Consider the following 144,179-nt stretch of genomic DNA (forward strand, 5'->3'; position numbering starts at 1 on the left):
GGAGTACTGGGTTCTGCTGGAGGGGCAAGGAAGTGAGATGAGAGGCTAAGGACAAGAGGATTGGTTCAAAGGCTATATAAGGGGGAGAGAGGGATAAATTAAGAGTTTGGTATTAATACCACTATGTATAAAATAAACAATAAGGACCTACTGTACAGCATGGGGAACTCTATGTAATATCCTGTAATAACCTATAAAGGAAAAAAATCTGAAAAAGAAATATATTTTATATATTTGCTGTACACCTGAAACCAACACAATATTGTAAATTAACCATACTTCAATTTAAAAAGTAAAAAATAAAAAAAGACTGTATAAGGAGCTGTTTGGCACCAGGTCTTATCACCACCCTGGAAAGCCAAGTGGCTTTCCCTTTACCCCAATACTGCAGGAAACAGGAAGTAAAGGCAATTTTTAACTCCAGGAAAAAAACAATGTGGAAGAAAGGAACTATAACCACCTTGCACTGCTTAGTTCAGCCATAATAATGTAATTATTTAATGTCGGCTTTTAAGAAGAAAGCCTGTGCTATATTCATATTGAGAGGAGACAGGGTATAAGAGAGCTCTAGGCCCTTTTTGACCAGAGAGGAAATAAACACCATTATCTAAAGTTGACAAGTCAAGAATCCTATTATTTAGATGAAAGTGAATGCCAGAAAAAACAGCTAAATTAGAAGAAGATGCTTCTGGGTAGTAGCATCACAGCTAGGGGAGGAAAACACTGTTTTTGTTGCATTTTAATACTATCTTATTCTTAAAACAGTTTACATATTAACTTAGTAAAAATAAAAATTAAAAAGTTCTAAGATTTGCAGTGATAAAAAGCAAACCTTTATGCATTACCTAAAGATGAAGATCATTCTTTTATTCAAGATACATTGGCAAAAGCCATCATCCGTACTAGTCTGGATCATCAGTGTAAAAGTTCTCTCGAGATCCCCAGATAAAAGCTACTGAAGGCGCAAGATATATTTTGACAATGATTCTCCCTATGAATTATTTATCATATTTTTATATAGTGAAAAACTACCTTGGCAACTGGTGTATCATGGTTACACTGTGGTTGCAGTTAACAGTTAATAAGCAGGGACTGCTATATTTGATTCAATAAAATAATTCTGAACCAGAAGCTGAAGGCTGAAAAGCTGAAGTTGCTTTAGAGAGCCGCTTACCATAGTACAAGGAGAAAGGAGATCTGTGGCCCTCATACCTAATCCTTATAAAAGCTGGCATTTCTCCACGTGCATAGGAATCCTGCGGCAAGCACACCCCACCTGGCAACTTAACACCCAAGAAAAAGTGATTTCACTTGAAAGTCTTTAAAGTGATTCATGTGAGCTATTCCAATGGCAACACAGACAGATTACACACCAACAAAGGCAGTTTAAGAGGCCAAGAGTTCATTTATATATAAGATTGCTCCTTTTAAACTGTGAGTTGAAAGATGCATGACTGTTGCTTACCTGTTTGCCTTTTACTTAAGGATCTTCCGGGAAAGCACCATCACACTTTCCCATGACAGCTTATGCCTGGAAGGAGCTTCGCTCACACGCCTCCACAGCTAAAGGAGAGGCCTTGCTGGTGAAGGCTGGGCCAGAGATTCTGCAAGAAGCTCAGAACATGACTTACGGCTCTATGTGAAGAAGTGAGATAGCCGATTTTGACACATATGCAAATGACTTCCCCCGCCGTTCTTCACTGATGAAACACCTGGAGTCAGAAGCACTTTTCCAGTCCTAGGGACTCAGGCGATGGGTGGTGCTTGATACCTCTACCTTGGATGTGCTGAAAGAGTGGCAGACTGAAAAAACTTTGGGGTGAGCAGCTCTGATGACTCATCTGTGAGTTCCCTCAACATCACATACCAGAACTGGGACAACAAGGGGAATCTCTGAAAGGCCTGGCACGCAAGAAGCTCACAGCCCAGATTCATAATGGATGATCACATACCATCCCATTACAGAGGTCAGTTGCTGATGCCGGGAGCATGGAAGCCCACCAACCACAGGCTTCACGGAGGGGAACCTGTCTTCATCAGATCCCTCTGCCTTATGTCTCCAGATCCTGCCTTATTGTAATGTGAGCACCGAGAAAGTCAAAATTTGGTAGGACTGAGAAAATTAAAAATCTGCCTTGCATTGCCCAGGTTGGGATAACAGACACAGTTAAAAGCAGCTGCAAAATAACAGGAAAGTGTCTCTCCCCATGACACATTACAGCTGTACAGTATCAAAACAACACCCTTCTTTGCATGATTACTGCTTTCTCCCTCACTGAAAGCTTTTGTTCTCTAAAATCATAGATTACCAGAAACTTTGCTATTTGAAATTACATCGTGAAAATGAAACATTCCATTCCTGACTGAGAATCCAAGTCACTCTGACCCAGAGAGACAGCCTTGATTTACCATCCAGGTGCAAAGCTTCAGGAAAGGGGTTGTCAAGAGTTAATTTTAAAAAAAATATGTATATATATATATATATATATATGAAAAGAATCTGAAAATATATATACGTATGTATGTGTATATCTGAATTGTTTTGCTGTACACCTAAACTAATAATGTAAATCAACTACACTTCAATAAAAAATAAAAAATTTTTTAATTAAAAATTAAAAACCAACTACACTTCAATAAAAAAAATAACTCACCAACAGAAAAGGGGTTGTGGACACAGTGTTCCACATCTAAACTTTTAGTTTGCAAGGAAACAATACCGAGTTCAGTTCACTGTTTAAACCTGAAACTGATTACATGAGCCTTCTTTCACTTTCAGCCTGTCAAAATATTGCTTCATTTAAATTTTATCTCCACCCTTTCTTCAAATCCTATTAGTATTAACTCTATACTTTGGTCCTCTGGTGTGTAGCCTCCCTCATTGCCATGAGTTAGTAAACCTGACTCATCATAGTCTATAAGAGGCTTACTATTTTCAGAATCCTATCATAACAATCTAGATAGTATAATATTTGAGATATGACTAAAGAGCTGTGGTAGGGAAAAAGATTAGCAAATTTATACCTGAGGTTATTTTCTTAGTAAATCTAGTCATACTCAATAAAACTATAAAAACATTAAAAATGTGCAAACCACACATATAGAAACTATCATCTGAACCTAAAACTGCTCTAAAAAACTAAGCCTATTAAAAAATATATGTATAATTTTACCTGGGGAGGGGTTCCTAAGACAACTCCCAGTCTGATGATTCACTAGGACTCACAGGGCTTAACATATAGTCACACTCATGGCTATGATTTATTACAGTGAAAGGGTACAAAGCAAAATCAACAAAGGAAAAAGGCACATGGGCAAAGTCCAAAGAAAACCTGACACAAGCTTCCAAGACTCGTCTCCCAGTGGAGTCTCCAGGACACACTTAACTTCCCCAGCAACAAGTTATGACAACACGTATGAAATGTTCTCTACCAGGGAAGCTCATTGAAAACTCAGTTCTCAAGGGTTTTATTTGGGGACCATCACGTAGGCACCCTTGGTCTAGCAGTACCAAAATTCCAGACTCCAGAAAGAAAGAAAGTGTTTAGTGTAAACCACTTTGTTTATACAAACAGCACGGGCACAGTGAGCTAGTCTTATCAGTTAGAGTGGTTAGAACCCTCCCCAAATTCCTAGTTTCCAGATGCCAGCCAGGGGCCAACCTTGTAAGCAGGACTTTCACAGGATAGCAGTCTGACCTGCTCCGTTAATTCTTTCCCACATAATAATATAAACTAGTTGAATTTATTCCAGGAATGCAAGAGAAGTTAACATTTATGAAATTTATACATGCACTCATTACATTAAAAGAAAACTATGCCCTTCAATAAACAGAGAAAGTATTTGATAAAATGCAATACATATTCATAAAACCTTTAAGCAAAGCAAAAATTAACCTGATAAAATATATACACCAAATACTCACAGCAAACATTATTTGTTAAAACATTAGACGCATACTCATTAAGTCAGGAACAGACAGTAAAATATAACCAATGCTTCTACTCAGTATTTTACTGGAAATCTTAGCCAGTCTAATAAGATAAAAGAGAAATAAAAGGCATAAGGATTGGAGAGGAGAAAGGAAACGCTATTATCCACAGATAATAGGGTTGTGCTACCCAAAAAAGGCAAGACGAAAGTTTAGGGACATGAAAGTTTAGCAAGATGACTGAATATAAGACTGATATATAAAAATCTATTGGCTTTCAGTAGGCAAATTATATATTGTATACTGTGTGGATTATGTCTTGATACAGCTATTGTATTTTTAAAAATCAATTAGGGCTGGTGAACTTTGGGGAGTGGGGACTGTGTGACTGAGCATCCATAGCTCTCAGGTTTGTGCTGACACCAGGGATGGCTTCATTTCATCCAAAAGAAAATACCAGATTTTTAAAAATATATCAGCTGTATTGAGATACAATCCACATACCATACAACTCATCCATTTAAAGCCAACCAATTTTTTAAAATATCAGTCATCTTGCTAAACTCCCACAGTCCTGAAAATCTGTCTTAGCTTTTTTGGGTAGAGAACTCTATCATCTACGAATACTGACATTTCTTTTTTCCTTTCCAATCTTTATACTTTTTAATTTATTTTTCTTATCTTACTCCACTGGCAAGGAGCTCCAGAAAAAGCAACCTAGGCCAGACAATTACTCAAGTTTGGGCACTCTAACAGAGTATGGGTCTTTAACAGGGACCATGATAACGATATTGTTTAACTATACCCTAAAAATCCAAACATAATCTGGAGTTAAAAAATAAGTTCAAAATTGAAAAATCTGAAGAAGATGTTCCACTTCATATGAAAACTTCATCCTTAAACAAGCTCTACCAGGAAGATTTAGAAGCTACTTCAGCATTACCAGTGAAGGAACCATCAACAGTCTCCATTGGTGTGCAGGGATCTCAGGGTAAAGGAATTGGAAAATGTGGCATTACAAAAAGAAAAAATAAGCTTTCCCACTTCTCTGACTGTAGCACAACTAATGATTATTTAAATTTCAATAAAATCACTGAGGAAGATGATTTTCATAATGATTAAGCTTGAGTAAAACAGAGGAACATTCTTTTTAGAGGAGGCATTAGACCCAGTATTAATGATCTGACTTCAGTGAGAGTAAGGAAAATGATGAAGAATTCACTATGAGTAAAAATAAAGTTTGTTTGTTTGTTTTAAGTGAAGGAAAAGCTCCAATTAAAAAGAATCCACCAAGGGGGAGGGTATAGCTCAGTGGTAGAACATATGCTTAGTATGCACGAGGCCCTGGGTTTGATCCCCAGTATCTCCATTAAAGTAAATAAACTGAATTACCTCCCCCAGAAAACAAAAATCAAAACAAACAAAAACACACACACAAAAATAAAATAAAATAAAAAAGAATCCACCTAAATTAAAATATAATACTTTGAGGATACCAGTAGATGCTGCTGCTGTAGCAGTCAATAAAATAAGCAACTCACACCAAAAAGTATCTCATTTCAGAGCCCATAAGGAAACCATTACAAATATTCAATCGTGCAGCTAAAAGCAAGAGGAATAAACAGACTCCATCAGCAGCATCAAGAAGCAGTGGCACGAGCAGCAGCCCACCTGTGGACGTTTATAGTAAGTCTGGATAACTGTACAATGTTTTACAATTTCAAGCATATTCCTATTGAACACAATATTGACTGTGATAGAAACACAGTGAAATTGAGAGATCACCATTTCCGCTTAATGCATGGGGGAATGCTATGTGAATGCCTGTGTGTGTGTGTGTGTGTGTCTGTGTCTGAGTCTGTGTATCTGTTTAAATAATCACTTTATATTAAATCAATGATACAGGAAGTGCTTCTCATGTACCTACTAATAATGTCAGGTAATATCTCTTTTTAAGGAAGCTTAGATCTAAATTTATCATGAGTAAATAGTGCTATAAATATTTTATATAAATATGTGAATCTTAATCAGCTGCTAGTTATATATATAATTTATATCATATATAGTTAGCATTTATGTCTCAAATCTTATTAACCATTAAAAATTAATAATACCTAGCTTATGTGCTTTATAAAAACATAGATATTAACATAAAAATAAGCAATTCAGAATTATGATTAAAGTGGGCATTTGCCTTTTTCTTAAAAAGAAATTGCTCCTTCAACAGCTGAATGGCTAAACAAACTGCAACACATCCAGGAAATGGAATACTACTCAGCAATAAAAAAGGAAGGGTCTACTGACACATGCAACAAGTTAGATGGATCTCAAGGGCATTATGTTGAGTGAAAAAAGCTAGTTTTAAAAGACCATATATTGTATGAGTCCATTTAGACAGATTCTTTAAAATGATAAAGTTATAGATATGGAGAATAGACGATCAATTACCAGGGTTTAGAAATGGTAGCGTAATGCCAGGTAGATACATCTATAAAAGGGTAGCATGAGGGAAATCTTTGCAGTGATGGACTAGTTCTGTCCCTTGATTGCAGTGATGGTTACAGGAATCTACACTTTTGATAAAATGGCATAGAACTACACACACACATTGTACCAATGTCTATTTCCTGGTTTTGATATAGTACTATAGATATATAAAATAGAACTATTTGGGAAACTGGGTAAAGAGTACACAGGAATCTCTGTATTATTTTTACAACTTCCTGTGAATCTGTAATTATTTAAAAATTAAAGTTATGAAAAAAAGAAGTAAAAAAGCAGTTGCTTTTCTATACAACAAAGTTAGAAAGTAACTTTTTAAAGATACCACTTAAATGAGTAATAAAAACCTAGGAATAAATCTTTTTAAAAGATATGCAAAAGTGAGATGTAAAAAATTACAAAACTTCATTGAAAAATAGGGAGAGGGCATAGCTCAACTGCTACAGTGCATGCTTAGCATGCATGAGGTCCTGGGTTCAATCCTCAGTACCTCCACTTAAAAGAATAAATAAATAAATAAATAAAACTAATTACCCCCCCAAAAAACCCTTAAAAATAAAATAAATAAATAAGTGGGGGGGAGGATAAATTAGGAGTTTAGGATTAACGGATACACACTACTATATAAAAATACATAAACAACAAGGGCTGACTGTATAGCACAGGGAACTATATTCAATACCTTGTAATAACCGATAATGGAAAAGAATTTGAAAAAAATATATATATACACATATATATATGTCACTTGCTGTGTATTTGAAACACTGTAAATCAACTATACTTCAGTAAATAATAATAATAAATATAATAGTATGACTCACCATAAAATTATAGTAATTAACATAGTATGGTATTGGTACAAAACAAACAGATAAACCAATAAAACAGAATGGAGAGCCCAGAAGCAGATCCATGAATATTTGGAAATTTGATAAGACAGGGATAGCATTATAGGTCACTGGGGAAAGGATGGACTTTTCAATAAAGAGTGTTAAGTATTCATATAAAAAAAATTAGTGGTGGATTAAAGAATTAACTATGAATAGACAATCTGGAAAATTTCCAAAGAAAAATGTAGAAGAATATCTTTGACCTCAGGGTAGGGAAAGAGTTCTTAAACAAAACACAAAAAGTGTTAACCATAAAATAAAATGATAAATTTGACTATCTTAGAAGAACTTTTTTTTATTAAAAGAAACCATGAGGAAGGTGAAATGACAAACCGCAAAATGAGAGAACGTATTTGCAATACACATTACTAACAAAAGACTGCTACCCAGCATGCATTTTTTAAATTTATGTTTTAAAAAGTAAAATGGAAATAGACAGTAATCACAATGAAAAATCGTTTTATACTCTTTATATTGGTAAAAAATTAAATCTCTGTATTTAAAAATATATGTAAGGGGGGTGGTGGGGTATAGCTCAGTGGCAGAGTATGTGCTTAGCATGCATGAGGTCCTGGGTTCAATCCCCAGTACCTCCAATTAAAAAAAAAAAAAGTCAAATAAATTAACATAATTACCTCCCAAAAATGAAGATTCTTAAGGGAAGATTGGGAGAGTCTTCAATGGAGTATCTTAGATTTTCCTCGTGGGTGTGTAAACTGGTACACCGACTGTGGAAAGTGATTTGGCACTATCCTGAAAAACTAAACATTCATGTATGCTACTACCTACAATTACCACTCCTAGATTTACACCCTAAGAAATTCTTGCAAATATACATTGAGAAACATGTATAAGAACATTCATCAATGTTTATAATAGCAAAATAAATAAACAGTAAGAAAAAAAAACAGATATCCAACTGCAGAAAAAATAACTCTTCTTCTCAATGGGTAGGTTTCAGCTCAAATGTCACTACATTAGGCCTTTTCCAAGCTCAATTTAAATTTAAAACACACACAATATTCAGTCACTCTCTTCTAACAGCGATCCCTTTCCTTTGACATCAAGACACAGCTATCAATTACCATCTGAAGTTGGTGCATTTTTTTTAAAGGTCTGTCTTCTCCCCGTAAGACAGTAAACTCCATGAAAAGAACATTGTATCTCTTCCTACTTTGTAACTCTAGGCCTTGGTACACAGTAACAATGAAAATGAAAAGGAAAGAGAAAGAGAAATCAAAAAAGAGGGAGATGGGTGAGGTGGATGAAGAAGAGTTCACTGAGATCTCTGACAAAAGGGTAAAAGGCAGCCAAGCCACAGAGGCTACTTATGAAGAATGGAGCAACTCTGTATCTGGAAAGTATGCTCACAGTCTGAGGAAGGACTGGAGAAAGACCACATAAAGACTTGGTAAAACTGGAAGAAAGAAAAAAGATTTGAGGGGAGGATCTGGGGGATACTGAGGAATTCAAAATTGTTTTCACTTTCTAGCTTTAGCTCTCACCCCTACTATTGATACGCTTCCCTGGGGGTGGTATATTCCCATTGGAAGACAGTGGGAAATAAGATTCACCTTAACTGAAATGTGCTTTATCATCAACTTTGCTATCACATAAAATAAAGGATGATATTATGGGCTTAACTGTACCCTCTCAAAATTCATGTAGAAGTCCTAACCCTCATTCCCTCAGAATGTGATTGTACTTGGAGATAGGATCTGTAGAGAGGTAATTACAGTAAAATGAGGTCATAAAGGTAGGCCCTAATCCACTACGACTGCTATCCTTATTAAGAGATTAAGGCAACATGTATACACATAGAGAAAGATCACATGAAGACACAGCAAGAAGGCAGCCTTCTACAAGCCAAGGAAAGAGGACTAAAAAGACACCAAGCCTTCTAACCTTGATCTTGGACTCCTAGCCTCCAGAACCATCAGAAAATAAATTTCCACTGTTTTAGGCACCCAGTCTGTAGTATTTTGTTATGGCAGCCCTAGCAAACTAATATACCAATCTAAATAAAAAGTACTTTGCCTAGAGTTGCTTTAGTCTGAAGGAAATTTTCCTGTGCTTCCCTAAGTCCCATAAACCAACATCTATTAAGAGATAGTAAAAATATGTTGTGCTATTAAGAATTATTGAACCTACCTAAAAATAAAAATAGAAACACAGACTATATGAGACAGCAAAGGAATATCTCCCAGGCCAAGGCACAAGACAAAAATCCCAGAAAAAGAAATAAGTGATAAGGAGATAGGCAATTTATCTGAGAAAGAGTTTAATGATGGCCAAGATGTTCAGAGAACTCAAGAGAAGTACAGATGCACAGAGCGAAGTTTTTAGCAAAGAGTTGGAAAATATAAAGAATACCCAAACATGGGGGAAAGGTATAGCTCAAGTGGCAGAGCACATGCTTAGCACCCAAGAGGTCCTGGGTTCAATCCCCAATACCTCCTCCAAGTGGAAATCAATGAAGAAACCTGATTACCTTCCCCTCAGAAAACAATGCAAGTAAAGAATACTCAAACAGAGTTGAAGAATAAAATCACTGAAATGAATAACACACCAGAAGGAACCAAGAACAGACTAAATGAGGCAGAAGAACAGATCACTGAGTTAGAAGACAGATTAGTGGAAATCACTACTGCAGAACAGAAAAAAGAAAAAACAATGAAAGGAAACGAGGATAGTTTAATAGAACTCTGGGACATGAAGCACACTAATATTTGCATTATAGGAGTCCCAGAAAGAGAAGAGAGAGAGAGAGAAAGGACCTGAGAAAATTTTTGGAGAGATTGTCACCAAAAACTTCCCCAACTTGGGAAAGGAAACAGTCACCCAAGTCTAAGAAACGCAGAGAGTACCACACAGGATCAGCCCAAAGAGGAATATGCCAAGGCACATAGTCATCAAATTGACAACAATTAAGGATAAGGAGAAAATATTAAAATTAGCAAGAGAAAAGTAACAAATAACATACAAGGGAACTCCCATAAGGTTGTCAACTGATTTTTCAGCAGAAACTCTACAGGCCAGAAGGGAGTGGCATGATATATTTAAAGGAATGAAAGGGGAAACTTACAACCAAGAATACTCTATCCAGCAAGGCTCTCATTCAGATTTGATGGAGAAATCAAAAGCTTCACAGATAAAAGCTAAAAGATTTCAGCACCACCAAACCAGCTTTACAACAAATATTAAAGGACCTTTTCTAGTTATCAAACCGTAAGAAAAGAGAGCAAAAAGAAGAAAGAGGAGGAAAAAAAAACTACAAAAGATTGCTTTGGCTGTTCGGGATCTTTTGTGGTTCCTTATCAATTTTGGAATTGATTGTTCTAGTTCTGTGAGGTATTTTGTGAGTATTTTGACAGGGGTTGCAATCTCTGGATTGCTTTGTGTAGTGTGGCCATTTTGATAGTGTTGATTCTTCCAACCCAAGAGCACAAGAAATCTTTCCATCTCTTTGTGTCATTTCGGTTTTCAGAGTATAGGTAACCTCCTTGGTTAAGTTTATTTCTAGGTATTTTGTTGTTTTTGATGCAATGGAAATGTTTATGCCAGTTATAAAACTCTGGTTTTTGAAGTGAAAAAAAAATGAATGAAGGGCTGCAAATGGCAAAATATCCTTCTTTCTTATGGGTGGGTTGTATTCCATTACATATATATATGTATATTGCATTTTCTTTGTCTGTTTAACTATTGATGTGCATTTAGGATGCTTCCATATCTTGGCAATTATAAATAATGTTGCTGTTAATAGCAGGGTTACGTATCTTTTTGAATTGATTCTTATTTTGTGGTTGGCTTTATTCCTTTGATAACTGTGTAAGTTTAAAAAGCTAAAGCTCTAAACATTCTTAGAAACAATGAACAGTACATATATGTAAACTTTAAACATATATGTGAAAGAAAGAAAGAAAGAAAAGGAAGGAAGGAAAGAAGGAAGAAAGAGAAGGAAAGAAAGGAAGAAAGGAAAGAAAGGAAAGAAAGGAAAGGAAAGGAAAGGAAAGGAACGGAAAGGAAAGGAAGGAAGGAAGGAAGGAAGAAAGAAAAAGAAAGAAAGGAAGGAAGAAAGGAAGGCAGGAAGGCAGGAAGAAAAGAAAGGAAGAAAAGAAAAGAAAAGAAAAGAAAAGAAAAGAAAAGAAAAGAAAAGAAGAAAGAAAGAAAGAAAGAAAGAAAGAAAGAAAGAAAGAAAAGGAAGGAAGGAAGGAAGGAAGGAAGGAAGGAAGGAAGGAAGGAAGGAAAGAAAGAAAGAAAGAAAGAAAGAAAGAAAGAAAGAAAGAAAGAAAGAAAGAAAGAAAAGAAAAGAAAAGAAAAGAAAGAAAAAGGAAGAAAGGAAGAAAGGTAGAAAGAAAGAAAGAAGCTATTAAGCCATGAAAGGCATGGAAGAAACTTAAAAGACATATTATTAAATGAAAGAAGCCAGTCTGAAAAGGTTACAAACTGTATGATTTCAACCAAATGACATTCTGAAAAAGGCAATGCTACAGAAACAATAAAAAGATCGTGGTTTCCAAGTTTGGGGAGAGGGAGGGAGGGAGGAATAAATAGATGGAAACACAAGGGATTTTAGGGCAATGAAATTATTCTGTATGATACTATAGTGGTGGCCACATGGCATTATGCATTTGTCAAAACCCACAGAATGTACATCATCAAGAGGGAACCCTAATGAATGTAAACTATGAACTTTGGTTGATAATAATGTGTCCATGTTGGTTCCCCAATCCAAATATGCCACACTGATGAGGGATGCTGAGGTGGGTGGGGAGGGCTGTGTGCAAACTCTCTATATTTTCTGCTCAATTCTGCTGTGAACCTGAAACTGTTTTAAAAAATAAAATCTATTAATTAAAAAAATGATTGAAATTGCTTAATTATCTGTGTATGGGAAGTTGATAAACTACTGCCAAATTTCTGTTCCAATACTGATCTACAAGAAGACTACAAGAAGAACCAACGTATCCATTTGACATTGCAGAAAGAGTGCCCAGGACCCACAAGCTTTTCCAGAAAAGAAAATGCACAGGAAAATGTCTGAGATCTGGGCAGGAAAAGGGCAGGAACTGGTATTAAATAAGAAAATACAACTACAAAATTAAGAGATGTTTCATTAAATTCATGTATAAGTTTCATTAATTTTCAATTCCAAAACACATACAAATTTCCTTACATTTGAAAATAATCAGTACATTAGATTTTTGCATTTCTCAAGAACTATCATGTATGCAAAATGATTGCTTATCAAATCATAAATGAATCAAATAACTTTAAAAATAAGAGTAATTCATTCAAAAAGTTTTGTAAGAAAAATATTCACCATTGAATATGGGTACATCTTAGTATTTGATATGACACAGGGTAGTGTGTCCCTTTTCTCCCTCCATTCCCTAGCTGCCTGTCTCCTTCAGTTCCAAATTACTGATAATATAGTTCAGAGAGGGAGAGGCAGCGGTTCCTGCAAGGGAGGGCTGGGAAGGTTGTGAGGACAAAGCTTCCAGGGATTAGGAGGATGAGCTCAGAAAAGCAGCAAGTACAAACAGTCCATGTATGATACACATGGAAACAAACTATACAAACATAGATACATCCCAGACGCTTTGAAACATAATTGACAGATTTAACAAGTAACAGATTTAATGCTATATTTCCACACCTAGAGGCAGGAGGCCACACTTAGAGGTAGGGAGTCTCTAGGAGCTAAGAGCAGCAACTGACATCCAACAAGAAAACAGTAACCTCACTCCTATAATCATAAAGAGGTGAATTCTGCCCAACAACCTGTAGTAGCTTGGAAGTGGAGTAGCTAGTGGAATCTTCCCTAGTCAAATCTCCAGATGAGAATACAACCTGGCCAACAACTTGATTACAACCCTTTTGGACCCTGAGTAAAAGACACTGTTAAGCTGTGCCCAGATTCTTGACTCACAAAAATTATGGGATGAAAAGAGTGTGTTACTTTATGCCACTAAGTTTGTGGTCATTTGTTCTGCAGCAATAAAAACTAACACAGTGAGCCAAGCTGGGCCCACATATTTATTTAAGCCACATTTAAGTATTAAATAATTTATATTTCACTTTAAAAAGGAATTGGGGCAGATTAAAGCTACAAATGGTCCCTTAAAGGTTCGTATGTACCTGTTAACAGAGATTAGAGAAAAACAATTAAAATTACAAAATATGAGAAGGCTATGATGAAAAGCACTGATTGTTGAATAACCTGAATGTAATCAAATTCTAGATATTAGCATCCTAAGAAAACAAAAGAACAGAAAATATATTCAAAGCTATGCATTAATATGGAGGTGGAAAAACTGTCACAGCCCTCTCCAATTCAAGCCAAAACAGTGTTCACCACCAATCTCGTTAAGCAATATTTCAAGGATTTTTTTTTAAGTTAAAGGGACATAAAGAATAGTTGTATATAGATAGTTTTATATTTTGTAATACTTACAGTCTATTCTTCGATCACTTTAAATTTTCTTGTTGCAACATCTTCATGGTTACCCTGGGGATTACAACGGTCATCTTATATTTCTAACAAATTAGCTTGAACTCAGCTTTGGTAGTACACAAAACTATGCTTCTATATAGTTCTGCCCTTCCTCTTTATGCGTTATTGTTACAAACTGTATCTTTGTACACTGTGATTTCCTGTCTCATTTTTATTATTTAGTCACATTCTGAGTAGGGTCACAATAATGTGCCTTTTTAGTATCTGCTCCAGGTGATCTTCATGTATAAAACCACCGAGATCCTCCCACTGAAGTGGAAATGAGGATACAATGGGGATGGCTGAGGCATATGGGAAGAAAGTATAGAGTTTGCAATGACAATAAGACAGAGAGAGATCTTGCAAAGCTACAATATGGCAAACACAAGGTTAAAATAAACAGACTAGTAGTGTTATTCTGTAATGTATCATCTGACAATATGTTGAAACATTTAAAAGTATATATGTCGCTTCCAACCCGATAGATATCAGCATATAAAAATTACCAAATATACTTTCAAGATGTTAGAAGTTTCCGAAAAGCAAATTCTTTATCATTTTTCTGCCTCCACTCAGTTCCTACAAACACCACATCATCACTGGTTCCAGCTCACCTTACTTATGTGTAGCTTTTAGAAAGTGCAGAAGACAAGAAGGTGGGAAGGTCATGTTTCCCCTTCCAGAGGTATATCATTCTCTGAGAGAGCATGCAGAGGTCCCTCTCAAGCTCTGCTGAGTCCTGACCTCTGTGGGGAATCACTGCTCTAGTCCAATCTTTTCATTTCATAAATGAGAAAATGGGCTCAAAAGAACAGGCCTGCCAAAGATTAGCATAGTAGAGCCTGAATTAAAATGTATTTCCTGACTTCTCCCCACTCTATCACTTCTCAGTGAGAATAACAAGAGGATTCTGAGTTTCCTAATATTGTTTTTGGAAACAAATCCAATTATATTTCTTTAAAAAGCTGAAATGTACAGATGCCTACAATGCAGTTTCCTCCAAGCTGCCACCCATGATTTTTATATTATTAGTAGGAAAAACAAACATACCTTGGTTGCTAGCAACAGAAATTCTGGAATTAAGAATTAAGCACAAGAGGCAACAACAGAATTTTTAAGTCTAAGGCTAGGGGGTGAGGTTGTTCTTCCTCATCACAAATTTCTATTTACTATGTTAACTCATTAAGTTTAAGAATACTGGTAAGTACCATCCTTTTAGGGAAAGACCTGTTACTCAAAGGATCCAATACTAACTCCATGTAATTGCAATAGTTACTGAATACTGTCACTCCATCCTATGGAGTAGAAGGAAAATAAAGATACTTCTTAGCAAACACAATACAAGCATAAGTCAGAAAACAGTTTCTAGCTTAAGCACACCAAGAGCGTTATCAAAAAAAACCCCCAAAAAACTCTGAAACAAAGGTTACTTACAACTCCAGGACATTTTAATTCTAAAGAGCTTTAATAAATAAAAAGCCCCAGTTTCCAAATATCTATCAAAAAGGGAATGATCAATGAGTCCAATCAGAGCTGTGGAAAAAAATTTTTTAAAGGAGGGGAAATAAAGGTTAATAACCATTTTCTTTCAAAAAGATAAAACACTGCTTCCTCAAATAACCACTCAGAATGTCACTTGAGATGAACAGGCAGGAGGAATATAACTGTCCATGTGTGCACTATATACAGTATTGGGCAACTAAATGCCAGCTTAGCTATTTAGGAATGGCTTGCTAAAACGTTGAAAAAATGAAAGACTTCATCTTTGTCATAGACTGCCACTTCAGTGGAACATTCAGTGCACATGACTGGATGATAGATTTCTTCCATATCTGTCTCTGCCTGCTCCGCAGCATCTTGGTTAGACTTCATCTTCTTATGGCCTCGCCTTTTCTTCCTGTTCTCTGGGGTTTTGTATCTTAGAATCTCTTCTTTGTTGACAGAACAATTCATCACAAACATTGCTCTATATTGAGTTTTGTATGATTCATGCCTACGAAGAAAATGAAATGGAGAATTTGGATTTATGTTCTATTGTAATAGTTACACATTTAGATAAAACTTGAGAATAATTTACTGAAATACCAACCAAAGTAAAGACATGAGAAATGGGAAGTTTAGAAGCTTTTAAGAGTTATTTTAAGAATAAGAAGAGACTTATCAATAGATAATAAAAAAATAAATATATCCTCTTTTCTATTGCTCTCAAAGTAATTTTCATCTCAGAAAAAAAAATTTTTTTTTGATTTGCTCTTCAAACTTAGAAAGACAAAGAAGAGTTGTGGGAAATCTGAGAGTCAACGTTTAAGTAATCTTTAATTGTCTTTTCCTGTTGTGACCTGAGAGTCTGCTCTCCTCTCAATACAGGTGGTGCCATTCTAGTCACCATTTTAGTAAAAGCTATAGCTTTAAAAGCTTAAAGAGCATATGACTTTATGATGTCCACTCTTGACTTACTCCAGCAGTCTAAGGAACAGATATGCTTCCTTTGTTCTTCTCATATACATATTATTTTCCTACTTCTTTCTCAACTTATTAAGTTATTTTCCATTTTTCCCCCCTTAAACCTCATGGAAAGAAATATCTGGCTAAAAAGAGTGAACTCAAGTTATTCCTTTATTGGTTCTGAATGCTTCTCCACCACTACCACCATGCTGGTACTTCTCCAGATGACACTATGAAAGTTTCGTTTATAATCCACTGTATTGGGATCCTGTATTAATATGGAACATAATTTTACCAAGGCCAACTTCTACTATTAGATCATGAAGCAACATGGTAACATGGCTTAATTTAAAAGAAAAGCAACTTAAGTACAAAAACATTTTACTTTTTCTTTATTTCATATTCTAGGTGTCAATTTATATAAAAAAGCTTAAGAGTTCAGATGGAGAGTCCAAAAACCCATTGTTGTAGATGACCAGAAACCTCAAGCTAGCTAGTAAGAGTAAAGTACATCTGCCTACTCATTAGTTACTAGAACAAATCTACCACCCACAACATCATTTAGTTTCAGTTAACCTGATTCAGAACATGGACTAAACTAAGCATTTATAAGGCTACCAGAGAAAGGGAAAAAGAAAAGTAAAAAAAAAATTAAAAAAAAGGAAAGGAAAGGAAAAGGGAAAGCGTGTATCTGGATCGATAGAATGAACGGGAAAAAATGACACAATCATCTCAGTTAATGCAGAAAAAGCACTTGACAAAATTCAACACTCTTTCATGATAAAAACACTCAATAAAATAAGAATAGAAGGAAACCGCCTCAATGCAATAAAGGCCATATATAAAAACCCCATAGCTAATATCATACTCAATGATGAAAGACTGAAAACTTTTCCTCTAAGACAAGGAACAAGACAAAACGCCTGCTTTCACTATTTTTATTCAACAAAGTACTGAAAGTTCTAATCAGAACAATTAGGTAAGAAAAGAAATAAAAGGTATCCAAACTGGAAAGGAAGAAGGAAAATTTTCTCTGTTCACAGATGACATGAAATTATATGTAAAAAACTCTTAATGATTACATTAAAAAACTATTAGACTAATAAACAAATGCAACATAGTTGCAGGGTACAAAATCAACACATAAAAGCTATTGTGTTTCTATATACTAGCAATGAACAATCCAAAGAGGAAAGGAGAATAGAAATTACCCTAGATGCTGGGGTGGGTAGGAGTGGAGAATGAGGAATTACTGTCTAACGGGTACAGAGTTTCTGTCTGGAGTGACGAAAAAGCTCTGGGAATGGATAGTTGTGGTGGCTGTACAATATTGTGACTGTGGTTCATACAACCAAATTGTACACTTAAAATGGTTAAAATAGGGAACAAGATAAGAGTGCCCATTCTCATCACTCCTATTCAAGAGTACTGGAAATCCTACCCAGTCAGGTAAGAAAAAGAAATTAAAGGTCCACAAATATAAAAGGAAGAAGGAAAAATTGTCTGTTTGCAGATGACATGATCTTAAATATAAAAAACTCTAAAGACTCCACCCAGAAAATGTTAGAATAAATAAATTCAGTAAAGATTCAAGAGATAAAGGCAACAAACAAAAATCTGTTGCATTTTCACTAACAACAAACTGAGAAATTATGAAAATAATCTCATTCACAATAGCATCAAAAATAATAAAATACTTCAGAATAAATTTAACCAAAGAGGTGAAAGATGAACACTGAAAACTGTAAGACATGGATGAAAGAAACTGAAGAAAACACAAATAAATGTAAAGATATCCCATGTTCACAGACTGGAAGAATTACAATGTTCATGCTACCCAAATCCCTTTATAGATTCAATGCAATCCTTATCAAAATTCCAATGGCATTTTTCATAGAAAGAGACAAAAATTCTAAAATTTGTATAAAACCACAAAATAGCCAAAGCAATCTTGAGAAAGAAGAACAAAGCTGGAGGCATCACACTTCCTGATTTCTAAGTATACTACAAAGCTACAGTAATCAAAACAGTATGGGATATATTAAAAACAAACTCATAGATCAACTAAACAGAATCAAGAACCCAGAAAAAAACCCATGCATATACCATCAACTTGACAAGAAAGTCAAGAATATTCAATGGGGAAAAGAAAGTTTCTTCAATAAATGGTATTGAGAAAATTGGATATTCACAAGAAAAAAAATGAAATTGGAATTACATTCCAAATTGGAATCACAAAAATTAACCTGAAATAGATTAAGACTAGTATGTAAGATCTGAAATCATGAAACTCCTAGAAGAAAACATGGGGGAAAAGCTCCCTGACATTGGTCTTGGCAACGGTTTTTTGGAGATGACACCTAAAACACAGGCAATGAAAGCAAAACTAAACAAATGGGACTACATCAAACTAAAAAGCTTCCGCATAGCAAAGAAACAATCAACGAAATAAAAGGCAATCTATGGAATGGGAAAAATTATTTCAAGTCGTTATCAGATATAAGGAATTCATATAACACAATAGCAAAAAAAAAAAATCCCGATTAAAAAATGGACAAAGGACCCGAGCAGACATTTTTCCAAAAAAGACATAAAAATAGCCAACAGGTACACAAAAAGGTACTCAAGATCACAAATCATCAGTGAAATACATACCAAAAGTATGAAGTATCACCTCATACCTATTAGAAATAGCTATGATCAAAAAGACAACAAAAGTGAACCCTTGTATACTGTTTGTCAGAATATAAACTGGTACAGCCACTAGGGAAACAGTATGGAGGTGCCTCAAAACATTAAAAATAAAATTACCATATGATCCAGCAATCCCACTTCTGGGAATATATATAAAGGAAATGAAATCACTATCTCGAAGAGATATCTGGGCCCCCACCTCAGACAGGTGATCAAGGTCCACATTAACAGTCATAGATCATGTTGATAGTTTGTTCACCTGATATAATGTGATGAAAACAGCATTTTACTTCTATGGTCTTCCTCCAAAAAACCTATCGCAGCATTATTTACAATAGCCAAGGCATGGAAACAACCTAAGTGTCCACTGAAAGATGACTGAATAGAGAAAATGTATGTACATACAATAGAATCATAAAAAAAGAAGAAAATCCTACCATTTGTAACAACATGGATGAAACTTGAGGGCATTATGTTAAGTGAAAAAAGTCAGACAGAGAAAGACAAATAGTGTATGATCTCACTTATAAATGGAATCTTAAAAAAAAACCTGAACTCATAGAAACATAGATTGGTTGTTGGTAGATGGGTAAAGGTGATCAAAAAGTACAAAGTTTCAGTTATAAGATGTACAGCATGGTGACTATAGTTAACAATACTATATTGCATACTTGAAAATTGCTAAGAGTAGGTCTTAAAAGTTCTCAACAAACACAAACACACACACACACACGTAACTGTGAGGTGATGGATGGTTAACTAACCTTATTGTGGTAATCATTCTAAAATATATTTGGTGGGGAAGGTATAGCTCAGTGGTAGAGCATGTGTTTAGCATGCAAGAGGTCCTGGGTTCAATCCCCAGTACCTTCATTTTAAAAAAGATGAACCTAATTACCTCCCTCACCAAAAAAGCTTAAAAATAAGTAAATAAAAATTTAAAAATAATACAAAATATATTTGAATATCAAATCATCACGTTGTATACCTTAAACTTACATAATGTTTTATGTCAATTACATCTCAATAAAGCTGAGAAAATTTTTTTTTAACTTTAAATGGTCTAGTTGACAATAAATTGAATATTCAAATAAAGTATTCTTTTAGAAGAAAATTTTTACATGGTTAAAATAATAAATTTTATGTTACATGAATTTTATCACAATAGAAAAAAAATAAGTGTATTTGAGAGATTTTGTCATTCCACAACAATATGTGAGGTTTTACTGAACACTTGCCAGCACTGGCAAGTGCTTTATTAGAAAAACTACTTTGATAACAGACTACGTATAACCAAAATTATTTGTATAAAGATTAGTCATGTAGCACATGTCATACATACACATACATACGTACATAGTCATGTAGCACAAAGGAGAGAACTTAGTCATAATTCCTAAGTTCCTCAAACATCTATTTCTGATTTAAACAAGGACCACCAAGTGGTATTTTTCTTGTGCACATGTGTGCATGCACGTGTGTGGTTACCCTTTATCCATTACCTTTGGCAGTCAAGACACAGTGTGGTCATGCAGGCAGGGCAATTCAAGACAGCATCACTATTTGGAACAGGCTGTTGTTGCTGATGTGGCCTCTGTATTCCAAAACCATGGTAACTAAAACAGAAAAAAAGAAGTGGAGGAGGGAAACAAAGCCAGATCTTGATTTCTAATGCCACTCTCCAATAGAAGAAACCAGTACTCCTTAGAGAAATCATTGAGTCTAGAAATGGGGATTACAACATGAACCTGGAACATCTTGTAGTGCCAAAAAGTAAGGAAATGCTCAAAAAGAAAAAAGAAAAAACCCACAATGAGACAGATATGTTAAAAGGGCCCAGAAGCCAAATGAAAGAGCTCCCAGTGGCCTAAGATGAAACAATTAGAGCATCAAAATAAAGTAGGATTAAATTATAACCAAAGTATAAATAAATACCCATTAGTCCATGCTGACATGACTTAATAAATAAATGAGGGAGAATAGACAAGTCTCCAATACAAAAGAATTACAAATAATCTATGAAGATACTCTCCCTTCAAGAAGGTGGAGCATAACTCCCTACTCTTTAAGGCTAGACTAAACATAGTGACATCTTTCTAAAGAGTACAGTACAAAAAGGAGGGAAAGAGTAACTGCATAATAATGAAACACTACCTCATCAGAGTGATCACGGTAAACATTAACAGTCATACATCGTGCTGATAGTATGTGCCCTTGATATAAAGTGATGAAAATAGCACTTCATTTTCATCACTCTGTAGTATTCCTCCTAAAAAACTTATAATTTCAGTCTAATCATGAGAAAAACACTAGATAAATTCCAATAGATATATCTCCCACAATAAACTGTCATAGCCAAGAAAAGCCTAAGGAGACATGACAACTAAATGCAACATGGTACCCTGGATAGGTTCTTAGAACAGAAAATGGATATTAGGTAAAAACTAAGGAAATCTGAATAAAGTATGGACTTTAACTAACAATAATGTATCAATACTGGTTTATTAATTGCGATAAATGTACCATATTAATGCATGATGTTAATGATAGGAGAAACTCTGTGTGTGTGTTATAAGGCAGTGGGGAGAAATATGAAAATTCTCAATTTTTGGCTCAATTTTTTTGTAAATCTAAAACAATTCTAAAAAAATAAAGTCTATTAATTAAAAAAAAACCAATAAAGCTATATTTAAAAAACAAGCACATAATCTCTAAGTGCCTAAGGATTTTATTCTGGCTCATTCCCTGTTGTATTTCAAGAGTCTAGGACAGTGTCTGGCATACAGTAAGTGCTCAATAAATATTTGCTAATTGAAAGACTTAAGCATGAATCTACATATGAAGGCACTAAAATATAAAAGTAAATATTCTTAAAAGGGGCATATGGTAAACTCTTGAAAATTGAACAGCAAAATGCAAATCATATGGCATTATTCCTAAACTCTTCAAATGTTTGTGTGGAAAACAACTGAGAACATGTGGTATATATTTCATAATTGTTGTTAAATACCTCCAATGGTTAGCAAATTTCAAAACCCAAACCCCAAGAAAATAACCATCCGTTCAACAGACACTGAATGCCCATTTAACAATGTAGAAGACGCTTGGGATATAGCATTGAACAAAACGGGCATGATCACTGCCCTTGCGGTGCTTAAAATGTGGTGAATTCATTATTTGAAACTGATTTGGGGGTTCTTAAAAGGCAACTACTGCTTGATGCAGGAATGTGAATAAACTAGTAACGTTATTTCTTCTCAAGATTATATAACAATGAAACTACATTCCATCTTACTTCACTGACAAATTATGTTACCAGAATCAGGAGCTAGACTGTAAGCTCCTTAATTGTTTCAATATTACTCATAGCACTTAAAATCTTCATTTCACACTTGTAGGTGTGAAAAATATTCATCAAATAACTGCAAAGGGCAGTTCAAAGAAGTCCTGCATGGGTGAAACTGGGAGAGGAGAAAAGGACAAAGTAGGGGGATGGAAGCTAAGAAGTGGTGCTCAAAGACCCACACAACATCAAAATCCCTCTGGGTTTGACAAGTAGAGATTCCTGGACCCCACCCTAGCTGAATCAAAACCCCCTAGGGGAAGACTCAAGGGTTTGCATTTCACTCTCCCTAGCTGATTCTAAAGCACAGGCAGGTGAGGGAAACAGTAGGTAACAGGGCTAGGCTGCCTAGCTTTCATTCTTACGACAAATCAGCCTTTAACAACTCAAATTTGAAAACAAGTATGGAGTTTCCTCTTGGGATGATGAAAATGGTTTGAAATTAAATAGAGGTAGTGGCTGCACAACACTGTGATTACACTAAATGCCACTGAATTGTTCTGTTTAAAATGGTTAATTTTTTATCATGTGAATTTTACCTCATTTTAAAAAATCAAATTTGTAAATAGTTACAAAGAACAATTCAGGAAGAAAATATCCACTCTTCATCCACATAAACTCTTTTTTTAAAATTTGTTGTTGTGGTTGTTCTTAATTTGGGGGGAGGGTCAGGGGGAGGTAATTAGGTTTGTTTATTTATTTTTAGAGGCAGTTCTGGGGATTGAACCCGGGACCTCACGTATGCTAAGCATGCACTCTACCACTTGAGCTACACCCTCTCCCCCATCCACATAAACTCTTAATCTCCAAGTAATTTTAAATTGTGTTTATTTGAAAAAAGTCAGCTTTCTTTCTTGAAAGGAGAGACTGACTAGCTACAGCAGTTAGAATTCAGCAACAGTTGTTAAAAAACCAGTTATCTGATTGAAATTTGCTGGTCTTTCTCAAAATAAAACTATTCAGTTTCATCTCAAACTTTCTTTATGCAGGTCTGTAGAAACATATACACATACACTCAAAATGTGAATATAGTGAAAATCATCTCTTTTAATCATTTTTTCTAAAGAGTCCAAATATTAAATTTAAGTTCTTACCCTCTTCTCTGTGCATCAACCCAGGCCTGATCTCTGTTATCTTTTTCAGGATCATACAGTAATTCATCATTTGTTGGAATTCTGTGTTGTTTCTTCTTTTTTCTCTTGGTCACTTGCGCTAATTTTGAAAATGTTAAGGATATGGCTAAGTATCACGTCTAAAGTTCACACATCTTAAATATAGAATAAAGAATCCCATTTCCTCAACTACATACTCTTTCTATTTGTATTTCCCTAAAAAAATTTTTTTAACTATTCCTCCAAATGAAGTTCAGAACTCAGCTCAAATAATGAGAATTCAGTCTCAAAAAGGCCACTCAAAGCAAGCCAAGAATAGAAACTATTTCTGATGTCTTAAATTCTAAGTTCTCATACATAAAATGCTACTGAAATCAAAACAAAAATGAATGGAAACTTTCAGCAACTGTGAAGCTGGAGAGATCCTAGCTGGACGAGCACGTCAGGTCTAACTGTTCTCCCAGTCCTTTGACCCTCCCCAGAAGCTCCTCAATAAAATGGTTTGATCAAAAAATAAATAAAAACTGTGGTCATCCACATACATCAGGCCGACTTCATCAGGTCTATATTTATGTAACAAGTATATAAAAACATAAAATTGCTTCTTTACGATATAAATTTTTTATATGTGTACTCCAGCATAGTTACTGATATAAGTTAGTTTCAGCTCTTTCATTATGCTCAACTTTGCTCAAATTTTATACAAAATCAATTCCAAAGAACAGAAAGATTGATGAAAAAGCAACAATTTAGGGAAAATTCTGCAAGAGAGTAAAACTATAGAAACTATTTGCAGCTGTAAAAGCAAATGCTGCGGTGCTAAAGATCCTGAAGGAAGAGGGGGCAAAGAGCCCTTCCTCTGAGGAAAGAGGTGCTGTGTCGGTTCCTCCCCCCAGGGGTGCCTATGCAACACCAGTCTCAGGCCCACGTCCTCAGATGTGTGTGTTCCCATCTGTTCTTATGAATTAATTCTGCCTTTGTTTTCACATCAACTGCCTGCAATTTCTTAAAAGATAAAATTCAGAGAGAAATCCTAGTATCAAATAATTGCTGGGTAAAATTTCTTTCATAAAATATAACCGCTACACCTCATAAACTTGTTACCTACTTGCTTTGTCTTCATCCTCAGAATCAGAATCAAAATATATATCATCATAGAATTTTGTTGGAGCCGTTCCAATTTTCCCATTTCCTGAGGCAGACCCTATTCAAACCATAAAAGAAGTTTGAAGACTGAACCATACATAACTGACAAGAAAAAAACCTCCATATATTCTTCCATCACTTCAAAGTGATATCAACTCGCTCCCAATTTCATCTGGGTGGAAAAATACTTTCACGTCAATGACTTATTAGATTTCTGTGCCTTGTGCAATTATAGAAAACTTCATTTCCTTGAATAAGTGTTCCAAATCATGATAAAATTATTCTCTCTCCCTTCCCACCAAGGATTGAAAGCATATTTAATAATGATAAAAGCACATCTAATTAAATAAAATAGCCATATTTTCAAGTTGGCAACATACATATCTCTACCTGTCAGCCATGCAGTATACTGTGGAGAACAGGGAATAAACATCTTGTTTTAAGGGATTTAGAAGAAAGAGGATAAGAGCCCTACAGGAAGTCGGGAGGAATGAGTCAGGACACACTCTTCCTCTCCTCAGTTGTGCCTAGTGCCATAATATTACCTCTACTTAGGTCATTATATGCCTGCATCCCTAATTCTTCCTGCTAATTAACATCTGCTTTTGCTTTTATCATTATCACTTATGCTTTCAATTCTTAATAGTTAATATACAGCATAACAACATGGAAGCCAATGCTGAGTAATCCTACTTTCACAAAGTTTTCAAGTCAGGTATATTTTACAAAGAGATAAAGTATCAAAATGAAGTATGTTTTATTACTTACTAAAATAAGACAGGAATTTGTAGCAACACAACATTCAATCCGTTATATCTGTGCTACAAAACCTTAAAAATAATTTTATAAGCTAATGTGTCCCTTTCTCCTTTTATCCTGGTGTTAAAATTACAAAAGGAAATCATACAAGTAAACAGTACTAAACAGTCTCTTTCCAGCAACACAGGAAACTTCTTCACTGGCAAGCAAAGAAAACTATGCTCAGGTTGCCAAACACATTTACTCATTCACTCAGTAAATATTTACTGAGCACTGACTGAAAGTGCTGGAGACACAAAAGAGCACAAATAACGTCCCCTGTCATTATGGAGCTTAGAAAAATATAGGAAATCTAATTAAAAGTTTACCTGTTTCCAGAGATGATAACTTATCCTCCATTGTTTTTATGGTGGAATTTAATTCAGCTTCCATTTCTTTTTCAAATTCATCTTCACTAGATGATTCACTTTCTCCAGTAAGGCATTCTCTGATGAGTTTTCGTTTTTGGTCGGGAGTTCCATGTAAAAGCACATCCACTTCATCTTCAGAACTAGAACACATTTCAATCAGAAAGAACGTGAATATTAAAAAATATTAAAGAAAGAATATTGAAACACACATCATCTCACTGCCAAACAATTTTAAGCTCTACAAGGTTGCATTTGATTCATCTGTCATTACATACAGCTATTCTCACTTAATAGATCAACCATTTCTGCATATTTCCAAATATATTTTTAATGTCTACATAACATTTCCTCTTGTAGATGCTTTACAGTTATTTCTCTTTGCTATTAAACATTACAGTGAACATCTCCATATATATAACTTTGTTTCTGTTGAATTCCTTAGGTTAAAATGTCTAGAATTAGATACAAACATCCCCCTGACCTCTGGAATTATCACACTACTTTCCAAGAGTATTACACCAATTTATAATTCCATCAGCAATGAAAAGTTTACCTCACAGAACTGGGAGTTTTTTTAAACTCTGGATCCTAAAGTAAAACTTAATATAGGTAACAAATATACAGCTAATATATTCACACAAAATGTTAACAGATAGTAAATGAAACACCTTAGACATTTCTGATATAATCAATAGTACATAAATAATGTTCAATTATTCATGATCTTCAACTGATGAAGAATTACAGACTATTCCTGGGATTTTCTTCTCTATTTTTCTCTTCTAGAACAATGCTTGTGAGCCTTCTGCAGAAGGTAAATAAGAAAAATGCATTTCACACCAATCGATTTTGCTAATGATATAACCTTATCCAGATTATTCTCCCAAGAAAATTCCCCATCTGACATTCCTCATCCTGACCAGCATGCTCCCCTTCTCCATTACCACTATATCCACTCAAGTCCTATTAACTCTGCCTGTACCATCATATCCTAAGGATCTCAAGGCCTCCAAACTCTTCTGTTTCATTCCACCCTTGACCCTGCTGCCAGAATGTTACTCCTAAAGAACTCTCATCACATCACTACCCAACTCCAAAAGAAATCATCTATAACCAACTTCTGAGTACAGCATTCAAAAGAGCCTTCCACAATCTGGTTTCAACTTATTAAACACCTCTCTAACACAATCTTCCTTTTTAAAACAAGCATTGGCTTCAGAGCCTTGAGCAGGCAATACTGTCTAATAACACTGTTTGGTTTTCACAGTATTTATTTTTACAGTTACCTCACCAGTGACAACTGACACAGCAATATAAAGCTTCCTTAAAGAAATTTAACTACAAAAGTGTAAACTGACTTAAAGAAAAATGTTAAATAAATAACAAGATGAATATGGAGATGGTAACAGCAGGATAACTCAAGTTCAGCAAACACTGCTACATTCCAACCAAACTGAATTACTAATTGAGGCTGACATATACCTCCTTTCACAGACTGAACCCATTAACTGAAACTCTTCATAAGAGAATCTTGGAATCCATCCTTAGTCCCCATGACAGAAATCTTCAGAGCAGTCTGATTCCCATGCCTATAACCTCTCCCGGATAATATGAGAAAACATTGTTATTGAAGTAACGAATTTCACAGAAAGCTTAATCGGACAGACTGTTTCAAGGCTTATGAACAGGATATATTGACAGCTTTAAAAATGGCTAAATTTGCCTGCAAATCTCTTGTCAACATAACCGCAAGTTTCCCTCGGACAGGAAATCCCTCCCTTCTGGAAATTCCCATGGAACTTCATCTGTGACTATCTCAGGTCATTTTTTTCTACAGTGTTCTTCTGAGATACACGTTTATTTTCAAGACATATATCTTCCGGAAATAAAAAGTATCTTATTTCTCCTATTTACTGTTAAGCCTGTCGAAGACGAAAACCTTATGACTGACCTCTGTAGCCCAGAGCAAGCACATATAATAGGTGCTCCAAAAAAAGTTAAATATTCCCTTATTTCTGTTTATATCAGTTCAGTCTTCATGATGGTCACCTCACAGTAAGTCCTCACAACATACTTATAATACACTTATTATACTTCTTTTCATGGATGAGAAACCGAGGATAAGTGACTTGTCTCCAGTCACACTGCTAGTAAGCTGCAGAAGCAGGACTCGATCTCATAGCTTCTGAATCTTACATGTAATTCCAGAAATATGCCCCTTCCCCGCGCCAGGGTCGGCCTCGCCTCCCCCGTGGCTGCGCGACCTCACCAGAACCCGCTCGGCGTCCCACAGGCGAGAGCTGGGCCGAGGGTCCGCACGGGCCCGGCAAGCACAGCGAGCGGGGGAGGTTAAGGCCTGGTCTTGGCCCGAAGCCTCGGAGGCCGGAGCGGGTCAGGGGCCCACCTGCTCAAAGCCGGCTCCTCGTCGCTAGGCTCTTCAACTGCGTAAGGGTCATAGTCATCTTGAAAGCGGTTCATGGTAGCCTGAACCCTCGGACACCGTCTACAGGCCTCCGCACAGCATCTGTTTACTCCGCAGGTCCGTTCCCTAAAGCGCTCCGGGAACCACTTCCGCCCGCACTTCCGCCCGCACTTCCGCGCCCTCCCTGCGCGCCTGCGCGGATAGTCCCGGGGCGAGGGGAGGCGGGGAAAGGGGGGGTAGGGAAGGAGGCGGGGAAAGGGGCGTGTCCCAGTGTCCCGAGGCTTTCCTCCGCAGCTCCTGCTTCCTTGGAAACAGCTGCCTTATTACTGGAAGTAGCATTTGGCACCCTCATAAGCGGCAGTCTCTATGGTGGACACTCTACGTGCAGTGTCTCACGTTGTGACGTGAAAAAGCAGCAATCTAGATACTGAGGGAGTTGCAGCCTGAGATCTGGGCCAGTAGGTCTCTGAACACTAGCACCCAACATCCCTCGAACATCCTCGCCTGAAGCCTTTCTGCCTTCTTTTCACGTACGACTGACTCGCCTTCACACTACTCACTTTTCAATCTGACTTCGGCCCCGTCTGTCTACCAAAAAGTTGCTAGGCGGTCACCACTTAGGTCCTAATTACTTTTTCTTAGCCACTTCTTAGTCCTGACCTTTGCTCAGACCTTACCCAATTCCACTTGGATACGTGAGATGAAGCAGATGACAGCTTCTTGATTGTGAGACCGTTTCCTCTCGTTTCTGTACCGGCCTATTCTCAAGTTCTTCTTTCCTTAAAAACAACCTCCCCTTTTCATAATTCCATTCAGATATCTTATTTGATCCTTGCCCTCTCCTCAGATTTCCAATTGCTTGGATATCTCCACCTGCTTCACCACTGGCAATTCAGTCGATGTAGCCCAAATTCAGCTCGACATCTTCCACACCATCACTATACCTCAGCCAATAGCTACTTTTGGCTCAGTTTCTGCTCTCGCAGCTTCCTTCATCCTTACAACTGCTATAGGCTGAAAGTCTTGGAATTGATTGACTTCTTTCTCTGTCCCTCTGTAAGTCCTCAATTCCCAAGTTCTGTAGATCTCTTAGCAGTATCTCTCCCATCCACATCCCATCTCCCCACCCCTCACCTTGACTATTGATATAGACTCCTCCTAATTGACAGCCCTGTTTGCTTTTGTTCCCTCTCCAACCCATGCTACTCTCTACTAGCACAGCTTTTGTCTGGATAATTTCGTTCCTAAAAAGTCCTAACATTTCACCTTTACCTGATGATCTGTTGACCTCATCCTGCAGTATTCTTGCCCCACCAAATATGGCTCAACCTCTCATACCAAGCTAATTTCCTATAGATATCCAGCACGATTTGCTGATTTGAGAATATGAGTTATGCCTTCCACCTTTGCTTATGCTTTTAGGCTTTTGCTTATGCTAGTCGCAGGAGCACCCTCTCCTACTTTTAATTCCACCATCCAAATCCTACCTGTCCTTCAAGATCCATCTGTAAGCAACCAATGGGTCAGTAACTAGAGAGAATGTTCCTTTAGGATACCTTTTCAGCCAGGAGATGCTGTGGTGACAGTAACTCACACTGTACCATTGCTATGGTGCTTTTGAAGGTTCTCTCTATATATAGGATCTTCCTGTGCTTTGAAATCCTGTAGGATAATGTACCACTCACATGCTATGTAATTCCCTGGCTTTCAACTATTGTCCCACCCAACTCTTTTGTGAGATACAATACTCTCCCATGAGTCACGGTGATGTGAAGGAAACACCTGTTGGGGAACCCATTTTTCCTTTTCTGGGAATCGTGGCCCTCCTTCGAGATGTGCTCTTACATCCACATTCATTCTGCTCCACAAAAGTTCAGCTATCACTTTTTTATTCACTCCCATAAACTTAAAATTAAGAGACCTATTCTAAGGAGTTGGCTGTAGTGCTAAGACTTATAATAGAACAACTCAGGACCTGAGCCTGCCATTTTTGGTGGCTGTTTGGGGGTTATATGTGCTAATGATGAACAAGCAAAGAAAAGAAGTATGTAGCAAACAGAGAGAAGCAGGGAGGCTTTCCCCGACCCCCTTGTCAAAAACTGTAAGCCCTCAACCCACCTCCATCTCTCCATCCCATCTTCTCTGTCCCTTAATCCACTTTTCTCCCTTCCACTTCATGTTATTTGTTTGCTTATTTCTGTCTCCCTCTTCCATTTCTCTATTGCTGCACAAGAACATCACCCCAAAACTTAAGGGATTAAAAACAAAAACAATTATGTATTTTCATCCAAATCTGCAACTTTGGCAGGGATTACTCCACTCCCCAGTGCCTGGGGACTACCCGAGCATCTCTCTTTTCCATGCATCCTTCTCCACAAAGCCGTGGGCTTCTGTTGAAGGAGATGATCAATAGGCTGTGACCCACTGGTTGACCTTTGAGCTGGACCCAGGCAATTCCTCACCCCTCCCCATCCTTAGAACGGGCATTCTACCTACTGTTCCCACAGTGGGAGCTGTTCCAAGGATGCAACCTTTAGAGAGTAAAGTGTTATTGAAAGCACCTAGACGGTATACCTGACTGAACCCAGTTAATGCTTCTGTATAAACTTTTAAGACTTGGCAGGCAGGGACAGAGATTACTCCTCTTTCGGGCACCCAAGACAAGTCTAGAAAGTTCCCTTGTTTGTTAAACCTGCTAGCTACCAATTTGAAGTGGCCTGCCTCTTTCTTCACTGTCTCCTTTTGGGGAGGGCCAGAGAAGGGCAGGTGCAGAGAGGTCAATTTGCAAACCAACAGCTTTCTCACAACATGGCAGCCCTGGAGTTGTCAGCCTTCTTACCTGGTAGGTCATCTCCCACACAGGTTTCCCAGAGACCCAGATGGAAGGTGCAAGCCTTCTGCTGACCTAGTCTCAGAATTCCCTGAACATCACCTCGGCTTCGTTCTATTGGTCAAGCTAGTCACTATCTCCAGATTCCAGGAGAGGGTAGCCTGTAACTCTAAACAGGCAGAGTAGCTGGGATGTGAAAGTTCTCAGTTTACTGTCTTAAAAGTTGCCTTTGGCTCACCATCTAAAAATAAAATGAGAAATGAACAGATTAAAAGGAATATTTCAGAAATCTTGAATTGACTATAAATCATAAGTCTATTCTTTACAAAGCTCGAGTGTTTTAAAGGTTTCAAGTGTTTTTAAAATATTTTGTTTATATACACTGAACTCAAGCACTGCACAATTTGAGAAGTTGAAGAAATTCGTACTTTGCCCTGGTTTTCTTCTTTCCAGGTTAGAATCTTCACTTTTTCTTTTTTCCCGTTCGGTTTCACTAGATTTCCTTGTTGTGTATATTGAAGCAGTTCAGGTCTTGAAGCAGTTTACCAGACGCCTACGCCGGAAGACGCCACGAAAAAAACCGATCCCTTTTTACTGAGGAAACCTTATTACTTAAATGTTTACTGGGGGCAGGGGCTGGACGAAAGGTCTTCATAATAACGAAGCCCAGTGAGGATGACTTCGGTCGGACTTCAGAAAACAAAACAGGCTGAAACTTCATTTTTGTTGAAAGGAAGATGAGACCTAACCCGACTCCAGACCCAGCCTCTTAACTACCAGGCGCCTTGCCCATAGAACTCCCATCTTCGCTGGTTCTCTCCAGGTCCGGAGCCGTCTCCGCGCGCCCACGCCCTCACGACATAACACCTAGAGTCTCCTGTGGGAATCAGTAGCTTCCCGCAGCCAGTACAGGGAAGAACAGGACCCAAGGACAGCCGGACGGGGGCGTGGAGTATGTAGACGAGCACGCGCGCAGAGGCTGCTGGGCACGTTCCGCCTGGGCCTCCACGTCCTGCGTGTGGATAACCCGAAGGCTCCCGAGGTTGTTCTCGGGCTGGACGAAGCTGGGGTGAGGGGCGTGCAGGGGGCGAGAGCGCGGAGGCGGCGGGAGGGAAGTGACCGTGGGTGCAGAGCCGGGCGAGCGCGAGGGTGCGGGTGTAGGCGGGAGGAGCAACTCATACTTACCTGGCAGGGGAGATACCATGATCACGAAGGTGGTTTTCCCAGGGCGAGGCTTATCCATTGCACTCCGGATGTGCTGACCCCTGCGATTTCCCCAAATGTGGGAAACTCGACTGCATAATTTGTGGTAGTGGGGGACTGCGTTCGCGCTTTCCCCTGATTATTCTGGTTTGTTAACGAAAGGCGTGCTACGTGTTTGATTGTCGCGAGTCTTTCTCTTTTGTGGAACGCTCCGGGGACAGGGGAAGTGGTCGCGATTGCGTCATCTGGAAGATCAGCCACTCTTTTAGGCCTGCCTTTTGCGAGTTCCACTGAGAGCCAACACTGTAAAAACATTCCTGAGTTCATTCTACGCGCGTGGAAGGTCGAAGCTTGAGAAGCGCTGATCTAACAGACTGGTTATTTGTTTCTGGTCCCCAGTAGGTTGTAGCTCTTGAGTTCGGGTAAGAATAATAATACTGTGACCTTCTTCCGGAAGTCACACAGCGTGCCCCGTGTAGCTTCACCAATGTCTCTGAACATCGTTTGCTTGAGTGTCTGCCTGGGTGAGAGCTTCAAAAAACAGTCCCGAGTCCTGGGAGAAGACCCAATAGTCAGTACCATAAGCCTCCAACCGAGCTCCTTCAGCCCCTTCTCATTTTAGGAGAATATAATCATTTTGACAGACATCAGGAAAATGCAAGTCAACTGTAAGCACCTTATTTCGCTCACATATCTGCCCCTTCTCGCCATCTATTGCTTCAGCCTGATTCAAGCTCGGGGAGGGGGAGGACTTTATTTTTTATCCTCTTAGGGTCTCTGAAAGGGCCTGAGAATTAAATGGACATAAAAAAGGAGAAAAACACCCAGATTGTTACATGTACTTGGGAGCCCCCATAGGAAAATGAAGACCCAAAGAAGCGGCTAGGTGGGTCTCCAAGGAACCCTGGTTCCTTTCCCTGTTCATGGTTCCTTTTCTTGGAGAATGGTATTTAGAGACCAAAATCTGGTGCTTTGTGTTTATTAATACGGGGATGTCATTGCTATTATAATGGCCCTGTTAACTATTTTACTCGGTGGATTAAACTCCATTATTATCATTTCCTCGATTTGGCAGTGGGAACCCTTTCAGATTGACTCCTGTGTGCTTGACATGTCCCCGAATCACTCCCTGTACATTTCTTTACTTTCTGGCACCGCTACATGTTCCAGGCTTGTATCTTCCCCACCTAAGAGGCTCGGCTCATCTCCCCTGGATGCTGATGTGCCCCTCCCCACTCCTGCCCACAATGACCTTGGCTCACTTTCTGTTGCAGGGAGGCTTACTGGGGAGCAATGGAGAGAGGGTGTCAGGCGTGGAGGGAAGAGCACATCCAGGGCTCAACAAGATCGAGATACCCAACCTTGGCTCCCCTCCTTCGCCCTGATTCCTTTGGCAGAGGCAGCTGCTTCCTGAAATAGGTCAAGGTTCTGCGAACTTCCTGGAGAGGCACTGGAGCCCAGAGGGAGGGGCAGAGAGCACAGGTGTCCAGCCTGGACTCCTTGCAAACATTTCTGACCCCACCTGGTGTGTGCCCACCACCCAAGATCGCTAACCTAGCCAGCAAAATTCCCACAGAGGGATAGCAAGACGAGCCGAAGTGGCCTGCCTTCAACTGAGTGTGTCACTTACTCCCTGCCCAGGCATTGGGGCACCTCTGCACATTTGAGGGTGAGGGGCAGTGCCTCAGAGGCCCCCCACTACTCTCTGTGGCACCCACCCAGACAAGAAGAGTTGGCCATACTGAGGCTCAGTCCCGTGTGCTGGTCACCAAAACCCAAACCCCCCACCCCCCAAGCTAGGATCCTAAGGGTTCCACACCTCCACATCCCATCAGGGGTATATATCCAATGAAGGCCTAAGGTTCTATCTTTGGTCCCGATGTGCTCATCTCTGCAGATGGTGACAATCAAGGCTGGGGGCTTGAAGATCACCTGTCAGGCTGCACGGCCTCCCAGACCCATGGAGATTCCACAGACTCCAGCTCAGTCCATCTTACTTAGCATTGGGACGGTGACGAAGGCTTAGATGGCAGGGCGGCCACCAAGAGGAGCTTGCCGGGAGAGGAAGACGTGTGGGGAAACACAGTCTCCAGCTTGAGAGGCAGGATCGGAACCAAAAAAGAGCCTGTGGGCTCAGGGGTCAGGGAGGGCAGCTGCCGTGCCCCCAAGGCTTCGGAGAGCCACACTCCCTTTGGGGTTCTGCCTTGAGTCCTCCCCGGGATGGGCTCCACTGTCAGTCGAGCCTCCGGAGTCTTCTTCCCAGGGGAAGAAAGGGTGCGAGGACCACTCCCCGGCATTCTCTGCACCTACACTTCCCACCCCCACCAGGCTCTGTCCCCAAGGCGAAGCGGCTCCTTCTGGGTGAAAGCCCGGCCCATTCCTCCTGCTGCTCTCTGGTTGGGCCTCGGCATCTTCCTTTTCAGACTCTGCCAACTTCACCTTAAGGGCCCAGCAATAAAGGTAGCCAGCTGGTCAGAACCCACAGGCCAGTGGTCTGTGCAAGAAGGTGAATGTGTGCGCCCCTCCCTGAGGACAGTTCCCACCTGCCTTTCCATCCCACCCGCCACCCCTCTGCTCCCTGCCATCAGCCTCCGATGCCCTGACTCTCTCAGGGCTCTCTGAGCTCCAAGTCTGTGCTTTTCATGTCAATCTGCGTCTCTCTCTCTCTCCCCCTCCCCTTGTCAGAGAGAGAGGGGGGGGGGGATGATAAGTAGGTAGGTAGATCCGTCAGATGTAGCAGAAGAATGGGTGTGGGGCGTTCCCCCACCCTTCTACCGAGCGTGAGCAATCGCGGCTCTTTCAGCAGGAACTCAAACCTCCAGCGGCCACCAGCGTAGGTGGGAAGGCATAGGAAAGCTGAGGTTTCCCCGGGGCCACACCAGGGAACTTCAGACTGACTGGAAACCTGGCCTCTGAAGTTCTCATCACGACTGTCACGGCCCACTGGGAGCCCTCCTGTCTGTTGCTCCAGCCAATGTCACCTTCCGTGCAGGCGCACAACTGGCAGGGTCTTGGAAATCTCGGGGAGGCAGCTTCGCCCCACAGATAGATTAAGACGCTTGGGAAGGTTTTCTGTCTCCCCAGGTCTGTGTATTTATAGACCATATGAAAGGCAGGGAAGGAGAGAGACAGATTGGGGGAGTGAAAGACTGTTAACTGGGAGAGACACAGACAGTGACCGTCCTTTGGGGGTCAGAGCCGGGGACTGAGCCCGAGACTGAGAGAGAGTTTTCAGGAAGGATGCGGTGGTTGTCCCTGACCCGTGTGATGGCCTGTGTGCTTGTCGACCTCCAGGGCTTGAGGTGAGCAGCTCCTGCGTCCCACCTGTTTGGCAGGGATCTGCGTTTGTCCAGCCGAGCGGCGCTGGCCCTCGGAGCCCGGAATAAAAGCCGACAGGGCGGGGGACGTGGTGGGGCGGCAGGGGCTGCGCGCTCGGAGAGGAGCAGAGCGCGCTGCGGGCGGGCGCGGGACTGCGAGCGGCAGGAGCGCGTGGGTGTGTTCCCAGGCCACCGCCCACACCCGGCTGTGCGGGGGTCCCCCAAAGGCTTTCCGGAAGGGAGGGTGCTGCGCCGCTGCAGGGCCTTGGGCGAGACAGAGGCGCGGCTGAACCCAGGGGGTGGTGCCCTGCCCGAGGGCGCAAAAGTGACGCTGCACCTCCTTCGAGCCGGAATCGAACCAGCGACCTAAGGATGTCCACATGCGTCCCGCCTACAGTCCTCCGCTCTACCAGCTGAGCTATCGAAGGGTGCACGTCTCCAGGCCTGGGCCCTCACTTTTTCTTGAAATGACGGAGCCACGACACTGGGACGTTCGAGGTGGGACCCTCCGTGGGCTGCTTGGGGAGAGCGGTGCACGCGGCCCCGTGCGGGCGGCCGGCGGAGCAAACCCTGCCGCGTGCCTGCGGCCGGGCCTCGGTGGTGGCGGGCATCGGGCGGCGATGTTCACGATGCCTGGGCCCGGGCGCTCACCTGTGGCCTCATTTCCGCCCCCCGCGCCCCTTTCTCCACGTGCGGACCGCAGCAGTCCGCCGCCGGAAAGAAGCGGGCAAGGGGCGGAGGGGCGGCGCGTCGGCAAAACGGATGCGACCCTGTGGAAGGGGAGACTCGGCGGAGGAGAGGGGAACCCACGGGAAGGGGCACCGGATAGGCGGCTGAGAACCGCCGAGCACCTGGTGGTTTTTAAGTGCCTTTTGTTCAAAATACTCCTTTGGCCAAAATGGTCCTTTTAGATGCGCCTATGGCCTATTCTACCACCCTTCAAAGCCCTCGTCATCTTGCCTGGATGACACAAGTCTAAAAACTCCTTGCTTTCTCCCTGCCACCCTTACTGCCAGAGTGATTTTCTTTCCTTTTTGAGGGGACCTTGCGGGGCGGGGATCAGTTCAAGCCACTTCTCTTGTCAAAACCTTCTCGTTCACCCAGACTTAAGTCCTACAGAGGGAGAGGGGATAGCCCAGTGGTAGAGTGTGTGCTTAGCATACACGAGGCTCTGGGTTCAATCCCCAGTACCTCCAGCAAAAAGTAAATAGGTAGGTGACCTTAATTACCTTCCCCCTCAAAACAAACTAAATCCTTACAAGGGTCTACAAATCCCTCAGGATCTTAAGCCCCACCCAGTCACCTCCGTGATGCGATTTTGGTACAACTCTTTAATTATGCCCTGGACACGGGGCCTCCTTCCTATTCTCCAAACACAGTCCTGCCTGAGCCCTGGCTCTAGGGATCTTTGTGCTAGGGATGCTCTCCCCCAGATAGCCCTGCGACCAATGCCCTCACCTCCTCAAGTCTTCTCACATTGACACACTCACAGCAACCTGCCCCTCGCAGCAACTCCTGACCCCCTTTCCTTCCTCAAGTTTTTCCTGTTTCATAGCTCTTAACACTTAACATACTCATTAATTTATCTATTGGGTCTATTGTCGATTTCTCACACCCCCACACCCCCTTCTCTTACTAAAATACGACCACCAAGAGGCCTTTTTGTTCCCAGATTCCTGAACAGTGTCTGGCACAGGTCATGCAGTCAACAGTTGCTGATGGACAAGTTGAATGGACAAGCGCCCGGTGTCATCAGAGACGAGATCAGGATACAAAAGAAGGGACCAGGAGCCAGGGTTCACTCCGCGGGAGGTGCAGAGTTACCTTGTTTGATCACAAAACAGATAATTTCTTAAGCTGAGAACTGAGGAACTCTCAGCAGACAACAACCCATCCAAACCATTTCCTGCACTAAGAGACTTGTCCAGACCCTAGCATGGCTTCTAGCAGCATAAAGTCCTGTCGCTGGGACTGACCTCCAGCCCCCATCACAAGGACCTACTTACTGTTCGGCTATAGTCAATGTCTTGCAATAACCTATAATGGAAAAGAATATGTATAACAACTTACCACTTTGCTGCACACCAGAAACTAACACAACACTGTAGATCAACTATGCTTCAATATAACTTTTTTTTAAAGAAGCTTGTCTGAGAAGGTTCAACATGGGACATAGGCCCCCCACATTCCTTTCTTGGGGCATTTATTTAATGCCTCCAACTCTCTATTCGCCTATCTGGGTACAGAGACCAGGGGTTCTGCAGTCGGATGAGGGGGTTCCTCTCCAGTCCTTCCTGCAAAGCTTAGCGCCTGTCCACCGCTGGGAAATCAAATACTCTCACGCTATGAAATCTTCTGCGCAAGTGACTGGCAGCTTTACAGATTCAACCTTCCCAGAGAGTGATTCACCCCCAACAGATCCTTTCAAGCTTCACAGTCAGAACTAGCCTTAGCCAAACCTGAGGCTGGTTCCACTTAGAGGGCAGAAAAGAAACCCCACTCCGTCTCACATCCATTTTAACCCTTGCCAGACAGAACAGACTACAACCAGCCCAGCTGCGGTTTATTTCAGCCGAAATCCCGTCGTCTTCACTGGGGAAAGAACTGAACCGAGAACGCCAGTTACTACAGCTAGAACCTCCTAGCTGTAATTTTGTAAACCCGCAAGAAAGTAAGTGCCGGCCACACAATACACTAGAAGTAACGCACTAAAAAAATAACACTTATTAACAGCAGGTTAACTAGGATAAAACCACAACAAGTGAGCTCATTAAGCTGATAACCTGTAAGTAGCTAACTGTAACTGCTTTTTGAAACCACCAAAGATCAGGGGAGAGCGCGAACGCAGTCCCCCACTACCACAAATTATGCAGTCGAGTTTCCCACATTTGGGGAAATCGCAGGGGTCAGCACATCCGGAGTGCAATGGATAAGCCTCGCCCTGGGAAAACCACCTTCGTGATCATGGTATCTCCCCTGCCAGGTAAGTATGAGTTGCTCCTCCCGCCTACACCCGCACCCTCGCGCTCGCCCGGCTCTGCACCCACGGTCACTTCCCTCCCGCCGCCTCCGCGCTCTCGCCCCCTGCACGCCCCTCACTCCAGCTTCGTCCAGCCCGAGAACAACCTCGGGAGCCTTCGGGTTATCCACACGCAGGACGTGGAGGCCCAGGCGGAACGTTCCCAGAAGCCTCTGCGCGCGTGCTCGTCTACATACTCCACGCCCCTGTCCGGACGTCCCTGGGTCCCGTTCTTCCCCGTAGTGGATGCGGGACCTACTGATTCCCACAGGAGACTCTAGGTGTTGTGTCGGGAGGGCGTGGGCACGCGGCGACGACTCCGGACCTGGAGGAAACCAGGGAAGATGGGAATTCGACAACCCCGGCGTCCCACAGTTAAGGATGTGGGTCCGGGCTCGGGTGCTTTGCGTCCTTTCAGCAAAAAGAAAATTTCCGCCGATTTTTGCCCTCGCCTGCTCGTACTTGTCTTCTAACAATCGAAAAGTCAGGAAAGGCCTTTTGGTCGCTTAACGTTAAGTGCTAACGCCGCCTTAATAAGAAAGCGTAGTCATGTTTATTCATGTTCTCTGTATAAGTGACATGAAGCGCTTCAGAAGATGTAGTAGACTAACCTAGTAACGCTGGTACAAAAACCCAAGTTTCTTTTTCATAAAAAGCAAGCCAGGTGAAAGCGCTAAGCGGTCAGTTCCACCGCGGCCAGAAGGGGTCTCCCGGGAGCGCAGTGCTCAGGGTCAGGCGCCCTTCGTCCTTGACTCCTCCTGTTATCCCAGCGGCAAGTGTCCTCTGGTTCTTTCTGACTTGGAATCTGTCAAAGATAAACAAAAGAGGTAGTGGTTAAAGTTGTGGAAACTGATTTTATTCAGGAAGTACTGACAGGGGAAAGAGCTGAACTCTGTTCCGAATTGTGCTGAGGGGATTTGGGCGTTTTAAAGGGAGAATGAGAGGAGGGGGCTCCGTGGAGTCAGAAGTGAAAAACTACAGAGGGATGGTCCGTGTAAACACTGGCCGGCTGTATCTGTCAGCTGTCAGGGAAGTTAGGATGGATCCTCCCACAGAGACTGGGAGAGGTAGGGTCTTGGAAGTAACCTTTAAAAGCTGTATAAAAATTTAAAAACAAAAGGGCTTACAGTTGTGAACCTGGTTCTCTTACAATCCCAAAGTGGCTCTCTCAAGGACTGGAGCCATTCCTTTGAAATGTATTCAGGCAGGATAGACCCTACCTCTCCCAGTCTCTGTGGGAGGATCCATCCTAACTTCCCTGACAGCTGACAGATACAGCCGGCCAGTGTTTACACGGACCATCCCTCTGTAGTTTTTCACTTCTGACTCCACGGAGCCCCCTCCTCTCATTCTCCCTTTAAAACGCCCAAATCCCCTCAGCACAATTCGGAACAGAGTTCAGCTCTTTCCCCTGTCAGTACTTCCTGAATAAAATCAGTTTCCACAACTTTAACCACTACCTCTTTTGTTTATCTTTGACAGATTCCAAGTCAGAAAGAACCAGAGGACACTTGCCGCTGGGATAACAGGAGGAGTCAAGGACGAAGGGCGCCTGACCCTGAGCACTGCGCTCCCGGGAGACCCCTTCTGGCCGCGGTGGAACTGACCGCTTAGCGCTTTCACCTGGCTTGCTTTTTATGAAAAAGAAACTTGGGTTTTTGTACCAGCGTTACTAGGTTAGTCTACTACATCTTCTGAAGCGCTTCATGTCACTTATACAGAGAACATGAATAAACATGACTACGCTTTCTTATTAAGGCGGCGTTAGCACTTAACGTTAAGCGACCAAAAGGCCTTTCCTGACTTTTCGATTGTTAGAAGACAAGTACGAGCAGGCGAGGGCAAAAATCGGCGGAAATTTTCTTTTTGCTGAAAGGACGCAAAGCACCCGAGCCCGGACCCACATCCTTAACTGTGGGACGCCGGGGTTGTCGAATTCCCATCTTCCCTGGTTTCCTCCAGGTCCGGAGTCGTCGCCGCGTGCCCACGCCCTCCCGACACAACACCTAGAGTCTCCTGTGGGAATCAGTAGGTCCCGCATCCACTACGGGGAAGAACGGGACCCAGGGACGTCCGGACAGGGGCGTGGAGTATGTAGACGAGCACGCGCGCAGAGGCTTCTGGGAACGTTCCGCCTGGGCCTCCACGTCCTGCGTGTGGATAACCCGAAGGCTCCCGAGGTTGTTCTCGGGCTGGACGAAGCTGGAGTGAGGGGCGTGCAGGGGGCGAGAGCGCGGAGGCGGCGGGAGGGAAGTGACCGTGGGTGCAGAGCCGGGCGAGCGCGAGGGTGCGGGTGTAGGCGGGAGGAGCAACTCATACTTACCTGGCAGGGGAGATACCATGATCACGAAGGTGGTTTTCCCAGGGCGAGGCTTATCCATTGCACTCCGGATGTGCTGACCCCTGCGATTTCCCCAAATGTGGGAAACTCGACTGCATAATTTGTGGTAGTGGGGGACTGCGTTCGCGCTCTCCCCTGATCTTTGGTGGTTTCAAAAAGCAGTTACAGTTAGCTACTTACAGGTTATCAGCTTAATGAGCTCACTTGTTGTGGTTTTATCCTAGTTAACCTGCTGTTAATAAGTGTTATTTTTTTAGTGCGTTACTTCTAGTGTATTGTGTGGCCGGCACTTACTTTCTTGCGGGTTTACAAAATTACAGCTAGGAGGTTCTAGCTGTAGTAACTGGCGTTCTCGGTTCAGTTCTTTCCCCAGTGAAGACGACGGGATTTCGGCTGAAATAAACCGCAGCTGGGCTGGTTGTAGTCTGTTCTGTCTGGCAAGGGTTAAAATGGATGTGAGACGGAGTGGGGTTTCTTTTCTGCCCTCTAAGTGGAACCAGCCTCAGGTTTGGCTAAGGCTAGTTCTGACTGTGAAGCTTGAAAGGATCTGTTGGGGGTGAATCACTCTCTGGGAAGGTTGAATCTGTAAAGCTGCCAGTCACTTGCGCAGAAGATTTCATAGCGTGAGAGTATTTGATTTCCCAGCGGTGGACAGGCGCTAAGCTTTGCAGGAAGGACTGGAGAGGAACCCCCTCATCCGACTGCAGAACCCCTGGTCTCTGTACCCAGATAGGCGAATAGAGAGTTGGAGGCATTAAATAAATGCCCCAAGAAAGGAATGTGGGGGGCCTATGTCCCATGTTGAACCTTCTCAGACAAGCTTCTTTAAAAAAAAGTTATATTGAAGCATAGTTGATCTACAGTGTTGTGTTAGTTTCTGGTGTGCAGCAAAGTGGTAAGTTGTTATACATATTCTTTTCCATTATAGGTTATTGCAAGACATTGACTATAGCCGAACAGTAAGTAGGTCCTTGTGATGGGGGCTGGAGGTCAGTCCCAGCGACAGGACTTTATGCTGCTAGAAGCCATGCTAGGGTCTGGACAAGTCTCTTAGTGCAGGAAATGGTTTGGATGGGTTGTTGTCTGCTGAGAGTTCCTCAGTTCTCAGCTTAAGAAATTATCTGTTTTGTGATCAAACAAGGTAACTCTGCACCTCCCGCGGAGTGAACCCTGGCTCCTGGTCCCTTCTTTTGTATCCTGATCTCGTCTCTGATGACACCGGGCGCTTGTCCATTCAACTTGTCCATCAGCAACTGTTGACTGCATGACCTGTGCCAGACACTGTTCAGGAATCTGGGAACAAAAAGGCCTCTTGGTGGTCGTATTTTAGTAAGAGAAGGGGGTGTGGGGGTGTGAGAAATCGACAATAGACCCAATAGATAAATTAATGAGTATGTTAAGTGTTAAGAGCTATGAAACAGGAAAAACTTGAGGAAGGAAAGGGGGTCAGGAGTTGCTGCGAGGGGCAGGTTGCTGTGAGTGTGTCAATGTGAGAAGACTTGAGGAGGTGAGGGCATTGGTCGCAGGGCTATCTGGGGGAGAGCATCCCTAGCACAAAGATCCCTAGAGCCAGGGCTCAGGCAGGACTGTGTTTGGAGAATAGGAAGGAGGCCCCGTGTCCAGGGCATAATTAAAGAGTTGTACCAAAATCGCATCACGGAGGTGACTGGGTGGGGCTTAAGATCCTGAGGGATTTGTAGACCCTTGTAAGGATTTAGTTTGTTTTGAGGGGGAAGGTAATTAAGGTCACCTACCTATTTACTTTTTGCTGGAGGTACTGGGGATTGAACCCAGAGCCTCGTGTATGCTAAGCACACACTCTACCACTGGGCTATCCCCTCTCCCTCTGTAGGACTTAAGTCTGGGTGAACGAGAAGGTTTTGACAAGAGAAGTGGCTTGAACTGATCCCCGCCCCGCAAGGTCCCCTCAAAAAGGAAAGAAAATCACTCTGGCAGTAAGGGTGGCAGGGAGAAAGCAAGGAGTTTTTAGACTTGTGTCATCCAGGCAAGATGACGAGGGCTTTGAAGGGTGGTAGAATAGGCCATAGGCGCATCTAAAAGGACCATTTTGGCCAAAGGAGTATTTTGAACAAAAGGCACTTAAAAACCACCAGGTGCTCGGCGGTTCTCAGCCGCCTATCCGGTGCCCCTTCCCGTGGGTTCCCCTCTCCTCCGCCGAGTCTCCCCTTCCACAGGGTCGCATCCGTTTTGCCGACGCGCCGCCCCTCCGCCCCTTGCCCGCTTCTTTCCGGCGGCGGACTGCTGCGGTCCGCACGTGGAGAAAGGGGCGCGGGGGGCGGAAATGAGGCCACAGGTGAGCGCCCGGGCCCAGGCATCGTGAACATCGCCGCCCGATGCCCGCCACCACCGAGGCCCGGCCGCAGGCACGCGGCAGGGTTTGCTCCGCCGGCCGCCCGCACGGGGCCGCGTGCACCGCTCTCCCCAAGCAGCCCACGGAGGGTCCCACCTCGAACGTCCCAGTGTCGTGGCTCCGTCATTTCAAGAAAAAGTGAGGGCCCAGGCCTGGAGACGTGCACCCTTCGATAGCTCAGCTGGTAGAGCGGAGGACTGTAGGCGGGACGCATGTGGACATCCTTAGGTCGCTGGTTCGATTCCGGCTCGAAGGAGGTGCAGCGTCACTTTTGCGCCCTCGGGCAGGGCACCACCCCCTGGGTTCAGCCGCGCCTCTGTCTCGCCCAAGGCCCTGCAGCGGCGCAGCACCCTCCCTTCCGGAAAGCCTTTGGGGGACCCCCGCACAGCCGGGTGTGGGCGGTGGCCTGGGAACACACCCACGCGCTCCTGCCGCTCGCAGTCCCGCGCCCGCCCGCAGCGCGCTCTGCTCCTCTCCGAGCGCGCAGCCCCTGCCGCCCCACCACGTCCCCCGCCCTGTCGGCTTTTATTCCGGGCTCCGAGGGCCAGCGCCGCTCGGCTGGACAAACGCAGATCCCTGCCAAACAGGTGGGACGCAGGAGCTGCTCACCTCAAGCCCTGGAGGTCGACAAGCACACAGGCCATCACACGGGTCAGGGACAACCACCGCATCCTTCCTGAAAACTCTCTCTCAGTCTCGGGCTCAGTCCCCGGCTCTGACCCCCAAAGGACGGTCACTGTCTGTGTCTCTCCCAGTTAACAGTCTTTCACTCCCCCAATCTGTCTCTCTCCTTCCCTGCCTTTCATATGGTCTATAAATACACAGACCTGGGGAGACAGAAAACCTTCCCAAGCGTCTTAATCTATCTGTGGGGCGAAGCTGCCTCCCCGAGATTTCCAAGACCCTGCCAGTTGTGCGCCTGCACGGAAGGTGACATTGGCTGGAGCAACAGACAGGAGGGCTCCCAGTGGGCCGTGACAGTCGTGATGAGAACTTCAGAGGCCAGGTTTCCAGTCAGTCTGAAGTTCCCTGGTGTGGCCCCGGGGAAACCTCAGCTTTCCTATGCCTTCCCACCTACGCTGGTGGCCGCTGGAGGTTTGAGTTCCTGCTGAAAGAGCCGCGATTGCTCACGCTCGGTAGAAGGGTGGGGGAACGCCCCACACCCATTCTTCTGCTACATCTGACGGATCTACCTACCTACTTATCATCCCCCCCCCCTCTCTCTCTGACAAGGGGAGGGGGAGAGAGAGAGAGACGCAGATTGACATGAAAAGCACAGACTTGGAGCTCAGAGAGCCCTGAGAGAGTCAGGGCATCGGAGGCTGATGGCAGGGAGCAGAGGGGTGGCGGGTGGGATGGAAAGGCAGGTGGGAACTGTCCTCAGGGAGGGGCGCACACATTCACCTTCTTGCACAGACCACTGGCCTGTGGGTTCTGACCAGCTGGCTACCTTTATTGCTGGGCCCTTAAGGTGAAGTTGGCAGAGTCTGAAAAGGAAGATGCCGAGGCCCAACCAGAGAGCAGCAGGAGGAATGGGCCGGGCTTTCACCCAGAAGGAGCCGCTTCGCCTTGGGGACAGAGCCTGGTGGGGGTGGGAAGTGTAGGTGCAGAGAATGCCGGGGAGTGGTCCTCGCACCCTTTCTTCCCCTGGGAAGAAGACTCCGGAGGCTCGACTGACAGTGGAGCCCATCCCGGGGAGGACTCAAGGCAGAACCCCAAAGGGAGTGTGGCTCTCCGAAGCCTTGGGGGCACGGCAGCTGCCCTCCCTGACCCCTGAGCCCACAGGCTCTTTTTTGGTTCCGATCCTGCCTCTCAAGCTGGAGACTGTGTTTCCCCACACGTCTTCCTCTCCCGGCAAGCTCCTCTTGGTGGCCGCCCTGCCATCTAAGCCTTCGTCACCGTCCCAATGCTAAGTAAGATGGACTGAGCTGGAGTCTGTGGAATCTCCATGGGTCTGGGAGGCCGTGCAGCCTGACAGGTGATCTTCAAGCCCCCAGCCTTGATTGTCACCATCTGCAGAGATGAGCACACCGGGACCAAAGATAGAACCTTAGGCCTTCATTGGATATATACCCCTGATGGGATGTGGAGGTGTGGAACCCTTAGGATCCTAGCTTGGGGGGTGGGGGGTTTGGGTTTTGGTGACCAGCACACGGGACTGAGCCTCAGTATGGCCAACTCTTCTTGTCTGGGTGGGTGCCACAGAGAGTAGTGGGGGGCCTCTGAGGCACTGCCCCTCACCCTCAAATGTGCAGAGGTGCCCCAATGCCTGGGCAGGGAGTAAGTGACACACTCAGTTGAAGGCAGGCCACTTCGGCTCGTCTTGCTATCCCTCTGTGGGAATTTTGCTGGCTAGGTTAGCGATCTTGGGTGGTGGGCACACACCAGGTGGGGTCAGAAATGTTTGCAAGGAGTCCAGGCTGGACACCTGTGCTCTCTGCCCCTCCCTCTGGGCTCCAGTGCCTCTCCAGGAAGTTCGCAGAACCTTGACCTATTTCAGGAAGCAGCTGCCTCTGCCAAAGGAATCAGGGCGAAGGAGGGGAGCCAAGGTTGGGTATCTCGATCTTGTTGAGCCCTGGATGTGCTCTTCCCTCCACGCCTGACACCCTCTCTCCATTGCTCCCCAGTAAGCCTCCCTGCAACAGAAAGTGAGCCAAGGTCATTGTGGGCAGGAGTGGGGAGGGGCACATCAGCATCCAGGGGAGATGAGCCGAGCCTCTTAGGTGGGGAAGATACAAGCCTGGAACATGTAGCGGTGCCAGAAAGTAAAGAAATGTACAGGGAGTGATTCGGGGACATGTCAAGCACACAGGAGTCAATCTGAAAGGGTTCCCACTGCCAAATCGAGGAAATGATAATAATGGAGTTTAATCCACCGAGTAAAATAGTTAACAGGGCCATTATAATAGCAATGACATCCCCGTATTAATAAACACAAAGCACCAGATTTTGGTCTCTAAATACCATTCTCCAAGAAAAGGAACCATGAACAGGGAAAGGAACCAGGGTTCCTTGGAGACCCACCTAGCCGCTTCTTTGGGTCTTCATTTTCCTATGGGGGCTCCCAAGTACATGTAACAATCTGGGTGTTTTTCTCCTTTTTTATGTCCATTTAATTCTCAGGCCCTTTCAGAGACCCTAAGAGGATAAAAAATAAAGTCCTCCCCCTCCCCGAGCTTGAATCAGGCTGAAGCAATAGATGGCGAGAAGGGGCAGATATGTGAGCGAAATAAGGTGCTTACAGTTGACTTGCATTTTCCTGATGTCTGTCAAAATGATTATATTCTCCTAAAATGAGAAGGGGCTGAAGGAGCTCGGTTGGAGGCTTATGGTACTGACTATTGGGTCTTCTCCCAGGACTCGGGACTGTTTTTTGAAGCTCTCACCCAGGCAGACACTCAAGCAAACGATGTTCAGAGACATTGGTGAAGCTACACGGGGCACGCTGTGTGACTTCCGGAAGAAGGTCACAGTATTATTATTCTTACCCGAACTCAAGAGCTACAACCTACTGGGGACCAGAAACAAATAACCAGTCTGTTAGATCAGCGCTTCTCAAGCTTCGACCTTCCACGCGCGTAGAATGAACTCAGGAATGTTTTTACAGTGTTGGCTCTCAGTGGAACTCGCAAAAGGCAGGCCTAAAAGAGTGGCTGATCTTCCAGATGACGCAATCGCGACCACTTCCCCTGTCCCCGGAGCGTTCCACAAAAGAGAAAGACTCGCGACAATCAAACACGTAGCACGCCTTTCGTTAACAAACCAGAATAATCAGGGGAAAGCGCGAACGCAGTCCCCCACTACCACAAATTATGCAGTCGAGTTTCCCACATTTGGGGAAATCGCAGGGGTCAGCACATCCGGAGTGCAATGGATAAGCCTCGCCCTGGGAAAACCACCTTCGTGATCATGGTATCTCCCCTGCCAGGTAAGTATGAGTTGCTCCTCCCGCCTACACCCGCACCCTCGCGCTCGCCCGGCTCTGCACCCACGGTCACTTCCCTCCCGCCGCCTCCGCGCTCTCGCCCCCTGCACGCCCCTCACCCCAGCTTCGTCCAGCCCGAGAACAACCTCGGGAGCCTTCGGGTTATCCACACGCAGGACGTGGAGGCCCAGGCGGAACGTGCCCAGCAGCCTCTGCGCGCGTGCTCGTCTACATACGCCACGCCCTAGTCTGGCAAGCCCTGGTAATCTATTTTTCCTATTCCAGGCGAGGACAGTAGGGGGGACCCAAGTGGATCTGCTTCGATTTTGTATTTCAAATGAACTTTGGTTTGTTGTTTAAAATTAGATTGAAGGGTTTTATTTTATCACCGTCTTTTTTTTTTTTTAATTCCTTCCCCTTTGAGAAATCATGTTCGGGGTTAATCAGCCCTCCGGCGGGTTTGTAGTTTCTCCCTGGCTGCCCTTGTGGCCTCGAGCAGGTTTGATTTACTTCCACATTTCTCTAGGTATGACACATTTACCACGTTAAATGAAAAAAATAAAGTGCAAAAATATATGTGGTATGCTACCCTTTGTCTAGGAAAATTGTGAAAATGAGAAAATTGTATAGGGTCTGGAAAAAAGAAACACGAGAATGTTAAACCAAACCTGATGAAATTATCTACACGAGTGAGTACAATGAGAGAGTGATGCTTTTCTGAGTGTACTTTGCTATGTAATTTTGAGTTTGGAATTCTGTTAACATTTTATGTTACATTTTATGTATTTCTTTTAATTATTTTTTTTAGGAGGTACTGGGTATTGAAACCAGGACCTCATGCATGCTAAGCATACACTGTACCACTGAGCTATACCCCACATCCCCTTACACATATTATTTAAATACAGGGAGAAAATACCCTAAAATTAAACAAACCGATAAATGAACCTACCTGTATCTCAGTTGACTAGTGTAACTAGACTGCAGGAGAAAAAATAACCAACTGAAATGATTTTTGAACACAGTACAGTTGACTACCAGCATCTTCAATTCTAAATACAGTTACTGCAAATATGAAGTATCCCTTCGTGGGTTGGTATTTCATAGCTATGTGTAGCAATTCTGTATTGTAGGATTGGTAAATGGATGTTAGGAGTCAAGGTTCTCATTGCTGAAGAATGGAGATACAAATATAGAATGCCCAAGACTAGAGTCATATACTGACAGCTCTTGTCCTGGTGTGCTAGAGTCTTCGGAGAGAATCTCTTGGTTTTTATTCACTGGCAAGGGCAATCAGTGCCCCCGTGAGTGCCCAGATTAGAAATATGCCTTTCCTGGCTCCTAGATGGAGTGTGTTCGCAGGCATCTTTCTTCATACTTATCACAGAGTTGGTGACTGCCATGGTGCATTATAAACCCTTTTCTCTGTTCTTCTAGGGCTACTACAAATTTCTGGGGAAGGGAAAGCACCCTAAATAGCCTGTCATTGTGAAAGCCAAATTCTTCAGCAGAAGAGCTGAGGAGAATATTAAGGGTGTGGGGGCACCTGTGTCCTGGTAGCTTGAAGCCACTTGGTGGGAGATTCATTAAATGTTATCAAATGCTTTTCAAAACAAACAAACAAATACAGAATGCAGGAGGGCAAGGAGGAAACACGTGGTGTTAAGTTGGAAGTGAAGACAGCAGTATGGGCTCATTGTTTTTAATAGATATGGGTATGTGTGGGAAATATATTATTTCCTCACTCTATTCACTGAAAGGGCATAGAAGCAAAGACATCAAGTAGGAATGAGCAAACCTAGTGTCCTGATCTTGCTTTCTAAATACCATTCCCTGCTAAAAAGAACTAGGGCTCTTTGGAGAAATAGATGATTTTCAGGAGTCAGGGAAGATACAAGATGAACCTGGAACATCTTGTGCCAGAAAATAAGGAAAAGCTCCAAAAATTATATGGACATGTCAAAAGGACACAGTAGCCAACCTGAAGGGGCTTTCATAGGATGGGTCTGAGAACAACTGAATATCAAAATAAATAAAAACAGTTACAGATTATAAACAACTGAAGCACAACCATGGGTTCATATTGAGTCCATAGAGAAGGAGGGAAGGTTCTTCCTTACAACAGAATGCCAACTAATACATGTAGAATGATGGAATTAGAAAATCAGTATTTGGCAAGCATAATGCAAGAGTCATCAGTGTATACTAAAAACTATCATCTTAAAGTTTTATAAAGGATATTTACATAGCCTCAAATTATCTCCACACAAATTACTTAATAATCACAAGGAGCAAACCTGGTGAACACCTCCAGTGGCAGATGGTTACAGTCCTGGCCCCGCTACCACGCACTGCAAGCAGAGGATGGAAAACACTTGCTCACTGGGACTTGCTTTCAACTTGCTGTCCTGACACCGCCAAGTGAAGAAGCCTGACTTAGCCTACTTGGGGATGAAATTGCAGGAATGAAGATGAATCATGTCAGCTGAGGGCTCTTAGACTGACCCACACCAACTGTCCCACAAACTGACTGCAGCTGCGTGAATGATCCCCCTTTAGCGCTGCAGAACTGCCCAGCTTAGCCCAGCTGCAACTGTTGACCCAAAAAAATGGTAAGCAAATAAAATGGCCCCTGTTTTAAATCACTAAGTTTTAGGGTGATCTGTTACACAGAAGTGGATAACTGATACACCACCTTAGCCAACAAACTAATCAACGATAACACCATCAGTAACGGAACAAATTGACTCCATTTGTCTCCAAATGTGATGGCAGAGGAGACCACTGGATTCATTTGATAGGTCTGTCATAATAAAGTACTATAATTTGGGTGGCTTAAAACAACAAAAATTTATTCTGTCACAGTTCTGGAAGCTAGAACTCCAAAATCAATTTGTCAGCAGGGCCATATACTCTCTGAGACTCTGGGTAGAATCTTTCCATGCCTCTCCTAGCTCCTAGTGGTGACAGTCAATCCTTGGCTTGTGGCTACATCACTCCAGTCTCTGCTTTGTCATTACACAGCATTCTCCCCATGTGTCTCTGTCCTTATATGATACTTTCCTATTATAAAGACAATATTCATATTGGATTAGGGCCCACTCTAGTGACCTCACCTTAACTTGAGTGTATCTGCAAACATTCTATTTCCAAATAAGGTCACATTCATAGGTACCAGGGGTTAGGATTTCAACACATTTTTTTTTTGGATGGATGTAAATCAACACATAAACAGACACAATATCATTTATGAAGTCTACATGTCAAAAATGCATACTTGAATGTAACTATGAGGAAACGTAGGACAACCCCCAAACCGAAAGATATTCTACAAAATAATTGACTTGTAGTCTTCAAAAATGCCTGCATAATGAACAGCGAAGTAAACCATAAACAAAATGAAAAGACAACCTATGGACTGGGAAAAAAATTTACAAACATTGTGACTGACAAGGGCTTAACTTCCAGAATGTACAAAGAGCTCATACAACTCAATAACAAAAAAACACAAAAAACCCAATAAAAAAATGAGCAGAAGACATAAAAGGACATTTCTCCAAAGAAGGCATACAGATGGCCAATAAGTACATGAAAAGATATTCCAATTCACTATTCATCAGAGAAATGCAAATCAAAACTACAATGAAGTATCACCTGACACCACTGAGAATGGCCATCATTAAAAAGTCCACAAACGATAAATGCTGAGGAGGCTGTGTAAAAAAGAGAACCCTCCCACAGTGTTGGTGGAAATGCAGTTTGGTGCAGCCATTATGGAAAATAGTATGGAAATTCCTTAAAAAACTAAAAATAGACTTACCATATGATCCAGCAATCCCACTCCTGGGCATACATCCAGAGAAAACTCTAATTCGAAAAGTTACATGCGCCCCAACGTTCATATTGGCAGTATATACAGTAGTCAAGACATGGAAGCAACCTAAATGTCCAGCAACAGATGACTAGATAAAGAACTTGCAACACACACACACACACACACACACACACACACACACACACACACACACACACACACACAATGGAATACTACTCAGCCATAAAAAAGAATGACATCGTGCCATTTGCAGCAACATGGATGGACCTAGAGATTATCATACTAATTAAACTAAGTCACGCAGAGAAAGACAAATATATGATATCACTTATATGTGGAATCCAAAAAAATGATACAAATGAACTTATTTATAAAACAGAAACAGACTCACAAACATAGAGAACAAATTTACGGTTACCAAAGAAGGGGGGAGGGATAAATTAGGAGTATGGGATTAGCAGATACAAGCTACTATATACAGAGCAGATAAATAACAAGGTACTACTGTATAGCACAACGGACTATATCCCATAGTTTGTAACAACCTATAAAGAAAAAGAATATATATGTGTAACTGAATCATTATGCTGTGCACCAGAAACTAACACAAGATTGTAAATCAACTGTACCGCAATAAAAAGAAAAAGAGAAAAAGTGCCTGCATAATGAAGTACAAAGAAGGACATGGGAACTGTTTCATTTTAAAGTAGGTTAAAGACACCGAATGCAACACATGATTTTGAATTTTCCTTTGCTATAAAGGACATTACTGGGACAATGGATGGAAATGATCTGTAGAGTAAATAATAATATTGTTATTGATGTTAGTTTCTTGATTTTGATAATTGTACTGCAGTTAAGTAAGAGAGTCTTCTATTTTTAGGAAACACATACTAAAAAGGAAACTTCTGAGACAACTAACAATCAGAAAGTGTGCTACACAATGTTTCCTCCCATCTTTGCGCAGTTAGGACCTCAGGGAAACCTTCCCTGACCGTGTAATCTCGTCCTGTTAATCGCCTCGCTTCACTCCTTAGCACCGACCATCCAGGAAGACACGATTGTTCAGTCATTTCGATTACATCGGGGGAGGATTCACCTTTAACCTCCACTTGATCTCAAGAAAGAACATTCATGTACGTAAGAGGAAAAGGCAAATCCTGACGGCCTTAAGGAGGTATCCTGATCCCTTGGGACTAAAACGTGACATTTCCGTTCATTTGATTTTGAGATCTTTCACTACCCCTTCCTGGCCCACACGTCTACCCTGTGAACAAACGCTGTGCCCTGATAATCTCTGTCCATTTTCCTTTCGCTGTTTCGCTGCAACATTAGGTTACTACATAATCTGAGAGAAAGCTCATGAATGAAGATTAAGACAATTTCATGCTAAATTGATGACGAAACTCTGATCTTAGTATTTAAAGTTTAATTAATACTCTGCTGCGTGTCATTTTTGCTGTAATTACGGAAGATGAGACCAAACCCGAGCCCCAACCCGCCCCTTCAAATGCCAGGCACCGGGGAACGGGAGCGTCTGTCTTCCCAGGTCCCCCTCCACGTCCCGACTCGTCACCGCGCGGCAACGCCTTCCGGCCCCGACACAGCGCGTCCTGACTGGGGAACAGCAGGTCCAGCTTCCTGCACAGGGAGGAACACGACGCCAGGGATGTCCGGCAGGGGCGTGGCGTATGTAGACGAGCACGCGCGCAGAGGCTGCTGGGCATGTTCCGCCTGGGCCTCCACGTCCTGCGTGTGGATAACCCGAAGGCTCCCGAGGTTGTTCTCGGGCTGGACGAAGCTGGGGTGAGGGGCGTGCAGGGGGCGAGAGCGCGGAGGCGGCGGGAGGGAAGTGACCGTGGGTGCAGAGCCGGGCGAGCGCGAGGGTGCGGGTGTAGGCGGGAGGAGCAACTCATACTTACCTGGCAGGGGAGATACCATGATCACGAAGGTGGTTTTCCCAGGGCGAGGCTTATCCATTGCACTCCGGATGTGTTGACCCCTGCGATTTCCCCAAATGTGGGAAACTCGACTGCATAATTTGTGGTAGTGGGGGACTGCGTTCGCGCTCTCCCCTGGCTTTTCGAAGTTTCAAAAACAGCTTTGTTAATAACGCTTGCCTTGACGTTTAGTATGTATAACTTGTACTTTGTTTTTTCGTGTCTTAAAAATGCCTTAAGTTTTTTCTATCCGTGTTTTCAGTAGTATTGGTGGAAAGATTTTAAGCGTTGGTAAATTAATACAAATTATTCGGTCTGTTTCACTAGTGCTATGGTTGGGGTTTTGACTTTGTTTATCCGGTTTGTTTTTTTCTAGGCTAACCATTGTTTGTCCACTCTCACCAATGCTCCATTTAAGGGAACATCGTTTTGAGCTCTACTTTAGTATAGATAAATCTTTCCATCTTGAGGCTCACTGGTCTACCAGCAGGTCTAATTTTTTTTTTTGCCAGCCTCCTCTCATTACCTTCATCCCTCCCCACCATCGATTCTCTTAGGCCATCCCTACAACCTGGTTGCTCCTCTTCCTCTCAGAGCATAAAGCATCACCTAAGGAAACCCCAAGTTGTCCATTGCAGGGCTTTGTTTCTGCCGCTGCGCGTCTTCCCATTTCACCTTTGTGTCCTCTAGGCAGGAGACGGTCAGTAAATTTTATGAATGCCACAACTCAACAGCAGTCAATCCAGAGCTAGCTATTTTTATGAGACTAAGTGAGCTATGGAATACATGTTTCAACTGTTCTAGACAAAGTAGAATCTTACCGAAGTGTTCGAGGGAGTAACATACATTCTTTCCCTTATTTGTACATTTTGTTAGTGAGAAGATATTTGCATGGTGTGGCCAACTCATTTATGCATGCATGTATGTATTAAACACCCCCACCACACACGCGCACACACAGTAATTTGTAACTGCTGCTTCCAGTCTACCCTCACTCCAAGTTCAAGCACTCGGAACAAGGGCTAAGGGAGTACTTTCCACTCTACCCTCTTCCCGGAAAAAGACTACATCAGTAGAAAGATTAGCTGATGGATGTGTGGAAAATGGTATGGCTTTTTGCCCTGTACTTTTTTTTTTTTAGTATTTACACAGCATCTTCACATTTTCAAAGCACTGTATCAACATTTATTAATCCTCACAACACCCCTGTGAGGTAGGTCAATATGTCCTTTATGGTAGAGAAACTGAGGCAGAGAGGTCAATGGAACCCGTCTGAGGTCACAGGGACAGCCAGTGAAGGGACTGCACCCAAATCCACAAGCTAGGGCTCTGGTCTCACATTCACGCACTGGTGGGCATCCAGGGCCACATCCTCACCAGTGAATGTCACATGGAGAACAAAACACACAGATCTCTCAGCCAACACAAACATCAACGGTTCAAACACCACCAAGGAACAACGTCAATTAAAGTGAGAAACATTGCTTGGCACCAGTGAGGCAAGAGAAGCCACGGAGGAAGGCTGGAATCACAACAGCTGTGAGACCCAGGACGGTTTGGGAAAACAAAGCAGGAACCCACTGGAAGGGTGACCAACCCAAATACCTGGTTCCACACGGGAGACAAGCTAGAGAAAGACAGCGGAAAAATCCAACTGCCCAATCTAATTTTAAACTAGGAATAACACAACGTTCATTCACATTAAAAAGGCCAAGAATATTTGCAATGTAACTACTCACAGTTAGTATCCTTTTTGTACCCTTTTATTCCAAATATTCCCACTCTTTCCCCACTGACAAGTGCTGTTTCCTATATACTTCTCTCTACATACCAGTCTGTACACTGCCATGTGTCTCATGGCTGATTGGCTGAGCTAGGGATGGAATCCTGGAAATCGTAACAGACCATACTCTCCGTTCCTGTATTTCAGCAACAGCTGTCCCTATAACTTGCCTCTGCCCAATTCCATCTTATATGAAGTGCTAAACGCACAGAGAAGCAGTTCATTCTTTTGTAAAGTGATCGGTGAACATGGTTCAATATGCTATTTTAAAAGAAATAAGAAAAAAGAAAAACTAAGACCTGCACTACAGAGCGTTTGTAGGAGTAGATTATAGCTACTCCAGATTTCAGAGTGATACAATGACCACAGAGTTAAAAACTATCACTGTTATCACTGTTTATTTGACAATAGTCGGTTTAGTCTACAAGTTTAAGGCAAACATACTAATGCATTTGCTTTTCTTCAGAAATCATACTTATAAAGATTACATAAAGTCTGTCCCAAACTTCTAAGAAATGTTCATTAATTAAAAATAAGTCTGATTAAGATGCTTTACCAGGATACAAGATTGAACTAAGGTGGTGTGTACAATGCTTTTTAAAAACAAAATTCAAAAAAAGGTAACGGCAATCCTTATATTGTTTGAACAATGCATTTTAAAGGGTTAAACTTCAGAAATTACTGAAAGGTAAATAAGATTGGCAGCCATAAGTAATACTATTCATAAAATAAACACAGCTATAGAGGCTACTTTAAAAAAGACTGAACTTTGGGCTTCTGAAGAGGAGGAGGGCTCGGTGATGGGCAACTGCCAGGTGCGCAGGCGCAGGAGCGCAGCCTCCCACCGCGCAGACCGCGGCGCCATGGACCGCACCGCTCTGGTCCCGATCCTCCGAGAGAGAGTAGATACACTTTGTCAGCTGTTTCTTTTGTTTCCAGTGAGCAGTAAATGCCTAACGTCATTAAGAAAAAATAAAATAAAATCTGAAGGAAGGCAGCCCTTTTTAACTGGAAGGTGGAGTGTGGCTTATGTGTCTCCATTTAACACTGCCAGGCAGTTCTGCAACAACTGAAGGTTACCCTGGAAAGGAAGAGAAAATAAACGGTGAGGTTCTAGGAGTTTGGAAGAGTCTTACCGAAAATATACAGTATTAGAAATCACATAACTTTAAATTCGTTAAGATTAATGATGTTAAGACAAATGATTAATACTGAACATTTTCTGATAGGCTATCACATTCTTTTGGCCATTAAAATATACATTAGCATAGATTTATAGCAGTTTTTATAAAAATAGTAAAATTACCTACGAAAGTATTCTATAAAATTCACATGTAAGTGCCCATTTGCAAAGCATGTTTTATGTAAAGACAAATTTAAGTACATTTAGGTTACATTAATATATAAATGGTGATGAAAGAAAACCCCCTCCTTAGAGTAGAAAGTCAACTATAATGTATAAAGAATGATGGAATTAGAAAATGGCTGTTGGCAATTATCATAGTAATTGATTCAGACAAAAAACATGAATGGATGCTAAAAACAGTACAAGATTGAAATGCCAGTGCTGTATCCATTAGTATGTGCAACTACATAATTACAATTTCTCTTAATTAAAGTTAAATAAAAACTCAAGTCCTCAGTTGCACTATCCACATTTCAAGTGTTCATAGCCACATGTGGCTAGCGCCTACCATACTGGACAGTGCTGATTACAGCATATTGCTACTATGGCACAAAGTTCTATTGTCCAGTGTTGGCTGAGTGATGGGGTATTTAACAGTCTCAAGTATCTCCCCACAGAATACTAATAATAATACTTTTTTTTTAATGGAGGTACTGGGGATTGAACCCAGGACCTTATGCATGCTAAGCATGCACTCTACCACTGAGCTAGTACCCTCCCCACAAAAACTTCTTAATTCCAAAGATCTCAATGTGCTGGGCTAAAAATGAACAAGCTAAAATTTGACATAAATGTGGCCTGCAATTACATTTAAAAAAATAAATTCTCAATAAATGAAAAAGTTCTAGAGATCCATTGTACAACAATGTGAATGTACTTAACACTACTTAACTATACACTTAAAAATGGTTAAGGTGCTAAATTTTATCTTATGTGCTCCTTACCATGAAAAAAATTACTAAAAAAAAAAAAAATTAAACACACAACTACAAGGTGGGAGGTTTAAGAACTGACTTATAAGAGGGAAGGAAAAAAATGTGATTATAGCCAAATCAAGCAGTATGGCAGTTAAAAAATCTCTTATACCTATAAAACATGCTACAGGAAGAAATGTGTACAATTATCAGTCCATGTATGCAAAAGTGTTTCCATTTTCAGGTATAGTACTTTAAAAAGGTAATGCAGTAGGGCAATAATACAATAAAAAGCTTGTTGAGGTATGTGGGATGAAAAATATTTAGCCCAAAGATGTCTGACATGGAGAAGAGAAGATATAAAAAGAATATAAAACGTTTAAATATCTAAAGGGTAAACTGTGAGGAGGAATTAAACTTATCTTTCTTATTTTAGGTGACAAAACTTAGACCACCAATATGTCACAGTTACAAAGAAGTCGACTTGTGTTCATTTATAGCATGTCCCAAAAATCTCAGGCAGTTTTAATAGTTTTAATAAATTTAATAAATTTAGCTTAATAATTTTAGACTTGTAAATGCTATACATATATCAGAAATAACATTTAACAGTTTTTACAAACTTCCTTAATACTTATTTACAGTTTGGAGAATTCTGAATACATTTTGATTTTCAGTCCCTTTGAAGATAGCAAATATTAAATACATTTTTAAGTGATGTTTTTATTAAGGAAGATCAATTTTTTTAACACCTGGTCAAAAACTGATATTGGTTTTCCACATTAGGCACTAGACTCTCGCAGAGATGACCATTAGAGACATTACAGATATTATTCTTGTTTAAATGAGACGATCTTTAAAATCTCTCTCAATTCTAAGATTCTCTTTTTAAAGTCAGTGTAAGGTTTCAAAACTGATTCACTTCTAAATGATGTCACTTAAATTACGAAATCTTTAATATGACAATACCTTTGCATGCTTCAGTTCTAACTCTGCCAGTTCCACTAAATTCTTTCTGAATGCAGCAACTCTTCTTGTCTTAAAATCTATAAGTTCTGTGAACAAAACAAATTAGAATTAACTATGTATATAATAGTCTAAACATACCTTATAAATAAAGGTTAGAATAAAAGTACCTTGTTTTGCAGATTCAGATATTTTTTCAAATTTCTGACAGCATAATTGTTGGGATGTTTCAGCCTGAAGAACATCTTTATTTTTTGCTCTTGCTTTATCCAGTGCTTTATTTGCATTTTCATAATCCACTAGTGACCTAGATCTTCGATAGAGGAGATCCTACGGAACAGAATGCCTCACAATAATACACGCTGCATGTTTCTAGCAGTTACCTTCAACCACCACCGCCTCAATCATCATGAGCTGACACCTGTGCAGTGAGTACCACTTGTCAGTTACTCTTCTAAATGGTTTTTTAAATTACAGCTTTATTGAGATATAATTCAATCACCAGACAACTCATTTAAAGTGCACAATGGTTTTTTTAGTATGCTCCCAGAGTTGTGTAACCATCATTACAACCAATTTTAGAACATTTTTGTCATCCAAGAAGAAACCCAACATCCACTAGCAGTCACTCTCCATTTCCGCCCACACCCCCCACATCCTGCCATGGACAACCACTAACTTCGCCTTCTGTCTCTATAGATTTGCCTATTCTGGACATTTCATTAAAAAAGGGACTCATATAATATGTGGCCTTTTGTGTCTGTTTTTTTAACTTAGTATAAAGTTTCAAGTTCATCCATGTTATAGCATAAATCAATTTTTAATTTATTGCTAAAAATATTTCATTGTATGGATGTAACACACTGATTTATCCATTCATCAGGTGACAGACATTTGTTTCTACTTTTTGGTTATTTCACAATAACGCTGTTATGAACATATGTTTTTGTGTATACGTTTTCATTTTTCATTTCTCTTTCACATCTCATTTCTTTGGACTGGAATTGCTAGATCACCTCATAACTCTACACTGAACCTTTCTGAGAAACTGCCAGACTATTTCCAAAGTGATGGCGCCATTTTACATTCCCACCAAAACTATGTGAGGGTTCCAACTTCTTCACATTCTTGTCAACACCGTTATCTGTCTCTTTGATTACAACTGTCCTAGTGCATGGGAACTGCTACCTCCCTGTGGTTCGGACATGCATTTCCATGATGGCTAACCATGTTGACCATCTCTTTATGTACTCACTGGCCATTTGTATATCTTCTTTAGAGAAACATTTATTCAAGTCCTTTGCCCATTTTTTAATTGGGCTCTTTATCTTTTTATTGAGTTATGAGAGTTCTTTACATTTTCTGGATACCAGTCACTTACTAGGGAATTGTATGATTTGCAAATATTTTCTCTTGTTTTGTGGGTTTTTTTCACTTTTCTTGATAGTGTTTTTGATATGCAAAATTTTAGACAACCAAGTTTTTGAATTTTAATAAAGTCCAGTTTATTTTTCTTTGATTGGTGTGCTTCTGGTGTCATATCTAAGAAATCAATGCCTAATTAAGGTACTATTTTATCAAAAAGATTCATGTGTTTTCTTCTAAAAACATTATAGTCTTAGCCCTTATATTCAGATCTTTGATCCATTTTGAGTAAACTTCTATCCACAGTGTGAGGAAGGTCTTTTTCATGTGACCCTTCAGTTGTCTCAGGACCATTTGTTGAAAGTCTGTTCTTTTCCTCACTGAATTGTCTTAGCACTCGGTCAACAATCAATTGATTGTATCCTGAGCAAACTAGGAATAGGAGGAACTTTCTGAACTTGATAAAGAACATCTACAAAAACCCTGCAGCTAACATCATACTTAGTGGTGAGAAACTAGAAGCTTTCCCACTAATACCAGGAATAACACAAGGACATCCCATCTCACCACTCTTTCTCAGTATCATACTGAAGGTCCTGGCTAATGCAAAAAGAAAAAGTAGGAAATATACAGAACTGGGAGGAAGAAATAAAACTGTCCTCTTGTTTACAGATGACATGACTGTTTATGTAGAAAAAACTCCTGGAATTAATAAATGAGTGTAATAAAGTTTTAGGAGACAACATTAGTACACAAAAGTAAATTGCTTTCTTGTATACCAGCAATGAATAAGTGGAATTTGAAATTAAAAATACAATACCATTTATATTATTTAGCACCCCAGAAAATAAAATACCTACGTATTAAGTAGGTAAGATTAATTAGGTAGTAATTGATTCCAACCAAAACCCCAGGCAAGTTATTTTATAGATATCGACAAACTGATTCTAAAGGTTGTGTGAAGAGGCAAAACACACAGAGTAACTAACACAACAGTGAAGGAGAAGAACAAAGTCAGAGGACGAACACTACCTACTTTAAGCCTTACTGTAAAGGTACAGTAATCTAGGCCATGTGGTACTGGTGAAAGAACAGACAAATACATCAATAGAACAGAACAGAGAGCCCAGAACCAGACTCACACAAATACAGTCAACTGATCCTTTGATAAAGGAGCAAAGGTAGGGGGGAGGGTATAGCTCAAGTGGTAGAGTGCCTGTCTAGCATGCATGAGGTCCTGGGTTCAATCTCTAGTACCTCCTCCAAGAGTAAATAAATAAATAAACCTAGATACCTACCCCCACCAAAAAATAAAAATAAAAATAAAAATAAAAAATTAAAATAAAGGAGCAAAGGCAATACAATGGAGAAAAGATAATCTTTTCAACAAGTGCTGGGAGATCTGGATATCCACATGCAAACAAATGAATTTATACACAGACCTTATACCCTTACAAGTATTAATAAAATGGATCACAGACCTAAATGTAAAACATAAAGTACAGGAGAAAACCCGATGACCCTGGGCTTGGGGATGACTTTTTAGATATGACACAAAGGGATGATCTATGAAAGAAATAACTGGTAAGCTGGACTTCATTAAAATTAAAAATTTCTGCTCTGCAAAAGGCACTGTTAAGAGGATGAGAAGACAAGCCACCAGACTGAGAAAAAAAATATTTACAAAAGGTATCTGATAAAAGAACTACTACCCAAAATATACAAAGACCTCTTAAAACTTAATAATAGTAAAAGGAACAATCCAAGTAAAAAATGGGCCAAAGATTCCCCCCCGACCTTTTTTGACAGACACCTTACCAAATAAGATACAAAGATGGCAAATAAGTTTGTGAAAAGATGCTCCACATCAAATGCCATCAGGGAAATGCAAATTAAAAACAACAATGAGATACCACTACACACCTGTTAGAATGGCCAAAATCTACAATTCTGACACCACCAAATACTGATGAGGACGTGAAGCAACAGGAACCCTCATTCACTGTTGGTGGGAATGCAAAATGATATAACCACTCTGGAAGACAGTTTGGTAGAACTAAACATAGTCTTACCATATAATCTAGCAACTGTGCTCCTTGATACTTATTACTCAAAGGTGTTGGAAACACATGTCCACAAAAAAAACCCGCACATGGATGTTTATAGCAGCTTTTTTCTTAATTGCCAAAACACGGAAGCAACCAAGATGTCTTTCAGTAGGTCAGTGGATAAATAAACTTGGTGTATCCAGGCAATAGAATATTATTCATTACTAAAGAGAAATGAGCTATCAAGCCATGAAAAGACAGAAAGGAAACTTAAATGCGTGCTACTAAGTGAAGAAACCAATATGAACAGGCCCAAGTATATGACATTTTGGAAAAGGCAAAACTATGGAGATGATAAAAAAAATCAACAGAGGCTGGAGGAAGACAGATGAACAGATGGAGTACAGAGGCTCTTAGGGCAGTGAAACTATTCTATATGATACTTATAATGGTAGACACATGTCATCACACATCTGCCACACCTATAGAATGTACACCACCAAGAGTGAACGCTCCTGTAAACTATGGTCTTTATTGTTTAGTTTCTTTCACTCAGCAAAATTATTTTGAGAGTGATCCATTCTGTTGCATGCTTATGTAGTTTATTCCCTTTTATTGTTGAGTAGCATTCCACTACACAAATACACCACAATTTGTTTATCCATTCTCCTGCTTGTTGGTGGACACTTGGGTTGTTGCCAGTTTTCAGCTATTACAATAGAGCTGTTGTGAACATCTGTGCGGACATAAGCTTTCTAATACCTAGGACTAGAATGACTGGATCACAGAGTGGATGTATGTTCAATTTTTTAAGAAACTGCAAAACTTTTCCAAAGTATTATAGAATACTCCCACTAATGGTGTGTGAAAGTTCTAGTTACTATAATTTTTGTCAGAATGGTTCATTTTAACCATTCTAATTAAGGTGTGTAGTGATTCCTCATTGTAGTTTTAGTTCTCACAATTAAATTTCAATTTTTTTCTTGTGGTTACTAAAAAATTTGGATTTACTTTTAGAGTCATCTTCTAAAAAGTTACTCATTGACAATTACATATTATATAATAAAATAATAAATTTAATGTCTTCAAAAATCAACAATTTATTTTATCCCTACCCATCCAGTGTAAATCATTTATAAGACTCAATTTGATCTAAAATCATTTGATATGGACAGTATTAGAACTACTGAAATCCTCCAGGTTAAAAAGGTTATTCATAATTTGATAAGGAATGAAAGAAAAGATGTTCAAAGCACCACTGATCAGATGGGAATTTTCTGTGCAATATCTCAATTAATAAATTAACATTGAATTTGGACTATTTTAGCCACTAGGTCTTCAGTGCTTCTTAGATTTTTTTATTCAACATTTTTTTGATTAGTAAGAGTTTTAGTGTTACACCTAGACAGATTTCCAAAGGGAAAAGTTGAGATGCCTTGTTTTATGGCTCTCTCACTCTCAATCTAAAATAATTTTTTAAATCTTTTTTTAAAAATTGTAGTATAGTTGATTTACAATGTTGGGTTATATATGGTGTATAGCATAGTGATTCAGTTATATATATACATATATATATTCTTTTTCATTATAGGTTACTACAAGATATCAAATATAGTTCCCTGTTAAAATAGCTCATTTTAAAAAAACAATGAATAAAGTTACCTTAGCAGCTTGAGATTCTCTTAAGTAATATTTTAAAAGGTCAGAAAGTTTGAGGTCCTCATCAGCTGACACTCGTGCTTCTATTTTCTGAAAAAGGGAAAAATTGGGTATTTAATCATTACTTACATTCTACACTCAGTGTTTTCTTTCTTAACTACTGTAAAAAAATTAAAGTTATAAGAAATTATGGTACCAATTCCTATTTAACCTAAGTTTCCTTCCCTTCTCCTTTCTTCTAGCCTGTTACTTTTCTTTGTAACTGACAAAATGAACACAAAAAAGATGAGACCAAATGAGATTACTGAATTTATGGGAGGGCTCTATATTTGACTCAAGTTCTGGCTGTAATGAGTTTCAGTATCATATTTCAATTCCATTTGTATTTTCTCTCCATTCATTTCAATGGCAACCAATATATACATGTGATTATAAAGTAATAAAGGGTGGCAACAGTAGTAGACTAGGTAATTCAAGCCACTCCTCCTGCTGTGGACAACCAGGAAATAACGTCAAAACATCAACAAAATGTGCTCGAAGGCACCAGAGAGTAATAAACAGATGTGGTTAGTCTGAGTTGGGATCAAGTCAGACTAAAAGGATGAGAACGCTTCATTCGGTCTAGAGAGACAAAGGATAAAGAAGGATGTATTACATCAACCAAATACAATATGGGGACCTTGTTTGGATCCTGACTCAAACAAACTTCACCGTAAAAAGCCATTGATGAGACAACTGGGAACATCTGCATACTAGACATCTGATGACACTAAGGGGAGTCACTGGTAATTGTATTGCTGCATTAAAATTAATTCTTACCTTAAAAAAGAGAGAGAGAGAGATGTGCACAAAGGGCAGAAAACAATAAGTATGGACATTTTTGGAACAAAAGAACTTCAGCTAATGTAGGAAATGTAACATTAAGGAAATCTGGGTGACACATGTATAAAAATTCTTTGTACTATTCTCCCAACTTTTCTGTAAGTTTGAAATCACTGTCAAAATAAAAAGTTAAAGTTAAAAAACCCTATACATCTACCAGAATGGCTAAAATAATAAAAATACCAAATACTATAACCGTCTGCAGCAGCTCAACGCTCACGTTCACTCTGGTGGGAAGGTAAGTCGGTCGAATCACTCTGGGAAACAATCTGGCAGTATCTACAGAAGCTTTTCACATGGATCTCCTGCAACCTACAGTCAGCAGACATGCATACTCATGTTCAGCTGAAGATACATAAGAATGGTCTTAGCAGTACTCTTTGTAAAGAGCCCCAAACTAGAAATTATCCAAGTGCCTACTAGTGGTAGAACAGATAAATAGTTAGGTATATTCTTGCAGTGGAGAATTACACAGCAGTAAGAATGAAGGAACTATATACCTCTATGCAACAACTCTGATGAATCTCACATATGTAACGTTGAGTAAAAGACACCAGACATAAAAGAACATATACTATATCATGCATTTATATAAAATATGAAAATAAAACTGATTTCTGCTGTTAGAAGCTAGACTAGTGGTTAGCCTCGCAGGAGGTGGTGACTCATAATGCAGCTGAAGTGGGACAGGGCATCTGGGTTGCTGGTAAAGTTCCATTTCTTGATCTGGGTGCTCATTATATGGGTGTGTTAAATTTGAAACATTTCAGTGAGCTGTACACTTGTGCTATGTGCTCTTTCCTACATGTACAATATACTTCAATAAAAAGGAAAAACCCGAAGTTTCTTAAAAAATAAGTACTTTATGGAGAAATAAACTTATGGAACTTCTTAACCTAAAAGACAAGAGCACAGACACAAAGTATCTCCAAAATTGATTTAGATAAATCTAGATAACATGCCAGATGATGCTGAGTGCTTTTAAGTATGGCTCCTCTCCGTCCATTAAGAAGTAGGGTATGCGTCCTCTCCCCTGAATCTGGGCTCTAAGACAGCTTGACCAATCCATGAGTTCTGCCGTGCCAGTTTCCAGGTCCAGGCCTTACAACACCAGCAGCTTCCACTTCTGGGATGCTCACCTTTGGAACCTCTTTACCAAGCTGTGAAGCAGCAGCTCCATGGAAAAGTCACATGTAGGTGTTAACAGCCAACAGCCAGAGAAGTTCTTGCTGAAGGCCAGTATCAAGCCCCAGACAGAGGAGGTGAAAGAGTCTTAAGATGATTCCAGTCCCTGGCCTTCATATCTTCCTTGATGAGGCCCCAGAGGTCATGGAACAGAGGCAAGCCAGCTCTGCTGTGCCCTGTCTGAATTCCTGAACCCGAGTTCATTTGCATCATAAAATGGTTGCTGTTTTAAGCTACTGATTTTAGGATGGTTGTTACACAGCAGTGATAACAAGAACAACATTCAAAGGCTAAAGGAAATAAGAATTGTGGGGCTATGGAAATGTGCCACCCAGATTTCCTTCGAGAGAAATGCCTGCTGCAAGGAGCACAGCTGACTAAGAGCCCCAAATACAGTTCTCTCTGGATCTAGAACCATGTTTACACCAAGGTTATTTTCCATCCTCCTGTCCTGGCCTCAGCTATGCACCAATGACAGAGCACAGGTAGCAGTGTCAGCCCATTCTTGTCTGATGCACAACTCCTCCGATGGGCAACTCTGGCTCAGGGACTCTCCTCTGACCTGGACAAAGCTTTCTCAGAACTGCGCCACAGCCTGAAACTGTTCCGACTCAGTCCTTCCTCTCCCTCTCCCTCTCCCTCTGCAGGTGCAGACCTGCACTGTGATCTGAAGGCTCCTCCTGTCTACCCCTGCTCCTCTCCCTTTGTTCTTCACAACAAACCTCTTATATATCTAATCCCATCTTGCTGTCTGCTTCTGAAAGAACTGACACATAAGGTTATTTTGTGATAGATTCCCATTCTTTCCCCCTTCCCCCAAACTCACCCTCTCACCCTACCCATTGTTTTGAATGTAAATGCACACACACACACAATTACATCTTCCTAGAAAATGTTCACTGGTACAGATAACAAAGGCAGGAAAGAGGCTGTATGGACCCAAGTGTGACACTGACATACATAAGGACTTTTCCCGTGTGAGAGAATGTCTCCTCTTACTTGTCTCTACTACACACAATTCAATTGACAAGGTCATGCTGAAGTCAGATTTCTACAATGGACTAGCCACCACCACTCTCAGCTAAGGACCATTAAACATCTAATGAACATTTTCACTATTCTATCAACTGATAAAAACGTTAAATATTATTTAATGATCACAATGTTCACAAGTATGACCCTTAAAAACCAAGACTATACCAGTATTAAATTATTACTACTACGAATGAAAGCTTTCTGCAGCTGTATACTTGTTTTATATTGATACAACTCACCTTTAAACCAGTGTGGCACGGGGAATCAAAAGCAATATCATCTTGGTAATGAATCCAAGATTTTCTTCTAGCTTACAAAGCCCCAGGAAAGGATCATTCTTCATAAAAATTAACTCAGTCACCATAATTAACATGTTTTCTGATCAAGACCATGAACTTTTACATATACACCAAAAATTAAATTTCCTGAAAAACTCTCATTTTCAAATCTAAATCTGCCTCTTCATCTTTCTGAAGTATAATTCATCTTTTTCAATTAAACACAGCCCAGCAAGTTAAACACTACTGTACTCAGAGATTTATACTCCCAAAGAAAGGTTAATTAATAGTACTTACTCTTGTTTTGTCAAATAGTTCTGAAACTTTAAGAAAAAACCTAGAAGGGAAAAATATTTCATCATAAGCTACCTTTGAAATAATTTTCTATTTCAAATGTTCAGAGAATATGCCACAAACCATATTAATAATGAGCATTCTTATTTCATTACAATAATATTTAACAGTCCTGCTCACTGTAGACTTAATTTAGTTGAAAAAGTCTCTCTGTATTTCCACCCATATAACAGACTCTCTTAATCTTGTTACAGAAAATCTTTCAACAGTCTAAGCCATACACTAAAAATTTAAAAATACTAAAGTCTATACCTTCAAATTATTACAGAAGTACAGAACAATCACATCCAAAGAGACAAAAAGCTAATTTAAAAGGAAAATACTAGAGTTGGAATATTTTCAAACAGAGCTGCTTTGTTTTGGACAATAACAGAAATGAATAACCCATTTCTACCTCAGATTCACTTTCATTTTTAACTAAAAAGTCTATCTCTCAAATGCTGACACCAACTAAAATATAACCCAATGCCAAACTATTAAAGGGTATTCTGTAAAGTATGTAATTATAGGTGACATTATAATTGGATTAGGGCAAATACTTTTGAAAGCTAAAATACTAATTTTATGAACTTTGCTTTACTATAAAGAACTTGCTTTGACAGGTTTGTGTCAGATAAAACATGGGAAGGTTGACTTTCTCCCTGCCTGCTGGGTCAGAAGTATTCTGTGTGCTCAGGCTGCCAACAAAAATTTTGTTTTATTTAGAGGCAATGTTTTAAATCAGAATCCTTACTTGCATATATCTGTAGAATCCTGAGTTCCTAAAGCATATAATGAAGAACCAATTCTATTGTAATCATCTGCAGCACCTATGGAAAAAATCAAGAACTTAAATATATATATTTATTGATTTAAAAATAGTTACTGAATATCTATCTGCCCAAAATTGTGTATATAATATGAGATACACAAAAGCTAGTGAAAGAATGACAAAAACTCTAATACAATATGATGAATATTATATTAGAAGTAGGTACAAACTGCTTTGGGAGCAGGGGAAACAGATGATTCCACCTGAGTGAGTCAGGAAAGTATTTACAGACAAGACAGAAGGAGTTGGAGCCTGTAGGATGGGCAAATCTTTTCCAGGCAAAGTGGAGGAGAGGGCATTCTGGATAAACGGGAGAGCATGGAGAAACGCCAGGGAGACATAAAAGAGCAAAGTATATTCAGAGAGCACTGCAGGGTACACAGGGGAGTGGAAAGAGGTGAAGATGGGAAATAAATTGGGAGCAACTTGGGGGAAAAAAGGTTTTGTAAGCCATGACAGAGTTTGGATTTGAGCTCTTGGGAATGGATGTTATTATTAAACATTTTAAAATCCTAGTAGTAGTGAAATCAACCAGATAAAGATTTTAGATTAAAAAAATTCTGCTGCCTGGAATAAAGACCAAGAGTGGAGAGACAAAAAAGGCAGACTGACCAACCAGGAAGCTGCTGTGTCAGATGCTGAGGATCAGGATTAAGGGAGTGAGAACAGTAAGAGCATAGAGGAACCAACAAAGCTCAAAGATACTTAGTAAATGTCATAGGTAGGATTTACAAACAGCACACCTGAGGTAGGAGCTTGGGAAGCTTGATGAATAGTGGCACCATTACCCCTGGGTGCTAGGAAGCAAAGTACTCAACTTCTGCACAGTACTCTTCCTAGGGCTTGCCCCACAGGACAACACAGGACAATGCACTTGTTGAGAAAAGATTATAATGGAGCTTCTATTAATTTCAGAAAAAGAACAATATGGTGCAATGGTTAAGAGCATGGACCTGGAACCAAACTGTCCAATCCCAGCTTGCCAATTTCCTAGCTGTACGACCTTGGGCATATCACTTAACCTGTCTGTGCCTCAGTTTCCTCATCTGGAAATAGAGAAAATAATAGTACTCACATCACATAATTATTTGGAGGATTAAATGAGTTAGTAAATGTTACTATGTAGCTGGCACACAGTACTACACAAATGTTTGCTATTATTAATGAAATCCACGACATGAATACTTATATGGAAATTCTCACTTATACTAGCAGTATTTTTATAAGGCTTTTAAAAAATGTATTTATTCCCTAATAAAACAGTAATCTTTATACTTTTTTAATTTGCACAAAATTACATTCAACTGATAAGGCTGAAATTTGGTGACTCTACTTATTGTTACTCAAAACAACTATTCTGGCATCTTTTATAAAGAAACTTTGAGTACAAACTTTAGACTCTCAACAGTAACTTCTAAAATATGAGGCTTATCATCATTATCTTACCCTAAAAGGTTAAGTTAAGAAATAGATAAGTAATACTTAAAAATCACTTAAAGGTTGGCTTATTGAGAGGCAGGAATCAAAAATGGTTTTTGTGACTGGGGAAATCCAAATAAAGACTACGGTGTAGTTGAGAGTATTATACCAGTATTAATGTATTAGTTTTGACAACTGTACCACAGTAGCATACGCTGTTAACATGAGAATAAGCTGGTAAAGGCTATACAGGAACACTCTGTACTACCTTTGAATCTGTTCTTTAAGTCTAAAATTATTATTTAAAAATAAAGATATTTAAAAACTCAAAAAAAGGTTTTTGTGCTTAATGTTGAATATATTAATATTTCATATTTAAGCTGACCTTGAAATTATTTTTTTAGAGCAAGAAATTCCTGTATTCTAATATCTGGCCCTGAGAACACTACCCTCCCTCTTTAGCTATTACAGCATTATGTGATCATGAAAAATAGGCAAACTGTCTTGATTTTATACATCACAGTGAGTTGAAAAGTTTAAATTTTCATAACCCAGGATAAGCTCATTAATTACAAAAAATTTTTTCTTTTTCAATTTTGTAAAATTTTATTAAAGCTGACCCTTAAATAACGTAAGGGCTAGGGGGCTGACCCTCCCTGCAGTGGAGAATCCTTATTTAACTGTACAGTTGCCCCTGTATCCACGGTTCAGGATCTGCAGATTTACCCAATCTCGGACAGTGTAGTGCTATGGTACATATTCACTGAAAATAATCTGAGTAAGAGAGGACCCACATAGTTCAAACCTGTGTTGTTCAAGGGTCCACTGTACATGTAATGTGATTAATTATATGTAATAATTGTATTTTTGTAAAATAGGTTCACTATCATCCTCTTAAAGCACCATTCCATTTGGCCAAATAAATAGAATTAATAAGAATCATTAATATTTTCTGCCATTTTTTCAACAGATGATCCTTGTCATTCTTTTTTTTTTAACATTTTTTATTGATTTATAATCATTTTACAATGTTGTATCAAATTCCAGTGTAGAGCACAATTTTTCAGTTATACATGAACATATATATATTCGTTGTCACTTTTTTTCCTCTGTGAGCTACCATAAGATCTTGTATATATTTCCCTGTGCTATACAGTATAATCTTGTTTATCTATTCTACAATTTTGAAATCTCAGTCTATCCCTTCCCACCCTCCACCCCCTTGACCCTTGTCATTCTTTGTTTCCATAGCACTAATATATATCTTTATGATAGGACTGATTATAATATGTTACAATTTTTGCTTTTAGTGTTTATCTCATCTGTAAAATTATTAACTCCTTAATGGTAAAGACAGTTATTTTCCTCATCTTGAAATCAATGCCAAACATGATGGCTGACACATATCAGACATGCCAATGTTTACGAACTAAATAATTTTAAAGAAATTTTAAAAGTATATATAGTAGGCACCCATTTTAAATCATCAAATCTAAACTGAAGGGTACTTCTAATCATTACAGTCAACACTAGTATGTACCACTTGGTATTTACAAAGTTCTTCTTCTTTGGGGAAAGGGGAGTGCCGCAGGCTGGTGCCAGGGCCTAGTTTGGGTGGGTGGAATGTGGGGTTTCCCAGTAAGGCAAACAGGGTGGAGCTGGAGCCCTCAGCATGAGCTATGTGACTCTGGGTGTGTGTGGGAGCAGGAGTAAATCTGGGTCCTGATGGAGGAGCAGGGAGAGGATGGGGTGGGAAAAAGCTTTTCTTAACAGAGGAGTAAAAGTATGAGACATTTTTCCTTAATATCATTTTATAACCAAGGAAACCCACACAGACCAATTATGTGACTCGCCCAAGGCTCTAAAGCAAATCAGTAATGAATCTAGGAAGGAATTCCAGGGTGGCGCCGTGGCTTAGTTGGTTAAAGCGCCTGTCTAGTAGTAGGAAGGAATTCCAGTTTCCCACACTTATACTATATAGCTGAACAGGCAACTATCAATTACTACTTCATTAGAAAAAATCTGCACATCACAAAGAAAATAAGAAAATAAAATACAAAAATAACTCTTAATCCCCTCAAAAGAAAGACACAAGAATAGAAGTTAGCAAGCCAGAGACTTACTTTACTTCCTCCTTTTTATCAGGGCATATAACAATACTCCAAAATGGAGGGTCGCACTTCTAGGTATCTACTGACCTGTCTTATATCAGAGGTTCTCAAACTTTTTGATTTTAGGACTCCTTTACATTCTTAGAAATTACTGAGGGTCCTAAAGAGCTTTTGTTATGTGGGTTATATCGATCAATATGTACTGTATTAAAAAATTTTTTTAACTATTTTAAAATAACAGTATTAAAATCATTAGAGGGAGGGTATAGCAGTGGTAGAGTATGTGCCTAGTATGCAAGAGGTCCTGAGTTCAATCCCCAGTGCCTCCACTAAATAAATAAATAAACCTAATTACCCCTCCACCTCCAAAAACAAAAACAAACAAAAAAACCCACTATGTTATCATAACTTTTCAAATGAAAAATAACTATACATACATATATTAAAATTAGTGAGTACAGTGATATTGTTAGATTTATGTGAATCTTTTGTGTCTGGACTAACAGAAGATAGCTCGATTCTCTTATCTGCTTCTGCGTTCACTCTACTGTGATACATTGTTTTCATTCAAATATGTGGAGAAAAATCTAGCCTCAAACAGAAAAGGAAGAGGCATTTTACTAATATTTACAGATTATTATGGATATTCTACTCAGAAAGTAGTCATCTTTAAGGGTTAGTTGCAGTGGGAAATCTAAAATCTTATCAAAGAACTCTGTGTACTCTATTACAATAAACTCCAATGATAAAAGTGATACTTATCCCAAGAATATAAGGTTGGTTTAATATCTGAAAATCAATCGGTGCAATTAACCAATTACTAGACTAAAAAAGAAAATCCATATGGTTATCTCAATCATTGCAAAAACAGAATTAGACAAAACCCAACATTCATTTCTGACTTAAAAAAAAAAATTCCCTCTAAGAAAAACCAGGACTGTAAGAGAACTGTCTCAAACTGATAAAAGACATCTAGGGAAAACCTACACCTAACATCATGGTTAATGGCTTAAGACTGATGCTTTCCCCATAAGGTAAGGAAAAAGGTGAAGCTGCTTGCCCTCACCACTTCCATCAGCACTGCACTGGAGGGTACAGCCACAGCACAATGGGGCAGGGAAAAGAAAGAAACAGTATTCAAGTTGGAAAGGAAGAAGTGTAACTTTTTATTAGAGTATGATCATCTATGTAGAAAATCCTAAGGAATTTACAAAACAGTTACTAAAACCAGTGAGCTGATTTTTAGTAAGGTTGCAAGGTCTAAGATCAATATTGAAAATACAATGTATTCTCATACATTGGCAAAAAACAACTGGAAATTGAAATGTAAAAAAACACATCATTTACAATACCATCAAAAAATAATTAGGGATCTAAAGATGTATAAGATCTGTACAAAGGAAACTATAAAACACTGCTGAGAGAATTTAAAGACCCAACTAAATGGAGAGATATACCACGTTCATGTATCAGAAGAACTAATATCGTTCCCAAATAGATCTATAGATTCTACACAATCCCAATCAAAATCCCAGCAGGAATTTTTGAAGAAACTGACAAGCTGATTCTAAATAAAATCCAGATGAAAACGTAAAGAACCTAGTGGGGTCAAAACAACTTTGATAAAGAAGAATGTAGTTGGAGGACTTACACAAGAAAAGATGTTCAACATCATCAGTTACTAGGGAAATGCAAATTAAAACCACACTGAGACACTACCACTGACCTACCAGTATGGATAAAATTTAAAAGACCGATTATCCTTGTTGGCAAGGATGTGGGGCAATTGGAACTTTCATGCACAGCTGGCAGGAATGTAAAATTGTACAATCATTTTGGAAAAAAGTTTGGCAGTGTTAAAGAAGTTAATTATACACTTACATATTACTCAGCCATTCTACTTCTAGGTGTTACCCAGGAGAAACAAAAGCGTATGTCCATATAAGACTTATATATAGATGATTCCTGTCTGCTTTATTTTGAAATAGCCAAAAGCTAGCACAACCCAAATGTCTACCAACAGCTGGAAGGAGAAACAACTATGGTGTATCTGTACAATGGAATACCACTCAGCAATAAAAAAGAACAAACTACTGATACACACAACAACATGGATGAATCTTAAAATAATTCTGTTGAATTTCAAAGCCAGACAATAAAGAGCATTTATTTATGATTCCATTCATATAGAATTCTAGAAAATGCAAACTAGTCTATAGAGACAGAAAGCAGATCAGCGGAGGCCTGGGGACAGGGGCAGGAGGGAGGAATTACAAAGAGCCACAAGGAAACTTTTGGTGGTGATGGATATGTTCCTTACACTGATTCTAGTGATGACTTCACACATATGCCAAAACTTGCCCAACTGTATACTTTGAACACTGCAGCTTATTGGTACCAATTATACCTCAGTGAAGCTGTTAAAAACCCCATTAGTCAATCTTGCACTTTAAATGGATCTTTTACATACATGATTTTGATCATTTAGAAAATATTGGTTTAATGAATCATGCAGATCTTTCAAATGTTGACACACTTTAGCATACAATTATCAACAATACCGCATTCACTAACATTATCATCAGTCTCCTTAGACAAGTCTTTAATTTCTGGGAAGCAAGCTCATGGTGATTGATACAAGTTTTTCCAAAATTCTAATTATTGCTGGAAAGCTTGAGTTTTATCATTATCAACGAACACTGTCAGCTGTTTTCCTTGAAGTGTCAGGCCCATTTAGTTAATTTTTAAGAAAATGTCTACCAATATTCAAGTCTAAATAATCATAGTTGGTCAGTTGTTCTCTCAAGTAAATATGGTGTCTAATGAAAAAAGCAGCTAGTTCAGTTGCAGCTCAGTCGCTAAAATGCTTCACTAGAGAGAACGTTCACACTTCAGTATGCAGCGTGCTTTATGCATACCTCCCATTTCATCACTTAGAATATAAAAAAGTACTAGGGAAGAGATTTACTACAAGTAATACATTTCACCATTTCATCAAGGACATTCTTAATTGAATTTTAACTGCAAATGCACTGTGGGAAGGAATATAGTGACTATTAGCGCAGTTTGGTGCCACTGCCTTGATTTGTGCTAAGGCACCAGCAGTTTATCCACCACAACTTTTGCATCATCAGTGTACATGTCAACATGGTGAAAAAAGACAGAAAGCATCATAGCATTATTCTGAAAATAGTTTTCACTTCACAGACTTGCTAAAAAGTTTTGAGAATCACTGCTCTTTACCAAGACTTTTACAAACTGTGAATAACATAGTAACTTTATAATTATTCCAATAACAATGTAAGCTTTAGCCACAGAGAAAAACCTTACTTTTGTGGGATCTTGTCATCCTATCAGATTTAGCAGATGCATCCTTAACTCGGTTATGATACTCTAAAAGGAATGTTCGTTCATGCTCAAAGAAATCATCTACATCCTATGGGATCAAAAGAAAATATGAGCTTTTTTCACTCATTTGCTTTAGTTTAACATGTAATCCACTTTGTTATCCTTACAATCATAAAAGATCATCAGTAAAACAGCAAAACTATCATCTAATAATCAGACATTACATTCATTTCACCAAGTTCAGATTTTAAAAATGTGTTCTGTCTATCAAGTAACAAATGTACGGTTTTGCAGCTGAAGGCTCAGAGCTCCCCACACAGTTCATGCTCACATGTTGTGCTCTGAGACGTGTTCCTGCTTGTGTTCTGCCTCTACAATCCTGCTTCTCCAACAAATATATTTCTCACAGTGGGAGTGATCAACTGCTTTTGAGAAAAAAAGGAAAGAAAGTCTGACGGACAAGTGAAAATCTATTTCTCTTGGTCCGTTAATGCATTCTACGGGCCATTCCTGAATGCTGCCAGGCCTTAGTCATTAGTGTCCTCTGGCTGCTTTGGGGAACCTGGCCAAACTAGCTATTTGGGAGCAATTTTCATATTAAACACTATTTTCAATCTTCTTTGGAACAAAGCTAGAAATACATTAAAAATAAAAACTATTAACTGTACTTTCCTCCCTTCTAAAACAGCAACTGTTTATTGAAAAAGCACCAGTCGAAACGATGTAATATGAGACCCACATCAACAACTCAGAAGCAAAAGTTAGTACTGACAAAATGTCATTTAAAATCTATAATTCACATGTACCAGTTTTCTAAACAGTAAAAATGGAGATAAAACTAACTTGCAGAGTTGCAGTGAAGATTAAGAAAATGTGGACTACCAAACACCACGCTGTAAATGTTCAAAAAGTGTTTATTACTTTAATAAAATTATAGAAATGATAATACAGTGGTGTCTAGGTAATGGTAAGAAAAAAGTTCTACATCAACGCGTAAGCAGCATCAAAATAAAAGCTGAGTCTATCAGAAAGCAGCCACAGCACATGCCCTTTCCACCTATCAACTGACCTGCCTCTGCAAAATCAAAGTATAAATCAAATAGTACTTTACATGTAAGTTTTATTGTAGATGTATTTGTAAAAACACGCAATGATGACAAAGTAGCATTATTTTTCTTTCTTATAGTATTTCTTGATAATACAATATAACCATTTTCTCTTATATTTTAAAGGTAAGAGTTTTCAGATAAATCAATTATTGTACCATTTTTAGAAAATCATCAAGAGAAATTTCAGTGTTATTCAGGGAAATAATTAACTTTGTAAGTATTTTCACACTAGTATCTTATTCAATCCTTTCAAAATCCTGTGAGCTAGGTGGGAAAATGGGAAAACTGAGATTCAGAGAAAGAAACTGACTTTTCCCAAGGTCATGTGGCTACTACAAGACTAAACCAAAACCTCAACTGGGCTCTTCTAACTCCAAATCTGAACCCAGGTCTGTCCCAAACATTTCTACAGCCAAGGGTAAGTGTACACATGGAGGCAGCCCCTGTGTCCCACCCTGTGACTCTCTAAGGCACCTAGAGGAGCCTCATGTGCACGTGGCTGGACATTCATTCCATCCTGCACACTGATCTTCTGCCCTGTGCCTTCCCTCCACCCCGTGACTGCCCGTGGAGTACACACCAGTGGCCCAGTCTACACACTGGCAGATGAACTCAAGAAGCAGCCCATGCAGGATGCGAAAGAAGGCATGGGATTTGGGCAAGGAAATGTGGGGTTCTAGATACCTGAAAAATGGTCTGGTCTGGGGGAAAGGAGCGTGGACTCCACGTGGGCAAATCCCCTTGGACCTGCAGACCTTTCACCGCTTAGAGATGGGACCTCTCTAACGAGTGGAACCCTGGGAGGGAACCCAGTTTCCCAGGCCTAAGGATTCCACTGTCCAGACTTCTCTTTTACTCCAATATAATCTGCACATCTGAAATCTCAATCTGTCCCCCTTTCAAAAGAAGTGAATCCTTAAATCAATACCTCTGTTAATCAAATAAAATCTTACCTTTACTCCAGAAACAATTACTCCATCTGCTGATTTAACCATGTTTTTAAAGAAATCTTCAAGTTTCTCTTTTTTATTTTTCCCTCGCACACTCAACTGAAAGAAAGGTAAATATAAGTTAGCATTTCTTTTAAGATTACAAATGGGAAGTGATGCCTCCTTTATTCTCTGACATTCTGACACAATCTCAAAAGGATCCCAGCTTTTAAATTTAATAAAGTGGCAATTTCATCATGTACATCAGTGATTTTCAAATTCTGAGATGTTAAAGAGGAGTCTGGCCTCACTCCCAAAGATTCAGGTTCAGCTGATCTCCAGTAAGGCCTAGCTATCTCAAATTTTGTAAGTATATTTGATAATTCCGGTGTAAGTAGCCCTCTCATCATACTTTGTCAAACACTACTATATCATATAAAGTCAAATAAAAATTTAACTCAGGAGTTCCTTTGAACACGTAAAATTTACTGGAGTACAATATACCTTCATATGATTCTCTAAAAGCTCTGAAAATACATTCTGCAAATTTTTCACTCTGAACTCATCCAAATATTATCTCTTGTTCTATTTTGGCATCAGCAACTCACAGTACTAAGGACACAAAAAATGACTTTGAATGCATGAATGGTTTATCTAAAGGCAAAACCACGAAGCAGCTAACTCTTTGACTTGACCACTTGCTGCATTAAGGGGCCCCAAGAAGGAACATCCTATCTAATTTCCTTACCTACTACCATGGCTTCAATGCTCACCTTTCTGTAAGTGACTCACAAATCTCTATCATTACACCTAAGCTCTTTTCTGAACCTTAGATCTTATTTCCAATTGCCTACATCATATCCTTACATGGAGATTCTGCTAACCCCAATTAGAAAAGCCTAAAAGAGTACTTACTATAATCTAATCTCCAAATTTTCCCTCTCCCTGGTTCCCTAATCATGGCTCCTCCATTCAACCAGTCTCTCAGATTCCCACATGTTCCCTAAAACCCCATACTTTTCATTAAAAATCTTGAAATGATCTATAACTTCTTTCCCTTCCTTCCCGCCTTCCTTCTCTCTCCCTCTCTCTTTCTTTTCTCTCACAGCTCAAATTCTACCAGCAAATGTCTGAAATCTAGTAAAGTAAAACAGACAGAATTTGGTGACTCCTCATAGAAACAGGGAGTAGGAGTCCTGAGTAATTTTCACGTTTTAAGGAACCGTGAGGTGGTGATACCTTCTTTGAGAATATAAAAGAAGGCACAGATTTACAGAAGAGTTCAGCTGAGGGTAAAAGGCCCAGGGGATATCTAAACGGAGCTTTACACGAGGCTAGTTAATAAGTAAGGCTGGGACTCGGGAGCAACATATATTTATAAGTTAACAGGGTATTGCAGTAGATGAAGCCACAGGGGTAGATGATTATCGCTTAGGGAGAATTTACAGAACTAGAAGTCTAGAAGAACTTCTAGAGGACTTAGTGAGGAACCCTGGACAAATCAGATTTAAATGAATGGGTAAGTGGAGGAAAAAGCCCATGAAGGAGACTGAGAAGTAACCACAGAGCTAAGAGGAAAACACATCAAGAAAGATCCCACAGACCACAAGTACACGGGATCCAGCACAGCTAGACAATATCTTAGTCAAAAAGGAAAGGCACCAGGTATCACACCATACTAACAGAATCCAGAACAAAACTCACATGATCATCCCAAAAGGTGTACTTTTTCATAAGAACACTCAATAAACTAGGAATACTTCTTTAAGCTGACAAAGGGCATCTATGAAAAAACCTAAAGGTAGCATCATACTTTATAGTGAAATAGGGAATGCCCTAAGATCAGGGACGATCTTGTCACTTCCATTTGACATTGTACTGGAGGTTCTAGACAGGGCAGTTAAGCAAGCAAAAGAGGAAAAGGCATCCAGATTGAAAAGGAGGAAGTAAAAAAGACAAAAGGAAAGCTATTAAACGAGTGAGACTGCCAAGGTGGCTGAAGGCTGTGGCGGATACAGGAGGTTCAGGAATGTGATTTCTGATTGGTGCCCACTCCTGGTGAACAAGGTCATTATCTGATCAAGAAGAATGACTGAAATCAGCTTTTATGGAAAATGGGAGAGGCCTGCCTAAAGTTATAACCTTGTTATAAACGATGGAGCAGGTACTCTAGGCAAGATGAGAAAGAAGTAAAGACAAATAAAAGGGCTGTTGACACGGTCAAAATGCAGGAGAGGTCGAGTCCAGGTGTAGCGGTGAGTCACAGAACTGCTACAATGGAAACAGGGGAAAAGGGAGCTGTGAGGACAAAAGGCTTTGTTTGGCGCCTATAAAACCAGGGTTTAAGTCAGAGGTGAGGCAAGGTCCTGGTTGTAGCCACTGATGGGGCAGCAAAAAATCAATGAAGACTAGGTTATTAAACAAGTAAAATATTGAATCTACTGTTAAGCAGACTAAGGCGTGTACACCTACTGGAAACAGAGGTACACAGTTACAAAAGGAAAGCAATGCTGGAGGCAATCATTCCCTACAGCAGTGACCATTTCTCCAAAGACTAGATACTGGAACAAGCTTTTCTAGGTCTTCCAGATGGCCCAGTCTTTTTAGACTTCAGGGCACCCTCACTCTACTTCAACAGCTCATCCGTCCCGTGACTCTCTGAAGCTCAGATAACAGAATAGCACAGATTTCTTTTCCAGCACCACTGAACTGAGTAAAGATCTGAGAAATTGCATGACAGACAAGGTTGAGAAAAACCTTTTAACTTTGGGCCTATGATCTTCTACAACCTGTTAACATACTTGCTGTTTAATTAGTTAAAGAATATTTGCAAAGCACTTCCCAGTCCCTCTTCCTAGGCTTTCTCCAAAACATCATTTGCTGATAGGAAACGGGTTATTAAAATGCATCATCATCATCTCTATTAAGCACATATAACTTATAAGGAAGAAAAATAAATCTACCTTGGTGGGAAAAAACTTATGAAATCCTAAGATTTCTGAAAACTATTTATAAAGCTGAACTAAACACCTAATAATCTTCCATTTATTATTTTAACAAATGTTTATTTTACATGTTAATTGCCAGGCATTGTTCTGTAACAGTGAAGATACAGTGGTGAAAACTGAAAGTTTTACTCTCAGAGAGCTTAAATTTTAGTAGAGGGAGAGAGATAATGGACACATAAATAAATTTTTAAAATACAGAGATACAATTTCACATAGTACTAAGGGCTGTGGCAAGAGGATGGAGTACTTGGAGCGTGAGGACTCCAGATCAGTGCCTGAGCTCTGATACCACCATGTCTCACTTCATATCTATGCTGCTCTTCCAAATTATTATTAAGGTTTTAGCCCAGGCCATAGTAAGGGCCAGCATAAACAAAATCATACAGATAGAAAAGTGATGATAGCATTCTATCATGTGTTCTGTAGCAACCCTACTCATGAGCCATTTTTAGCTTCCTATAATTCATGATATGGCCAGCATTCTTTACTAGTTGTAAGTGACCACAGGCAAGCACCACATTTATTCTTGTGAAAGTACCTATGGTAAAGTGCTACATTTCTGTGATTTCGAGTTACACTTCATATCCTTTTAAAGAAATGTGCTTTCTCTACTGCTAGACTTAGGATACTTTATTGTCATATTCACTAACACCAAACCAAAAGGGAAAATTTACCTAAACAAAATTCTTTGATCCTAATGTTGACCTGGACGCAAACAAGCACTATGTTTACATTTGTTTTCTTCTAAAATTGAGTCATCCAAATATAGATCCCAAGATTTGTATCACCCATCCACTAAAAATATTTTTCCAGCATCATGAATGAAGAAACCTTTACAGCTCAACCATCCCAATCTCTCTTTGTGCACTACAACAGGTTTCAGGCAGGAAGGAAGGAAAATTAGGAGCCATCAACACTCAAGGTCAGTTAAACAGATCAAGAGTAAATGATTAACCCAAAAGTAATCTTGAATTTCTCAGCTCTCTGGAATTCTCCATAAGGCTTCAGAAGAATCCAACTCAAATTTAAGAAACATTAGTCAATTTAATAACCCTATTTCTTAAGAGGTTCACAATTCAGAATAAAAATCAATATCCCATGTAGTAACATGATCTACCATTGATTCTTCAATTAATCTACGCAAGTTCTACTGAAATACTGCATTACTCCTGAAAAAGAATCATTTTAAACTGCCATGAAAAATGAGATTATTAAAAAAAAAAACTCCCTGCCCTTTTCATTGACTCTTTAAAAATAAACCTTCATCACTACTTTGATCAATACTCACATCTTGATTATACTCCAAGAAGACATGGAAATTTAAGTCTTTTCTCAAAATGGGATGTGCTGCCACACGACATAGGAACACTTCATGCATTGCCACAGTCTTCTTGAATATCGCCAAATACTCACTAGAAACAATACACAAAATTAAAGGTAAAACACTGCATCAACTGGAAAATCATCTGCAACAATTTTTAGCAAATATTCTTTGAATTATTCTGAATGCAAAATTAGAGATACAGAGATATAATCCATGTAAACAAAGCTTATAGTTGAACTGTTAAGGAAATATATAAAACCCAGCTCTGAAAAGACTTCATGCTAGTTAATAGTATTTATTATATTTAAATGTTAATATTTTTAGGTTTTATGAACCCTTCTTTCTATGCAAGTTGGTGTTAAAGGTAACTAACTATAAGGGTGTTTGTTTTCAGCTCCAGAGAAAGTATACTACAAATTATACTGTAAAATCTTAATGACTCAATTTCTAGATAATTACTGCTTTTGAACACCTTCGTACAAAAAAAAAATCGAAGACTAAACCTCAGTAAGCATATTTTCAACATTAATAATTATTTTCATCTAATAACCCAAGCACACAAGAAAGGAACATACCATGGAGAGACTAATTTTTGCCATTACATTGAAGAATTGTTTAAAATATTTTAATATCATCAGTGAATCACAGCGATCATATACTAATATATGTCAGTTTGAGGGGGAAAAAACACTCAGGGAAAAGGCCCATATTCTTGCTTCAACTACGTGCAAGGAGAGTAAGTTTTACATACCAGTAAACCAGCAGGACCAATGTTGGGAGAAGTGTGATCTCTGTGAGGGTAGTCATTCAGTGAAGACAAAAAAGAAGGATGCAGAGGATGGAGGTAGCAGTAGAATAAACCCCAGGTTCTCTGTTATCCAACCCCTAACCAGACCACAAAAGAATCATGATCAGGGCCACTGGAAAACCACAGATTCTTCAATAGTAATGTGTTCTGCTAATTTCCAGTTTTCAGTCTTATGAACTATAGAAGAATATGTCTGTCTGCTATCAGACTACTGCTTGCACTCAGTATTGACAGAATTCTTAAAATGTCTGTCACCTCACACTTAAACAAAAAAGATCTACTTCATTAATTTATTTTGTCAAGAGTTTAGCATTCTGAAGAGGAGTCTAGTAGCAGTGTGAATATATGCTTAAAAACTGAGATTCAGTGGAACAGGAGAAAAGGAAATGTACAAAGGGGAGAAATGACCAGAAAAAGACTGATAGAGGTGATGATAATACAAGTTATTTCCTTGTATAACTCTCAAAATACAGAAAAACAACATGCAGCAAATCCAAAATTATTTCAAATGTTTAACAAAAGGGGAAAGAATATATTTTCAGTAAATATACTAAAAATGAAAAAGAAATTATCTCAATTTTTTTCCAAGGATTTAATATGTGTCTAGTATATATGAAACTAAAAATTACTTAATAAAAAGCATTTAAAAACTATTCTCTCATCACTTTGTTCCTATTTTTTCCCCTTCAGCCAGAAGCCACAGGCAGAGAAGAGGGGGAAAATCACACACACAAACACACTTTTTAAAAAAAAAGAAAGCAGAATACATTCAGAGTTGCTCAGTGCACACTTCTATGAGAAATGTAAGTTTTGGTAGTACGTACTTGTCGAAAAAAGAGACCTTGTAAATAAATTAAAAAAAAAAGAATTTACATTCTACTTTAAAAAGCCATTGTTTCCCCTTCTATTATTTTGTATAAACTTTTGGATTCTCTGTTTTCAATTTCCAGAGTCAATTTAAACATTAATTTAAAGAATTTTACAGTGCAGACAATTATTCTATAATTTTCCTGTAGGCTCTGATCATGATCATTAACATTGGTTGTATGGCTTAAACCTGCATCTTCCAGAAAGGGTCACTGTGATGAAATTTAATTAAAGGGATGGGATATAAGAGAGGAAAAAAAAAAAAAGGAATTAAAACAAACACAATTAACAGAAAAACCACATACGCTTCCAGCTCCTGTTTCATCTTTGTGAATTCTTCCTTTGTCATGGACCCTTCTCCTTCTCCAAGCTTCTGTAGTTTTTCCCTTGAAGCATCAAAATCAGGTCTTGGTGGTGCTGGAGGGATCTGTAACAGAACGAAACCACTAGAGTTTTAAAGACTATTTTATTTCTTGACGCAGTTGTACTACTGCTACCATAAAAGACTGCTGTCTGGGCGAGCTAAAGACATCCGGAATGAACTGGCTATCAGGAATACCCCAATTAAAGTTAGAGAATTTGATCTTAATTTCTAGAAATTAAGATCCCTGAGATCCCTTACACCAAAGAAGAAATAGAGCAGAGCATTATTTTCTGGTATTAGAACAGTAGTTCCCAAACTTTAGTCTGCAGGTTCCTATGTGGCATCCTAGAGTCCTCAAATGTGTATGTAAGCTCTGATTACACACTAAATGCATATGCATAGCAAACACCTCATCCTAGGCATCTCTTCCATTTGGCTGTTCCCAAGTTGTATCCTTTAAATAAGCTGGTAATTAAAAACAACAACAACAACAAAAAAAACCCACTGCCAGTTGTCGACCAAACTCTTGAGTTGTAAAAAGTAAAAGAAGCAAATGACTGAGAAGGAGGGGCCACAAGGATGAAGATGGGATCTGGTCAGAAAGATTTCAAGGAAATCAAATGAAACTAAATTTCAGAAATCTGAGCGTGGTCAACAGCTGAGTTACAACATCTGGTGCACATTTACATTAGATAACCTCTCAAGGAGCCCTCCAACTCTAAATATGTTTACCTGAGGGTTCAGGACCAGTAAGGCTTGCAACATCTCCTTAACTAACCCTAAGGACAAGCCCATTTCAATTCTAATAAACAGCAGAACTTAAGTTTAAATAAGGGAGCATAACATATCCATACCCTACACTCCCAAATAGGATAAAGGGTGGTAGCCGATCATGGTTTGTAGCCGGCAATTTAAAAAATTACATCAGTTCACTAAAACTGCTAAATAACATTTCAACACATAATAAAGTATCTAAACACTTCCTAGAAAATAGAATTAAAACGGAACCTCAGCACTTACAATGTAACCTGCATAGTCTTCATTTTCAACGAAGGAATCGTGAAGCCAGATAAATTCCTCATGTTGTCGAACAACAGAAAACTCATTTTGTTTAAAATTTGGCAATGAACTCTGCGAGGATAAGAGATTTTCTCAAGTAAAAATCAAAGTTACACTAAAAAGCTTTTAATAAACATTTTACATCCTATTTTTAAAATTAGTCTTAAATGAAAGATTATGAAAACCCTAAGACACGGAGACAAAAAATTACCTTGGAATCTTTGAGAAAATAAGCTGACAGCCTCTTACACTGCACTTCTACCATTATTTAAGAGTTATCCTATTAATGCATCAAACTCAACTATTAAAACAAAGGAGAACAGATCACAATATGAAAATGTGCCTGAGAACTGAAATCTAAAAAGGAATTTGTAAGACAGTAATCTGATTGAAGGAATGCAACAAAACTGAAAACAACAAGAATACAAGATACCACTAAAAGTCTGGAGAAAATTAAATTTACATTATGTCTAAGTTCTATGATTCTCAAATGTTAATCTTTAAAAGAACACTTCCCTAAAACTTTTTTTGTTAAAATAGCAGTAATGAATTAAAAACTAAAATACAATTTCTAATTATGTTCAAAACCAAAATTCTACTTAACATATTATGTATGTAACATCAGCACAACAGATAGCCAAAAATAATACAAGTACAAAACCCCATTTACCTTTGTGTGCACAGTGAATTTTACTTTATCTCTCTCACTAAGAGCATCAGAAATGTCCACCTGCAGAGCAGCATCACTCTGAAGATCTACATTTATTGCTTTAAGCTAGAAAAAGAAAATAATACCTCAATGAAAATTCTGTAGGCATTTATATAATTTCATTCTTCTCCCATACAATAAGACAATACAAAAACAGAACAAAACTAAAATAACAAAAGATTCTCAAATCTAAAAAAGTACTCAAGTTCATTTAATCTACACATATATATATATTTTTTTGGGGGGGTGCTTTGGATATGTTATTATCTTGACTAGTTTTCATTCTGCACCATTCAACTATGCTTTGTATGAGTCAATGTGCTAAGCCACAATTCATTACGTTCCCCCCCCCAAAAAAAACAATTTCCCAAAAGACAGTCCTTAAAAAGTTCAAATACTCTAAAATTAAAGAGTATATCATATGTATATTCATGTATGACTGAAAAATTGTGCTGTACACAAGAAATTCACACATTGTAAACTGACTATAACTCAATTAAAAAGAAAGAAAGAAAGACAGACAGACAAAGACTGTATCTACCTTTAAGAACAAGAAAAATAATAAAAAGAATATTGGCCAATCTTTTTAACTCCATTGTTTACTTTAATTCAGGACTATACAATGAAACTACTAATCATAGTTAAACATATTACATATATGTATTATATATATGTAAAGTGCTAAGAAAAATGCTAACACATAATAAATACTCGGTAACTAACTCCTGTGATATAAATTAGATTTTACTCTATAAGCTTTAATACATTAGAAGAATTGGGTATACTCTCTAATTAGTGCTTCTACTTAACTCATCTATGAGAAGACTTTTCCACTTATGATCATAATTCTACTTATAACTCTTAAATTTCATCCACTTTTCTTCCTCTTTAAATAAACATTCTAACATCTTTGGGTAATTTGGAGACTAACAAAAGAAGCAAATACACTAAAAAATAAAATAAAGTCTTAGCTAGCTGCAAAGATATGAAATATTTAAAAATCTAACTAGTCTGCCTCAAACAGTCTAGTTGTAAAACCCAGGACTGATTTTGGAATCTCACTTATTAGCATTTCAAATTTCAATTACAATGTAAACGGGGAAAATGCTGGAAGCAAAACTGTTTATAGTCTATGATCTCAATTATATTCTTTAAGAAATGCATACATAAAAGGCTTACGGGAAATACAACAAAATGTGAATAGCAGTGGATTTTCTTCTTTATATATTTCTTTATTCTCTGAACTTTCCACAATATGTATTACCTTTATAAACAAGAAAAAAGTAAGCCTTCTTTAAACAGAAATCCTGTGATTAAAAGATGAATTTTGCGAAGTTTTTCATTAAATAGGCTTGTTTACTAGTAATGACAGTAGTATACTATCTCATATTTGTGCTATTGATTCTGTATCAAATAGACATGTTTTTAAAAAATAAATACCATTACATACAATCTAACTTAAGAGTCACAGAAGAAATAAATCACTGTTAAACTGCATGATACCATCTATGATTGGCTGTAACAAAAACTTTATTGATAACCTTAATAAGTTTATATTAAGTTAAATTTCAATTAGTAATCATATTTCAAAAAATTAATACTATAAACTTACACAAAAACATTTTTAAATGTTTTAAAAATTGCTATTGTACTCAATGTAGCCCACTGTCCAATAAAAGAAATGAGATTAAAGGTTGTCTTGAGTTACAAAGAAGTTTTCTTTTTCATTTTCTAATTATCTTTATTGCTTCTGTTATACTGGAAACATTACAGAAGACTCTGTTCTTTGGTTTTCTTGCTTTTATTTAGTCTTATCAGGTCTTCAAACTGTCCTTCCTACCTCTTCTCTAACCTCTTACTTTAATTCTAGCCTAAGAAATGTTTCCTTAAAAAAAAAAGCAATCAATCTGTTTCCTTATTTCTCTTTATTAACAGTCAGACCACTTTTAAGATATTTATTGTGGCAGGCAGAATTATAGCTCCCCAAAAGACATCCACATCCAAATCTCTGGAACCTGTACTTTATATGGTGGGAAAAAAAAAAAAAGGTTTTTGCAGGCTTAAGTAAGGATCATGAGGTTGGGGAGATTACCCTAGATTATCCAGGTGGGCCCTAAATGCAATTACAAATATCCTTATAAAGGGAGGGAGAAGGAGGTCTGATACAGACAGAAGAGAAGGCAACTTAACTACAGAGGCAGAGATCAGAGTGATAAAGCCACAAGCCAAGGACTGCAGGCAGCCACCAGAGCTGGAAGAGACAAGTAATTAATTCTTCGCTAGAACCTCAGGGAGCATGGCCCTGCCAACACCCTGATTTCAGCTCAGTGATACTGATTTTGGACTTTGGGCCTGCAGAATTGTGAGAGAATAAAATTCTGTTGTATTAACCATTAAGTTCGTGGTTATTTGTTACGGCAGCCACAAGTTTTAAAGTAATATATTTACCATATGGTTTTTGAAATAACTTCGGCAGTTTTAATTTCTTACATTTTCGCTGCCTAGTCTAGCATTTCTCAAATACAACTGATGAGGTTCAACCTAAAAGCTTTTAAAAAACACAGACTCTCAGGCCCTACCACAAACATATCATAACAGAATCTTCAGAATGAGCCTTTTTAAAACCCTATTTGGGAACACTAGCCTAGATTTTCCAGGTTGTCTTTGCCTTTACATTCTGTCAAAACTTCATCTCAACTGCTAGTATTTTCTTTTTAATGATTATGTAAAATATTTTTGTCAGTTTTCATATCTCTAAGCACACTTTAATTTTCATATTTATTTATTTTTTAACCATTGCAGTCAATTTGGAAACACACCTTTCAGGATTTTGACATACGAATTAGCTATTATTCTTCCAATTAAAGATTATTTCAAATTACTAAAATATTTCTCTCTCTTCTACTTCCTTATCCTTGTACACACCAAACACAGTTTCCCTCTTTTTGTTTTATTTTGTCTGATGAAACCACACTTGGCTTTTTAAAATTGTAACTCATCAATAAAAAATATTTTACATTATGTATTTCCCACTTCGGGTATTATATTCTATTTTTTTTAAGGTATGGTTTACATTCAGTGAAATGAGATTTTAAGTGTCTAGTTTGAAGAGTTTTAACAAATGTATAGATTACATCCCTAAAATCACCACCATAATCAAGACATGGAACACTTCCATCAGCCCCAGAAGTTCCCTTCTTTGCTTTTATTCCTCTGCTTCCTTACTTTCTAACTCTTCTGTAAATTCTCTCTTGCACACCATATTAAAGCCTCAATTCATATATTACCTTTACAGCTATTAATTCAATACCATTTGTCTTTTTCACTCTTTTAACAACTGAGTTCTAGCACTGATCTCAGGAAAATGAGCATAAGTCACAGATGTAGTTATAGCAAAAGGCTAATGGTAAGATTCTAACTCCTTTAATTTCTATTTCATAGTGAAGTTCAGCTAAGCATTCTTTTTTTTTTAACTTTTTTTTATTGCATTATAGTCATTTTACAATGTTGTGTCAAATTCCACTGCAGAGCACAATTTTATATATATTCATTGTCACTTTCTTTCACTGTGAGTAAAGCATTCATTTTGATATTGCATCTTCCTGTGGTCAGTTCCTATATACACTTCATACCTCAAATAATTTTTCTCCATTTGCTGAGCGGATGGAGAAAGATTATTTTGTTTGACAATAAGCTTTGTTTCACACACATCAGGGCTGGCCAGCCAATAAAATCACTGCCCATGTCAATACAAAACTTTCACTGAAAGCTAATCTGCTATCATATTTCACCATTCCAGATGCATATTTTCCACATTTTAATGTATCTGAAATAGGGATGCCTTGCAATTGATGACAAACTGCAGTTTAACTGGCAATATTTTTTCTTTCTTCTTGGTACATAAAAAGAAAATATATCTTCCAATCAATTGCACCTTAGATTTAATAAAATATATTGTAAATTTAATGTTAATTACATAAAAGGCACACAGATTTTCCACGCAGATATTCTTCTTTCTTTAGAGTAAAGTTAATAAGTCTAGACAGTTTGTACTAAGGGTAAGAGTCAAAGCAAATAACTTGTGATTTGTCAACATTTAATTAACTTTCTGCAACTAGTGAAGTCAGTTTGTCTGAGAAAATTCTAATTAGACTACATTCACTGGTTTAATCCTTATCTGGGCCAATGAACTGTACTTTCTTTTGTCAGAGACTGACTAGGTTAAACCTTTGTGTCATGGCCAAGAGAAAGACCAGGAAGAGAAAAACGGATGAAGCAACAGAAATACAATAATAGCCTTAGGAAAAAAAATGTAAAGACACTGCCCTACTGCTGATAGAGTAATTCTTCACATATAATTATTTAGTAAAGAAGACACTCATGACTAGTTTACTACACTGATGTGTTTACACATCAAAATATTTACCTACGACACTCCTAAAATAATTAGTTGTTTATCTTTTGCCAGAAAAGTACATGTACAGAGATGGATGGATGGATGGATGGATGGATGGAAGAAGGAAAATAAATGATTACTGCAACAGCCTCCCAACTGGTCTCTTGCTTCTGCCCTACAAAACCATCAGCACGATCCCATTAAACTAGAAATCATTCCTCTGCTCAAAACCTAAGGGGTTCCCACTTGGAGACAAGCCAAAGTCCTTAGAGCGGCCCCCCGGCCCTATTCTTCTGGCCCACTGCGGTCCTGCCACATGTCTCCTTGGCACTCCTGGAACTCACAGGGATGCTGCCGCTTCAGGAGGCCTTGTACCCCCTGTTCCCTCTGCCTGCAACACTTCTAACCCCCCAGGTGCCTAACTGTACGGCCCACTCTCTCAATTCCCTCAGGTCCCCACTGAGATGTCACCTCAGGAAGGCCTTTCCCGGCCACCCGATCTAAACCTGTGGCTCAACACCCCCACCTCCAAACAATCCCTATCCTCTCCCTCTTTTTTTCCACAGGACTTGTACACCATCTACTACATTTTATTTATCAATGGTCTTCCCTGACTAGAATGTCAGTTCTACGAGGACACAGGTTTGTGCTTGTTTTGCTCACTGCTACATTCTCAGTGGCGGCCCTCAACAAATACCCGTTGAATGGAAAGGAGGGAAGAGTAGAAAGAAAGGTGGGAACCATATCTGGGCTAAAAAATTATTTTTAGGTAATTACAGTACAATCAGTGAAAAAACCCCATGAGACAGGGAGAAGTAAATTCTGTTAAGTTCACTAATTCAGGCCCAAATTTAAATCTATTTAACTCCTAGCCCAGTCATGATTTTGAAGTCCTGTAAAACATTATTTCCATTATTACTGTACACCCTGTATACCCAGCAGTCAAATCAATGGCTTATTATACATAAACTTTCTGAGAACTAGCATTTGCAACCAGGCTGCCTTTCATCTACCATTCCAGAAACAACAAAACATTACTGGTCACATGCTGTCACTCCAATGCCTTTCTCACCGGTCTTGTCAAATCCCACTGCTCTTCTGCCATACCTGGCGTGCAATTCCCACACGCAGGATCAATTCAACCATCAGCTTCTTTTCCTTTGAGCTGAGCGTGGGTGGAGGAAAGTCACAAACACTTGTACTTGTCTACTACAAATTACTAGTCTCTAAACTATATTAGGCTCTTAAAACCACTCAGCAGTCCTGAGCGGATCTGCTCAGCTCCCCTTCTGATTCCCGTACCAACTACTCCAAACCTTTACCACCATCACTCAACCCTCTACCACCATTCCCACCCCAGATGCCCAACAAGTGGCCTTGCCGCCCACACCCTCAAGAAACACCAGCAGCTGTTTTTCCCTTGGACTCTTCAATAAGACTTCCCACAAACAGATCTGGACTCACCATCTTCTCTGCATTCTCAGAAGTGGTGTCCCGTGGAGAGCTGAGCTTCCTGGCTACCTGAGTGTGGAATCTTCCTGTCTGCTCTAGGACCTCCTCATTCACTGTTCTTCTAGTCACATGAACTCACAAAGCCTCCACAGAGTAAACCCTACTTCCCAAATCCAATACTTCTCAGTCTTCTCGACCTCTCTTCAGTATTTTGCCTTTCCTCAAAATTCTCTCAACTTCTGGGGACTCCTTTCATTCTCTGCCTACGCATCTCAGCCCCATCAATTAGCCCATTTCCCCCATTTGGCCCATTTGGCCCCCTGGCTACTATCTGGCCTTGGTAATCTCAGACCTTCTTGACTAATAACTCCTACATTTGTATCTTCAACTCACACCTCCTTTTCTAAGTTCTCAATCATAATTTCAAGTTACCAACTAGACATATCCACCTGCATGTATTTACTTATTAAACAACGGAGTGCCTTTAACGGACAACCACTGTCTGAGGTGCCAGGGAGAGAGCAATGAAAAGACAGTCCTCACCCTTTCAGACCTTACATCCTAGCTTGGCAGGGAAGGGATTAGATACTCCATAAGCACTTCAAATCCAACATACCTGAAAACCAGACTTACTATCTACCTTCTAACTCCACTCTTCCCTCCTGTACTCCTCATCTTCTCCTCTGACGAGCCCGCGTATTTATTCAATCACTATGCCCCGTTCACTCTATCTCCTAAACATCTCTTTGTTATGTACTTTCCTTCAACCCCTCTTCCAACTGCCTTAGTTCTGCTTTCAACATTTCTCATCTGGACTGCTGCAACAGCCTGTTAACTGATTTCTCTGCTTTATGAAAGGAAGAATCAATCCACTTTCCACACCATCTACAATGCTGTTTTCATCTGGGTAAAAGTCCTTCCCAGCTTAAGATCCCTCAGGACTTCCCACTGCCTGGAGTCTTCATCAGTACGCACTTTATACTCTATCTGTGCTACCCACATCCACTCCTGCTTCCAAGAAGAACAAATGCTCCAGGTGGAACCAAATGACCCACACTTGCTATCCTCTCTGCTGGCAAGCTGTCCCCTTCCTTGGGAGCCTACAAAACCCCTGATCAACATTTAAGGCTTAGCTCCTTTAACTGATAGCACAGTGGTTAACAGCCCAGGACCTAAAGCTAGACTCCATGAGTCTGAATCCAGCTCATACTGGCTGTATGAATTTGGGCAAAGTTATTTAATTTCTCCAAACCTCACTTTTCCTTTCCAAAGTAGGAGTAATGGTAGCAGCTACTTCACAGGGGGTTGGGAATTGAATAAATATACGGAAGTTCCTGGCATGCAGCAAAAGCTTCATCAGTGTGCAGCTCTCACTGTCTTCTCCACCACTCTTCCCCCATAGATGAACACTCTCCTTTGTACACCCACAGCACTTTACCGTAAGTCCCTCATCACACTGCGGTGGGTTGAGGGCAGGAACTTTCTCCTCCTCCTCTGAAAACATTCATCTTACCCTCTGCCACCAAAATCTATGTCACATTTTTATCTGAAATAACTACCAATAAATGTGGAATGTGTTCAAGCTAAATGCTGTGTAGGTACAAAAGAAAATGCAAACATCTGGGCCAAGACTTAAAAGATAAGTCAAATTTCACAAAAAAAAGTGAGGGGGGGAACACTCCACCACACTGAAAAGCATGCATAAAGCAGCCATTAAAGTGCAGAGGTGCTTGGGCAATGACTAGTAGACTAGAATATGCCTACAGTGTGTGTGTAGGGGGTGGGGCATCTTGAGAAATGAAGCCAGGCAGAAAGAGTTATTAACAGTGTTCAACACTGGCCTAGAGTTGGCACCTGACTGTGAAAAGAGCTAGGTCCAAGTAAGTCCTTGTGCCTAGTGGTGCCATATAATCTAATCATTTAGCCAAGTCACTAGAAGGGATATGAAGTCTGGATTGGAAAGCAAAGCGACTGGAGACGGAGAGCAATGACAGGTACTGTGGCAACCCAGGCAAGAAACAACAGGGACATTAACTGGGGCCACGTGAATGAAAGATGGGCTAAACGTTTCTGAGGTGCAATTTTCTGGCCTCTGTGACTGTTCTGGTGTGGGGATGAAGGGTATGATGCAGAGGTTTCTTGCCGGCACGCCTGGAAAATGATGACTTTAATGAAGATAAGGAATACAGGGGGAGGAGCTAAGCTAGGAGTCCAGCAGAGGTGGTTACTCCACCGGAAGTAATTCTGAAAACAATAAACATATTTAGAATTCAAATCAAATGCTAAGAGATTTATGCCATCATGCTGGGACCTACTGCTCTTATTTAACAAGCAAGTCAGAGGAAAATGTGTCCAGTTCAAAGGGCTCATTTGTTTACTAAATAATATGTTACTGTCCTTCATTTGGGAAAGAAAAAAATACCCTATTATGTGACCAGAGATCAAAAAGTGACCAATAATTTTCAATACTGTGTATTCTTAAAGTCTGCTTTTTAAGTTTCTCACAAAATAGCATTTTCTTAAGGCCTTAAGAGTCTTTTCTGTTGTGAATATCATAATGAAAATTTAACGCTGCTTAAAAATGTATTTTAAAATACTGACTTTAATTTTGCTTAATTGCTGCTTTGAATGAAATGTTTACAATTTTTGAATTTGTGATGTCCCCTCTGCAATTCATATCAAATATGTACTTCATGCATTTTCTCTATCAAGACTTTCTTAAAAGGATGAACAAGACAATCTAACTAAAAGTGCAATGCCTAAAAGTTCTCATCTATTTATGGCAATCTATTTCTATCAGGACAAACACAATATAAAGAAATTTAAACAGGCCTGAAATTTCTGTCCGTGAAATGAGGGAATAGCAGGATAACCTCGTGCAGCCATAATCAAACTTCGGTGTACAACAGAACCTTCTTGCTTGTTAAAAAAGTAGCCATCTGTCCTCCCAACCTCAAGAGACTGATTCACTAGGGTGCGGATCCAGAATATTTGACTTTTGTTCTTCAAACACCCCAGGTGACCCTGATGCAAGTGTTTTAAGGCGACTCTGAGAAATATGTGCACTGGCTTGGATGTCAGCAACACGACTTAAAGTCCACCTCTCCCACTCATTGGCTATGTGACTTCAGACTACTTACTTGGTTTCTCTGAGGTTCAGCTTTCTCATCTGTAAAAGGGGGATACTAGAAGCTTCACAAGGACTTTTTTTGTAATTCTTTTTTAATGCAGGTGCTGAGAATTGAACCTAGGACCTTGTGCATGATAAGCATGCACTCTGCCACTGAGTTATATACCCCATCATCCTTCACAAGGATGAGAGAATATAATGAAATAATGCTTATACAGTGTTAAACACAAGTGCCCAGCTATAATTATTACCATGATTCACCCAGTTCCAGGACAAAAATAAGGAAGAACTGGACATGTAAATATATTCATCATGACATTCTAAACACTTTAAAATTCATGGCAATGTTTTTTCCATTTTCATATTAAAAATTTCACCTACAAGATTCTATTAAGAACCTGGTCAGGCATGCTCTTTGTCTCTCTCTTCCTTTAATTTTGTAATACATAAAAAAAGTTTTGGGGCACATTACTTCAGTGGTTACAGCTCCATTAAGAAAATCTCACCAAAGGCCTAAAGCCTGGAATACAAATATTCACCAGAAAATACTCTATTTTTCACACCAACACAAATACTCAAAAAAATCAATACTTCCACTGAAAATTAGTCAGATTTTACAAGAAAGCAAATCTTATTTGCCTTTCCTGGTAGACCACAAATATAAGACACAAAGTTGTTATCTAAATAAAGAAAGCCATAAGCTTTGTATTTAGAAAAATCAGTTTGTGCTATAATCAGTTCTTCTCATTTCACTTAAGAACTCTGCTGGTTACCCCTGTCTTAAAATCCAAAATATAACTTACAAGTGGTCATCTAACACCACTACCTTATCCCAGAAGATACATATACACCTTCATACACACACACTTTGTGTTAAGTCACTAGAAGCTAAAATTCTTAGAAATAACCAGAAGTCCTATATATGCTTTTGCTCTACCTAGAAATTCTTAATGATGCTTTTGTGTAAACTGAGAAATTAACTCATCATTTATAAAAGTATGCAGCAACCTCTGCATCTTTCTTATCATTTTAAAGCTTTATAAAGGTCATCAGGTAATACTACCTTATCTCTTATTTAAAAAAATAGTATTAACATTCTCTAACAGTATTTTATCACCTGCCAAAAATCGACTAACAGATGTGTCTCTAACACTAGCTAAGATAAATACGTAAATGCAAAACGGAAAACTAAAGTGCAGGCTGATAAATGTGAAGGAACCACCGAAACTTGCTGAGCTGCAAACATCATTAATCAGTATTTTTCAAGCGCTCACTTGTACAAGTTACTATACAGATTACCAGCCTTCGGCCAAGGTAAATAGGGGGAGAGAGTGGGAGGGAAGAATAGGAACCCTGAAGGCCCTTTCTGAAGTGAAATGCAATTTGCTTCAAATTACCTAGGGAACTCTGCAAAACATTATTTTTTGGATATTCAGAAAAGTAAAGGTATTGCGAGCTGCCAGCACTTTGCAAAATCTGGTAGGATATTTGAGAAAGGTTAAAGATTCGGGGACTGTAAAAATCCGTCGCCAAAGGGTAATTTAGAACAAGTCGGTACTACTATGTTTTAGAGGGAGACAAGAGTAGGCGGGAGCGGGTTCGAAAGGTTCCCAAGGGGAAACTGAGGGTTCAGACAGGAAGGTCTGACAATGGGTTTTCATTGCACCCAACGTGGCGGGGGTGGGGGGTGGTTCAGTTCCAGCCGCCACCTTCACTTCCCCACCTGCACCCGGACCTGGGCGGGAGAGTAGGTCCACCCGAAGGGCCGAGCCCGGGCGGGAGCCGAGCGGCCGCGGGTTCCCGGGAAATCAGAACCGAACGGCCCCGAGGGAGGAAGGGCTGCAAGAGGGCGGGGCGCGGTGCGGCGAGGAAATCGAAAGGAGGCTGGCGGGGAGGGGGTACCGCGCGGCCGGGGACCCCCTCCCGTCCCACACCCCAGGACCAAAGCGGGGAAGGGAGGGTCCCGCGAACGAGAAGGAAGCAGAACTTACTCCGCGGTCCTCCTCCGAGAGGAAGTCGGGGCCGTCGTCCAGGCCTTCCTGCGGGGTCAGCGGGGCCCGGCGCGCCGGGGGAGAGGGTGGAGTAGGGGAGACACAAAAGGAGACATTAGTGCCAGTCCGGCGCGGCCCCCGCGCCCGCCCCGCGCCCGCCGCCCCCACCGCGCGCCCGGGGCTCGGCGCCGCGGAGAACACCCACCATCATGGCTGCTCCGAGGCGAGGGCCAGCGCAGGCGCGCACCGCACCGCGGGCCGGAGGGAGCCGGCGGCAGCAAGAGGGGCGGGGCCGGCGGCGGGGCCTCAGAGCAGCCCGGCCCCGCCCCGCCCCGCCCCGCCCCGCGCCGGCGCTGGGCCGGGGTCCGAGAGCGCGGAAGGAAAGCGGGGCTCCCGCCCAAGGTCGAAGCACCTGCGACCTAAAGGGACGGGTTGGCCCAGACTCACATGACTGGGGACAGCTCGTGGCTGGCCGGCTCTGACCCGGGAAGGGCTGAAGGCCACCGGGGAGCTGTCCACTTCCTTCCCTGAGGCAAGCCGTGTAAACCAAGCAAAAGCCCTCCTGAAGCCACAGAAAATCATCTAGTCTTTGTATGGTGCCACACGATAATTAATCACAATTAACATTTTGCCAGTAGAAGCTGTGGGAACCAAGGCCCTTCATACAGTCATCAGCCAGGGGCTGTAATCAAGCTTTTACTGCTGGTGAGGTAATAACTATTTCAGGGTTTGGGGCGCTAATGGTTGAGCACTATAAAAACGAGCTGTTCACATTACAAGAGTATTCCTTTCCTTTACACCAAGGAATGTCTCCAGACCTACTCTGTCGAGCTGTATAGCACCACAAGGGTGTCTACAGGAAACTGAGATATAACAGAATCATTCCTTAACCCCTGCCCCACTTCTCCTGTTACGCACACGCGCCCACAAGCAATGCTGGCTTCCATTCAGTTAATGGCATTAGCATCTTCAGATATTCAGGCCTGAAACCTCAAAGTCCCATTCAAATCCTTCCTTCCTCTCCCTCACTCGTCACACCATTTAGTAACCAAATCTTAATGCCTCTGTAATCGATTATCTGGCCTTACCTCTTAAACTGGTCTCATTCCTCCTCCCAATCCCCTTCCACAGCAATTACCCTTAGCATCTCTTGTCTGGCTCTTTACAATACTCAAGACTATTTCTATCTCTCTCTTACCATTCTATACACTGCTGCCAGTTTTCCTCCTAAGACACGGATATTCATGATTATGCTATTACCCTGTTAATAATCTTCAGAAGTCTCCATTAAATGAAGGTCCAACTCCTCAGCCTATGATTCCAGGCTCTCCACATTTGATTCCCTCCCTACTTTGTGGGTTCTCCGTCCTAACTTATTGAATCGAAGCTCTCAAAACAATAATGTTAAACTTTCAGATATTTTCACAAGAACTTGTAGCTTTCATTTTGTATGTCAGGAGAACTGAGGCATAGAGAGGTTAAATGATTGCTCCAAGAAGGGTTATTCTCCAACATGACAGGGATGACTTTATTTTTTGTCTTTTGTTTCTTGTTTCCTAGGGGGATGTTTTTCACTGGGAGTCATGAGGCATCATGTGGTGTCACTGTAGTGCGATGAAGTGTCAGGAGGAATGTTCCAGTAACTTGTTGCTGATAAAAAGTGCCAATATTTCCTAATACTTTGTTTTTGGTTTGAAGGTAATGCCTACAATGTGCCACTTCTTAGGTGGAGAGAGAAGAGTGGAGCTACAATTAATGCCTGGGATTTATACACAACCAGTAGGAAGGTCAGGTGTGTCCTTGCGACAAAGGTCAAGAAGTGTCACATAGGTTGACTTCAAATGCTTCTGATCATGAACCAAGGATTTTAAATTTCAATGTTTAAGCCAAGTCCAGGAACATTGCACAGAAACATGCTCAAATGCTAACATTTAAAATCATTAGTTCTGGAAAAAAAAAAACAGGATTTAAGATATGAGCAACCAACTAAAATTATCAACAAAGACATACAGTAATTATGTAGTTAAAATCAATAGCTGAAAAAACACATAAGTAGAGAACCCAACCTTGAAATAATAAAGTTGTTCATTAATATCTGAGCCTTCCTTTCTGGGCAAAGTTCTCAAGATATATTTTATGATTGATAACAAGGAATTATCATGGGGGGAGGGTATAGCTCAGTGGTAGAGTGTGTGCCTCAGTGGTAGAGTGCATGCCTGGCATGCACAAGGTCCTGGTTTCAATCCCCAGTACCTCCATCAAATAAAAACAATAACAATAATAAATAAGTGAACCAAATTACCTCATCCCAAAGCAAAGCAAAATTTTAAAAAGATCATACTTTGTAATGTCATATTGTTAAATATATTTATTTCTATTCTTCAGCATAAATTTTAATAACTGCATAATATATGCATTCAGCAAGATGTACATTTAACCAATCACCATTGTTTGAAATTGACATTGTTTATACTTTGGTTTGTCATTAAAAAAAAAAGTAAAGCGCATCCTAGTAGTTAAATCTCTTAAAATATCCCTGAATATTTTTTAGATGTGTGATTGTTATGTCAAAAGTTTTAAATACACATTCCCAAAATACTCTCTAAAAATGATGTAGTAATTTACATTCCCATCATAACTGTATAAAGTGTCCATTTTTCCTTATACTGCTTTCCTACATGGGCATTCTGTACCTACCACAGTGCCTGCCACATAGCGGACATGAAAGAAAACATTCATTGAACTATTTACAAGATAAAAATGAAATCTCATTTGTTTTAGTGTATTTCTTTTTAAAATCATTTCACTTTATTTTTGTCTGTTTTTTGGGGAGTAACTTAGATTTATTCATTTGTTTGTTTGTTTAATGGAGGTACTGGGGATTGAACCCAGGACCTTGTTGCATGCTAAGCACGCACTCAATCACAGAGCTATACCCTCCCCCCGTTTTAACATGTGTTGCTTGAAAGACCAATGACTTTGAACTTTTGTTTGTTCATTAATTTGAAAATTGTATTTCTTCCTTTCTGAATTATCTATTTCTGTTCTTAGCCTATATTTTTACTATTGCTTTTGAAAACTCTTTATACATTAAGACTAAAAGTCCTTTTTGGGATGATAAAGATATATTTTAAGTTAACTTTGCCTTTTAATTTTAGGTTATAATGTTGTTGGCATGCACAAGTTTTTAAATTTAGTGTACTTAGATCCATCATTAGGCTTCTATTTTAGTAATAATACCAAGAAAGACTCTACCTCTTCCAAGGTTACATAAATATCTGCAAATATTTTTTTCCATTAAGTTTCTAGATTAAAAGTTATTGACTTCAGTTAATGGGCCAAATCAGATGAACAAAATAAATTTGTCAATCTCATTACTCCTTGATCCTTTCCTGTAATTTAGGAGTTAAAAAAAGCAAACCACATCTTATTTAAATAAATTAATAAGCAAGCAAGCAACACAGACACCATATCTAGAAGGTCAAGAAAATAAAAGTCATGTCTCAGCAGGTTGAAGGTGGAAAGGCTAACGTTCCAGAGATGAAAATTACTCTTAGAGAAACAATCAACTCCCAATTCCCCAGGATTCAGACCTGGGACTCAGCCCCAATAGTGAACCAGCTAATCTTGGACTTGTCTGAGGACCAAGAGAAGAAGTGACATGATAATCTACAGAACCCAGACCCCATAGCACATGCAGATTAACTGATTCATATCAGTACCTTTAATTCTATTTAGAAGAATTCTGGGTGGAGAGGGGTATAGCTTAGTGGTGGAGCGCATGCTTAGCATGCATGAGGTCCTGAGTTCAATTCTCAGTAACTCCATTATAAACAAACAAACAAACCAACCTAATTACCACCGCCACCCCCCTCAAAAATTAGAGGATTCTGTTTGGAAGCCAAAGATTGTTGAACTAAAGCTTAGCACACTTCCTTTTACCCATATTTAACATGAGTTCCTAGAGGGAGAGATGCAGAGATCAGTTTGATTTTGCTCCATGCCCAGAACAATAGCAGTGCATATATTACATTAAATTATTTCTATGTTACATTTCAGTATTGATGACTTGATGACTTCATTTCTCCATCACAGAGCTGCAGTGGAGTCACAAGATATAAAACCTGGAGGAAATATGAAAAAGTACCTGAAATATGACACTCTTAAGTGGTCAGAAAATATACTATATATAACATAGTATAATATAATTAATATAATGTAACAACTCAAATTTAAGATTCCCCAACTCCCTAAGCCCAGATATAAAATGTTTAGGAGAAGGGAAACTAAGCCCTGTTTAAATATACTTTCTCTCGTCTTTTGTCATATTCCATGATTTCACTTGAGGATTTGGGCCCTACAGAAAAACAGTGATAAGAGTGCAAATCTTTCAAACAATTATTTGAAATAAAATTGTGGTATAATGATTTAATTTGCATTCTAGGTACAGTGGGGCAGGCTAAGAATCCTGCTGCCTACTACCTGTCAGAAGAATTCTACCCACAGATCTTTCTGATTTTACTTTATTTCAGGGAGGGGGGTAGGTTTATTTATTTATCTTTTATTTACTTATTTTAATGGAGGTACTGGAGATTGAACCCAGGACCTTATGCATGCTAAGCATGCACTCTACCACCGAGCTATATCCTCCCCATCGTTTCATTTTAAAGTCAGAAAACTTTCAGATATTTAAAGTATTTAATTTCAAAAAATGACATTTTTACTCAGATTTTCAAGAATACAACTTTTGTGCAACCTATGATGGAGCTGTGTTTTTTAGATCACAGAGAAAAGGATTCTAAAAGATTTTACACAATTATTGGACTATATGCAGCATGTAACCTATTGTTGCTCTGGTTAATAATTTCTGCCTTCACAGTAGAAAATCCTGTTTCCCAAATAAGACCTTCTACTACTTCTCTAAGGTCTTCCCCTACTTTTCATTCATGCATGTGTGAAGATTTTCACTTCTACTTTTCTCTGTATTTTGGAATCTGGAATATTTTTTAAAGTCCTTGTCTGCAAAGAATGTTGATGACTCAAGATATCTCCAGGAAAAGTACTCAATCCAAAAAACAAAAACTTAACAACTTCAAATCATTTTTTGATATTCTTTCTACTCCCAGTGCACTGTCATCAATAGTATGTGTTCATCTTTTGAAGACTGAATCAGGAGTTGAGAAATCCCTTGTCTTCTCTAAATCATATCACATTATTTTTTTTAGAGCTGTCACTTTATTCTGTTGATCAACTAACAGATAGTTAACCTTAATGCTGACAGTTAGGTTCATTATACTGACAAATATGGCTTTTATAATTTTTCAATTCCAGATGAGTTCTCCTGGATGAAATTTCAGTTCGGTAGTTGGATTGTACAACCTTATGTGCAACAGTGAGTGAGGCACTGCAGCTTTAATAAAAAGTTCTGTGGGACTATTAACAGGTTTCTGGAAATATGTTTTCTGAAGTAATTGTTCCAGCAAAGACTAATGAGGTTAAGCCCCAGGAATCTTATGAACTGGCCTCAACCTTTGTCATAGGAGTCCCAAGACAGGAAACTTTCAGGGATCAGGAAACCCTCCCAGCTCCTAGAGCGAAGGGCCTAGAAATCCCCCACAGAGGCTCAGCCACAGGCCCTGGCCCCCTCTTCTGTTTCTCTCTTTGGTATTGTTGGTCAGGCCCAGCCAGGCCCAAGAATGTCCAGATAAAGGAGTTCGTCAGTTCAGCAGTGGGTTTGAAGCAGTGTTTGGACACTGTATTCAGTAGGGAATAATACGGCAGGTCTAGGAAACCCTTTGATTTGTGATGCTAAACTTTCCCTCTCACTGTAGCAAAAAGAATCAGAGTATGGTCTGGCCCAGGAAGGGGAGATACCCAGATTCTGGTATGTACAGGTAGTGTCAGGCTGTCTCTGTTCTCAGTGCCTGAACTGACTTCCCTTCTCATCTTGGCCTCTCCCAACCCTATCCATCCTTCAAGACAGGTCCAGGAGTTGCCTCCACCACCACCTCTCCTTTACCTGTAATAGATAGAAAAGGATGTGGGCGCTGGGGACAGTCTCCTGTTGTTCAGATCTTGGCCCTGTATCCTGAACTGTGGGCAAGCCAAGCTGTCTTTCTGAGCCTGTTTCCTCATCTGTAATACGGCAACAGCGATATAGGCTCTGGAATTAGATGGCCTGAGTATAAATCTCAGCTTTGCCATTTAATTATCATAAAGCCTTGAACATTTTTCTGAGCTTTTTTGTTCTTTGGTTTCTTCTTTGTTAAAATGGGAATAATAGCATATATTTATCTCAGAGGGTTTGAGGAAATTTACAACAATCCACATAAAGCACACAGAAGAGTATCTGGCTTAAGCAAAAGCTCAGATATTTGTTTCAATGCTATTGTTATTATTTGTTTAGAACAACTGTCCGACTCAAGAGATAGTGGAAACCCAAAGCCATGTTTCAATCATGGTCCCCTGGTCAGGGGTGACTGGACAAGAAAAGGACATCGGACTCAAACTGCCTGGGCCTATGAGATTCCTCTGCTGAAGAATCTTAGCAGAGACATGCAGCCACTGAGTTGGAAGCTGAGTTGTGTTAATGTGTTATCATAAGAGGCAAGCACCCCAGAATGCTGTTGCTGCGGTTCCTGGAGCTGCTCTGACCCCAGCCCTTTGAGAAGACTGATGGTTTAACTTCTCTTTGTATCCAGTGAGATATCTCAGCTTTCTTCTAGTAACATCTCTTTCTTTAAGCTTTTTGTTACTCGTAAGAAAAAGAAATTTCATTTAATACAAATGTATGTGCTTTTGTATTGTTAGTCATTACATGTATGTATATAAAATTTAGAGGTTAAGAGCCATGTTAGTTGAGATAACTGCTTTAATAGACATACATAAAACCTACAGGGGGCTAGGTATAGCCCAGTGCTTAGCATGCAAGAGGTCCTGGGTTCAAGCCCCAGTACCTACATTAAAAAATAAATGAATAAACATTTAAAAAAAAACCCAAACATAAAACCTCAATGGTATAACCTCATATGATTTCTTACTTAGGCAAAATGTGTTTGGCAATGGGGGATAGTTTGGAAGAGGAGTCCCTGCTGTATGCAGATATTCAGGAACTCAGGTCTCCCATCTCGTGGTTTTCTGCCATCCCTTTCAGGACGCAGTCACGGAGGCCACAAAATTCAGAGAATCTGTAAACTTGGATGGAAAAAATTTATATCGCTATTTTCTCCAGCCTTTACTATCGGCAAAAAAATCACAGTAGTATTAGTGGTACCCAGGACTGCCTCCAAGACAACTCACAGATATTTTCATGTTATATTACAGTTGTTACAGAATCTCAAAATAATGTTTATGCTCACCACTGTTTTAAAGTTAAGGTAGTTACTAGATCCAGTTATTTAATGTGTTAATTTAAAAAAGCACATATACTATTATATCACAATTTAAAAAAATTCCAATACCTACATTTCAATGTGACTTGTTTTCTTTATATTCCCATTACATGCATTTAAAACATTATTCTGGAATTCCACAAAATAACTGACCAGTACTCACTCCTCAAAAGGACCTGTCAAAGACATGAAAAAAAGGAAAGACTGAGACACTGCCACAGACCAAAGGAGACTAAGGGGACACAGCAACTACGGACAATGTGATATCCTGGATTACTGTCCTGGGACAGAAAAGGGTCATTAATGGAAAAACTGGGGATATCTGAATAAAGCCTGGAATTTACTTAATAATACTGTACTAGTGTTGGTTTTGGCAAATATACCACAGTAACGTAAGATGATAATGGTAGAGGAAACTAAAACTGTGTGGGGAGTATATGGAAATCCTACTATTGCAATGGACTGAATGTGTATGCCCCTCCACATTCATATGTTGAAATCCTAACCCCAAGGTGATGGTATTAGGAGGTGGGTTCTTTGGGAGGTGATTAGTGCATCCCATGAGTGACAAAAGAGACCCCTGAGAGCTCCCTCACCCCTCCTGCCATGTGAGTTACAGTAAGAAGATGCTCTCTGTGAGGAAGTGGGCCCTCACCAGACACCGAGTCTACTGATGCCTTGATCTTGGACTTCCCAGCCTCCAGAACTGTGAGGAATAAATTTCTGCTGTTCATAAACCACCCAGTTGATGACATTTTGTTATGGCAGCCCAAATGGACTAAGACACTATCTTTGCAACTTCACTGTAAATCTAAAATTATTCCTAAGTAAAAAGTTTATTAAAAAAAGGATTATGAGAAGGAATTCAGGCCTCCTTCGCAAAAAATGATTAGGAATGTCTGCCCAGGAGGCTCAGATGCTGTTGAACAGGGCAGAGAAAGCACCAGGATCGGGTGGGAAGCTCTGGTGGGTCAGGCCTGGAGGCAGGAACATCTCTGCTCAGGTTCAGTCATGTGAACTGTCCTGACACAAGGGGTCAGGGAAATGACAGTAACCCCTGGGCTGGGCAGCAACAACGCCACACTCGGGATGGGCGCATGACTCAGCTAGCCATCTGCCCCGTAAATTCAAGCAGTGGAGTCACATACTTCCTGTCTGTCTATCAGTCAGGATTCTAACAGGAAACAGATGTCACACTCAAGAGATTCAAGGAGGGTTCATTTACAAAGCAAAAAAGTCCAAGGTTGAGAGTGGGACTAAAAGGACTAGAGCCAGCAGAACTCCAAAAGATTTAAATCTTGAAGGCAGGAATAAGTCCATCGTAACTCCTTAATGGAACCTCAAAGAATAATTTTAACTAAATTGCAACAAAATGGAATTTAAAAGCTAGAAGATATATTACAAAGCAAGGCTGACTTTGAGCAAAAAAAAAAAAAGTTAAAGGATGACTTCATGCGCAAAGACTTGAGTCAGACAGAAGCATTTGAGTACTGGTTTGTCACTTAGTGAAACAGGACTTATTTTTGTAAACATTAAAATACTGAGTATAAATATATCCTGAAATTGTGTTCCCTAGCTTTCAATTGCTGTCCTGAGTCGAGAGGTTTACTGCCCTAGAGCAAGAAAGCGCTGCCCTTCCTCTCATTTGCAAGATACTCAGCTGGTGGAATTAGTTATAACATAGCGTTCCGTGACCGTGGAAACAAGATACTCTTGCCTGCCCCTAAGACCTTGCCATGGGGCTGGAAGTGGAGAGTGAGACAGAAGTGCAAGCCCCTTTTAGCCCTGATGGGGAGAAGGGGAAGCAACGGAAGAGGAAGGGGTGGACAGTCACATGGGTCTATATTTCCTCTCTTCATACTTTAGGGCTGGAGAGAATGGGGCATCAGATGCACTAAGGCCCATGTTCATGGTAGGGAGACGTACTTGCTCATGCTCAGCTTTAGGACTCAGAGGGCTACACCCTTCTAACCAGCAGTTCAGCCCCACCAGGCAGAAGTCTTGAGGTTTAGTTTTCCTTGGGGTATGACTAAGGTTCAGAGTTTTCCGATGCCTCAGAGTCAGAAGACAGCTGAGTTGGGTGCCAGCAGGTCTTCTATGTGTAAGGCACCCAGCAGACACTACACTGAGTATCAGCCATGAGGACTCAGACAAAACTGAAAAGATCTATACAACTTTCTCCAAGCTTAAAGATTTTGGAACAGATCAGAGGATACCTTTCTGTCTCTACCACTCTCCATCTCCTCCCAGCCCCCACCCATGACCCATCTGGGATGATTTCTATCTGGGTCTTCTACAAGCAGAGAGTTGGACCAAATGACCTCTTGAGGTTTCCTTCTGTTTGTTAATTTAGAAAAGGTACTGAATTATTTATTCTTTTATATTCTACAACCACATTTCTAGTCACATCTCTGATCTCCCTATTTACACAATTTCCTTTGCCTTGCAGTTTCTAAAGAGTAAAGTCAGAACATGTGTATCCCCATTTTAAAGGCATCTTGGCAGCATACACTACATTCTAAATCATTAAAGGTATCTCTTTTGCTCTCTTGTACTTAACTGAATGGGGATCTTGTATAAACTTGGTATGGGAGGGTCTCAGAAACTCAGGTGAAATCACCATCACCCACCACAGGATTCACTGCAAGACTGAGACCGCAGTCATTGTAATGGGGCAGGAGCCTGGTGCTCTTGAGGCATTAACAGATGCTCAGTTTGACTGGTGGGATCCATGGTTTGGAAGTTTCCATAAAGGGCTATGGAGGAGACTGGCCAGATAGTCACCAAATGCTCTTTCTTTTTTTTTAATTCCTGACATTTGGAGAGATTACGTTCCCCAGACCCCAGAGAGATGGGAGTGGCTGTGTGACTAAGTTCAATGGGATGTGAGTGAAAATGATGTGCACATGTTTGTCCCTGAAAAGCCTCTTATGTAATTGTCTTGGATTCCTATTACTTCTGTAATAAATTACTACAAACTTGGCCACTTAAAGTTAACACAATTTATTCTCTTATTTCCAAAGGCCATTAGTCCCAAATCAGTTTTACTTGCTAAAGTCAGGGTGTTAGCAGGACTGGTGTCATGGCTACAGTCTGGTCATCATGTAGTTAACTATATGGTGGGGGTTTCAGTATCTTCAAAACAGCTCAGAGTGGGAGGGTGTAGCTCAAGTGGTAGAGCGCATGCTTAGCATACACAAGGTCCTGAGTTCAATCCCCAGTACCTCCTCTAAGAATAAATAAGTAAACCTAACTACCTCCCCCTCCAAACAACAACAACAAAACCACAGAAAACAAACAAAAAACAGCTCAAAGGATATGGCTCAGAATATCATCTATAGCCTTTGAGTGAGAACTAAAGGTCCTTGACTTTGCTTGATGAATAAACTATTATTATTTTGTTCTGTCTGACTGCTTTTCCTTTATTTCTGCATTTTCTCATTTCTCTGATTAAATGTATTGTTTGACTAAAATTTTTCTACAGACAAAAGGCAGGTGGAGGACATGGGCATGGGGGAGTCTGTCCTGGGAAGGCTCCATAGGGTCCTGCTCCATTTCAAATGGACAAAGATGCCTCATTATAAAACAGTCCTTCTCACTAGGGACAGAAGATAGATCTCCAGAAATAAAATACATATATTAAACTTTAAAAAATAATGTCAAGACTGCTTCTGCATGATGATTGGATAGGAAAAACAGAAGGGATTTGAGGAAGTGTAATAAATTAGCATTTAAGGAGTAAATTTTTTTCACTCAATGGAAATGTAAATTAAGAAGCCACATATTATAATTTCTTTCTGATTTCTTCTTTGATCCATGAATTACTTAGAAGGGTGTTGCTTTGTTTCCAAATATTTGGGCATTTTCCAAGTATCTTTCTGACTCTGACTTCTAATTCATTTTATTTGGTCATAGAACATACTTTGTATTATTGAATCTTTTTGAATATATTTGAATATATTGAGAATATATTGTTTTATGGCCCAGAATATGGTCTATTTGGATAAATGTTCTGTGTGTCCTTAAGAAAGAATGTGTAATGTGCTTTGGCTGGGTAGAGTGTTCTGTGTTAATTAGGCTACATTTGTTGATAGTGTTGTTCAAGTCTTCCATAGCCTTCCTGATTTTTCATCTACTTGTTTTATCACGCATTGAAATCTCCGACTGTAATTGTGAATTTGACTATTTCTCATTCCAATTCTATCCTGTATTTTGCTTCCTGTATTTTGAAACTCTGCTACTAAATGCATAAACAGTGAAGATTGTTCTTTGAGGGGTTGAGCTCTTTTCCATTATGAAATGAAACTCTTCATCCTTGTTAAAATTTTTTGCTTTGGAATCTACTTTGTCTGATACTGATGTAACCCCTGCAGCTTTCTTTTGACTAGTGTTAGCTTGGCATATCTTTTTCCATCATTTTAGCCTATATGTGTCTTTACATTTGAAGTGGATTTTTTGTAGGCAGCATATAGTAGGGTCTTGCTTTTGTACCCAATCTCTTCCTTTTAATGAAGGTGTTTAGGCCATTTATATACAATGTGACTTCTGATATGGAATATGGTTGTATTTAAATCAACCATCTTCATGGATGGACCTGGATATTGTCATTCTAAGTGAAGAAGCCAGAAAGAGAAAGAAAAATACCATATGATATCACTTACATGTGGAATCTAAAACAATGACACAGATGAACTCATTTACAAAACAGAAACAAACTCACAGACATAGAAGACAAACTTATGGTTACCAGGGGGAGACACAGGGTGGAGGGATAAATTGGGAGTTCGGGATTTGCAGATACTAACTACTATATATAAAACAGATAAACAACAAGGACCTAACTGTGTAACACTGGGAACTATATTCAATACCTTACATAGCCTATAATGAAAAAGAATATGAAAAGGAATATATAATATATATATAACTGAACCATTATGCTGTAAACCAGAAACTAACACATCATACTTCAATTATACTTCAATAAAAAGAAAAAAGGAAAAAAAAGAAATCAACCATCTTGCTATTTTCCTATTTGTCCTATCTGTTATCTTTTTCCTTTTCCCTCTTTTTCTGCCTTCTTTTAGATCAACTCACTATTTTATGATTCCATCTTGTCTCCTTTATTGACTTACTGGCTATTAGTTTTTGGTTTTTGTTAGGATTGCTTTAGAGTTCATATAGTATATATCTTTAACTTATCAGTGTGACTTGAAGCCATATTATATCATTTCATATTTAGGGTAAGGACCTTACAGCAGTACATCTTCAATTTCCCTCCTATCCTTTGTTGTTATACATTTTATTTCTACATTTGTTGTAGAAACAAATAATTATTTTGTTTACAAGAAAAATAATAAACATTGCTAATTTAAAATGAGTGATTTTTATATTTTTCCACAAATTTACTATTTTCAGTTCTCTTAATTTCCTTGTGTGGGTACAGATATTCATCTGATATAATTTTTCTTCTCTCTGAAGAACTTCTTATAACAATTCTGGTAATCCTGGTTTTCAGATAAATTATTTCAGCTTTTGTATATATGAAAAATTCTTTATTTAACCTTTATTTTTGAAAGATATTTTTGCTGATTATAGAATTTTATGTTGGAATACGATGGGGCAAACATGGAGTTCATTTCTTTTGTTTCCTTTCATCACTGTCCTGTGCTGCCTGTTGTCTAATGTCTGAATTTGAAACTGCTGTTTCAAATATTTTGTCCAAAAGTTTTTTAGCTTTTTAAGGCAGGTAAAAATTTCTTCTCCCTGAAGCATCACTCATCCATACTATATGCAAGCTGATATTCTCAAAGAGAGAGTCATGGCAGAGATGATATTCTAGGACAGAATGACCTAAACTGGATTTTAACATTTCTGAACTGGGTCCTGACCCACTCTTTCTTATGGAGAAATCACCCTGTATCGGTTCCATCCACTGTAGTCTCTTGGCATTGTGCTGGGTCCCTCTTGGGGTCACTGCTGGCCCATATGACACCTTTGTGCACGTTTATAAAAAGGCAGCCCTTCTTCAGAAGGCCTTGCAGTACTCAGCTTGACATCAGAAAGTGGGCCAGATTTCAGCCTTCGTTCCCCCACCATCTTGCTTTAGCCCACATCCTTCCCTAACTTACTGATCCTCAATCCCCCAAATTCTCATTCATTTCTTATAAAGCAGTTTAGCTCTTTCTTTACTGGCTTCAGGCCATCCAAGTTATTCCCAAAAGTCTCATCTTCATAATTAATTTTCAAATGTGCTCTTCAACTTTAGCAATTATAACTCTGGAAGGAACACTGCAGTGTTGAATTTTTCCTCCACCACATGATGATGATGGTGATAGTGATGGTGATGATGAAGATAATGACAACAGCCCTTAAGTTAATATGCTTAAGTTATTATATGAGGGGAAAAATGGTCTTTTCCAAGAAAATCAATGGTCCTTTCTTTGACATGTAAGAGACTGAATATTATACCCCTGTTTACTACAGAAGAGAAACAGAAGAGAAACCAGTTTCTAAAGTGCTTTAACCACTCAAAATTAAAAATGCTGAACTCTGCAGATGCATTTTGTAAATGTAAAAGTATGGCAGAAAGCCAGCAAGTTTCTGGAAGACAACAGGATGTCAGCCCAGCTTTATGAAGCATATGTATTGTCACAGTCATCACATTCTTTAACAGACCATGGGGAAGCAGAGATGTGGGCCATGTCTTTGACATAATGTACTTCTGTGCTCTAAGCATTTGAGGGGGAAGAAAAAAGCAGTGTATTAAATGTTCACACCAACCATAAGCTACGTATCCTGATTTCAAAACTTTAAAATGAGAACAGTAAGGCTGTATCTTAGAAGTGAGGAGTACCATACTTTCTGTTTAGGTCTTCTCCAGCACATTTCTCTATAGTCTGAAGGAAAAGTTACTTCAATAATGTTGTTGCTAAATATGTGCACAACCATCTTTCAAATAGAAACCATAGAATCAGTATATTCATAACTAGGTATAAGAATAATTGAAGAGTCTTTTTCTGGACTGAAACTATAGAATATAGAGAACTTGGAGAGGATATGAATAGTAGGGAATCAACTCTCTTAAGCCTCAGTTCTCTCACTTATAAAATAGGTAAAATAAAGTTCCACTGTCATTAAGATTGGTATAAAGATTAAATGAGATAATACATGTAAAATGCTTGGAACGCAATACTGTCAACTGTGCTGCAGAAATTGAGAAAGAACTGCAAAGAGAGGGCTGGGGGATTATTTATTCCTGGTATTACTCGGTCCAATCCAACGATTATTTCATGACCATCTACTTTACGCTAAGAATTGGACTGGGAGGCACTACAGGAAGAAATAAAGAAGAGTACTGTGCTTTTCTTGTCTTCAGAAGAGAGAGCAGATGAGAAATATTGGGTACATTTAATTTTAACTGAACTTTGTGCTTAATATTAAGTATGCGATACCTAAGTTATCAAATACATTAAACTTTAGGTGTTAATTTTATGTTGCTCTAAATATACATACTTAATGTATATTGTTTTACATACATGACTTAGATATCATGTTGTATTTGTCAGTAATGCTAACGAAAGAATATTTTATTTTTAAGTGGTACTAATCCTTGTTTCCCCAAGAAAATTGAAATAAATGAGCCAATTGGAATAGAGCCCTCACCTCTAATTACTGGACGTTAGGAGTAAATGAATGAGAAACTATCCCTTAACTTCTGAAATAGCAAACTTGGAGATGTACTAGGACATGGCAAGTCCTTATTCCTGATGACAAGGGTGAATGACCTTGTAGGACACTTTAAGATTAGATGTTATCCTAGGTACGTGTACTAAGCTGTTTCCAAGATGGCCCCCAGTGATCGTTGCCTCTGGTAACAGCAACCCCAGCCAAAATCTGACCGCATCCTCATGAAAGACCTCAAGCAAGGACTTGGCTGGCCAAGCCCTTTCCAAATTCCTGACCCATACGTGATTACTGTTGTTTTAAGCCACTACATTTTAGGATAATTTTTCTTGCCTGTTTTTTTAAAAAATTTGGTGGGGGTGGAGGTAATTAGGTTTATTTATTTTTAATGGAGGTATTGGGGATTGAACCCAAGACCTCATGCATGCTATGCATGTGCTCTTCCACTGAGCTGTACCCTCCCCTCCATTTTAGGATAATTTGTCACTGATACAGAATATATTGTGATGAGGTAAAGTCATTGAAAGGTTTTAAGCAGAGAAGTGAATGGTCAGACTTGCATCTTAAAAATAATTCTCCCTGACAGGTGGAAGATGGATGAAGGGCGTGGAAGTTGGGAAAATAAGGCAGGATACTAGTTAGGAAGATATCACACCACCCAGATATGATTGAGAGGGACTAAAGCGGAGTGGCAATCAAGCTGGAGGTTAGAGAAATGGGCTGTTAACCAAAACTTCAGAAATGGAGAACTGATTGAAATAAGAAGGTGTTTACTTGGGGTTTGTTAGGACTGTAGCTGATAAGACACAGATTCAAGAAGCACTTGAATCATTGGACTACAAAATGGAGGGAGCTTATAAAGGCAAAAACTACAAGGTTACATTTAGTTACATGAGTTGTTTATCAAGAATAATAATTGGAATTGGCAAGAAGTAAGGGCACTTGGTAAGTAAGGATTGGTTGGGTCCGAAATGGCGGCACAGTGACAAGGGGAGACCTTCAGACAATAAGGTTGCAGCTGGCAAGTGTTGTTCTCAATATGGCTCGTGGTGTCTTTGGGTCTAGTACAGTTCAAAGAAAGTTCAAGTTCTCGGGCATGCAGGTACACGTATGAAACCAGATCCTCAATGGCCACCTGCCATTTTGTATGTCTGAACTGCAGTTACTCCATTTTCATTTCTATTTGTCGTCAGGATTGAGAAGTGTTTATAAAAGATAGAGACAGCCTCTATGAGGTGACTGGCTGTGGCAGGAAAGGTAGAGACTAAATTGATTCTTGTGTTCTTTTCTTTCTTCTAGAGTCTTACTGTATGTATAGACTCCCTAGCTTTGACTACTTGTTGAAAAAAGATTCAGTCCAAGTCCCGTCCTCCTTCTCCATCACTGCTCAGATATCTCCCTCTGAAGGTCTCACTCTTATCAAAGATAAATGCATTTACTTAGTTGGACTTTGGGGATTTATAATGAGTACTAGCTATAACTATCTTGCCATAAATTAGGGATATGTGGGTGCTTTCCTTAAACTAAATCTTCTTTAAAATATTTTGTGCTTCAAGATTTTTCTCCCATCAGCCTTTTTCTATTAATTTATTTGAAGAAACACTAAAAATGTAGTTTGCATTTCAAGTGTTCTTTTAAACTACACAAACAATATTTTTAAGACTTTAGTAATATAATCTGGTTTTTAAGAGTCAGTTGACTTACCTTATCATTTTTTTAAGTATTGAATTAAAATTTATTTTAATAGGTAAAGGTTTATATATCCTTTTAAAAAATAAAAATTCAGAACTCTTAGAGTTAAGCAATGAGTCTTTCACATTATAAAGCTATTTATAACAGTAATTAAAGTAGACAGTAACCCTTTATTTTACCCTTATAAAAATGTCACAGAATTCAAAGCACAACTTGGATCCTCAATGATTCAAGTATCTTATCTTACACAATCAGGGTTTGGTCAGTTTTAAGATAAAATTCCTCCAGATATGCTGTCCCAATTGACTTACTTTAAATCAAAACTTAAACATACGCTAATTAAGAAATTAGCCAAAGAAAAACAGTAACATTAATCTCCTAAGGTTTTGTTCTCTTTAAAAAAGTTTCTCTTTTTAACTTTGGAGAAATTTCCTGGGAATGACTAGTTTTTTCTTTGAAGAAACCTTTAGCAGAAGTTCGGCAATTCCTTCCATTTTACCTCAGGCTCTCCCCTGGGGACCAGTGCATGCCTGGACCCGGTTTTGGCTTCACTCTAAGCAAGGCTCTCCTCTTTGCTCAGACAGTACTTGGGGGGACTACCCAGCCACCTGTGTGGACCTAAGAGACTACACCCTTCCATTTAAAAATCCCTTTGTGTGACTCATATCAAAGAAATATACAGCACAGGTCACGGTAAGAGTCACTCCAGGACAGGCTATGTGGTATGACTTGAGGGCACTGGGAAAGCTCCCTTCCAGAGACTGCTTTCCCTTTGTTTTTCCACAGAACCTTTTTAGGAGCTCTGTGTTAGAAACAGGGCCTAAGACTAAATATATATTTCTTATTATAAATCACAATATCACAATGAGTCATCATCAGGTGACTCCAAAAGTCCGTTACTAAATTCTATGTGAACTTTGTTGACAAAAAACTAATCAATAGTGGATCTAAGAAGGAAATACATAATTTTATTTGAGCCAACATGATATTTATCAGGAGGCAGTCTTTTGGAAAGCTCAAGATTAAGAAGGAAGGTTAGCTCCTAAGCAGTTGTGACCCTTTAAGAGAGTGAGAAAGAATGTTATCTCCTAAAGAGGTCTGGGTAAAGCAGATGCACAACACACACTAAAAGGGAGGGAGGAGGCTCAAACAGGCAAAGAAAATTGTTATGTTTACATTTTTCTTATCTTCCCATAAAATATGAATTTTACTTCATCACCTTGTAGAAAAGGTATTTTCCATTGCCCTCTAGGTCCACTCTCTACCCTTCTTCACCCTGCTGACCTGTACAGACTAGTTCAATGTCACTGATTTCCAGTTGGGTTCACCCAGTGGAGATTCCCAGGAGAGATCAGAGGTAAGAGAGGACAGCGAGGGTGGTGTTATAACTGTGCAACTGAAAAGTCACCTTGGGCTGCTTGGGTCCCTTGACCAAAGGTCAAAGCTCCTCTTCTAACAAACTCCATGTCTCTCTAGAGTCTGCTTCCTCTCTTCATCCTTCTGAAACAGAGCAGGACCCTGTGGGGTCCTCCCTGGTACAAATCTTTTCTGTGTCTCTCATTTCTTGTTTGTAGGAAATAGACTTCGTTCAGCCTCCTTGACCTTCCCTGAGTTTCAAAGGGCAGATTCAAAGGGTTGCTAATCAGAAAAGGGAGAGAATGCAGAAAGGAGGAGCAGTCAAGAAACAATGTGCAGCCTTGAGACAGGGTCCTGGTTCCTCCTCAAGGAATATATATATAACCTTATCCCTAAGTTCTTCTGCAGGAACTAAGGCCCCCACCCAGGTGAAGGTGGTAACTTCAGGTTGAGTATAAGATTCCTGGAACACTGTCCTGTTAACTCATCACCAACCAATTAGAAGAAACACACACACCCTGCAGCTCTCGCCCCAAATTTTGCCTTTAAAAGTTCTCCCTGAGAACCTTCAGGGGGTTTGGGTTTTGGGGGCACAAGCCACTCATTCTCTTTGCTTGGCCCTGCAATAAACCTTTCTCTGCTCCAAACTCCCAATATTTTGGGTAACACTTCCAGGACGAGGGGTAGGAATAGTCTTGTGGTCTCTCCCTACACACAACACACACTTGTATAAATAGTACCATTATTAAACCCAACTTGAATTATCCTAATTTGAGTGTGCCATCTGTCTCCTCCTGGGACTTTAACAGATACTCTTTGATAGAAGCAACTTATCAAGCTGTTATTGGCCATAAACATCCAATTATGAATTAGTTTGTGAGACTGTTTTTCAAGGTATAACTACCTAAGGCTGGGCTCAGAGGGAATGGGACCTAGGGCAAATAAATCTTCCAAGTTACAAGAGAAACAACACAAAGCAACAGAAGAAGCAAAGGGTTTGAAACTAGGAGATCCTGGTTTCAGATCCAGATAAGCAGTTTTCAACACCTCTGGGTCTCATTTTTCTTACCTATAAAGTAAGAGGTTTTAAATAGATCATTGACTTTCAGCTTGTATTTCCCCAAATCCCACAGTTCCACAGAGGCACCTTAATGTCCACCAACCTGGGAAGGGAGAGATGCAATGGAAAGACAGGAGGAAAGAGACAGAGTCCCATCCCTACTACGTGGAACGAGGTAACCAAGGATGTGACCTGGATGAGGAGTCCAGATGAAGAACAGGACTTTGTTCTGGAGATTTCTCAGGTCATGGATGCAAGACTGGGTATTCCTGCTGCCAGTCCTCTAGGGAAAGGTGGGCTCTGGTGAGTGTATGTGTGTGTGTGTGTCTGTGTTTAAAGAGCAGTTTGGGATTTCTGGCCTCTGTGTGCAGTAACACTGGGTGGGTAAGAACATCCTCCCACCCTCTTCTAGGACCCATGCCAGTATCTGTGGTGGAGCACCATCCAGGCAATGCTGGGGGCAATGAAAACTAGTCCATATCTCTGAGTCCCCACACTCCCAGCAAAGACCAGTAGGCAAGCCAAGTGGAGGACTGGGTCGTAGCCTGAGTCAGCCTTCTCGAATTCACAGATTTATTACAGAGAAAAATTCTGGGGAGGAAAAAAAAGATTTTCCTGGGATTGGTGTGTGTGTGTGTGTTAGTTTTAATGTTAAAAGGAATGTGGTTAAATTTTAGACCCTTATGTGGTAGAAGCGACACATATTCATGACATATAGACAGCATGTAGCACAGAATAGGTGCTCAATAACCGTGGAATAAATGAATGCATGGGTGAATGAAAAGCAGATGAATTCTGGGTTAGAAGACAAGGATTCTTCTGCATTAGAAGATAAGGATTCTGCTTTTAAACACGCATATGAAAAGCAGCAAGCTAGTTCACAGTAAAAGTCTGGTTAGCTCTGATGGCCAACAAGCATGGGCTTACCTCTTCTTGCTAGATCCTTGCAGGTTCCTCAAGGGCTATCAGGAAGAGCTCTGGGCCACCAGCAAGAGGAGAGCAGGAAAAGAAAAAGAATAGAGAAATCCAATTTCAAATGATGCACTTATTTTTATCTTTGTCTTGGGTATTTTCTTTCCATTACAGTTCAATAAGCTCAAAGAAAGACTTCAGTGATTTAAAGCTGCCAAATAAAGTCACTAGATTTTTTCCCAATTTTTTATTTTGAAATAATGATAGATTTACAGGAAATTGATAAACTAGTACAGAAAGAGTAGTGTATACTAGAAACTGTGTACCCTACAACAAAATGTATTTTTTAAATGTAAAATCCAGTTAAATATTTTAGGGCCACTTTATTCCATTTTATTATTCTTCCGAAATGCTGATTACCTTAAAACTTAGGATCCAAGAGATGTAACTGATCACATTTAAAGTGGTATCTCAGACACACTTCTGATTAAGGAATCAAGTTTAAACCAAAAAAAGAGTCATGGCTCTCTTTCAGATGATTAGCCTTTGAAAAAGGGTCACGCTACGGTAAAGTTACAGAGATAAAAGGTTGTATTTACGGTGTTTCAAAACATTTGAGTCCTCTCTGGCTGCCTGGCTTTCTGGAAGGCAACCAGTAGAGGGCACTCTATGCTTCAAAGGCTGCAGAAAACGCTTGAGGATTCCTTCAGAAGCCTTACATTTTTTACCTTCTGCACGATACTTTCATCTTACTACATTTGAGCTTGCCTGTTGGATTGCAGAGTAGGGTTTTTCCTTTTTCTTTTTGGTTGGTATTTTGGTTGCTTGTTTTTGGTGACGAACATCAAAATCACAAGTTATGAACTCCCAAATAGCCCTGTTAACATTACACACATACTTTTTTAAAGAATCCAATGTTCTTAAATCAGTGTTCTCCAATTACTCAACTTGGTCTTTGAATCAGTCACTCAATGATACAGGATTCCAGGAAATAACCTACCCACGATTATCAGGATTTCATAACCCTCAATATTCTTGCCTGAATTCACATCCACTGCCTGAACCTAAGTACAATGCAGATCTATTTATCTGCCAGCCTTTAGTTAGCCTATAAAACACTGATGTGCTGCGAGCAGTTTGGCAGGAGAGCAAAGCATGCTCCCTTTTCACCTTTTATAAACAGCGTAGAAAACAGGATAGTAATTTCCCTGTGGCACACAGATAAAACTAGAACCTCACCAGCAATAATAAATCAATGTGTGCTTGAGAGGCATCAAAGTTCCTCCGGAAGTGGGAGGAAGACTAGTATTTGCCAAAGACCTAGCACATGGCAGGTACTTGCTTGGTGTTTCCCCTACACCATCTCACTTTAGGTTTCTCTAGTCGTGCCTACCTCACAGTTGGGGACACAAAGGTGCTCACAGGCGTCCAGCTAGCAAGTGGCAGGGGGAGGAGCAAACCAGACGTTTCTGGTTTCAGGAGAGCTGCCCTGCCCTGTGTTTAGTCACTCTGCCACGATTTCCCCTGGCACTTTCTGGGACTGTACTTTCAGTGATTCCTGATTGTCTATATTTTGGAATTCGTCTATTGCTTGAATATGTCATCTGTTAGTATGAAACTGCCCCAAACCACAGTAATAGAGATTAAAAAAAGAAAGAACTTTTTTTGCAGGGGCTGAATGTTGGGAGGGGGGTTGGGCAAGGGCAGTGAAGGGAGGCTTTTGTTTTTCACTCTGTTATTTCCATCATGTTTGAATATTTTATGATTTGAACATATTCATGCAGTACTTTTTTTTTTAAAGAGAAGGGAAAAAGAAACTTCCCAGGAAAACATGAAAAAAAAAATGTAGAAAGAGCCACAATGCAGTATATATTCTATTTTTATGACATATTTATAGTAATTTGAAGATAAAGATCTCTTTTGAGAGAGTAAAAAAGAGGACCAAAGTTTCATTATATGGCTCTTCTCTTCTCTTCGTCCCTCACACCCTACACACAGAAACACAAACAAAAGCCTCTTATTGTTTCCCCTGAAGGAACAACGATGACTAAGTGAATAAATCATCCAGTCACCAAAACTTCACTCCCAGTCACTTGACACCATTTAGGGAATACTATGTGGGAAATGTTCAGCTGTTCGCGTCCCCCCAGCACCACCCCCTCAGATGAGAGGATGTGAGGAATGGGAAAGAAGTTGTCAATACTACAGTTTCTAAAGGAACCCTGCATGTTTCATTCAAACAGTTCTACCCTTAATTTGAAGGTTGAAAGGGTGACAAATATGTTTCCCCCTTTCTTCTTGTTAACTCCAGCACAGATGATTTTCATTACAAATTGAAGGAAATAAGCTTACATTTTTTAGGGTTAAGTTTACACATCAGAGCCTGTTAAATTCATTCAACGGTCCTGTAAACAACTCTAAATAAGGTCCTGAAAACAACTCTAAAACAAGTTCAGGAAACTGAACCATGGGGTTAATTCTGAGACATGAAAAGGGTTTAATAATCTCCCCCTGATGATTCAGTATCTGCTGAGAAGCGTTTACCGGGGAGAAACTCAGCAGTGGGAACAGGGTCACGACACTTCCCCCTCCTGTTACTTTATCCTGCGCTTTGAAATCTTGTTAAAACTGATGTATTGTCAAAGTCGTATTTATTCCAGTTATTCTGGTAAAAATTCCCTTGTTAGGTAGCAAGAGCACCTCAAACCTCTCTGCAACCGTCAGCAGTCAGTATTCTACTCTCCCTTGCTCTCACCACCTGAATAATCTGGAATGCTTACACATTCAGCAGTGCCTCCTGTGTGGGGCAAATTTTGTACATATATGCATATATTGTGTTATATACACATGCATACATACATGTGTATGTGTATTGTGTGCACACACCTACGTGTATGTGCATCCACATTACACATACATGTATACACGTGTGTGCATATTCACGTCTTAAGGAACTGAGGGCCTATAGAGCAGATTTTCCTTTGCCTGCCTTTCTGGTTTTCTCCCTGAGACCTTTAAAATTACTGATTTACTGACTGATAAGCTTGTTCCTCACAAAATTTTCAAGGCAATTACATGGGTAAGATCTAGTTAACAAGCTGAGTGGATTTGCTGCATTGTGACTATGTTCACTTATTTGATATTTTCACTTCTTTCTCTTTGTTCTTAAGACTTCTGGGCAAAGATGATTTTCAGAGGGTTTCTAAATTCATCCACTTAGGAGGCCTCTTGTTTTTCAGTAAGACAAAATTTTACTATTTTGGACAAGAGGCCAGAGGTGCGGCAGTTTTGGAGTTGGTTAACTCGGTGGCTCGATGTGGTCAAGGACACAAATTCTTTCCACTTGTTCCCTGGCCACCCCAACTGAATTGGCTTTTGTCCTCCAGCTTGTCCCTCCATGGTCTCCTCGGCAACTTCTCTTCCTGATGATTATTCTGGATTCTTTCCTCACCTAAAGGAGTTTTATCTCAGGAGAGCTAAGGTCTGGGGTTTTGCACCTCTAGCCTGCCCTCCACCCTGCGTCTCCGGAAGGTTACCTGATCTGACTCCCGCTGGCACACCTCTGAGGCCCAGGGCCCCTCTCCTGTTCTGGTCCTGAGAATTAATTCACACCTTGAATTAAAAACCATACACAGTTCAGGGTGGGATTCATTGTTTCTTCCTCATTACTTGGGCTCCCCACTCCCCTGACTCTTCTGCGTCTTCAGGGCGGCCTGCTGCTTCTCTGGGCTGGATGCCTTCCAAGGTTCAGACTGGCCCTCCTCACAGAGCAGTCTCTCCCCTGGGAGAGTCACCCACTCTGTGGTCTCCCCTCTCACTCCTCTGGAAGTGACTTTCGGCACCTTACCTAAGGAGAGGATCAAGTTCTCATTGCCGACCACGGCCTGTTGGTCTTGTCACCTGGATGCGCTGTCATCACTTTGACTTGAACGTGCCCCAAGTTGAACGCACTGTTCCTTCCCCGCCCAGACTTGTCATTGTGCGGCTGCTGTTAGCATTTATTATTCTATTTAAATATGGTTTAAAGCTAAGTAGAAGCTACCTTTTCTTCCAAGTACATGAATCAACAATGAAGATGAAAAATTGTTGCCTTTAGTTATGAGGCCCATTGATGTAAGTAAAAATTAAAAGGAAAACAGTAGCTCCAGCTCCACAGGGGGAAGGCCTGAATTTCAGAATAACTGGATGAGACATGACAGTTAAATGTAATGTGTGATTTTTTTTAATTCTTTTTTCTTTCTGAAGGGTAGATTAAAGGGGAAAAAAACCTATAAAGGAGATCGTTGGGACAACTGGGAATATTTGAATATACACTGTATATTAGATAATGCTAGCACATTAATGTTAAACTTCCTGAGTGAGATTCTTATTCTATGGTTATGCAGGAGGAATGTCCTTGTTCTTAGGAAATACATGCTGAAGTATTTTGGGATGAAGTGTCACTGTGTCTATAATTAACTCTTAAATGGTTCAGCAGAAAATAAAGAATTAAAAAGCAGAAAGAGAGAAAGCAAATGCCATGAAATTGATGAATCTAAATGAGCAGCTTACGGTGTTCACTGTGCTACTTGTAACTTTTCCATTTGCAATTTGTTTGAAATTTTTCAAAATAAAAAGTTGGGGAAAAACTGTGACTGATGGTGAAAATCACTCTTCTGATTTAAGGACTCTGTGTGTATGTGTGTAGGAGGTATTACGGTTTAAGTTTATATTTAGAAATTTTGGAGGTATAATCATTCAAGAAAGTAGATGTGATCTTTGTCTACTTAAAACTAACAACAGTTTGAAGTGTTCTAATGGGTGGAAGGGCTGCTTAGGAATGCTGCTTCCTGAAGATAGGGGTTGTGTCAGTCTGCTCTCTGAAGGCCTCTACCACTTGGCAGACAGCCCTGTACACTGAACATATGCCCCATGAATCAGGAATTGGGCTGCATGTCTCACTGCCGTGCCCAGATATAAGCATGGCCGCCTGGTTCTGTCCCACAGACTGACTGGGTCGCCATGGGAGGTGGGAAGTAAGGCATTGATCCTGCCAGTTATCAGATTAGGTTCTAGACTTTCATATACATCATCTCTATCTGCGCAGACTCCTGCTGTATTAGGAATGATCCTTCCCAGCTACAAATAAGAAAACGAAGCTCACACGTGATTTAAGTTTTAGCCCAAAGTCATAAAACTGGGTAAGTGGTAGAGCTGAGATTTAAACCAGGGCTTTCCACTAGAGAAAACTTAACAACTGCTACTAAGTTGGTCTCCCTGACTACACACTGTCCCGACTAGAATACGTCGCACAAATTTTATACAGCTTACAAATGATCAACCTGCTTGGGGAGCCAATTTTGTCAACTTGCTAGGGAGAAGTCCAGGTGGTGCACGTCTGCCTATCAAATAGAGGGTTATCCAGATTCCAAAGCTGGCCACTGCTGACACAAGTCAAGTCGGACAGTTCGGCTCCATTATTCCCTGCTCTGGGGGGCGCTGCTGCAGCTGCTGCATTTCAGTAGAGGCCAGTCAAGGCTTGTTTTCTGCCTCTTTAGGGGGGCAACGTTAGGGTTTTGTTTTTGCTTTTTAGAAAGTGACTCAGGAATTAACTTCCTGAATTTCAATGGTCTTTCTTCCTATAGCTGGTCCTCCAGGTCCAAGAGACCTTTACTTTTTCAAGGTTCCAAGTATGACTTTAAACTCATTTTTTTCTTTTTGAAAATATAACTAAAACTAGACATGAGTTTTTTTTTTTCTTTCCCAAGGAAAGTGTTTTTTTTTTTTAATTTTAAAGTAACATTTTTATCAGATAACAACTGATAACAAGAGCTGCTATTTATTGATATGGCACAAAGTATTCTAAGTGATTTACATGTATTATTTTATTTGCTTCTTGCAACAACCTTGTGGGTAGGTGTTCTTCTCAGGGGAGGTTAAGTAACTCACTCAGGTACCTCAGCTACTAGATGGCAGAGGTAGAGCTGGAATTGGAACTTAGATGTAGCTAACAGCAAAGTCCATGTTAAATTCTTAATTATAGCTGCCTCCTAATAATAAAACCGTATGTGTTTACTGTAAAAATATTTGGAAAATACAGAAAGTCTGATGAAGAAATAAATTTCCCTGAAGCCTCCAAATAAATAACTAGTAACACTGTCTTCAACCTTTTTCTCTGCATATTTATCTTCTGTATATATATATATATAATATTTATTTGCATAAATATTAAATGTAATGCAAGAAAGAAAACTACACGAAAAATTCCACTTTTCAAAATATGTGGAAATGATAAATAAATAGGACTCTTACTCCACATTCATTTTTCAGTCTAACATTATATAGTGACTACTTCCCAATATCATTAAATATTACCCAGAAATATGATTTTTTAATGGCTATATACTTCATTGTGTGAATTTCCTGTAATTTAGCCTTTATGTTGATTCTGTTTTTTTTCTATCATAAAATTGTGGTAAACATCTATGTTAAGTTTTTGTTTGAGTATTATGCTCTGATTCTTTTGTTGTTGTTCTTAGTGGGGAAGTTATTGGGTTTATTTATTTTCTTAATGGAGGTACTGGGGATTGAACTCAGAACCTCATGCATGCTAGGCATGCATTCTATCACTGAGCTACACCCTCCCCTGTTCTGTTCTTATGAATGAGCAAATATATGTGCTAGCTACCATGCTAGGCTCGAGACAATGGTGAGCAAAGAGGCAGAGTTGCATCCCTCAGGTGGTTAGCCATCTAGTGGGGGAGATTTAATTCACTGATCACATACAAAACTAAATACAGACTGGGATAAAAAGGGAAGGCACATGTTGCTGAACAGCACTCATCACCAGAGAGACCTGCCCTAGTCTTGGGGATCATGAAAGGTCTCTCCAAGGAAATAATACTGGGCTTGAGATCTGAGTGAAAGGTAGGAGCTAGCTGAGGAAGAAAGCTGGACAAGAGCATTTCAGGCAGTGGGAACAGTGGATACAAAGTTCTTGTGACAGGCAGCAGCACAGGGCATTTGAGGAGCAGTTAGCTTAGCAAGTTTGGGGGAGAGGGTACAATCATGAAGCTGGGTTAGGATCTCTCTTTTTTTTTTGGTAAAGAACCAATTTTTTACAATCTTGCTTTAACTGAAAATTAAAAATTTAGGAGTTAACTTCCACATATTTGTGCATTTCATAAATTTCTTTCCATTATTAATTTCCAATTCCACTCCACTGTGATCAGAGAACATAGTTTCAATCCAGTGATTCAAACTAGAAAAGCAAATTATTTATTTTGTTTCCCTTTAATCTTCCAGGACTTGGCATGGCACATGGTGGCAGTAAACAGAAGGACCAAAGTATCAACCCACAGATTCTCTTACTGGTCATAGGGAAAAACACAGCTTTGCAATGAGAGGGATCAGACTGTGACTATCTGCCTGCGCTGATCCATCTTGGCCTCAGTATTGGTGAGACAGCCAGATACTGTATGCACCTGACACGATGCAGTATGAAGGACACAGCATCACCTACGAAATGTTCTTACCAAAAATGCTTCACCTGAAGCTAACTATCAGCCTACAGGGACTAGAGGAACAAGGGAAATGACATGCCAAGGAAATCATCAGACAAAGTGAGAAGGCAGGACATACTGAGTTTCTTCAACAAGTCAACGGCATTAAGAATAAAAATAGTGCTGGAGATTATTCTAGATTACAAGAGACTTATGAATAAAACCAAATGCAATATGTAGACTTTGTTGGACCATGGTTTGAATACACCAGCTGTAAATGACATACTGGGGAAAACTGGGGAAGTTTTAATATAGATCAGGTATTAGATTGTATTAAGAAACTGCTAATTTTGTGAGGCATGATAATGGTCTCTCTCTGATGCACAGCCAGGGCTCAGAATCTCAGGTCTGGGCTGAGTGAGACTCAGGCAGGAGACCTGGGTTTTCCACAAGACCAAGAGTAGTCATAATCTCCCTGGGTTAATCTCGGCAGTGAGGAAAAATAACTGCTACAGGAATATCTCTGGGTAAAAAGCAGTGGCTACTGAGGGTCTGATGTCTGAAAAGTATGGATGGCAGGTCTGGAAAAGTGCCAGTAAGTCCAATAGCTTCTTGGAAACATGTAGGCTTCACTGGAGTGAAAATTGTTCTGGAGCCCCCAAGGATCCTAATGTTAGGACTGATTCTTCAAAATAAATCAGTAATAAAACAGGTTGTATGCTGCCTACTTTTCACCTGTACTATGTCACTGACCCTGTTGGAGTCTTTGGTAAACCTTCAGCTTTGGTCAGTTCTCTCTCACAGCTCCTTCCTCATGTCCACACGTGAAATGTGGGGATGTGGAAAATGCCTGCATTAGTAAATAGGATTTCTTATTTTGCTTCAGAATAGGCTTGTTTGTGTACCATATGAGCTAAAGTTCCTGCTACCTTAGGGGAAAAAGTTGTAATGGTTTAAATTGTCTGTTTTGTTTTCTGCTAATTTAACTATTCATAGAATCTATAACCTTAATACAATCAACCACAAATTGGATAGCTGGATCATGACAGTCTGGATGGCCACCTACCTAGTTCCACTGCCTTTGGTCCAAGAATACTGCAGAAAGTAAGGTCCATGAATCTTTACTTAGATCCCACTTGTCTTATCGTGATGCGAAGCTTGCAGCCTCAGATACTACTTAACATTTCTAAGTATTGGGGAAAAGAAGAAAAGAGGAAATTTACATTTATTGAGTAGTTATTATTGGCCAGGCATTATACTAATTACTTCATCTATTTTCACCCATTTAATTGGGGATGAATATAGAGCAGTAGTTTTAGAGTAGTTAACTCTAAAAAAATGAAATCAGAGAGAGAGGAGGGAGGGGAGAAGCAAGGATGTAAAACTGGCAAAATATTAACAATTACTGAATCCAAATGGACGGTATACAGGTACTCGTTTTATTCTTTCAACTTTTGAAATTTTTCATAATTAAAAAAAAAGAATGTCCTTAAATAGTTAAATGTAGTTATCATGTGACCTAGCATATGAATGCTAGGTCTATAACTAAGAGAAATGAAAGCCTACATCTTCACCCAAAAAAAGCTTGTACACAAATGTTCATAGCCCCATTACTTACAATAGCCAAAAAGTGGAAACAACTCAAAGTCGATGAATGGATAAACAAAAGTGGTATATCCACACAATGGAATATTATTTGGCCATAAAAAGGAATGAAGTTCTAATCTATACAACAACATGGATAAATTTTGAAAACATTATGCTAAGTAGAAGAAATCAGTCATAAAACCCACATATTTTATGATTCTGTTTACATAAAATAGGCAATTTTATAGAAACATGAAGCAGATTAGTAGATGTCTAGGGGCTGGGGGTAGGGAATTAGAGATGGAGTGACTGTTAATGGGTATGAGGTTTCTTTTGAGGGGATGATGTTTTAAAATTAGATTGTGGTGATGGTTGCATAGTTGTGAATATACTAAAAACCACTGAATTTTACGCCTTAAGTGGATGAATTTTATGCTTTAAAGTATGACATGTGGACTACATCTCAAAAAGGCTGTTTAAAAAAAAGACAAGTCTGGAGTCAAGACTACCTAGGTTTGGATCCTGTCTCTATCACTTTCTCTGTCATGTCAACTTGGGTCAGTTATTTACCCTCTAGGCTATAGTTTCTAATCTGTAAATACAGGAGTAGTAGCACCACTACTAGCCTTGTTTGGGGGGATAACCTATGTGAAGTAGCCAAAGTAAGTACTCAGTAAATACTAGCTATTATCAATATTATCGATTATTGAACAACCCTAGAAGTTGAGACTATTCCCACTTTTCAGACGAGGACTCTGAAGCCCAAAAAAGTTACTACTTTGCCTATGGTCATGAACCTAGAAGAAAGTTAAGAGAGGGCATTCTGATGACACAATACTGCAAAAGCCAGGCTATTTTTCACCATGTAATTTTGCCTACCAGAGTAGATTATCTTCTGTGGCATAATATGCATTTATAGAAGGTGCTTTAAGAATTATGAAAATCATGTGAGAAATCAATACGCTAAAAAAAACCTTCTAATTTTAACATAGCCTTTTATGCTAAAGTGGTATTATTTAACATTCCCCAAGCTTCTCAGTTTGATCATCTGACATAAAGAGTATCAATTTAGTGAAGACAGTCTATGTTTAAAATCCTTAACTGCCCAAAAGGAGCTTGGCTGAGAACAGAAGAAATATGTTTTTGAATGAATGAATGAATGAACAAATACATGCAAGCCACACCCTTCAGTAGTCACTGGCTCTAATGTGGCAATAGATTTTCCTACTGATTGTGTACTTCAAATAAAGAATAAGATTTATAACTAAAGGGTCAAGGTCCTCCTCGTCCTAGAAATGGGGAAAAAGCCAAAATAACCCCTAGTGATTAAGTTATAAATTCAATTACCACTTATTTCCAAAAAGTACTCTAAGTTCCCATTTAACCATCTCTCTCTACCCCACTCCCAAAACCACACACACACACACAGCTGGGATTTTCCTGCTCCTTCCTTAAACCTGTTAAACAACGTCTGATTAACAATCTAGTATGGGATGTACTTGAGTGGCGTTAAGTGGTCTGCACTGTGGAAAGCCTTCCAGCTACCACAGGAAAGAAGTCTGGGTGAATACTTAAATACAGAAGTCTAGCCTGCTGCACCAATTAGACCTGAGCTTTGCACTCTCCAGAGGGAAATTACACACCTGGCACATGTGTGTCTGGCATAACTGAGCATTCAGTAAATGTCTGCTGCCTGAATGACAGAAATTGTCCGCATTTCTTTGGTTCCTATTCATATTGTCCACATTTTTTTTTATTAGAATTCTTGTTTTCCCAGGTAAAATTTGAGTTCCACTGTATGGGCTAGGGGGCAACGCTATAGATGAGAAAATTAGGGGAGATTTGAAAATCAGTCCCATTAGAGAAAGAGGAAAGTGAAGAGATTTAGGGCAAATCAGAGTCCTTTATGCTAAATTATTCTCTTGGGTTTGAGCCTTGTGCCAGTCAATTCAGTTCTCTTTATTCTGTGGTCATGGTATGGTCCCAAACCTGTCTAGTCTTTTGTTAATGCATGCCCTTGAAGAGGGGAGAGGAGGCAAAGAGAGAGGTGAAGCCACTCCCAATTTTTAAAAAACAAACAAGCAAGCAAACAAAAATCTTCAAAGCACAAGTCCTATTAATTAATAGTCAGTGATGTCATCTTTGAAAACAGAGGGTAATGATTTAATGTACTTCAAAGACTATGAAGATTATGGGCCTTCCTGGTAATTCCCTGACTACAGATAAAATAAATACCCAGAGATTAAATGAAGCAGGACAGTCTACTGTAAAATCTGGAAGCACAGGACCACTTAGACCCTCCACAGTCCACATGAAAGTTCATTCATTCGTTCAACAACCTTTTAAGAGCTTGCTACATACCAGGGAACTATTTTAGGTGTTGGAGATCCAAATTAGGGGCTGAAAAGAAAGTGAAGCATGGAAGATCATTAGGAGATATTCAGAGGAGAAAGTTACAAAAAATAATATTGGTAGAAACCTTCTCTCAAACCTCTAAGGCCCCATAGAGTACTGACTATTCTCTCTTCCTTGACAGGTAAGCTTCTGGAAAGAATAGTTTGTACCTGTGCTACTGTACAGAACTAAGAAAAAGCATTTAGAAACTGGGATAGCAAGTGACATGGCCATGACCTCTAAGCCTGTCATCTGAGCACTAGCCCTATTGAATAGTCTAGACCAGTTTGGCTGTTATCCAACTCTTAGGGTACCTTGTACCTGGTGCAAGTATCACGCTGGTCACTTGTAGCAGGATGGCTGTTAGTCAATGACAGGTGGGAAATGACAGATACTGTGCTTGACTAGAGATGTTTGAAAAGCACGGGTCTATATCACACTGAGATATAGATTTCAATCTGGCCTCTGCCCTCCTCACCCTGATGAAAAGGCCATAGGAAAGGTCACTCACCTCCTTATGGCTGAGTTCGGTGGATTCTTTTATGTCATTGGATGTGACATCTCTGCAGCACTGACACCTTTTGCTTCTTTAACATTATAGGAGTTGTGTAATGTTACCTCCTACCTCTCTGACAACTCCTTCTGTCTTCTTTCCATTCTTCTCTTCTGCCTACTCCTTGGCCTGCTCCTCGTCTCAGGCTACCCTCGCACAGATTATTGCTGAGCAATCTTACTGATGTTTCATGCCTTCCATCATATCCTGTTGACTTCTAAATCTCTATTTTCCAGGTTAGAAACTTGATGGTACACTAATGTGCTGAGAATGTTTACAAAAGAAATAAGTTTTAAGTTAAAAAAGCAAGATAAGGAATCCATTTTTTTCATTTACAATTGTTTTCAAAATTACACATTTAGCCCCAGAAGCCATTTTTATTCCAAGAGAAATCTTACATGAAATATATAAAACAATATAAAAGCAGTTTCTCTGAAGTGGAGGTGAGCCCTATTCATTGACTCTTACTTCCTGGGGCTTCTCAGGAATTGCTAACCTACAGTGTTTTTTAATCAGGGGTCTTTGGACCTCCAAGGGATTCAAGGAAAGAATTCAGAGGACCCATAAAAAAATTACACTTTCATTTTAACTAACCACTACATGAAACCTACTAGTTCTTTCAACTATGAATATAGGCCATAACACAGTAGTATCAGCAGCAGTGATGGGTTCATCACCAATAGAAATCAGACACACACAAGTCATGTTATGTTGTTGCAAATATCTCAAAGTATCATTTACATTTATCACTACATATTTTGGTAGTTATTATTGCCCTAGATATTGTTATATAATGTGTTAAAAAAGCATACACGTGAAGGTATCACAACCTTTGATTGATACATAATAGATATGTCATTAACTTTAAAACATTATTCTGAAAAGGGATTCACAGGCTTTACCAAACTGCCAAAGGGATTATTAACAGCACAATAAAAGGTTAAGAAGCCATGTGGAAACTCAGGACTCCATGAAAATTTAGCCACATGGAACACAGAGCTCCCAAAGTAAGGTCTCTACTTTGTCCCTAGTCCTTGTCCAAAATGATTTAATGGAAGTGGTGATAAAAAGGCCCTTTCTGTTCTTGATGTTAAGGAGACATTCTCAGTGAAGAATCTGTTGGAACCTCACTTCAAATAACTGTATATTTGAAATAAAATATCTTGATTTTTAAAAGACATTTTCTGTAAGTGCTATTTAAAACTCACTTCTAGGAAATCTTTTCTCTTTTGATCCTTTCTTTTCCCTGCATTCCCTCAATGTTTATTCAATTGTTTACCACTAAATACCTATTAGTTCACAGGTCTATTTTGTCTCTCCAACTGGATTATAAACGTGCCCTTGAGAAGTTTATTTCCCAGGATGGCCAGAATAGTGTTCTACAAATAGACACTCAATAAATGCTTCCTGATGAGTGCAAGGCTTTTCAGAAAAGTGAACCTGTTTACCATAAAAGCAACATTAAAAACCAATATGGTTGAGTTATTCTATAACAAGGTGGTGAAAAAAGAGGAATCTTTGATTCTGGAAAATACTTGTGAAAGGAATTAAGACACTATGTTTATAAATAACTTTTATTTACTAGTAAGGATTAAAAATCTTCTTTAATAGAAAGTGATCCCTCAGATGACCTGAAAATTCCATTTTCTATCACCAGCAGAGTGGGTTAGGTTTTCTCTAGTGAGCAGATTACATGATGAACACTGCTAAATTCTTTCTAAAATCTTTGATTCAGGAATTCAGCATGGTTTATATATTGACAGACAAGAGTTTTACAACAAAAGCTCAAGCATAGAATAATAGAAAATACAACTGTGATTTTTAAAACTATAGGATATTCCATGTCAAAGGTGCTATAGCTAGTGTTTTACATTTTTTTTAATCTATCGAAACCATTGTTATATGAAAATTACTGCAAATCAGGCCTGTAAATCTAAATTCAAATTGCAGACCTATGACATTTTAGTCAATGATTTATTTCATGCTTTCAAAATGTTACCTTCATTAAAAATGTAATTAATGTTTTTTTCTTGCCACATTCACAAATCTCCCGATGTCTTTTCTGAGCCAATCTGATGTTTAAATGAGCTTAAATGTCAACAATACAAAAAATATAGTTAACGTTTTTCTAAATAATGATTAAGGCCTTGTACCCTTTCATTTAATTATGAAATTAATCAAGTCCTGTCAATTCTCCTACATACCTACTTCTCAAATATACCCACCCCAAATGCATTTGCCACTGCCTCAGTTCAGGCCTCCTAACTGCCTCCAGTTTCTCCACTCTCCCAAACATCCTCCACATGGTCACTAAATGATCAGGCTTGGATTTCAGAAAGATCACACCACCCCTGCTTAAAACCCTGTCCTGGCTCCTCACCCTGCACAGGTTTCATGTTCGATAGCATGGTACCCATGGCCCTGAGCAGTCTGGCCAATACCTACCTCTCCTGCACTTCTCTTGTCACAGTGTGTCACACTAGAGTCATCAGCTGTGGTGAACTATCTACAGGGCACAGCTTTCCCTTCTCTGGGCCACCCTTTCATACTGAGTACTGAATTCAAACACTTTTCATAAACTAGTTAAACATTACTTCTTCTATTAGGACTTCTTGAAGCCTGTCCAACTCTAAAGTTAATCACCTCCTCTTCTAAATCTTGTAACGTATCATTGTACTTATCACACTGCACTATAATTGTTTATATGCTTGCTTCTTCTATATCACTGTAAACTTTTTCAGACCATGAAAGGTGTTTCCTGTCTATTAAACCGAACTGAATTTGATCTAGTGATCTGAGTAATCGGGAAGCAGAGATGGGATGCTTCCAGAGTGACTCATAGCAGCCAGGATGATCACGTTTCTCCACGGCAAACGTAAATCTCATGGTTCTTTAATCACAGGGATTACCAAAACCTCTCAGAATAGCACACAAAACACAAACTCTTAAATGTAAATTGATTATTTCTGGCTTAATATGTAACGTATACATTGTGTTTTCAATCTTTTGACAGGGGACAGAGTAGATTAGAGGACGGCGCTTACAGCGCGCACTAGGAACGAGCATCTGTTAAACTCTATCACACACGTACCAGGAGAAAAGTGAGTCCTAGGAGACTGGAAACTACCTTGTAAAAGAATTCCTTTGCGGAACAGTAAAAATTAAGCAAGGGTGACTATTATCAAATATGGAACAAAAGTAGGTGGCATGAGAGATTCAGAGAAATTTTGTGGCTTCAAATATTTACAGTGGATGACCCCAAGTCATACAGCAAGCATTCACATAGGTGCAATGCCTAATTTTCAAGATCTAAATCTGCTCCTCTGTGTCTAGAGCTACAACTAATTTATTTCTGGGATGAAAAAACACTAACAAATGTGCACAAGTAATACTTAAGGATAAAATCTCCCCTTTTAGAATATACTAATAACTTTGGTTTTAATACAGGAATCTCATTACTCATAACTTAACACAAGAAGTTTGCCTGAAGTATTTAAAATTAGCTCACAATTTAACTTAGTTTGTTCTTTTCCATATTTTGCAGGGGTTCTACACTCAACACATGTTAGTTTTGAAAACAAAAATACAAAAAGAATACAAATGAACTTAAATATAAAACAGAAAGAGACACAAGACATAGAATACAAACTTGTGGTTGCCAGGGGGAAGGGGGTAGGTAGGGACAGACTGGGAATTCGAGATTTATAGATACTGACAGGTATATATACAATAGATACACTAGTTTATACTGTATAGCACAGGGAAACATATTCAAGATCTTGTAGTAGCTCATGTTGAAAAAGAATAGGAAAACAAATATATGTATAGTCATGTATGACTAAAAAACTGTGCTGTACACCAGAAATCGACACATTATAAACTGATCATAACTCAATTAAAAAAATACAATTAGTTTAAAGAGTTACCCATAAGAATATCAAACATATTAGTTTAGAACAATTTCTAGGGTTTTCTTATGAGAATGTCATTAAATTTTCTGTTTCATCTAAGGCTCATCTTCAAGAATTCTTTTCATTTGTTTTACATATTGCCAAGAGAAAATCTGAGTGAAATAAAATAACCAGCTCAGAGAAGGGAACTTTTTGTTACAATGACAATGACACTTTAACTAATCCCCAAACTTTTTCCTATACCCAGGACCCATGATATCTAATTCAGTCACCTAGCATTTCTTAAGAACTGCTATGCTATGGTAACTATAAAGCATTTCTCTTTAGCAGGTAGTTAAAAATAAAACTATAGTAAGGAGGGAAGTCCTGCTAAATCAGCTTCATAACAAATATAATTCTAGTGCAGCAGTTATTCAAAGTGTACATATTACTCAATATGTAATAGTATCAAAAATTATAAATCAACAATTTTCTCTTTACTTTCAAAAAATCAGTCAAGCCTTAAGAAAAAAACCACTCAGATACATTCTAAAATCTGAATATATTTCAAATTAGGAAAATAGCTAACATCAATTTCATTAGCTTTTCATCCCCCTTTTCCCTCATGTAAGATTTTTTGAAGTGGAAACTATATAAAATTTCTATATATTCCTTCATAACACAGTTATCAATAAGCAGTAATGAGTAAAGGGATCATCACTCTTTTCCTATCTTTGACCCATGGCTATTTTACACATAAAAGGTTTAAATGTTAATCTTTAAATAAAATTCTTTTCTACTTATTTCATAAAGCCTACATCTTTCATATCTTATTTCTTATGTGGTATAGCAGTTTTATGATTTCTAGAACAAAAGAGTCTGCTGTTATTTTTACAGTTTATAAAACTGTATAATTATGCCAATCTGAGAACTGCCTTTCTTTTTAGCTGGTGATTTAGTTGCAGCTAAAAAAAAAAAAAAAAAAAAAAGAAAAGCCTCGTCAGCTCACAGGAACACATGGAAGGCTTTGGGCCATGTGCCCAGGAATTTTGTGATTCACTCAGTAACTATCATCTTCCCAAAGGAAATATTTGAAATTCCACTATTAAGAACACATAAAACAAGGAAAAAAGTGTTACTAGAAAATAGTATACCATTAGCCTAAGTGCTTTTTCATTTCTGTGAGAAAATTATACACTTGAAAAAAAATCTGCCCCAAATATCTACACCAAATAAACTAGTAAAATGTTGTATATGCATAATCCAATTAGCTGTCAGAAGTCAAGAGAAAATGAAAAGTATTTACACTTCCAGATAAAGAGTAATCAAACCTAATTCTAAGTGAACATGTCTAATGTACATATAAGAAAAATTTAATAAACCAAAAAAAAGTCAACTGGCATTTCATATTTTTAAAGATTTATGATGCTTGTTCTCAGATCCTATTATTGTTTCAACAACCTAAAAAGGCTCTATCAAGAATAAACCTTCTTTCTCTTAATAATGGGAACAAATTCCTTCGAGTGCCTTTAATGACAGTCGTAATCAAAAGCAAATACGGTACATTAGAAGTTGACACAACATTGTAAACTGACTAACTTCAATTAAAAAAAGAAAAAAGAAAATATGACTTCTTAAAATATTAATATTTTAAACACCTCACTGGGATTCAGTAATATTTCCTTTACCCACAGCTCAGCTATCTTACAAACCTTACTTACAAAAAACAAACACACGAAAAACCAACCCAGACAATACACCAAACTTCTTTGAACAAAGGAATGTTAGAAGGCTCATATGCTCAGGCATTTTGTTCTCAAGCCTTCACTCTGAGTCTATTTCACTTCCTTCTACACAATTCCAACAAAAAATTTGACTTTCCAAGTCTATATGAGATAAAAGCAACAATAAGAGAAGTTGCTATAGGCAAAGCATACGAACAACTGCAAAATGCAGTATCTGAGAGTCTACAAGTATGAAAATCAAGAGGAAATCAATAAAAAACAAAAACAAAAGAAGCCGTATCTGACCCTTCTGAGGTTATTCAAGAGCAATCATATACTTCAGGAGCTTCTCAAGTCAGCCTGTTAGCACATTACATAACTGAAGTGAACAATGACCTTGAGTCTTCAATACAGTTCTTTCTATTTAAGTATCACATGTTGCTATTAGCCTACGTCTTGACAGGGTGACCGCATCTGGTTTGCTTGGGATTGTACCAGCCCAGGCCTGTTGTCCAGGCATAATTATTATTAGCTCTCCCTTTCACTCTCAGAAAGAATGGCTTGGAAATGTAAATTTTAGGGTTATCCTACTGAATGCTTACTATGTGCCAGGAACTATTCCAAGGGTTTTCATTTATCCTCACAGTCTTATGAAATGGGGTGTAATTATTATCCTCTTTTTCAGATGAACTAAGGCTCTAAGAGGTTAAGTGATTTTCCTAAGATTGTCCGATTAATAAGTATTAATCGCCTATATGTGAACAAACCAGATAGTCTTATACCAAAATAGTATTCAACCACAATACACTGTACTACTTCTCCTTAGGAAGATCGGTAGAGGAACAGCGGAAGAGAGAGATCCAAGTTTTTAGAAAAGGGTTGAGAATTATCAGCTTTCTGGAAAGTGTGTCTATACACTCCTTACGGCTTCCATGGTCCCATAAACTTACAATACTGAAACATCTAAGAAAATCTTTGTAGTGTAAAAATACTCCAGTTTTTATGAGCATGGGCTTTCTTAGAAAACAAAAATTCCAGTAATATTTTTCAAATATTCTTGAGACGCAACTTTAGAAACATACTATAAAAATAAAAAAAGATATTTAAAAGAAACAATAAAAAAAACCACACTAAATTAGTTATGTCCTGTTCAAAACATCTGATTATCCCATTAAAAAAAGAAAATTAGTAACTCACTGTATGTTACAATACAAAGGCAGAGTGAAAAGTATACTGGACTGGAATCTGCTTTGCTACTCAGTAGCTGGGATGTCCCTTAACTTCTCCAAACTTGTTTCTTCATGCGCAGCAGAGAAATATGGTTTAGCTCGTTAAGACGACCTAAGGAGATCAAACGGATTTCAAGTGTCTTGAGAACTATAAAGGACTACCTATAATTTAGGGTATTAATTGATTAATTGTCACAGATTTTCAACAACCTCAATCATAAACTTATGCCAACTGTTCCAAAACAATCATATTTATTTCCGCTTATTTTTTACTTCAAAATTTAAGGGAAAAAACTATTCTCTGATTGGTCACATGTGAAAAAGAAAATCACACTAAAAAGATAAAAGAGCAATCATGAACAACTCAGGGCCTACACTTTATACTTCATTCTGAAAAACATGCTACTTATCAGCTAATTAGTCCTTAAACAACCTGTGAGATTAAGTAAAATAGTTATAATAAAGAGGTTCAAAGACTTACAATAAATCTTACTTTTTACATAGTTCTCTATCTACTTAAGTACAACTTACTTAGTGATGTTTAAACAAATTATTACATTTACATAGTATTTTCCTGATTTCCAAAAAACATTTCCATATTTGATCCTTAGCAATCAGGTATGGTAGACATATATCATCATTCGCATATATTGAAGAAACTGAGGTTCAGAGAGACTAATTTGCCAGTTGCTTTTTGACAGGAAATTGAAGTGGAAGGATGACTCCTAATCCACATGGAAAGAAAGCAATTATTTGGATGTTTCAGAGCAAAAGAAAAGCCTCAGACTTCTTCACTGGCTGAGACGAGACACAGAACATCTATAAACTCATGCTGTCTGAAAAGCAATATTCACTGGAGCCTGCCTGCACATCTCCAGTGGCTTTAATATTCACCAAAAAATAAATATTCTTGTTTGGGATCTCAAACTACTAGTACATTTTCAAGCAAAAATAGGACTTATGAAGAACAGAACCAGACTATTTTTTCAGAGTGGCAACCTAATAAAAGGGGTTCCAACCCCTCTACAGTTTACCACTGCTGAGATTATTCCTTAATAAGAATACTTAAAATAATCTTCTCCCAAAGCTTATTTGCTAGATTCTATAAAGTAGCTGTTACAAAGAATCTGCATCAGAGAAATTCAAACCTAATAAGAGGCTTTTCTTCCAACCTACTAAAAGGCACATTAAATACATAATGTTGGCCCCATTATTGTAGATAGTGATGGAAAACAACAGCTGATAGCCAGTTTGGGACAAATGCCAACTGTTCCCATTTGTCACAAAATGTCAAAATTAACTGCTACAACACTCAGTTTTCAAAAAATATTGATATCTCTAAATAATAAAGTGTATCAGCTGAAATCCTAAAAAAACAGACTAAAGATAATGGTGTCTTACCTGCAATATTAGTTTAGAAGATTTTAGTGTTCCAGAGTATAAGTAAACACATCTCAACAGCTTTATATATTTTCATATATTTTATTTTTTAAACACTTATTATTTTGCAAGCTAGCAGTAAAATATTGTCCTCAATATTTTACTAAGTAGCACCGTATACCTTTTAAAGCTAACTGGAACAGTGTTTCATTGTAAATGATAGTAAAGTAAAATGATCATTTCAGATGCCAAATTAGTCTCAAGTAACATATGAACGATTAATTATCATTATTTTTGGCTTTATGCACAAAGATGAACTAATATTAGTATTACTCCTGTCAATCTAACAAATCAAAGTACCACAGTTTAAAGTACCAGCAGTATTTAATCTCTGAAATTATAATTAAAGAGGCACATAAGAAAGTTGAAAAATCAGCTATAAAACCAGAAGATACCTCATAACCTATTTAGAGTCCCTTACTTTTCAGAAGAATGAAGAAACTAATAAAATTTCATGGTACAAGTATCAGTTACACATATGCTTTAGTATATGTCAGTATTCTCATGCTTTCCTTATGAGTTTGGCCTGATCAAAAAGCCATCAAAATGTCCAGGATAATTCACAGGGACAGCTGGAAGCCTGAAATAAAATTGCTCAGTACAAAAGATCCTAAGACATTCATATAATTTTAAAGGGAAACCTAGACATTTAACTCCTATTTTTGATTTCATCTAAAAAAATCTTTTGAATATTTGGAAAAATATTTAATTAAACTCAAATTACTTCCACACATTAAAAAAAGGGGGATTTTTCATTTCCTGTTTTCTAATAGGAGCATTTGTCAGCACTATGGGGTTAAGTTCTAAGCTACAATCCACTGCTTACTAGCATGCCTGTTTTGCATACCAGTAGAATCAAGTCCAGTTTTGCCATTTGTGGATAACTATGACAAGATACAAAAGCATGTGTTTGCCATAAATAGCTCTGGCTAACAGCAAACTGCTCACACTGAACAGATCAAATTCTCTATAAGGAGAGCTGTCTGGATCACAGCCAAACCCCACTAATAATGTTTAAGACTGCTATATCAATTCTTTTCTTTTCAATTTGTAATATATATTAAGAAATAGTAGCTGAAATCAAAGTTCCTAAACATGGGAAGTGTAATTAAACTTTTGAAGGACAACATTTTACAAGTTATTTTCATTATGACCAAATACACAATAAGAGCTTCCTGCTTCTTCTACTACTCAACTATTTAGAAATGTAAACGTGAATTAAAAAAATAACTACCCTAATTTATCCAGAGAACAAATCAGATATTGGAGAGTATTTATGTCAAAGTGCAAAAAAATAATTCCTGATCATCATTTTAACACATAAGGAAATAAATAAACTAAAGCTTGTAAAAGAACCCCTCTATAACAATAATATTTTATATTAGTTGGTTTTAGGATAGAATATTTTTTAAACCAAATAAATCCAACAAACTGGAAAATATCATGCATGAAAATACTGTACAAAAAAATTCTTAAATGACCAGTGCAGAGATTAATAATAGCTGTTTACCCGTGGAGTTGCTTCACATGATATTTTGCAAAATGTCCAAGGAAAACAAGGCAACGTTCTGTAATATGCCACAATTTTTATTGCAACGTGGCCATTTTTGTGAGGGTGGGGAGTTTGATCTCAAAAACAATGTTCCATTTAAGGCTCTTTTATACAGAAATTGCCATCATGACTGATATTCAAAATACCTTTAGTGTTGCAAGACTTACATGGTAAACAAAACTCCTACACTTATTCAGTAGTGTACACTCAATTGAAAACAAAAAGGCATTAATAATAACAGCTATTTCTTTTAAGAAGATACCCAGGTAACAGGAATGAACACTGAGGTACTAGGATAAGTTGATGACACAGTTAACACAACTTAATTGGCATTCCTTTTGGGATGGGGTTTTAAACTCATTACAAAAAAAGTGCTTTCAATGCATAGTGTTATATCCGTGCTGCCATGTCACAAAAAATAGGCTTGCCAAGGCAGGTGAGGTGTATGAATGCTTGAGCCTCACAGAACTGCAATCAAGTGCAACTATAAATAATACTGAATAAAGTTTACCATCTCACCAGTGGATAATACTTTCAAGGCATTCAATTAGCTTAACCCTTTACAGTATTCTAAACTATTCACATTGACAATCACATTCATTGTAGTGCTTGCTCCAAGGGAGGCATATAACCAGTTGTTTTGGCTAAAATATGATGGGAAGGCATTCCTTGGGTTCTACATAAAAGTAACAGTATTAAACAGTCTAATGGCAATGACTGATAGGCTGCTTACATGAATGATATTTCCTTCATTCATTGTGTTGGAAGGACCCAGTGGGAAGAGGAAGAGAAGAAAAAAAAATCCTAATAACTATTACAATTGACTGAGCTGGAGAAATGGAAGCTCCTTAAGATCCAGATGGCACTTGACTGTCATTTTATAAGGGTTTTCCTTCAAGTGAAACTACTACATTGCCTCCCAATTTCTCTCCAAGTGTCGAACGGTCCTTTATATCATCCAAGCCATTTACTTGCCACTCATGTTTAATACCTTTAAAACAAAACAAAACAAAACATCATTTTATTACAGTTAAGAAAGAGTAATTCCTCTGGACAAAATATTCAATGTTTGTACCTGTAAATTTCTTTTTAATGGCATCTTTAGAGCTAGCATAAATCATCTTGCTTTTTAAAGGTGCACTTTCAGGAGCCCTATGGAAAAAAAGACAAACAATTGTTAAATCCCACTTAAGAGAAAAACAAAGGTAAAACTGACTATGTTAATAACAATCCTTGCATTTTAAAAGTACTTTTTTCTTTTGTTTTTACACACCAGAATATAAATACTAGGTCTTCTTTCTTAGACTCTTTTGTTTCGTATGTGGCATCGTACAAAGCATATCGGCAATCATTCAGAGGTAGCAACTTCACAAAAGATGTGTAGGGGTCCTCTACAGTATCACCAATGTCACCCACCAAGATCTGCTTTGCTTCCTCTACAATTATTTGTCTTTTGTCATCGCTTAAACAGAAGAGAACTGCTTTCTTTCTTTTTTTGATCTCCTCTTGTGTAGAAGATTTCCTTACTTTCATATCATTAAAAACTTTGATGACTTCATCATTCACTGTAACTCCAGAAGCCTGAAAAGTAAAGAAGGAACAGTAATTCAGAACAAGTATTTTGGTTTTAACCAAAATTACTGTTTGCCCAGAAAGGATTCACTTTAGTCTGGACATCAAAAATTGCACCATACCATGCAAGGAGTCCAATCAGCTTTGCCACATTTTCAGTAGCAGTATATGATGCATCTAACGATTCTAACTCATCCTGCCCCATTCATCCTTTTTAAAAATGGGATTTGGAGGCTGAAGTAAATGGAAGGTATAGGGAAAGGTACAAACACAGGCTGTCCCATCCCTGAAATGTTTCCTATTTCACTGGGTGATGTCAGAGCTTCAGGAGCAGCAGCAAAAATACCTTCTGTATTGTGTCAACCCGGCAGGCCTTAAAAAAACACTTTTGGATTTCAGTTAATGCTTCTACTATTTTTTTTTTTCTTTAAAGCCATCCTAGCCAGTGTCGTTTCCTCATAAGGAAAGAGAATCAAGTGTGAACACCAACCCGCCCACGGCTACAGCATAACTGCCTCACAGCTCAAATGCAGACACTTCAAAACTAACGGATCTCGTGTAAAAGCTTTTTACGGCGAGAAAGCATTTTTTAACAGTTTTCTCACCTCCTTCATCTCCCTCTAAGGGTTCTACTACAGCCCCTCAAGACCCTCACCGAAAGCCTTCAGCAGGGCCCTATAGCACGTACTAATCTGAGAGCGCGCGTGCGGAGGAAAATTAGGTAGCGGAGGGCAAAAGCGACGGGCGGGGGGAGAGCTCGGGGACCCTCCGGCGCCCCCGGCCGCCTCCCGCCTCCCGCCCCCCGCCCCGCTCAAGCCCCGACCCCCGGCCCGCGCCCGCCTCCCCGCACCCCGGCCCTCCCCACCCCCAGGAATCCGAAGCGCGGCCGGGCGGGCCTGACGGCGGGAGGGCAGGCCGGCCAGCTGGAAGACAGCAGCGGGGCCGCAGCGCAGGAGCGCCCACCTTGGAGGCGAAAATCAGGTTAAAATGGCGGCCTCAGGCGCAGAGCCCCCGCGGGGCCGCGCTGGGGGCTGAGCTCACAGCGCCCCGGCCCCCTGGCCCCCGGCCGGCGCGCCCGCCTTACCATAGTGCCCGCGGCTGAGGCTGCGGCGGCGGCTCGGGCTCCGGCTGTGTGGCTGTGCGACGAGAAGGAGGGGCGCGCGGGCGGCGGCGAGTGCGGGGCACGCCGGGAGTGCGGCCCGAGAGGCGGCGGCGGCGGCTCGGGGGGCTGCGGCGCGGGCGGGGCGGTCACGTGGGCACGCCCCGGGCCGGCCCTTCCGCCCGCCGCCCCGCCCGCGTCCTCCGCCTGACCCCGCGCACGTCCGGCAGGCCCCGCGGGCCGCGCGGTGGCGGGCCGCGCCCCGGGCCCTGGCGGGGCGGCTCTAGCCTCCGGCCCTGACCCGTCCACCTGCCCGGGCAGGTGCTCGGCTCCCAAGGGCGCGTTTGCACACTGCTTTCCGCTGGGCAAGGGCGCTGCTCCCGGGGTTGAGCGCGTGTGCGCGGAACGGCGCGCCATAATGTGGTTTCCGCCACGGAAAGGGGCTGGATTCCTACGTTGTTGGTCATTTTGGAAAGCCCCCGTAAGACGTAGCGTGAATTACTTAGATCTCTTTCTTCCAATTCAGTGAGAAAAAACACCACCACCAGTGAGGTTACCCCACCCTTGATTGAATTACTCAGCAAAAACACGGTGGGAAATCACATCCCAAAAATCTGTGGTTGGTCACGGACATAGAAAACAAACTGTGGTTACTAAAGGGGAAAGAGGGCGGGAGGGATAAATTAGGAGTGCGGGATTAACACATACACATTACTATATAGAAAACAGATAAACAAGGACCTACTGTGTATATACACACAGGGAATATTTAGTGTATATGCTGTGTGTATAGCACAGGGAACTACAGTCAACTTCTTGTAATAAGCTATAATGGAAACAAATCTGAAAATATGTATGTATAAGTGAATCGCTTTGCTGTACCCCTGAAACTAACATTGTGAATCAGCTACACTTAGAAAAAAAAGTCTGTGATTGAGATAAAAATAAAAAGAGGGAGGAAATTGGGTAGTAACATCCCTTAGAAATATCCTTTTATATGTTAGACTTCGTAGGAAATGGATTGTACTCTCTACGAGTAGTCTTTTCTTCATAGCCCCAGCTATGACAGCTGGCATCAAGTAAGTGGACCCAAGCGTAGAGATTCCTCCTCTTCTTGGCAACCACAACTTCTTCTAGCAAAGCCCGTGTAACTAAGCCAAGGCTCTTCTCTAGCTAAACCTTTTTGATACTTTTTACAAGTATCCATCAAATTTATCGTAGAAAAATTTGTCACTATATGCTTTGAGGAAATTTTTGAGAAAGATCCAACACTTTACGAGTTTATAATGCAAATGTTTTAAATAAAATACTTTATTGCTTATATATAATAAAAGGAAGATTTAATAAGTGCTGCATTACTTTGGGCTGATTTATGCTACCTTTTTGTCTTGAACATTTTTCATTTCTACCTTACTTTTTTCATTTGTAAAATTGGAAAAATGTATTTAAAATCTGATTAACAGTCGAATTTATTTTGTGAAAAAGACTTGCACTAAAAAGGTAGAATTGTTATTGCCTAAAACTTTTGGGAGCAAAATAGTCAGTCAGTCCAGATAAACCTTAAGGTGAACTAAGCCAAAAGTGCAGAGTAAGGGCAAGTACTCTGGGCTGGAGTTGGGAGACTTGAGCATTAATCTTGGCACTGCCCCTGTCTCTGTAACTTCAAAGGGCTTTCAACCCCTGCAGACCTCAGGTGCTTTATCTGTGTAACAAGCTCTAATTATCTTTAAAGGCTTCCACCTTTAAAATTCAGTTTCCTAGTATGCCAGTGTTTCTCAGGAAATGCTGTGTATATGTTCTCAGGATTCAGTAAATTTAGGAATGGAAAGTCATGAGAAGAGGTTATGCCTTAGTGTTGCCTGAGAATAGGTTCTTGCCTCGTGCAGGAAAGAATTCAAGAGCGAGGCACAGTAAAGTGAAAGCAAGTTTATTCAGAGAGATACACACTCCATAGACAGAGTGCAGGCTGTCTCAAAATAGGGAGAGGAAGAGAGACCAAGAGGTGTGGGGATGTTTAGTTTAAAGAAAAAGCAGATACACACTTCATAGAGAGAGTGCAGGCTGTCTCAAAAGGCAAGAGAGCGAGCGGGAGCACGATGTCCTGGGTTGTTAAGTTTTTATGGGCTTGGTAGTTTCATATGCTAATAAGTAGGAGGATTATTCCAACTGTTTCGGGGAAGGGGCAGGGATTTCCAGGAATTGGGCCCCCCACCCACTTTTGTGCCTTTTATGGGTAGGTAGCCTAGGAACTGTCATGGCCCTGTGGATGTGCCATGAGGCTCAAGGTCTACTGGAAGTCAAATCTTCTGCCATCTTGGTTGTAATCAGTTTGTCCTCTCCTCAAAGGCTGTCTCCTTCGATGGTTGTACCCTGCCTCCTTCCTTCCTGTCTCACTAGTTTGTATGATAAATTCTTATATCCAAAAGTTAATATATTTTAAGAGGAGCATGCTAAGTATTGCCCAGGAAACAGACCTAGTTTCTATGTCTATAGTTTGTGCTTATTATCCTGATGGGAAGATTGACTTAGTATAGAAATGAAAATTGAAACGAAATTTCCCAGTGTCTAAGCAAATGCCAAGCAAGTAGATAATAATACTTTACATTAGGTGGTATGTTAGAGTTTATGAAACCATTTACTTTCTTGATCTCTCTTGAGGTTCCTAGGGAATCATGGAGAATGAATCTCTAGGGCTCCAAACGTTTGCTCTATGTGGGTATCTGCAAGTTTCCTTACTGAATTCTTCCTCTCAGGGCCCCCTTCCCTTCTCAGCCTTGACATTTGCAGCAAAGAGATTCCAGAAGGGCCATAGCACTGGCAGAGACCAAGTCTGGGGACATGGGGACCTAGATAAGGTATTAGAACCTCTCCTACCAAAGGATTCTGAAGATGTTTGTCCTCCCAGCAGACATCAACCCCTCTCCAAGCCTCCCTGTTCCTCTCCCCTTCCCCAGACAGAGTTCACACTTCCCATGTACTAGGATTCTTTTCCTGATGAGATTTTTCATCTTTGCATGTATTTTATTGCATTGTAATCACTTGTTCATGTGTTCTGTCACCCTGCCAGACTGGAAGTTCGTTTAGGATCTGAGTCCTACTCATCTTTGAATTTCTGGAATCTGGTACACAGTAGGTGCTCAACAGCAAAAAGTAATAATTTTAAGTTGCTTTAGTGCTATAAAGAGAACAAAAAAGAAGCTCCTGAAGATTGTGAGGACTTTCCACATGCTCTTGTGAGGCTAGCTCTTATGACATCAGGGCCAGTAACAACTCTTCACACCTGTTATTTATAACCGGAACCTACCACCACTCGATAAAGAAAGGGACAGAATTACCAAGCATTGCTGCACGGTTCTGTAATCTTTTTTTTTTTTTTTTTTCACGGTTCTGTAATCTGAGTGTCAGACATCATGTGTATCAGTTTCCTGTGGCTGCTGTAACAAACCACAATGAATTTAGTGGCTCAAAACAACACAAATTTATTGTCTGACAGTTCTGGACATCAAAGTCAGAAATGACTCTTGTGGGGCTTAAGTCAAGCTGTTGGCAGCCCTTCATTGCTTTTAGAAGCTGTAGGAGAAAAGTCTGTTTTCTTGCCTTTTCCAGCTTCCAGATGCCACCCACATTCCTTGTTGTAACCCCTGGGTAGCAATTGCATCCCTCACACCTCTGCGTCAGCCGTCACATCTCTGCCCCTCTCTTCCCTCCCTCTTTCACTTCTAAGAACTGTTGTGATGACTTTGGACCCACTGGATAATTTAGGATAATCTCCCATCTCAAAATCATTTCCTTAATCACACCTGCAAAATTCCTCTTGCTATGTAAGGTCACATATTCTCAGGTTCTGGGGCTTGGACAGGGACATCTTTGGGGGCCATTATTCTGCCTACCACACCACATCTATTCCCTTTAGCAATTTCAAGTCCAAGGAAATGATTAACAGGTGGGCCAGAACACACACGAATGGCAGCAACAAACAACCATTAGGAACTAAGTGAGAGTAATCTCAAAGAGGATGAATCTGAAAGGAATCTCAGCTCTGACACAGCAGCGGTGCAATCTCAAGCCATTTACTTAACTGCTCCACAGCTGTTTCCTCATGTGTAAAATGGGGATTATGTTACCTCCTCCCTCTTT

The 144,179-nt window shown here is 39.6% G+C and overlaps 3 protein-coding genes and 8 non-coding genes across 12 annotated transcripts; 5 read left to right on the forward strand and 6 right to left on the reverse strand.

Annotated features, from left to right (window-relative positions):
• Window positions 1-15,248: 15,248 nt before the first annotated feature.
• Window positions 15,249-28,323, reverse strand: EAPP (E2F associated phosphoprotein). The gene is made up of 6 exons (XM_006212770.4): window positions 28,136-28,323; window positions 25,690-25,871; window positions 24,525-24,620; window positions 23,399-23,516; window positions 20,464-20,577; window positions 15,249-15,815 (listed from the first exon to the last, which is right to left on the reverse strand). Exons 1-6 carry the CDS (start codon window positions 28,207-28,209, stop codon window positions 15,542-15,544), a joined length of 858 nt encoding a protein of 285 aa, XP_006212832.1. The 5' UTR covers window positions 28,210-28,323; the 3' UTR covers window positions 15,249-15,541.
• Window positions 28,324-32,160: 3,837 nt separating this feature from the next.
• LOC116281064 (U1 spliceosomal RNA) lies at window positions 32,161-32,324 on the forward strand. The gene has a single exon (XR_004190527.1). It is a non-coding gene; the product is annotated as a U1 spliceosomal RNA (small nuclear RNA).
• Window positions 32,325-35,841: 3,517 nt separating this feature from the next.
• TRNAY-GUA (transfer RNA tyrosine (anticodon GUA)) lies at window positions 35,842-35,931 on the reverse strand. Its single transcript is given in 2 exon segments — window positions 35,842-35,877; window positions 35,895-35,931. It is a non-coding gene; the product is annotated as a tRNA-Tyr (tRNA).
• Window positions 35,932-38,330: 2,399 nt separating this feature from the next.
• Window positions 38,331-38,494, reverse strand: LOC116281075 (U1 spliceosomal RNA). Its single transcript, XR_004190534.1, has one exon. It is a non-coding gene; the product is annotated as a U1 spliceosomal RNA (small nuclear RNA).
• Window positions 38,495-40,837: 2,343 nt separating this feature from the next.
• On the forward strand, window positions 40,838-41,001 carry LOC140697218 (U1 spliceosomal RNA). The gene has a single exon (XR_012074076.1). It is a non-coding gene; the product is annotated as a U1 spliceosomal RNA (small nuclear RNA).
• A 2,399-nt stretch (window positions 41,002-43,400) lies between these two features.
• TRNAY-GUA (transfer RNA tyrosine (anticodon GUA)) lies at window positions 43,401-43,490 on the forward strand. Its single transcript is given in 2 exon segments — window positions 43,401-43,437; window positions 43,455-43,490. It is a non-coding gene; the product is annotated as a tRNA-Tyr (tRNA).
• Window positions 43,491-47,006: 3,516 nt separating this feature from the next.
• Window positions 47,007-47,170, reverse strand: LOC140697217 (U1 spliceosomal RNA). The gene has a single exon (XR_012074074.1). It is a non-coding gene; the product is annotated as a U1 spliceosomal RNA (small nuclear RNA).
• A 1,189-nt stretch (window positions 47,171-48,359) lies between these two features.
• On the forward strand, window positions 48,360-48,488 carry LOC116281099 (small nucleolar RNA SNORA3/SNORA45 family). Its single transcript, XR_004190555.1, has one exon. It is a non-coding gene; the product is annotated as a small nucleolar RNA SNORA3/SNORA45 family (small nucleolar RNA).
• A 4,420-nt stretch (window positions 48,489-52,908) lies between these two features.
• LOC116281086 (U1 spliceosomal RNA) lies at window positions 52,909-53,072 on the forward strand. The gene has a single exon (XR_004190543.1). It is a non-coding gene; the product is annotated as a U1 spliceosomal RNA (small nuclear RNA).
• A 2,026-nt stretch (window positions 53,073-55,098) lies between these two features.
• SNX6 (sorting nexin 6) lies at window positions 55,099-96,028 on the reverse strand. Its single transcript, XM_072962919.1, has 14 exons — window positions 95,630-96,028; window positions 95,425-95,472; window positions 84,417-84,521; window positions 83,708-83,818; window positions 82,629-82,750; window positions 80,613-80,736; window positions 76,341-76,436; window positions 74,261-74,366; window positions 67,323-67,398; window positions 66,533-66,572; window positions 62,859-62,945; window positions 57,954-58,113; window positions 57,787-57,872; window positions 55,099-55,798 (listed from the first exon to the last, which is right to left on the reverse strand). Exons 1-14 carry the CDS (start codon window positions 95,633-95,635, stop codon window positions 55,745-55,747), a joined length of 1,221 nt encoding a protein of 406 aa, XP_072819020.1. The 5' UTR covers window positions 95,636-96,028; the 3' UTR covers window positions 55,099-55,744.
• Window positions 96,029-137,388: 41,360 nt separating this feature from the next.
• On the reverse strand, window positions 137,389-140,218 carry CFL2 (cofilin 2). Of its 2 annotated transcripts, none has more exons than XM_072962920.1 (4): window positions 140,028-140,218; window positions 138,645-138,952; window positions 138,447-138,523; window positions 137,389-138,362 (listed from the first exon to the last, which is right to left on the reverse strand). In XM_072962920.1, the coding sequence occupies exons 1-4, from the start codon at window positions 140,028-140,030 to the stop codon at window positions 138,250-138,252; spliced, it is 501 nt and encodes a 166-aa protein (XP_072819021.1). In that variant the 5' UTR covers window positions 140,031-140,218; the 3' UTR covers window positions 137,389-138,249. The 2 variants fall into 2 exon arrangements, with proteins under 2 accessions (XP_072819021.1, XP_072819022.1); XM_072962921.1 differs by lacking the exon at window positions 140,028-140,218 and adding an exon at window positions 139,907-140,011.
• Window positions 140,219-144,179: the final 3,961 nt, after the last annotated feature.

The sequence above is a fragment of the Vicugna pacos genome, chromosome 6 (genome assembly GCF_048564905.1).
Source record: "Vicugna pacos chromosome 6, VicPac4, whole genome shotgun sequence".
NCBI classification, from domain to species: Eukaryota; Metazoa; Chordata; class Mammalia; order Artiodactyla; family Camelidae; genus Vicugna; species Vicugna pacos.

Bases quoted from the DNA above. Each gene is read 5' to 3' on its own strand.
- CFL2 (XM_072962920.1), bottom strand. The intron at 138,524-138,644 runs GTGTGTAAAAAC...TTTTTTCCATAG, and splicing joins GACCTAGTATTTATATTCTG to GGCTCCTGAAAGTGCACCTT. The intron at 138,363-138,446 runs GTACAAACATTG...TTTGTTTTAAAG, and splicing joins CATTAAAAAGAAATTTACAG to GTATTAAACATGAGTGGCAA.
- SNX6 (XM_072962919.1), bottom strand. The intron at 62,946-66,532 runs GTAAGTACTATT...TCCCTTTTTCAG, and splicing joins AACTATTTGACAAAACAAGA to AAAATAGAAGCACGAGTGTC. The intron at 57,873-57,953 runs GTACTTTTATTC...TTTTGTTCACAG, and splicing joins ATCTGAATCTGCAAAACAAG to AACTTATAGATTTTAAGACA.
- EAPP (XM_006212770.4), bottom strand. From the start codon at position 28,209: ATGAACCGCTTTCAAGATGACTATGACCCTTACGCAGTTGAAGAGCCT. The intron at 23,517-24,524 runs GTAGGTAACAAG...TTTCAAAATTAG, and splicing joins TGAGGATGAAGACAAAGCAA to CGCAAGTGACCAAGAGAAAA. The intron at 15,816-20,463 runs GTAATGGATAAA...TTTTCTTCGTAG, and splicing joins CTGTGTCTTGACTGCCAAAG to GCATGAATCATACAAAACTC.